General features: G+C 43.9%; 3 protein-coding genes and 1 long non-coding RNA gene across 14 annotated transcripts; 1 reads left to right on the plus strand and 3 right to left on the minus strand.

Annotated features, from left to right (window-relative positions):
* Positions 1-12,720: 12,720 nt before the first annotated feature.
* ZNF619 (zinc finger protein 619) lies at positions 12,721-36,661 on the minus strand. 9 transcript variants are annotated; one of them, XM_064589682.1, is made up of 6 exons: positions 36,576-36,661; positions 36,433-36,486; positions 23,460-23,545; positions 18,820-18,946; positions 18,142-18,255; positions 12,721-15,931 (listed from the first exon to the last, which is right to left on the minus strand). In XM_064589682.1, the coding sequence occupies exons 3-6, from the start codon at positions 23,481-23,483 to the stop codon at positions 14,508-14,510; spliced, it is 1,689 nt and encodes a 562-aa protein (XP_064445752.1). In that variant the 5' UTR covers positions 23,484-23,545; positions 36,433-36,486; positions 36,576-36,661; the 3' UTR covers positions 12,721-14,507. The 9 variants fall into 9 exon arrangements, with proteins under 9 accessions (XP_064445752.1, XP_064445734.1, XP_064445765.1 ...); XM_064589664.1 differs by having other exon boundaries at positions 18,142-18,258; XM_064589695.1 differs by lacking the exon at positions 18,142-18,255.
* On the minus strand, positions 35,889-39,697 carry RPL14 (ribosomal protein L14). Its single transcript, XM_045904002.3, has 6 exons — positions 39,449-39,697; positions 38,838-38,939; positions 38,143-38,237; positions 36,576-36,675; positions 36,433-36,486; positions 35,889-36,218 (listed from the first exon to the last, which is right to left on the minus strand). Exons 1-6 carry the CDS (start codon positions 39,680-39,682, stop codon positions 35,940-35,942), a joined length of 864 nt encoding a protein of 287 aa, XP_045759958.1. The 5' UTR covers positions 39,683-39,697; the 3' UTR covers positions 35,889-35,939.
* On the plus strand, positions 39,586-47,668 carry LOC123863925 (uncharacterized). 2 transcript variants are annotated; one of them, XR_006795674.3, is made up of 4 exons: positions 39,586-39,698; positions 43,241-43,362; positions 44,314-44,396; positions 44,688-47,668. It is a non-coding gene; the product is annotated as an uncharacterized LOC123863925 (long non-coding RNA). The 2 variants fall into 2 exon arrangements; XR_010411046.1 differs by having other exon boundaries at positions 43,241-43,358.
* A 10,466-nt stretch (positions 47,669-58,134) lies between these two features.
* Positions 58,135-90,153, minus strand: ENTPD3 (ectonucleoside triphosphate diphosphohydrolase 3). Of its 2 annotated transcripts, XM_054504499.2 has the most exons (11): positions 90,094-90,153; positions 89,099-89,151; positions 86,832-86,959; positions 80,278-80,395; positions 71,894-72,044; positions 69,579-69,738; positions 68,402-68,635; positions 62,584-62,856; positions 62,300-62,410; positions 61,779-61,916; positions 58,135-59,373 (listed from the first exon to the last, which is right to left on the minus strand). In XM_054504499.2, the coding sequence occupies exons 2-11, from the start codon at positions 89,136-89,138 to the stop codon at positions 59,137-59,139; spliced, it is 1,590 nt and encodes a 529-aa protein (XP_054360474.1). In that variant the 5' UTR covers positions 89,139-89,151; positions 90,094-90,153; the 3' UTR covers positions 58,135-59,136. The 2 variants fall into 2 exon arrangements, with proteins under 2 accessions (XP_054360474.1, XP_045759960.1); XM_045904004.2 differs by lacking the exon at positions 90,094-90,153 and having other exon boundaries at positions 89,099-89,288.
* Between the last annotated feature and the right edge of the window lie 49,304 nt (positions 90,154-139,457).

Here is a 139,457-nt window from a genome sequence, read left to right on the forward strand (position 1 = left end):
CCGCAGCAAGACCCTACCAGTGATTGATTCCAAGACTTTGATGGCACGTACCCACCAACTTTGTCCCACATTTTCCTTACATAAACCTGGAAGTATTTTTGGCATTTTGGAGACAGTCTTTGAGACATTAGTCCGCTCACTGAAATAAATTCCTTTCTTGTTTCACCACCACTCGTTTCTCTGCCTTTGGGTTTTGTCAGTCGCAGAACCTAGTCTGTTTGGGACCCCAGGAGCCAGGGGCTCTTGAGCTACACTCCCTCTTCTCCAAGATTAGGAAGAATGATTTGAGCATTCTAGACGCTGAGCAGGGAGAGGAGCCTAGAGATTCAGTATGCATCCTTTGATAATCCCAGTTTTCTAGAAACTGGGTGGCTCACTCATGCCACCTCAGCTTTGCATGAAAAACATCTATGGTTCCCCAGTTCAAGAAAATGCACTTCCAGATTTCTCCCTGGGTAGGGGAAGGAGAGTCTCTAGGTTACATGGAATCAGGAAAAGGATTTGGGATCAGGCTGAGACAGGGAAACTAAAGGATCCATGAAAAACTGCCTTTTCATTCCTTTTCCTGCTTCTATTCTTGCTAGGACCTACATCCCTGCCTTACCCAGGTGTTATAGAACAGATAGTGTATGTCCTCCTTGTAAAGGTCAAGGATTTATTGATTTCACTGGAGTCTTCCAACACAACAGATAATATCTAAGGACCAAGCAGGGTCTTCATGAAAGTTTTCCAAGACCAAAACCAATGACTCATCAAGATCCCTGGCTCCAGGGCATAAGTGGTTTATGGAGGACACCTAACACTTTGTTTCTGGATTACTGAGAAGACAGGTGCACCAGAGAATTGTCCTCAATAAAAACCCCAGGTCTCAAGCAAAGACGACACTCATTTTCCTTCCCTTTCCTTTCCAAGTCTCCCAGATGCTCTGTCTGTATCTATAGTCATCTGCTCTTACTTCCCTCAGATTGTGTTTGATTTCTATCCTATGCGAAGCCAAGGACCCTCTTGGCTGGGCCTGCAGGACCTCTTCTGGGTCCTTGGACCCAGCCAGCCTGCATCAAGGCTGTTTCTTTTAAGACTTTTAAACAAGAGCACCTTCCCCATATTATGAGGGCAATGTGTTTAAAAACAAAAAACCTTAAGGCCATTTATTATAAGTCAATTAAACTATTATACTATTAATCTCCATGGGAAAGATTTTACATATTTCCAAGCTCTAAAATTATAAATTATGCCAGAACACAAATTTTATTAAGATAAACACAATTGGAGCACCTGGGTGGCTCAGCAGTTGGGTGTCCGACTCTTGATTTTGGCTCAGGTCATGACCGCAGGGTCGTGGGATTGAGCCCCACATCAGGCTCCACACTCACAGCATGGAATCTGCTTGTCCCTCTCCCTCTCCCCACTTGCGTTCTGTCTCTTTTTCTCTGTCTCCCTCTCTCTCTGTGTCTAAATAAATAAATAATTTTTAAAAAGATAAACAATTATTTCAACATCTGACATAGCACAAAAATGTCATTTCTTTAATTAACTACAATATGGCTGTGTGACCATCTTCATTCAGCATTGTCTTAGGAAGGTGTTATATACAATACACTTAAGACTTTACAAAGCATACATGTAATATCTAATGTCCATTTATCTGAACATTTATGCCAAAAAAATAAAAAGAAATATGAAACTAACAGAAACGATGCCAAATTATCACTGCTATAAACTAGCAAACAACAAATGCCTTGAGAAAACTTCATGCAACATTTACATATGGTTAAGTAAGATTTAATTAGCAAAGTTTAACAAAATTTTATTGGAAACGAGGTAACCACAGAAAGCAGAAGCAGGGGTGCCTGGGTGTCTCAGTTCGTTAAATGTCTGACTCTTGATTTCAGCTCAGGTCATGATCTCGGCATCCTGAGATCAAGCCCCACATTAGAATACTGGAGTGGGTCCTTCTGTATCATAGCAACTCATCTTTTGTGAGCCATGCTTTTATACTCAAGCTAATCAGAAGAATTTACACACACACACACACACACACAAATGTATGCATTGTTGTGTAAAGGAATGTTTATAAATTCTGGACCCTTTAGTCATCCCTACAATATAGCCAGAATCTATCAGGTGGCAATAATGATTGCAGTGCCCAGATGTCACCCAACAATATCTCTATCTCCAGTTACTCCAGCAACTCAGGAAGACCTTTTCCCTTACCATGTAAATAGTGCTCACTATAGAGCTAAATGGTATACAAAGATTATATTTCTTTTATTGCACAACCTTTTAAAAACTCCTAGTTGATGGGGCACCTGGGTGGCTCAGTCGTTAAGCATCTGCCTTCAGCTCAGGTCATGATCCCAGGGTCCTGGGATCGAGCCCCACATTGGGCTCCCTGCTCTGCGGGAAGCCTGCTTCTCCCTCTCCCACTCCCCCTGCTTGTGTTCCCTCTCTCGCTGTGTCTCTCTCTGTCAAATAAATAAAATCTTTAAAAAAAAAAAAATCCTAGTTGCCTTTCTATTTTCCACTGCTTGACTTTATGATACCCTAGGTTTTTTTTACAAACCCTCCTTGGTATTGTTGCTGGGTGAACTGGGGAGACCTCAGGCCCTGGGGCCTTGACCCAGCCAGACCCAAAGGAGTTGCTGAAAGTTCTTGGACTTGTCATGAGAATGAATTCAAAGACAGACAGACACACAGCACAGTGGACAAGTGACACAGGTGGGAAAGTTTATTAAAGTGAAAAGTACACTCTTGAGATATGAGAGCTGGTGAGCTCAAGAGAGAGAGAGAGATGCATGCCCAGGGGTTGGGTTTTTCTTTTATTGACAGTTGTTAACTAGAGGGCAGAATATTCATTACCTGGGGTGTGAAATGGAGTTTCCTACTTTTTCTTCCCAATTTGGTCAGGAGTTTCCTGTTGTTGCATCCACCACCTTGGACTTGTCTGGTTTGATCCGGCTTATTGTGAAGTACTGCCAGGACAGGATTCTGACTTCTGATAGCTGGCCATGACTTCCTTAGTGCTGGTCTCCAGGTGTCCTGTTAGAACCTATATGTTTACTCTTAACAATATGAAGACACAAATTTCCAGCCCTGCTGCTGAGCATGGACAACTGTCATGCTGAGTCCACAATTTCCCCACAATGGACCCATGCTTTTCAGGACACGATGTCCTCCTCATTCTTCCTTCTTTTGCTGGAGCACACCCTCCAATAATGAAGATGTTTAGTCATATCTTCAGGGCCAGGTATATATAGGAATGTCCTGCTCCCTTTTATATCTGCCCGGTTTGGCTTTTATGGACTCAAACTTTCTTCTAAGGAAACTCTCCCTCCCACTCAGTTGGCTTATCTTCTTTCATTTTGCTACCACTTGCCCAATGTTCCTGTCCTGACTACAAGCCTAAATCCTATTTCCAAAACTAATTCCATTAGTTGTTGAGTATCTGAGAAAAACTTTTCTGTTAAGTGTTGGAAAAGCATTTACATTTTTTTTTTCTTATCTGTACAGTTTACAAAGGTTTTTCTCTCCATCAAAATGTTATCTTTCCTGTATTGTATATAAGGCATTATTCTAGATGGGCTTTTAAAATTGTTTTATCTTGTTATTGGAAAACAAAAAACAAAAAACAAACCACTAACCCACTGCAGAATAGGTCTCTGAAATCTACTATTATAATCAAGTTCTTTATAAATAAACTATCTGCCCACCAAGGACTATTACAAACAATTTAAGGCATACAGTCTCAGCCTTCCCAGTGTTCCTGTCCCCATATGATGGGCTACGAGAACAAATTCCCATCCATCAAATAGGACCACAGAGATCCCATATTTTTCTCTCCTGCTCTAAACTGCTATAATACAATGGTTTTTCAGAGGTTTTCTTCCTAATTACCACTGGAAAACACAGTTAATAAATATAATTTCCAGAAATCAAAATCATTGTCTTTTTTCTTATAGTTTGTTTTTCTTAGAGAGGATCTGGGATTGACTCAAAGTGCATCTGGATACACTAAGCTTGAATTCTGATTTATTTTCTCCTGAGTCCTACCTATTGTCTACCTATTATAAGAGAAATAAAGAAAAGTTCCCTGAATCCCCCTGTGAAGGTCATTAACAGGCTAAACAGACAACCTATAAAGAGAATTCACAGTAGATGCAGGGAAGTTTTCTCACCAAAATAGTCTTAAGTCCTTCCTTGGGTAGAGCCCTTCCTGAGAAGGCATTGCTTCAGTGTAACAGTAGGGCTGAATTAGAAGGGGAAATGCTATATAAAAACTCTGTATAGTTTGAGAAATTGGAATAGGCTGAGAAGAATAGGAAAGGCCACAATATACTCTTCTGGATTTTTAAAAATCTCGCTTAATGGACTTCTTTCAAATGAGGAAAGCTAGTTTCCACCCCAGTTACAACCATGAATTCCTCAAAAAGTTTATTTTTAGGTCACTGTTTAGAAACATTACATTTTCAGGACGCCTGGGGGGCTCAGTCACTCAAGCGTCTGACTCTTGATTTTGGCTCAGGTCATGATCTCAGGGTTATGGGATAGAGCCCCACATGGGGCTCCACACTCAGTGTGAGTCTGCTTGGGATTCTTGCTCTTCTCCCTCTATCCTTCTCCCAACTCATGCATGCTTGCTCTCTCACTTAAATAAATAAAACCTTAAAAAAAATTTTTTTTTCTCATTGAAACAATGAATAATAATGTTATGTATGTTCCCCCAGGCTAGTTCATGGAAGCCTAAATTCCTCTTATTGTAATTAAAATACCTCTTTGGGGGCGCCTGGGTGGCTCAGCCATTAAGCGTCTGCCTTTGGCTCAGGTCATGATCTCAGGGTCCTGGGATCGAGCCCCACATCGGGCTCCCTGCTCCGTGGGTAGCCTGCTTCTCCCTCTCCCACTCCCCCTGCTTGTGTTCCCTCTCTCGCTGTGTCTCTCTCTGTCAAATAAATAAATAAAATCTTTAAAAAAATAAAATAAAATAAAATAAAATACCTCTTTGTGTTGAAAACAGTAGAAAAGTAAATTACCCCATTACATGAACAAAAGGTGCATGGCTGGAGGAGGGTGGTAACACAAATACGTGGCAGAACGTGCAGAACCTTTGCAGTCAGGATCCCTGGGGAATATCCTTTCCGGTTCAGGGATGGTGCTCCACTGAGCCTCCGCCAAATGTCCTACAATACTTTAAGAGTGACCATTTTCACCCCCTACAGCAGCCATTTGAGAAAGAAAACCCCTTTGTGTGATAAATTATTAAAACAAAGGGAGAGTAGAAGTAGGAAAGGAAGCTCACAGGTTCTCTTACTTACCTGTACTGACATCTCTCAGGACCTTTCTGCAAACCTGTGCCCAGGGATCTGGGCCCATGGGACCTCCCCTTGCTCCAGCAGAGCAATCAGAACAGGAGAGTACTGGGAATCAGAGTTCCCAGCTCTTTCCCAGCTGAAAGAGCTCCTTTCAGCTCCAGCTTTCAGTTCCTCCTGGAACACCAGGAGGACAAGGTTAGTGGGTCTTAGGAGCCCTCTAAAGAAGGAGCCCAACTGTCCTACTCAGAAAGAAACTATTTATTTATTTATTTATTTATTTACTTACTTACTTACTTACTTACTTACTTATTTGACAGAGAGAGCGCGCACAAGTAGACAGAGCTGCAGGCAGAGAGAGAGAGAGGGAGAAGCAGGCTCCACGCTGAGCAGGGAACCCAATGTGGGTCTCGATCCCAGGACCCTGGGATCATGACCTGAGCTGAAGGCAGACGCCCAACTGACTGAGCCACCCAGGGGCCCAGAAACTTAAGAAACTTACCTTAGGAGGCCCTATCTGAGTATGCACTAAAATAGGGGTAGCAGTAGAGGACCAAGATCTCAAGAAAACAAGGATGAGGTAGGGACCAAGGGCTTAAGAAGAACATCAGAAAACTTTTCATTTCCCTTTTGCCCAGAGCAGAGCCTCTTCTAGGGAATTGGGGAATGTCTGTTTTAATACTAAAAAGAACCTAGGGCTCTTCCCAACCAGGAACCTCTGAGGCTGATGACTGGGGAACTCAGCTCACAGACTTATGAAAACTGAGCTGAGGAGAGACACCTGAGCCTATAAGAAGAAAGGAACTAGGAAGCTCCAAAGTACAGAGGTTGAGTCCTAGAGGAAAGAGAGGCCTTACCTAGAGAAGTTACAGTCCCATATATCTCCAAAATTGTGGAGATTCAGGGTAGGGTCTTCTGAAGAGGCATCACACTGGCCTGTTGCTTCTGGGTAAAGTACACAACCATCTCCTCAAAGGTCACTGGCTCCTGAAACAAAAGTTTCCTACTCAAGCCCTGAGCTAGGTGCAGAAGGGGAGGAGGCATGAGCTGTCAAAAATTAGATGGCCAGATGAAGATCGTGATAGAAAAATAAATACTGGGGTACCTGGGTGGCTCAGTCATTAAGTGGCTGCCTTCGGCTCAGGTCATGATCCCAGGGTCCTGGGATCGAGTCCTGTGTTGCACTCCCTGCTCAGCTCCCTCTCTCTCTGCTGCTTCCCCTACTTATGCTCTCTCTCTCTTTCTGTCAAATACATAAATAAAATCTTTTTAAAAAGGAAAAAGAAATACTATGCCCCAAAAATCAATTAGAAATTGGACATGATCTATAGTTTACACACACACATACTCCTTCACTAAAGAACATAAGAGCTGAACAAATGACAACAGAACATGTTCCTGAATGAGAAACATTCATTTTATGAAACTGTCATTTCTCAAAATCTATAAGTCAAGGCAATCCCAATGGAAATCATTTTTCTTCTAAAATCCCCAAGAATCTGGATTCTTAAATTTATATGAAAGAATAGATGAAAAGACTAGCTAAGAATATTTTGAGAAGGGCGCCTGGGTGGCTCAGTTGGTTAAGTGACTGCCTTCGGCTCAGGTCATGATCCTGGAGTTCCGGGATCGAGTCCCGCATCAGGCTCCCTGCTCAGCAGGGAGTCTGCTTCTCCCTCTGACCCTCCTCCCTCTCATGCTCTCTGTCTCTCATTCTCTCTCTCGCAAATAAATAAAATCTTAAAAAAAAAAAATTTAAAAAAAAAGAATATTTTGAGAAAACAAAAAGAAAGGGAATTTGCCCGACCCAGATAGCAATGCATCCTATAGCAAGAGAGCAACCATTTCTTCGGTGGGCTCCTACAATAGTCTAACTAGCCTCTTAAACCCCAACAGACTTTCTATGCAGTAGATGCAGTAATATCATAAAATCTGCACAAAGCACTCAAAAACCTTTCAATGGCCAATTGTTGCTCTTATGATGAAATCCAAAGCCTTTCCCATGAGCAAAGGTCCTACAGATCAGGCCCCTGCATCTCTCTACAACTTCAACTAGCGCCATACCTTCCCTGGGTTCTGTGTGGTCTGGCCAACCGGCTTCCCTTTCTCTTCAACAAATCCAATTCTCTCCTACCTCCTGGATTTTGTGTTTGTTCTCCCACCGGCCTGGCAGTCTCTCCCCTGGTTCTTCCTTTCCTGTAGATCTCCGAGCAGACATCACCTATTCAGTGAGACCTTCTTTTACAACTCCAGGTAGAGGAAGCCGTGCCCAAGTACACAATATCAAAGCCACACAAGAAGTGGCCCGCCTCTCTCCCTCTGTCCCTCTCCCTGTCTTTTCTTTTTCTCTCATGTCATCTCTAACTGCCCTGACTAGCTCATTGCACTTGCCTTCTGTTGCTTAAAAACACAAATATTTTAAGACAGTTCACGCCTTAGGCCTTCCCTCTGCCTGTTTTGCTCCCTTGCATTATTCTGCTCAAATATCATTGCCCTGAATTCAATGCACTATTGTCACTTTATATCCCCTTCCCCACCTTTCCATTTTAACATGTATCACTCCCTTATAGTGTATTATACACTCACTGGTGTGTTGTCTGTGTCACTCATTAGAATCAAGAGCTCTGTGAAGGCAATTTTGGTGACCACTGGCACAAAGTGGGAACTCCATAAATATTTATTAAATGAATGAATCTAGGGGCACCTGGGTGGCTCAGTCGTTGGGCGTCTGCCTTCGGCTCAGGTCATGATCCCAGGGTCCTGGGATCGAGCCCCACATCGGGCTCCCTGCTCCGCGGGAAGCCTGCTTCTCCCTTTCCCACTCCCTCTGCTTGTGTTTCCTCTCTTGCTGTGTCTCTCTCTGTCAAATGGATAGATGAAATCTTAAAAATCAATCAATCAATCTATCTATCTATCAAAATAAGAACTCAATACATTATGTAACTATTAGTAGTGTTCCCCTGATACTTCCAAAGCCTATTTCATGGCATGGCACACACAGAGCTCGGTATATACCTGTTGAATTAACAGAGAAGTCCTATTCTTATGCTATTCTGCATACACAATTTACAGAGCGAACATATTCCCCTAAAAGGCTTTTCTTGCCTGTTGGTAGACTTCATTTGTTGAAAATGATATGGATTTATAGTTCCCAGAAATTTTTACTGGCAGGTGGTTCCACTTCACACATTGAAATGGATCTTCTGAATATCATATCCTCTCTTTAATCCAAGATATTTCCCTGGATAATCTCATCTCACCTCAAACCACTTTCCCCAAACAAATACACCCTCATGGGCATAGACACACATATACACCTTCCATAACTGCATAGCAAGGGGGAGCCATGCCAGGCCTGAGTCCTGTATGGACTTCTCTGAGAGCTCACCTAAAAAAGGTTATCGGGATCACCTAAGACCACACTTTCTGGAGGACAGCTGCTGAGTCCCAGCTTCCTGCTTGTCTCCCTGATTTTGGAAAAGGAAGAGCCTAAGACAGAAGACTTTCGAGTGAGATTGCCCCTCTCTTGCAGCCCATAAGTGCATTACTCCCCCATCTCTCCCCACCATCCTTGGACTCCTGGACTCAGAACAATGACTATCCTACCACACCAGGGCAGCCTGGCCCCTACCCTCACCCACAGTTATAATTACTTGGTTTATTTTCCAATCACTTGCTGGCAAGGAACGAGTCTTCTCAAAATAAACCACTACACTGCTTGGGTTCGAGGAGAAAATAGTCTTTATTGAATGTGTTCAGTGACCCTACCATTGACAAAGATTCTATCCTTGGCCAAACTCTAGCCAGGCTCTCCTGAGCCCTTTCTCTACTAAGCCTTAACCTTGGCCTGTAAAGACCAACAAAACATTAATAGCTCAAGGCCACATCTCAAGGGGCCACATCCCAAAGATGACCCTAGCCCCACTTAAGAGTGTCTGAAAATTCAGGGCTGCCAAAAGAATTTAGTTTGTTCCAGCCAACACCTGAAGACAGGGTCCCTGTCTCCCAGTCTCTGGAGGAGGGTAGCAGCCAAATTTCCCTAAGCTTGGTCAGCAAACCCATAAGGGTTTCACGTGAGTTCCCCTAACTCTACGGAGCCTCCGCTCACCCCGCTCCCTCCTCCTCCATTCTCCCTTTAAAAGGTCCAGTCACTTCTGTACCAGTCAAAACTGCGTCCAGTTCACCCTGGACTCTTTTCCCTCCTGCAATAATTATTACTGATTAAAACCTGTCCGGCTTTGTTCATCTTTGACACCACGACTAAGAGAGGCCGCCTCCGGAGAGAAAGAGGGCAGAGGACGCCTGGACCGAGAAGGGCTACGGGACAAGATGCAGGTGGCGGCTCGGCCGCGGATCAGAGCTGGAAAAAGATGCTCAAGGACGTCTCTGGGTGGCAGTGGGCGCAGACCCGCTCGGACCTCCGGGAAGCAGGCGACGCCAGCCAACACCTCCAGCCGCAATAGGAAGGCGGGCCGGAGGCAGGTGCGCACGAGAACCAAGGAACCCGCTCCGCGGCCGGGGCACGGGAGCAGGTAACGGCCCTCCTCGGCCAGGCACTTTCAAGTCAAGGCTGGCCAGACCTTGCAGGGGCCAAACAGCCTCGCTTCAGAGCAGCAGCTCTACCGCACCCAGAGCACCCGCAACCGAGTTCCCCTCCCACGGGAGCGCCCGGGCTCCACCAACCAGCGATGAGCCGGAAGCACCGCGGGAGCCCGCCTTCCCTTCTAGGAAGCCTGGAGGTTTCACTCTCGGTGGTGCGCTGGTCCAGGACGCTCCCGCGCCCCGCTTGCAAAGCCGCGCCCTTTCGCAGCAGGTGTCAGTGTTGCGGCTGTCTAGCGGCGGTATCGACGGTCTGGTTGCAACCCTGCCTGCACAGACCTCAGCAGCTGGCTGCAGATGGGGCCGCAGCAGGGCCAGGAACGACGCAAATGTTTGGGGGTCCCACGTGCAACTGTGATGGAAAAGCCAGACTTCTTGGTCTGCAGGGCACGTCATACAGGGAGACAGCTGTTTGCATCTCCTAAGCCCGCACTATTCCTGGAACCCAGTCCAGGGGCTGGACTGGTAAAAATGATAGTGTGGAGTCTGTGGTCCAAGCTCTGAGGTCTTAATACGGCCAGACTTGACATACTGAGTGCTAACCTGAGGACGAGGCCGGAAACTAGAGAATTAGCCAGATTTCACACTATAAACACTGAGGACAGCTGAGTACATTACAGTTTAGACGACTGTAGGAGGAGGTCTGCCCACTGCATGCCGATCTCTGTTACAGTAAAGGATACAGAGAGTGTACACAATGAGCTCTCTGACGGTGCTACTTAGAAATCTCAGCTTCAGGGGATGAGGACTAGGGTAGGATCGGTTAAGGGAGATGGAAGGAGTACCTGCTGGAGGCCTATTACTTCGGGAGGCATGGCAGTGGTAGCTAGATTAAAGGAGAAATCATGCAGCCATATTGTTTTTATCACCAGTCAACTTCCATGTTGGAGTGGCTGTGGAAAAACAAGGAAAATCAAGAACTATAACAAGAAATGAACCAGTTGGAGAGCTCTAACCAGGGAACCAGCCTTGCAGCTGCTGAGTGAGCTATATACAAAGACCCCAAAGAAAAAGTTCCAAGAGCCACAGAGATTTACCCTCATTCAACCCATGGCCAGAAGTGCCTGTTTACCCCAAACAGAGCATATGGAAATCAGAGGGGACCATGACCTCACTTTCCATAACCCCACCAGCTCTTCCACTCGAAGACTAGCCAGTCACAAGTCATCAACAAAAGATCTGAATGCACAGACTGAGAGCTTACTGTGAACCAAGAAACATTAATGGAGGACGATCAACACCTCCCACAGAGGGCTGTCAAAGCTAAATTCCTAAAAGCTTCCAGGCATTGGGAAAAAAATACCTGAAGCTTCTCCTCAGTGATCTTAGTTGCCAGGAGACCTGGAATAATAGAAACAAGAGAAAGGTTGTGATCTCAGAAGTCCGCGAGATACCTTTTGGGTGTCTGATCAGCCCAGTTAACTCCCCCTTACCAGAGTGGGACCCCAGCAGCCTCATTCACACTATGTGATCTAACCCCTCAGCCAGGGGAGAGTAGACAAGTGAACACCTCACCTAAACTGGGCAGATCAGATTCTCTCTCCCAGGAATGTGCCACAGTCTGGAAGATCATTTGGGCTGCTCCCTGGATGGAGTTGTAAACATGAAACCCACGGCAAACTCTGCTGTGTGCCTAGGGACAGAGCGAGCAGCACTGCGAAGAGGGGAGAGGAATCAGAAGTGAAGAAAGAGGAGCGCTTGGGTGGCTCAGTCAGTTAACTGTCTGCCTTCAGCTCAGGTCATGATCCCAAGGTCCTGGGATCAAGCCCCACGTCGGGCTCCCTGCTCAGCAGGGAGCCTGCTTTTCCCTCTACCCCCTGCTCTTGCTATCATTCTCTCAAATAAATAAATCAAATTTTAAGAAGAAAAAAAGTGGAGAAAGAGCAGAGACTGCCTGTTATTCCCGCTTGGGTTTTCCAGGCTCCAGATCTCCTGCTGCATTCTTACCCTTGGTGCCAGGCTACACATAGGAATCCTTAAAATTAAGTGTACTTACATTCATTGAAATAGGTTTCTGTTATTTTTAAAGGGTCCTAAATAACATAGCCAACTCACTGATAAAGGCAAAAGTCTCAAAACTAAACAATTCCGGTAACATGATACCCATATCCCTTTCCTGAAGGAAGTGGGCAGTCCTCTTGCTCGTGTTAAACTAGTAAGTTTGGGAGGGAGGGAGGAGTCAGTATGTCTACAGTCATTTCACTTTCAGAGAAAACAAAACTCTTGGAAGAACCCTACATTGGATTTTAAGTAATGTATGAGTTTATTTTTACACATCTGTCCTTTCTGTGAGCTACACATGACCCTTTCAAAAAACATCTGAGTGACTACTAAGTGCCAGACAACCTTGCAACACTGGTCCCCGCATTAAAAAGAATGGCACATCATTCATCTTTTTGCACCTACCAAGTGCTGTGGAGGCTTTATTGCACATTTGTGCGACAATGGGGGGAACCCTACAAGCGTGTTGAATTAATAAAGGAAGAAATAAATGAAAATAACAGTCATCATCATCAGAAACCCATAAATCTATTGGCTGTGAGAAATCGAAAGCCATTTTTCAGCCCAGAGCTGATATTTATTTTTCCCTACACTCCTTGCTTTCTTCTCATCTTAAACTACATTTAAAAGTTCTGCTTTTCTGAAGCCTGGCTAGCTTCAGAGCCTCTCACCACCACCCCGCCCACCCCGTTCCTTGCTATAATCCTCCCAGAAACGCTGAGGCCCTGTTGAATGGTGTTTGTGGGAAATAAATAGGATGTTTATATATATCTCATGTGTGTGTGAGAGAGAAATAATGACAAAGAAACCACAGTCATTGTCATTTTCCTACATTTTGACTGCTTTTCTAAACAGCGATTCTAGATGAGGGATCTTTGCATTTTGCAGTCTGGAAGCTCTGACTATAGCTGGGAAGGTAAGTTTGGTTTCTGCCTTTTCTTCTCCTGAATTCTATGTATTATACAAACCTTATCAAGGAAGAAAATAAAGAAAAATCTCCAACATCCCACAAAGCATTTAAATTTCTCCCTATGCTGAGGGTGATGGAAATTTTATCTTGATTACATAACTGTATTCATTTGTCAAAACTCACCAAACCGTCTACTTTAAAAGGGTAAAGGCTATAAGGTGTATCTCGATAAGCCTAACCAAAGCCAAAACCAAAATATTTCTTTATGCCCTTGCTTGCAGACATAATTGTATGGTGTTATCATAACAGTGTGCATATCTTTTCCTTAGTGCTGTATTCCTGCTTAACTACTTAAAGTACCTTCCCATGTTGCTACACTGTCCTGAAGCAGTGATTGTGAGAAGGATCAGGGCCCATACCACTAGATGGAAAGTATGGCCAAACCAGTGGCACCATAACATCTGGTAAGATTAGTGCCCACCAACAGGGGGCCACACTCAACAGTCGGTTGAGTGTGGGACTCTTGATGTCGGCTCACGTAATGATCTCAGGGTTATCAGATGGAGCCCTGCATCTGACTAGCGCTCCGCACAGAGTCTGCTTGTAATTTGTGATTCTCCCTTTTCCTCTCCCTCTGCCCTGTCACACCCCCCACCCTGCCCAGCTCATGCACACTCTAAATAAATAAATAAATAAATAAAATCTTAAAAGAAAGATTAGTGTCCATACACACTTCTTGGTGTTATCAAAGTAGTTCATTATAAAATTAACTTAAAAGTACCAGGACTCAAAAATTCAGATTTAATCAGAGAGGACATGGAGTAGGTGTGAGAACACATCTGAGTGTGTGTTTGATTAGTTATGAACTCTCTGAGGCAAGAGCTACAGCAAGTCAGGGTCAGATTTCTCTCCCTCCCTCAGAGGCTCGCCAACAGTGTGTTGCCAACAGGTTCACTCCATGTGTATTGAGAGATGGTTACACCCAGGCACCTGCCCTCTACTGCATGGGCCCAAGTCACTTTCGTACCTACGTGTTTGAGTGGGCACTGAAATTAAACAAGGATGTGGACAGGAATAGAAAAGGAACCCAAACAGAAAAGCCACATCCCCTTCCAACCAAGTTTAGAGACATGATTTTACATTCTTGCTATCAATGCTGACTCATCACTTCATATTCTTTTTACTGGTTATTTCCTTGGTCTCTTGCTTAGTTACACAGGATCCTCATCATGGTCATTATCGAGGTAATAAGAAGTCCTGGGCTCCGATTCCACATGGTGAGCCTTGCTACTGCCCCACCAAATGGCCCTCCTTAATTCCTGAAAGCCATCACTGGATACTTTCTCTGCTTACCTCCTCCCATATTTCTTGAATCACAACAGGCCATGTCATTGGAATGCCATACCCCTAAGCCCCAAAGTGTTCTGTAAACTCTACCAAGTCTAGTAGAGAAGGCAGGTGCAGACTGATGGATACAGGCCCAAACTGGACACCATAAAGGACAACTCCTACCATTTCCCACCCAGGGGATGGAAGAGAGGAGTCAAACATGGTTCTTACGCGTGAGAACATAAATGGAGTTGGGAAAACAATAATGACTCCATGGGCCCAGAAGACAAACACAGTCATGGTCAGGAGCCCGGGGAAACTGGTAACTCTAGGTGGGTGGGTGGCCGAGCACATGAGGGAGCTCATGGGGAGTGGGACAAAGGATTCAGGCTCCCAGTGGAAGTCAGATCCTGAAAGCAATGCACTATTTGAACAGGGGAAGAACTGGCCATTTCAGACGAGGGGAGCAGCACAAAGAGAGGCAGGGAGGGAGGAAGGAGCGTGGGGTGCAGGGAAGACGGGGCGGCCGCTGGCCCAGAGGGGGCAGAGCGCTCGTGCTGGGCAGGCAGAGGGGGGCGGCCGGAAGCGGGGCAGCGGGGCCCAACCGCGGCTGGCCCTGTCACTTGGGTGGCCTTCTTGGGAGCATGCAACTTCTGGTGCTGAATGAAACTTGCGCTCCACTTGAAGGCTTTCCCGCACACCTTGCACTCGTAAGGCCTCTCCCCGGTGTGGAGCCGCTGATGCTGGACCAGGGTGACCTTCTGATTGAAGGCCTTCCCGCACTCCTGGCAGCCATAGGGCTTCTCCCCGGTGTGGATGCGCTGGTGCACTGTAAAGCGGGAGCTACAGCTGAACGTTTTCCAGCACTCTTTGCATTTGTAGAGCTTCTCCCCAGTGTGGAGCCTCTGGTGCTGGAGAAACACGGAGCTCCGGCGGAAGGCCTTCCCGCACTCCTGACACGTGTAGGGCTTCTCCCCGCTGTGGATGCGCTGGTGCTGGATGAGGACTGAATTTGAACTGAAACTTTTCCTGCACTCCTGACACTCGTAGGGCTTCTCCCCTGTGTGGGTGCGCTCATGAACGATTCGGTCATAGCTACACCGGAAAGCCTTTCCACAGTCCTTACACTGAAAGGGTTTCTCCCCGGTGTGGATTCGCTGATGCCGGATGAGTTTTGAGTTGTAGCTGAAGGTTTTCCCACAGTCCTGACATCCGAAGGGCTTCTCTCCACTGTGGAGTTTCTGGTGCTGAAGGAGGTGGGAATTTTGACCGAAGGCTTGTCCACACTCCTGACACGAGTAAGGCTTCTCCCCGGTGTGGGTTTTCTGGTGTCGGGAGAGTTTTGAGTTATACCTGAAGGCTTTCCCGCACTCTCTGCACTTGTAGGGCTTGTCATCAGTGTGAATCCTCTGATGCTGCAGAAGGTCTGAATGTTGGCTGAAATATCGGCCACACTCACCACATTTGTAAAACGCCGGTCCTCCAGGGAGGCCCTGCTTTGACAGGAGGTGGGTGCTGACACCGGTGCTTCCTTCCGGCTTCCTGCCTGCCTCCTCCCTTTTGATGACGGGGGATCTGTAGTCCTGGACCAGCAAGTCCGTGAAACCTCCTTGGTTTGGTTTCTCCCCTGCGTCACACGGCTGTGGCCTGCCTAAGTTGTCCTTAAGGTGAGGGTGCTGGGGAGCTTCTGTGAGCAGCCCCTCCGCCATCAGTCTATGGGCCGCTGAGTCTTTAGAAATGTTTAGTCTTGGGCTTTGCTCCTCACTCTCAGTCTTGTTTTTACCACCTAGTAGGATAAAAAGAAAACAGAGGCTCTGAAGCTAGAAAGGTAGAGTTTACTTTAAAAAAAAAAAAAAAGAGAGAGTGATGCATTTTGATGCATTTATGGCAGATTTTATACTATTTTGGTCTATTTAAGTTTAGTATAGTCCAGACTAGTTTTTTTTTTTTTTTAACTGAGTCTTCTCTATTAGAAGAACTAGGTTTTTCACAACTACATAATTTTTCAAATTTTATTTATTTATTTATCTCAAGTAATCTCTATACCCAATGTGGGGCTCAAACTCATGACCCTGAGATCAAGAGTCCACATGCTCTACCCACTGAGCCAGGAGCCCCAGACTAATTTTTAAATGCTGAGCACAACTCATTGATGAGTTGCAATCCAGAGTTTAAAAGGTATGGCTTTAGATTCTCAAGGACAGTAGTCCTCAAAGTGTGGTCCCTGGACCACCATCACCTGGGAACCTGCTAGTAATGCAAATTCCTGGGTCCCACCCCAGTGCTGTTGAATTAGAACCTCTGGGGGTGGTATCCAGCAAGTCCATGTTCTAACAAGCCCCTCACGAGATTCTGATGCTCACTGAAATTGTAAACCACTGATCTAGAAGCTAAAAAGGCAGGTGGAGACTGTTTGTGTACTTGTTTTAAGCTGCATTGCCCATAAGGCAGCCCCTAGACACCTGTGGCTACTTAAATTTTTTTTTAATTTTTATTTTTTTGGCTGTTTAAAGATTTTATTTATTTATTTGAAAGAGAGAGCGTGAGCAAGAGCATGAACAGAGGGAGGGGCAGAAGGAGAGGGAGAAGCAGACTCCCCGCTCAGCAGGGAGCCTGACATGGGGCTCGATCCCAGACTGAGATCATGACCTGAGCTGAAGGCAGACACTTAACCGACTGAGATGTGGCTACTTAAATTTAATGAAAATGGAACATAATTTAAAATTCAGTTCCTTGTTTGAACTAGCCACAGTTCAAGAACTGATGAGGACAATGGCTACCATATTGGGCAGCACAGATATGGAACATTTCCATCACTAGACAGTGTCCTATTGGACAGCACTGGCCTAAAGCCATTGGCAGACTACATAGACCATGCACAGCTATGGCAAAGGGAAACATCACTGCAGGTGGTCGGCGGGGAAAGGTTTCTCATCAAGATGGTGGGAAGTGGGGTGCTAGGTGGCTCAGTTGGTTAAGTATCTCCCTTTGGCTCAGGTCATGATCTCAGGGTCCTGGGATCGAGCCCTGAGTTGGGCTCCCTGCTCGGCGGGGAGCCTACTTCTCCCTCTATCCCTCCCCCTGCTCGTGCTCTCTCTCTCAAATAAATAAATAAAATCTTAAAAAAAAAAAAAGATGACAGGAAGTGCTGAGTCAGCACAAAGGCACTGACGAGGGCGGAAGTGGATTGAATTAGGAAGAAGCCTTTGGTTTATAAGACTCTGAACAACATAAGGGATGGAGAGAGCATGAGAACAGGGCCAACTGAATGAGAAGGCTAAACACCCAATCTCTGGATGGTTCTCATTCACCTCAATTCTGTACCTTTCAGAAAAGGAAACCATTCGTTCCCAATAAATAAAGAGGCTTTCTTTCAAAAGCTAATTGATAGTGTTTAGGAATTCATAAAAACTCTCTTCCCATGTACAGTTTCATACACCCACATACACAAAATGTTCTTACAGAAACAAGCTCTGGGGTGCTGTGCTGTGTGGCTCAGCTGGTTGAGCATCAACTCTTGGTTTCAGCTCCAGTCATGATCTTGGGGTCGTGGGATCAAGCCCCGCATCAGGCTCCGTGCTTAGTGCAGAGTCTGCTAAAGACTGTCTCTCCCTCTGCCCCTCCCCCCTTCTCTCTCACTCAAATAATAAATAAATAAATACATACATACATACATAAATACATAAATCTTTAAAAATGAGAAACAAGCTCTTACTACATTGTGTTTATATTCCTAAATTGACCCCCAAAAGCCTATTTTCACTATGCATTTTTGAAATCCTCTAGGTTTGCAAAGAAAAATAACAGAAAATGAAATTTTCGATGGGCCTTTTCAGTATGGAGCTGAAGCTCTATCAAGGGTCACTTTTCTGAATGAGAGTGAACATCTTCATCCTAAGAACTGGTATGACAGAAGCAAAACCTTTTTCATGTTGAATCATTAAAAGACAGGAGGAGGCCAAGGCAAAGAGGAAGGTGGTAAGTTCTCCTGTTTACCTGTGTGGACACCTTCCAGGGCCTCTCCCTCAAGGGGTGTCCAGGGATCCAGGTCCCATGGTGCTTCCCCTTGCTCCAGCTGGAGTATCAGATCTGGTTTGGGGAATGGCAATGCTGCTGAAGGAGAAAGAAAAGGAACAGGAAGCTGAGGAGAGTCCCTGCTGACCCCCTCAGCCCACCCTCTGCTTTGCCAGGTGAGCAATTTGACATCCCAGGACACTAAGTGAGCTCAGTGTGGAAAGAATCTGGGGTTCTAAGGAAGGCTCAAATTGTTTTGCTCAAGAGGAGGCTTACTCTGGCTCTATCAGAGAAGACAGACAGCTCCTACTGTCATTAGAGGTGCATACAGGGGGTCCTAGGAGACTCTCATACAGGACAGATGGAGCCCAGGACTCCAGGGAACTGGAAGAGTGGAGGATCCAGGAACCCTCTCAGCTGTCTGTGCCCAGAGCAAAAACCCCTCTCAGGAGAGTCCCCATCAGGAAACAGGGAAGAGGCAAATCCTGCTGAAAACCAAAGTGAGCCTAGATCTTTCTCCATTAGCTACTCCCAAAACAGGGGATTAGGGAGCTCAGCTCATGGTGCACCAGTCCTGGGGATATGAGAGACCTGGATCCACCAAGGAGGAAGCCAGGGGCCCTTAGGACAGAGCTGGTTCAGGGACAAGGAAGGACTTACCCAAGGAAGTTATGTTTGCATAATTCTCCAGCATCACCTCTAGGTACAGGGCCCTCTGCATGGGGTCCAGGCTGGCCCACTGATTCTGGGTGAAGTACACGGCCACATCCTCAAAGGTCACTGGCTCCTGAAACAATAGGCACCTGCTCAAGCCCTGTGTGAGGGCTAAGGAGGGGCCTGAACTCCAGGGAAGGGCTGACTCTACTGGAGTCCATGGCTCCGAGCCCCTCGGGAGGCTTGTACTGGCAAGGACAGCCACAACCGTACCCCAGTTGGGGACAGCCCTCAGTACATTTTCAACCTGCACACCTCTGAGGCGCCCCTGCCTGGTGGTCACATCAACCCCATGTCTGGTTCCATGAGCTGGGTCGATCTTTCTGGCATGTCTTCTAATATGACCATAGCATCTATCATTCACCCTGAATCCATCCACTCCATCCACTCGGTTTCTCTCTGGTGTCCCCCCTCCATGCGTTTTTATAGACAGAGGAAAAATTCCACGGGCACAGAGTTCCTTCCACTCTGGTTGGTCCTCCCTCTTTCTGCCATCTTACCTTATCAGAGAGCTGGTTGTCCCTTGAAGGCAATGTGCAGTGTCGTCGCCTCCTCTAACACTCGACTCCAGGGACAGGATGGCAGTCTTCATACCTGAGCAGGCACCTGCCCCCAGATCACCTAAGCTCCGTCCGACCTGCCAACACTGCCCTCTGTACCAGGTGTGTCTCCCTGCTCCCGATGGGGCCACTTCCACCTTCTCAGGGGAGAAGGAAACCATCCCTTGTCCTGTGTCAACTACTTTTACATCAATTCACTCAATCATCAGAACACACACGCGATGTAAAAATTATTATTCCCTATTACAGATGATGGGAATCAGTGATGTTAAGCACTTTAAAATAGACAAAAGGGAGTCCTCTTTATCTGAGTATCGCTAGGTTGTATAAGGAAGCAAACATTTCAAAGTGAACCAACCACTATTCAAGTGAGTGGCACTATACCATCTCTCCTTGACTGACAGTGAACTCTACCCCAGTCTGTCACGTCAACAACCTCTCTATGCCTAGTGACTGCCGGGGGGGAAGAAATACAACTACAGATGTACTATATAGGATTGCAGCCATCATGGTAAAGACTGGTTCAGGCAAGAATCACCCATGGGTGCTACATCGAGGAGGAAATTTCCACCAGGAGCAGGATACTTGCATAATTGTAAATGTCTCCCCATTGATTTCTGATCAGTTGCAAGGAAAGATAGTAACTATACACTGAAGAAATCAGGTATCACCTTGACCAGGAAGTTTAAATGTGGCTCGTGTGACTGAGGAACTGAATTTCTCATTTTAATTAACTTTAATTCTAAACAGGCACATATAGCTAGTGGCTACCTTCCTGGACAGTGCACAATAGATAGTTCATTGCCCCCGAATGTTAACCAACCTTTTGTCTTCCTTCAGAGCCAACAGCTGGGAACATGGACCTTCCTTCCTCATATCATGGCTTCTACCCCTCCACACCTCTGAGGCACCCCTGTAATTATTAATGCATTCCTTGCTCCTTGTTTTCTACAACATTCAGCTTCTCAACTTCCTGCTCCACCTCTGATCACTCTGCTTCTGTCCTTTGCTAGCACTTACTCCTCCATGATGAAGCAGGGCTCTTGATTCCCCTACAGAGGAAGTGTGTTCAGAGATAGCGCAGCACGGGCTTCAGAGCAGTGCTTCTCAACAGGGAAATGCCCACCAGGAGACATAGGGCACTCGCTGTCTGGGGACTCTTTTTTTTTTAAGATTGATTTTTTTTTTTTAAGATTTTATTTATTTATTTGAGAGAGAGAATGAGAGACAGAGAGCACGAGAGGGAAGAGGGTCAGAGGGAGAAGCAGACCCCCTGCCGAGCAGGGAGCCCGATGCGGGACTCGATCCCGGGACTCCAGGATCATGACCTGAGCTGAAGGCAGTCGCTCAACCAACTGAGCCACCCAGGCGCCCTTAAGATTGATTTATTTATTTGAGAGAGAGAGAGAGTGCATGCACAAGTGGGGGAAGGAGGGCAGAGGGAGAGGGAGAAGCAGACTCCACGCTGAATGCAGAGCCCAGTGTGGGGCTCGATCCCAGGACCCCTGGAGACGGTTTTAGTTGTCACAACCATGGGGTGTGGGGGTGCTACTGGCATCTAGTGGGTAGAGGCCAGGGATGCTGCTAATCATCGTACAATACACAGGACAGCCCCCCACAACAAAGAATTATCTGGCCCAAAATGTCAACAGTGCTGCGGTTGACAAACTCAGCTCTAGGGTCAGACTCCCTAGGCTCAAATTCTATCTCTGAGGGGCGCCTGAGTAGCTCAGTCGTTAAGCGTCTGCCTTCGGCTCAGGTCATGATCCCAGGGTCCTGGGATCGAGCCCTGCATCAGGCTCCCTGCTCGGCGGGAAGCCTGCTTCTCCCTCTCCCACTCCCCCTGCTTCTGTTCCCTCTCTTACTATGTCTCTATCTGTAAAATAAATAAGATTCTATCTCTGATAACCATCAGCTGTGTGACCTTGGATGAGATACCCAAACTCTTTTGCCTCAGTTTCCCCATTTGGAAAACTAGGATAATCGAGTACCTATTTTACAAGGCTCTTGTAAGGGTGGAATGAGTTAATATGTAAAGAACTAAAACGGGCGCCTGGGTGGCTCAGTTGGTTAAGCGACTGCCTTCGGCTCAGGTCATGATCCTGGAGTCCCTGGATCGAGTCCCGCATCGGGCTCCCTGCTCGGCAGGGAGCCTGCTTCTCCCTCTGACCCTCCCCCCTCTCATGTGCTCTCTCTCTCTCATTCTCTCTGTCTCAAATAAATAAATAAAATCTTTAAAAAAAAAAAAAGAACTAAAACAACGCCTGGCACACGGTGTTATATAAATCTCAGCACTTAAAAGTACAGATGAGATTAGGGGAACATTTCTAATAGAGATCGTAGATAAGACTGACAGTTGTCTAGAGACGCCTGGGTGGCTCAGTGGGTTAAGCAGCTGACTCTAGATTTTGGCTCAGGTCATGATCCCAGGGTGTGGGGATCGAGCCCCATGTCGGGCTCTGTGCTCAGTGGGGAGTCTGCTTGAGAATTCTCTTTCTCTTTCCCTCTGTCTCCCTCCCCGCCTTCACACTCAAATAAATAAATCTTTAGGAAAAAAAAAAAGACTGACAATTGTCTAAACATATATGTGCGTATCCCCCCCCCTTTCTTTTTTATACAATAGAATCCTAATTTTTTATATAATAGAATCCTAATCTTTTTTAATAATAGAATCCTAATTTTACTTGGGGCTGCTCCCAGCTCTGGCAACTAAGTGAGGTCAATGAAACACAGGTACAAAAACTGTTGGGGACTCTCTGGGAAGGTTCCTGAAAGAGTGCAAACTGATGAGAGGTTCGCCTTTTTTGTCATCTCCTCTTCTATCTGGAATGCACACATGATAGCTGCAGATCAAGCAGCATGAAGCATCCTTGAGCATGAAAGCCAGTGCTAGGATGGTGAAGCAGAAAAAGAGAAAGAGCCCGGTGTGGGGTAATACTGCCACAATGTCCCTGGACTGCCTCTCCCCTACCTCTCTTGCATGAGAGTCTCTATCTCATTTAAACCACTGTCCCTTGGGGTTTCCTTACTGGAAGCCAATCCTGAGTGACTACTATACCCCACGCAAAGCACCAGGAGAGAACAGACTGCCCCCACAGATGTTTAAACACTTCCTGACTTGGAACTAATTTTGACTTAAGTGGTGAAACAGAAGTGGACGGTCTGATGTCTACATACACATTATTCTTAAGTCTTGGATAGGGCTTCCTAATTATATGACACATCCAATACACGAGACACCAGCTTTCCCATTCCCTGATCTAGGATGCTGGAGAAAAATTCAATGCAAGCATCCTCTAGTGCCAGGAAAATTCTGGAAGGACAACTGCTTCCAGTGCTGCATGAATTTGTGCCAACAAAGGATACAGGCTTTCACAGATTAAGCTGTAATCTATGCAAAGGGCCGGAGGCACTGGCATCAGCTCCAAACTCAGCAAGAATCCACCTCCCTCGTCAATCCACTCTCTCCAAAGGCTCCCCAGTGGTGGCTTCACTGTACCCTGACTTTGTGATCCGCAGGGCAAACTCCTCCTGTGGGAATGACTGTTTAAATGCAGGAGGTGGCCTTCCTCTGTATGGTGCGAGGCACACTAGCACACCCCAAATTTTAACTTGCCCATTTGTTCCCCAGGTATTGTACAAGTGTAGATTCTGATTCTGGAGATCTGGGTTGGGGCCTGAGACTCTACCTTTCTAGCAATCAGCTTAGTGCGGGGCGCGCCACCGCGCGGAGGCGGAGCGCTGAACGCCCGGCCACTCCCGCACATTCATGGTCCACAGTCTGCTTGGATGTAGACTCTCACTTCTTAGGAGAGTTTCTTAGCTGGTGCTTCCTTCTTTCCCAACCGACCTGATCCTCCCAAGTTTACCTACTCACCCTCATCACCTCCCCTAACATACTCCTCTGCCATACTCTACTGATGGATGCAACGCTAAGCATGGGGCTGGTCAGGCCAGGCTACTATTCCTATAGTCATCTATCGTATCTCTTTTGAAGGTGGAAAGCTGGAAGAAAGCTCAGCTCACCTGGGACCACACTGTCTGGAGCATGGCTGACGACCCCTGGCTTCATGCACTGCCCTCTCTGTTTGGAAAAGCAAGAACCTGTGGAGCTAAGAGAGAGAATCACAATGAGGCTGACCCTGCCTCGTTCCCCACCTCTTTCCCCTCAGTCTCTGTGCCTCTCTCATTGGAAACAATATTCCTAGGACACTCTGGATGTTCTCAGTGCACCTTCTCCAGTGGTTCATGCGGTGCTGCATCTGCTTCCTTTGTAAATGCTACAAATCTGCCTGGTGAGGCTGAAAATTCCTCGAAAGAATATCTCTGAAGCAAGAGTCAAGAACTGCAGTGGTTTTGTAGCTTTCAAGAAAATCCCTGGCCCACTATGAATGAATTACTAAGTAGTCTGTACTGAATGGTTCCAGCAAAGGTGGCAAAGACCAAAACGAGCATTTAGAGAAAATGTAGGGTAACGGGGCCCCGGGACAAAATGCAAGTGGTGATCTGGCCCCAGGGGACAGGGGAAGACGACTGACGTCCCAGGGCGCGACGCTGACCGGAAACCCGACGGGAATCTGCACACTCCACCCGGCAAGCGGGCGACCCCACGCGTCACCGGCCCTCACCCTGAGTACCGCGAGCCGGGGGACGTCAGGCCAGCTCTCCGCGGCAGGAGGGTTGATGGCGCCTCTGCGGGCAGGGGCCCCTCGGGCGGCGTCTGCGGGCCCCGACGCCCGAGCTCGGGGACAGTGCGGGGCGCGCCACCGCGCGGAGGCGGAGCGCCGAACGCCCGGCCGCTCCCGCAGATCGCAGCCGAGGCGGAAGCGCGAGCGGAGGCGCTCCCACCCGCGCCGCTCTAGGAAGCCCGGAGGCTGGCCTTCTCCATGGTCCCGAGCCAGACCCGCCACCTGCGCCCGGGCGCCGGCTTTCCTCCCGCCCTGCCTGCGAGGCGCCGCGCCCCAGCCGGAGAGCAGCAACTCGGGGACATCGAGTCCGCACCACACTCCGCGTGGGTCTGCGTGCGAGCTCCAGCGCTTGCCAGCAGTAACTTCCTCTCCTAATGAATTCCCAGCCCCGGTCTCTGTCCAGCGGCTTCGAGGCTGTGACCTGAGGTCGCCAAGTCCCAGGTCTGACTGTCCCCGTTCTGATCCCGGCTCCACCACCTATTCACTGCATGGCCTGTGCCAGTTACTGAAACTTTGTGCTTCCGTTTCTCAGTTGGGAACGGCAGTAGTTTCGAACTCACAAACTCAGTGCGGCCATTGAGTGAGTCAACTCGTGCAAAGCACTTAATGACAACTTCTGGTTCTGCATCATAAGTAAGTCAGAGTAAGTTCTAGCTCTGTTGTTGCGGACATTGTTATTCCTGTGTGTCGTTGCCACTTTCCTAAAACACACTCCCGTATCTCTTTCTCCAGTCCAAATAGAATGATAGCACCGGCAGCAGTGTTTCCTATTGGCCAGGCGTGCCAGGCGTTGTGCAGATACCTTTGAGCTAGAGTCCTGTGTATCAACCTGCCCATTGTTTCTTTCTACTTGGCTAATCCACAGGCACCTAAAACTCAGAATGTTCCTGAAGGATCTTGTCATCCTTCCCTCACCCTCCTGTTCCACTTTCTAGGGTTGCCCTGTCCCTCCCCCCCTCCTCCCCCAAACTGCACTGTAACCCAACTAGGTGAGTTTGATCCTTGGTGAGTTACAGGTAGAGACTACACCAGGTGGAGCTGTCACACGAAGGAAATTTTATTTGCAGCAAAGAAGGAGATCGTGGGGAATAACTTCCAAAGCTGTGACTCCCCCAGTGGAGGTAAGTGGGTTCTTTTTTACTTAAGGTTGGGATGAATATTCAGAAAGGCGACTTTTGTCATCACACGTAAAGGTGGGCATAAGGTTGCGCAGGTGTACTTAGAAAACATGCCTATACATGCATTCTGTGTTATGTTAACCAAGAGGGAAATTTTAACATTATAATGACCACTCCATGGTCCATCTGCACAGGTGTAAGCCAGGGGTCAAGCTCAAGCTGGTTTAGGCCAGCTGGAGCTCTTCCTGTTGTTTGCCTCTGAAAGATAAGGTTAACATTCCTGTGAAGAAAGGGGGTCAGTGGGGGTCTTGCTAGTGACCTTTTACCTCATTAACCCTATGGAGATAGATTCAGCACCACTCTCCATCCAGCCAACCAAACATTCAATGGGGGAGTCATAACTGATCCCTTCCTCTGCATCTCTTCTTACCTGGATTGCTGTAGCAGCCTCCTAACTGTTCTGGTCTCCAGTCTGGCCCCCTCTGCTCCTTTCTTCCCACAGGATAGACAGGGTGATCTAAGATATGAATCTGGGCATGGCACAGTTCTGCTTTTAAAAACCCTTCAAAAGTATCTGATTTTGCAGATATTGTCCCTAAACCTTCAGATTCTAGAATAGCTGTCACTTGCAACATGATACCCTATGTAGAAAACCCAAAAGACTCCACCAAAAAATTGCTAGAACTAATAGATGAATTCAGCAAGGTCACAGGATATAAAATCAACGTACAGAAATCTGTTGCATTTCTATACACCAATCATGAAGCAACAGAAATAGGAATCAAGGAATAGATCCCATTTATAATTGCACCAAAAATAAGAAGATACCTAGGAATAAACTTAACCAAAGAGGTAAAAGATCTGTTCTCTGAAAACTCACGAAAGAAACTGAAGAAGACACAAAAATGGAAACACATTCCATGCTTATGGATTGGAAAAACAAACATTGTTAAAATAGCTATACTACCCAAAGCAATCTACACATTTAATGCAATCCCTATCAAAATGCCACCATCAGGGGTGCCTGGGTGGCTCAGGCTGTTAAGCGTGTCTGACTTTGGCTTAGGTCGAAATCCCAAGGTCCTGGGATCCAGGCCCTGGTTGGGCTCCCTCCTTATCGGGTAGTCGGCTTCTCCTTCTCCCTCTGTCTCTCCCCCTGCTCATGTTTGCTCTCTCTCTCAAATAAATAAATAAAATCCTTAAAAAAAAATACCACCAGCATTTTTCACAGAGCTGGAACAAACAATCCTAAAATGTGTATGGAACCACAAAAGACCCCAAAAAGCCAAAGCAGTTCTGAAAGAGAAAAGCAAAGCAGGAGGCATCACGATTCCAGACTTCAGGCTATATTACAAAGCTGTAGTCATCAAGACAGTATGGTACTGGCACAAAAACAGACACATAGATAAATGGAACAGAATAGGAAACCCAGAATTGGACCCACAACTCTATGGTCAACTAATCTGACAAAGCAGGAAAAAATATTCAATGGAAAAAAGTCTCTTCAACAAACGGTGTGGAGAAAACTGGACAGCAACACACAGAAGAATGAAACTGGACTACTTTCTTATACCATACACAAAAATAAATTCAAAATGGATGAAAGAACTACATGTGAGACAGGAAACCATCAAATACTAGAGGTGAACACAGGCAGCAACCTCTTCGTCCTCGGCCACAGCAACTTCTTACTAGGCACCTTGCTGGAGGCAACGGAAACCAAAGCAAAAATGAACTATTGGGACTTCATTAAGATAAAAAGCTTCTGCACAGCAAAGGAAGCAGTCAACAAAACTAAAAGGCAGCCTACAGAATGGGAGAAGATATTTGCAAATGACATATCAGATAAAGGGCTAGTATCCAAAAATCTATAAAGAACTTATCAAGCTCAACACCCAAAAAACAAATAATCCAGTTAAGAAATGGGCAGAAGACATGAATAGACATTTTTCCAAAGAAAACACCCAGATGGCTAACAGACACATGAAAAGATGCTCAACATTGCTCATCATCAAGGAAATGCAAATCAAAACCACAATGAGATACCACCTCACACCTGTCCAGATGACTAAAATGAACAACTCAGGAAACAACAGATATTGGCGAGGATGCAGAGAAAGGGGAACCCTCTTAAACTCTTGGTGGGAATGCAAATTGGTGCAGCCACTCTGGAGAACAGTATGGAGGTTCCTCAAAAAGTTAAAAATAGACCTACCCTACAAGCCAGCAATTGCACTACTACGTATTTACACAAAGAATACAAAAATACAGATTCGAAGGGGCATATGCACCCTGATGTTTATAGCAGTCTTGTCAACATAGCCAAACTATGGAAGGAGCCCAAATGTCCATTAACTGATGAATGGATAAAGAAGACATGGCATACATTTGCAACAACGTGGATGGAACTGGAGGGTGTTATGCTGAGTGAAATAAGTCAATCAGAGAAAGACATGTATCATATGACCTCACTGATATGAGGAATTCTTAATCTCAGGAAACAAACTGAGGGTTCCTGGAGTGAGGGGGGTGGGAGGGATGGGGTGGCTGGGTGATAGACATTGGGGAGGGTCTGTGCTATGGTGAGCTCTGTGAATTGTGCAAGGCTGTTGAATCACAGATCTGTACCTCTGAAACAAATAATGCAATATATGTTAAGAAAAAAAAAAAGAAGCTAGCAGGAGGGGAAGAATGAAGGGGGGGAAATCGGAGGGGGGACAAACCATGAGAGACTATGGACTCTGAGAAACAAACTGAGGGTTCTAGAGGGGAGAGGGGTGGGAGGATGGGTTAGCCTGGTGATGGGTATTAAAGAGGGCATGCTCTGCATGGAGCACTGGGTGTTATGCAGAAACAATGAATTATGGAACACTACATCAAAAACTAATGATGTAATGTATGGAGATTAAAATAACAATAACAAATTTAAAAAAAGACATGGCATATATATACAATGGAATATTACTCAGCCATCAGAAAGAATGAAATCTTGCATTTGCAATGACGTGGATGGAGCTAGAGTGCATTATGCTAAATGAAATAAGTCAGAGAAAGACAAATACTATAGGATTTCATACATATGTGGAATTTAAGAAACAAAACAGATGAACATATGGGAAGGGGGGAAAAAGGAGAGGGAAGCAAGCCATAAGACATTCTTGACGATGGAGAACAAACCAAGGGTTGATGGAGGGAGGTCGGTGGGGGATGGGGTAGATGAGTGATAGGGATTAAGGAGGGCACTTGTGATGAGCACTGGGTTGGGTGTTGTATATAAGTGAGGAATCACTGAATTCTACTCCTGAAACCAATATTGCACTGTATGTTAACTACCCAGAATTTAAATAAAAATTTTGGGAAAAAAATAGAATAGCTGTCACTTGAAAAGTCTTTTTTTTTTTTTTTTTTTAAGATTTTATTTATTTATTTGACAGAGAGAGTACACAAGCAGGGGGAGCTACAGAGTAAGAGGGAAAAGCAGGTTCCCCGCTGAGCACCGAGCCAGATGCGGCCTGATGCAGCCCGATGCTGGGCTGGATCCCAGGACTCTGGGATCATGACCTGGGCTGAAGGCAGACACTTAACTGAGCCATCCACACATCCCAAAGAAGTCTTTTCTGATGTCCTAGGTGATAATCTTCCAGGTTACCCACGCTTACCCCGGTAACAGTGCTTCCTACAGTGTTGACATCAGCTTTCTCGGTGTCATTCTTCTGAGTAGACTGAGCTCTTTTAGTAGGCACTCCAAAAATATTTACTAAGTGAATGAACTTTTTTCACCTCTTAGCTTCTTCTGAAAATAGGAACGTTGTGAAAAGGAAATGAGACTTGTGTAAATTGGCTGGAACAAAGAAGTGAACAAATTCTGGTTCCTGAACCTGCTTTTACCAACAGTACTTAGTCCACAGTAAGATCAAGTAAGGGCACTGGAGGATGACCTACAAAGTTCTAAAGGAAAATCATTTTGAATCTAAAACTCTAAAGAGCTAAACTATTACACAGACATAAAATGTAATATTGTGATATAATAAAGAAATATTTATTTGGGCTTCTTCCCCAGTTTCTGGCATAGAATTCCTAAAACCTTTGTTATTTCTTCAGTGATAGGGATGGTGGGAACATCTTTTGTTATAACATTTCATCTTTCTCCCTGGTTCCCAACACAGGAAGCTTCTAAAACCCTTTGAATCTCTGGGGGTAATAAGAGTGTCATTTTGTATGCTAATGGAGACTGGTGGCTGGGGGTCCTAAAGAGCTTCAGGAATAGGGAGGGGCTGGTTGCCAGAGGAACCAACCATGTGACTAGAACTTTCACCCCCATCCCCTGGAGTGGAGAGGGGCTGGAGATTGAGTTGATGACCAGTGGTCAATGATTCAATCAATTATGCCTACATAATGACCCTCCATTAAAAACACTAATGGGTGGGGTGCCTGGGTGGCTCCATCCTTAAGCATCTGCCTTCAGGTCAGGTCATGATCCCAGGGTCCTGGGATCAAGCCCGGCATCGGGCTCCCTGCTTAGCTCTCCCACTCCCCCTGCTTGTGTTCCCTCTCTTGCTGTCCCTCTCTCTCTGTCAAATAAATAAGTAAAATCTTAAACCACCCCCCCGCCACAAAAAAAACCACTAATGGGCTGGGGAGTTCAGAGAGCTTCCAGGCTGGTGAACACATCAAGGTGCTGGGAAGGTGATGAGCTGGAGAGGGCATGTACACTCCTTGCCCTTTCCCTCACACCTTACCCTATGCACTTCTTCCATTTGGCTGCTCCTGAGTCGTATCCCTATAATAAGCTGCTAATAGTAAGTAAAGTGTTTTCCTGAGTTCTGCAAGCCATTCCTAAGTTATCAAACCTGAGGAAGGGGTCATGGGAACTCTTAGCTGGGTAGTCAGAAGTGCAGGAGGCCTGGGACTTGGCGTTCAGCATCTGAAGTGGGGCAGACCCCTTAAGCTGTGGGGTCCGACCCTAACTCTGGCAGTGCCAGAACTAAATTGATTTTGGGACACCTGGGTGGCTCAGTCAGTTAAGCGTCCAACTCTTGGTCTCAGCTCAGGTCTTGATCTCAGGATCGTGAGTTCAAGCCCCAAGCTGGGCTCCATGCTGGGCATAGAGCCTACTTAAAAAAAAAAAGAACTAAACTAATTTGTAGGACACCCAGTTGGTGTTCAGAGAGTTAGAAAATTGGCTGATTTGGGGAAAAAAACCCGCATGTTTGCTATCAGAAATATATTTCATATATATAAAGGAAAATAAGAATATTTTCAGACAAGCAAGCATTCAGAAAGTTCATCATTCATGAATGCTAACTGAAGGAAATACTGGAGGATGCAGTCTATGAAAATAAAATAAATAAATGCATGAATCTAAGAGAAAGAGGTGGGACAGAAGCAGCGGTGGTAAACCAAGCAATTAGTAAAGGATATTAAACCAAATACGTGTTGCCTATTTATTTATTTATTTATTTATTTATTTATTTATTTATTTATTTATTTTATTTTATTTATTTATGTATTTAAGTAGGCTCTACGCCCAGCATGGAGTCCCATGTGGGGCTTGAACTCACAACCCTGAGATCAAGAGCTGAGCCGAGATCAAGAATCGGCTGCTTAACCAACTGAGCCACCCAGGTGCCCCACGTTGCCTCTTTAAATATTGTTCAGCGAGGGTAGGTAAAAGATACAGATATTGGTTTAATTCTGTGATGAACAGTAACAGAAATAGAAGGTATGCGACTTCCAAACCAATTCAAGAAACAAGGGGTGGAAATGTAGGGGAGGAGGGGTAATACACCAGAGGTCAGCAGGTGGAAAACAGAGATGACAGAAGTCCAATTATAGGGTGATGAAATGCAGTGCACATAAATGGCTTGATAGAAATGTAATTAACACATCCATACTTATAAATGGAGTTTTAACACAACTCTCTCAAAATCAAATAGCCAAAAATATCCAATACGAAGAATTTAAATAATTTAAATAACTATTTGAGTAACAATTAGTAGGATTGATATAACTATAATCAGGATTAACTATTATCAGAATTGATACAGACTTCTATTCCTTAGCTCACCACAATTACAGGATTTGTTTTATACAGAAGTATAGAATGAGGCTTATTCCAAAAATGGTCTTGAGGGCCTTGTAACACTCAGGTATCTGAGGTAAGACTTTGTGGTACTTGTCAGGGATGGTAATCTTCAAGACATCTATTTGAAGGACTGGCAAGAATATACCAAAGAATATATGAAAGAAGTTGCAGTGTTTATCCATTAAAACATCTAAGGATCTATTGTTTTTCTGGGACTAACTTTACCTACTGAAGTAGAGTGCTATTTTATTATGAGAGAAGCTGTCTACATGATCATCTGCATAAATAATCCATTAGGGGCACCTGGCTGGCTAGGTCGGTAGAGCATGCAACTCTTGATCTCAGGGTTGTGAGTTTGAGTCCCACACTGGGCATAGAGATTACTTTTAAAAAAGTCAATAAAAATCCAAGAAAACCAACTAAAAAAAAAACTATTAGAACTAGTAAGAAGGTCAGCAGTGTGGACACATAAAAAATTCATAGCCCTTTTATATACATTAATGCCCAATTTAGAAAGGCTCTAGTTCAAAATTACAAGGAAAAACTGAGATATATACAAATTCTGAAAAGCATATAAGACCTGAGTAATTGGAGATATACCATGTTCTTGGATGGAAGTCAGTATTGCAAAGATGTGGCATGCCCCCACGCCCAACAGATCTATAAATGCAATGCAATCCTAAAATCCCAATAGGACTTAAGTAACTCGACAAGCAATTTATCTGAAAGTGAGGGGCATCTGGGTGGCTCGGTGGGTTGAGCTTCCAACTCTTGATTTTGGCTCAGGTCATGATCTCATGAGTCATGGGACCGAGCCCTGCAGTGGCTCTGCACTCAACAGGGAGTCTGCTTGAAATTTTCCCTCTGCCCCTCACCCCACTCGCACGCACGCTCTCCCTCTAAAATGGATAAATCTTTTAAAAAAAGATAAAATTTATCTGAAACTGAAAATGTGTAAGTTTACCAAAGGAAAAAAAAATTCTTTTTTTTTAAGATTTTATTTATTTGAGAGAGAGAATGAGAGAGAGAGAAAGCACATGGGGGGGGGGGGAGGGTCAGAGGGAGAAGCAGACTCCCTGCCGAGCAGGGAGCCCGATGCGGGACTCAATCCAGGGACTCCAGGATCATGACCTGAGCCGAAGGCAGTTGCTTAACCAACTGAGCCACCCAGGCGCCCCCCAAAGGAAAAAAATTTAAGATAACTCTAATGACCTGCCTTAATGGCTAAACAGAATGTAAAGCTAGGATAATCAGTGTTATATTGGACCAGGAAAGTGCAAATTAAAATAACATACTACTTTTCTCACATTGGATTGGCAGAAATGTAAGATAAAAGGAGTTCATGATTGTGAGGCAGGAATGTCCTCATTCAGTGCTGATAGAAGTAAACTGATAGAGCAAGGTTACTAGATTGGTAGAATCTACCACTACCAAAGGAGTGATTAAAAACACACGCAATCTTCAACCCAGCAAGTGCACTGACTGGTAATGTGCCTCAAACAATGACTCGTACAGAAGGAGGAATGTGCAAGGATATTCGGAGAAGTACTGTTTATGACAGAAGAAAATTGGCACTATCCTTGAAGTCTATCAATAGAGTTCAAACAAACCTCCACAATGAACTTCAACAGGTCACTCGAACATTCACACTAGGGATTATTATGCATAAGATAATTAGGTAGATTGATGGGGGCTGACTAGGTAAGATCTCCAGATGTATTATAAGAAATAAGTTGCAGATTACGCACAATGTAAGATTTGTGTTTAAAACAAGCAAACTCTAGGTCTATTGTAAATGCATGAAAAATGTCTGCAAGGAATACACAGTGGTTTCCTTTGCAAGATACCATAATTGTAGTAGAGATAATCAAGGGGCCCTTTAATCTCAACTCCAATATTTGATTACAATGTAGATTTATTTGATTTATTCTGGATAAAAAAAAATCAGCTAGCTGACAGACCTAGAGGTAACTTTAATAACTTAGGTACCAAGATACCAACAGATGAGGGGTAAAGAAACATGTGAAGTAGAGAAAATGGAATTCAAGACAAATTCTTGTGGGGTGTCACAATTGGGAGATACTGATTACCTGGAAATTGGAGGCTGCTGAAGGGACAGAGGCTCTCTGAAAAGCACACTACCCAACAGCCTAATTTTGCCTAGAGGACAAGTTTACCTCAACATAATTCAACCCAGAATATCTAATGTGTGAAAAGAACTGTTAGGTGTTGGGGATTTGGACTTTGTCCTCACTCCATCCAATTTGATCCTTGCCACAAGGTAAGGCAGATCAGGATCCCTGTTCTTTAGATGAGGCTTATGTTAAGTACAAGAATGAGCTAGGGCTGCATGACAGGATTGAAGCTTAACTCTGACTCTGAAACCAGTATTCTCTCCTAATGCCATTCTCCCCACACTGGACAAGTGTGCAGTCTTCTATAATCAGAGTGGACTATTACATGCCTTTGCATCTTATTTGTACCTGTGTATTTTAACAACTTCCTGATCTCTTCCACCCCCAATCTAGACTATGCTGCCAGATGGATTTTCCTGAGGACTCCAACCTAGCTCAAAAATCTTTATTCTCTGGCCCTACCTATTGTATTTCCTACTCCTTTTGGGTCACTTTCCTGTAGGTCCCCTAGACTGGAATTTCCAATTTCTGCTGTTCCATATTGCAGTACTGACTAGGTGCAGCGTAAACGCAGCTTCCACCCTGAAGCTTTCTCATCCTCTGAGCACAGACTGCACACGGATTGGTTAAGGGCCTTCCAGATCAATGGCAATCTGACAGCAGCACTCTCCCCTCTCCTCCACGAGCAATTTCAAACCTGCATTCTCTGCAAATCTACATTCCCTCATCCCCCTTTCTCAGCATGTGACCTTGTTTTCTAACTGGAGAAATTCAGAGATCAGAGACCTCTGATATAAGAAGGCTGGTATGAAGGTTGGGAATGTGGACTGGCTTGGAGAGACACCAGAACAAGGTGGCAGGTTGGTGTTAGATTCATGAGTGTAACAAGCCATTGAGTGATTTTCTCACAGCCCAACTATAAATTAAGCTTCTAAACCCTTCTTTTTCCTCCTCATGCAAACATTATCAATCCCTCCTTTTCTCTAGGCTCCATTCTGTCCTCTTTCCTCAAAAACGGAATTCCTTTCCTCCAATTAGTTGCTTTTCCAGAAGCATCCAAACATGCCCATCACTCCTTTACAAAATTAAAACCTCCAAGCTCCATGTAACACTTCTTGCCTCACTGCCCTCTATCCCTCACACCTTGACAATAACCAATATACTTTCCGTGGCTTCCATGTCCACCTCCTGGTTTCCCACCTCTGATCACTCCTTCCCAATCTTTGTTTCTGTCCCTGGGCAATCTTGACTGACTGCTTACATACCCATGAACCCCAAATCTGTCTTTAGGAGCTGTCACAACTATCCCGGATCCTGCTATGAACCAGTCACTGGGCTGTCCAATCATGATTTACTTCCCTACTCCACAAAAGTACACCACATAGGAGGCAACCAGGCTTGAAGATAGGAACATGCTTAAACCACACAGCTTTTCAGCAGCAGAGCCAGGACCTGAACGCACGTTGTCAGCACCCATTATCTACCAAACTGGGAAATCTGTGTGGTGCCTTAAAACTCATATCCCCGGAGTAACCTTGTTCCAGCTCTCTTCTTCCACAATGAGCCAAAAGTACAAACCAGAAACTGTTAGCACATTTGGCTTTCTTACTTTCCTTCTAGCCCAAACCATGAAGGCCTACTAAATGGTGGCACTACTGCCTCTTGGTTTGGACCACCGTCAAGGTGAGGAATACTGCCAAACCTGGTACCACCTTTGACCTTCCCAGTACCCTTCCCTTAAGATTCAGTCCCAACAGCAAGACCGAAATCTGAGGGATCACCATTTGGAAATGCTCAATGGCTCATTACACTCATATATCTAACACTAACCTGACACCTTGTTCTGGCGTCTCTCTAGCCAGCCCACCACATTCCCAACCTACATACCAACCTTCTTGTAGCTTAAAATCCCCATTTACCTAGACAACTCCCCACCCTTCAGGAAAGGCTGGGTAACCCCAAACTGCCTGCATTACCCCTATCTACACCACATCACTTGCCTATTAGTATCACCAAGCAAAATGAGTTTTGTCCCCATGAATCCCAGTGAGGCTCAGAAGCCAGCTTTTGGTTAGAAATAAAAGGAAATAAGAACAGAAAAACTTTATCGTACCATAACGTTATTTAGTTTACTTGTCTTGGTTTCCTACACTTTATTTTTTTAAAGAAAATTTACTAACCTCTCAAGCATCAAAATCTGCTGGGACTTCATAGGAAATATATTTGTACAAGGGGAAAAACTCACCCAGTGCTATAAACGATCCATTTCCTATGAGCACACTAGTTATGACTTTGTGATGGCTTTATACTGGACAGACCGGGGCTAAAAAAACAATACTCTTAACGGTAACATCAACAATCCTATCAATCTGCTCCATAGTCCTGACCCTAGCAATAGACTTTATGCCACAGATCAAGTACACTTGGCAGCGTGTCAAAAAGAACCTTTATTACTTGTTTTTAATAGCCTCTTATGCTCTTTATGCTTTCTTGCCAGATGCCTTTGGAGCAGGTGCTTTCTGAGCTGGAGCTTTCTGACCCTTCTGAGCCTTTGGAGGTGCTGCCTTCTGGCCTGCAGCTTTCGGGGCAGGAGCCTTCTGGGCTGGAGCCTTCTTGCCCACAGCGGCCATCTTTTTGGCTGGAACCTTTGCAGCAGCTGCTGCAGCCGCACCCTTAGCAACAGGTGCTTTTTTAGGAGACGCTTTCATGAGAGCTGCTTTTTGTAGCTTCCTAACTTCAAGCTTGATTATTCTGTTCCTCTGAAAAATTTCAATGTAAGTTATTTATCATGTATGCACACAAAAAACTCTTTTGTTGTTCATCCTATATGTAGAGAATACATATGCAAGAAAACAAACCTTATGTCTAAAACCCCTATGAATTCAACTTTGATCTACCAAGCTTGGGCAAGCAGAATTACCAAACAAGTTTAGGGTTAGAATATAAAAATCCTGTATTAATTTAAAAACTTACCATTTTCTTTGCCTTCATGACTTTATAACGATCAAAATCTGTCATCTTGGCTTTCTGTTAAAAATAAATAAATAATCGCTCATGCCACCTATCACCCCTCCAAAAAAGAAAAGGTCACAATTCAAATGACCCTGAGCCATTACCCTTTCTCTGGCTTCAATCTTCTTGGCCCATCTTGTGGCTGCCCATTTTGTATTGATATCTGCCTTCTGCCAGGCTTGTCGGACATACTTCTGGCGGGCACTAGGAAAGAGCCAAGATCCGATTAAGAAATCAGCTTTGAAGCCACACAGATCCACGGACAGCTGTGAGCCCTCTGAAAGCACAATTTATACTCCCTTAAGTTAAAAAGCATAAGCAAAATGATGTCAAAAGTACCTTTCTCATTCATTATACCTCCAGCCCTAGGTGACACCATATGCCACATACCACTTGGCACACTATGTCTTACTTGAATGTTGTTCACTAAACCAGGATGTCTTACAATCCCAAACACATGATTTTATTTATTTTTAAAGTAAGCTCTAGGTCCAACATGGGGCTTAAACTCACAATCCCAAGATTAAGAGTCACATGCTCTACAGACTAAGTCAGCCAGGAGCCCCTCAAACACACCATTTTAATAAAAAATGCAAACCAGCTCATTTTCTGTGTTTAAAAATTACCTCTGATCTTGCATATAACATCACTCTACTGTAGTGGATGTATACAAAGCAATTTCCTTTTCATAAAGAATGAGGTAAAGCGGGCGCCTGGGTGGCTCAGTTGGTTAAGCGACTGCCTTCAGCTCAGGTCATGATCCCAGGGTCCTGGGATCGAGTCCCACATCGGGCTCCCTGCTCAGCAGGGAGCCTGCTTCTCCCTCTCCCACTCCCCCTGCTTGTGTTCCCTCTCTCGCTGTGTCTCTCTGTCAAATAAATAAATAAAATCTTTAAAAAAAAAAAAAAGAATGAGGTAAAGCTAATCCTCAGGCCTTCTGTACAATAATGCTTAAAGAGATGTGGCCAAACACCACAAAATCTAATTATAACCATTTTGAAGTTTCTTTCAAATATTTCAAGTATCAAATCCCTGCATGCTTAAGAAATAAACCAGCAGGACATGTTACAACACATGTTCCACTGTGGCTGTCTGCGACGGTACCGAGAGTAACCACCACAGTGTTTTAACTTCCATAATCTACATCACATCAAAAAAGAATCACTACTGATTCCCTCAATTCCCTATAAGGAGTCAGGAATAGAACCTCCTTAGTAGCTATCAAAACAAGATGACATATGTCAAATACTTAATAACTGACAAACACTAAAAGCTCAACTAATGACAACTAGTATTGTGAGAGAAAAGAACTGGTATTTTTGTTTTGAAGCTATAGGTGACTAAAACATGTTTGGGAGACCAGAATTCCTTAGGAAGGTCTTTGTTGTGAAAATCCTGAAAGGGGACAAGAAAAAGGACGGCAAATCTGAATAAAGACAGAGCCAGAGAACTGGCAGGGTGGAAAGATAATCACAGGACATTTAAAAAGTAAACAATGGCCACCTACTTCTATTCTGAAAATCCCTCTTCTGAACTGCTTACTCTTCAACACTGTATACTACGTTCTTTCTCAAGAAACAAGATAGCAAAACTTTTTTGAATTAATCTAAGCAAACTTTTACCAGTATATAAGCAAAGCTAAGGGAGGGGTATTGGATGGTGGATAGTTACCTGTGAGGGAATTTGAGGATGAAGTCAGTGAGCTGCATGCACTTGAAAGGCATAGCCTGTCTCCTTACCTGAGTGCAAGGTCCATCAACCAAAGCCTAGAACAAGATAAAAAAATCTCAGTGCAGAACATAATAGCAACCCGAGCGGATCGTCTATATATAGGTCTTTTCAGAATCACCAAATCTCTACTACTTAAATGCTTTTAAGAAAGATAAAACTACTATTAGTAGTGTAGCCTATAACCTAACTCCATGTAACTTACTGGACAAAAATTTTTAAGTCTTTAATCCTTATGTTTCCAACAATCAATGTTATGTTCATTCACAATCTTTGGTCAATCCCTTAGTTTGTGGTCCTCAAATACCAACAGTAGCATACAAGGGCATAGAAGGCTATGTGCCTGGCTTTGTTCTAAACTCGCTTTACACAGACGAACTCATTTAAACCTCACCAATGTTTCAACCCATAATCTTTTAAAAGGTATGCCTTAAGTGGCAGAGGTAATACTCAAACTCAGTAATACTGGCCAACTCAAGTCTGTGCTTGAAATCCCCATTTCGCACTGCCTGTCTCCTCAATGGTAAAATAAACCCACCACCCGCAATATTCCTACCTTAGAGGGCCGTTGGGAAAATTACCATCTATACTGCGTATCAGTCATAACATGTGAAACTGACACTTTTCCTTACACTTACCCTGTTCTGATCAATAACATCTACAATTGCGACCAGCTTCCCAGCATGAGGCCCAAAGGAGACGTAGGCCACCCGGCCAACCTCCACGAAACGCCTGAACACCTAAAATCGAGGGGAAGGGAGAGAATGAGACTTACTAAAAATACTCATTTGTTTATAAGGTTTTGCTGTTCAAAGGCAGTGTAACTAAGTATAGCGAAAAGAACGCTGGGGGAACACGCCCAAGTGCCATGGGACGACCTGATGGATGGACGAAATACGCAGAGCCGGCAGCAGCAAAAGCCGGGTTCCCGCTGGCCTCCAGGCGTATGGGGCCTTCAAAGCCCCAGTCCGGCTGGGCCCCGGTACGCCCCGGGCCGCTCCAGCTTTCTAGCTCTGGCGGCCACGGCGCGCACGCGAGGCCCACGGCGTGCCGGGCCTGCACAGCCCTCCACGCGCTCGTCGGCCGCGCGCCCGGGAAGCTCCTAAACTCCGTGATCCCCCCGCCCAGGGACCCTCACCGCACGCTACCTAAGCTCCGATGGGGGTCGTCCCAAGCTTTCGTTTCCCCTACCAGGCGGAAGTGGAGCGGCATGGCCGCCAGACCAGGAGCCCCGAACAGCAATACTCACCATGTTGGCGGCGCTCGGCGAGAAGGAAGAAGGCCCGCCGGACCGTGCGCATGTGTAGAAGGCCGCCCCGCCCCTGAGATGAACGAGTCGTCGACGTGAGCACCGATTGGTTGGGGTAGTTAACGTGCATACGTGCACGCATGCTCTCTGGGAAAACATGGCGGGAGCCTGTCGGAGGTTTGCTACCTTTTCACAGCAACAAGCAGTGAGATTGGCTAGCGGGAGGCAGGTCATCTCTTAGGATTTTCGGGTGAGGAAGAGCACAGAAGCTATGCCTTTCATTATAACTGTGTCCACATTTCATTTTACTTCTTTTAACGTTCTTCCGTTTTTCCTTCTGTTACTCATAAATATTTCAGATTTTGGTCTAAATGTTGTTACTCATGGCTTAGTACTAGATTTTTTTCTCTAAGTGATCCCAGCAATTCTGTTAACATTTTATTTTAAAGTAGTTAAGACTTAAAAGTTGCAAAACTAGTACAAATAATTCCCATAAATGCTTCTTAGATTCCCCAAATATATACATACTTATGTATGTGTGTATGTATGTATTGAGAGAGAGAGAGAGAGAGAGAGAGAGAGACGCAGAGGGAATTTATTTATTGAAAGAGAGAGACAGACGCAGAGGGAGAAAGAGAATCCTAAGCAGGCTCCACACCCAATGCAGAGCCCGGCGTGGGGCTTGATCTCACAGCCCTGAAATCATGAACTGAGCAGAAATCAAGAGTCTGATGCTTAAGGACTAAACCACCCAGGCACTTCTCCCCAAATGTTAACATTTTATGTTTGCTTTATTGTTCTATCATTTTTTTAAAAAGATTTTTATTTATTTATTGAGAGAGAGTGATGGCATGAGAGGGAGGAGGATCAGAGGGAGAAGCAGACTCCCTGCTGACCGGGGAGCCCTATGCAGGACTCCATCCTGGGACTCCCGGATCAGGACCTGAGCAGAAGGCAGCCGCTTAACCAACTGAGCCACCCAGGTGCCCCTGTTCTATCATTTTTTTTCTGAATCATTTGAGAGGATGTTAGACAAAATGTTCCTTTATCTCTTAACAGCCATTTCCTAAAAAATGAGGACATTATCTTACATAATCAGTACAATGATCAAAATCAGGAAAATTATACTAACATAATCTATCATTTATTCTGTAGTTTTATTCACATGTTATCAGTTGTCCCACTTATGTCCTTTAGTGCAAATAAAGGAAAATTTTGTTTCCTGCTTCATGATCTAATGGAGGGTTACAAGTTGGAAGCTGTCATGTCTAGTCTTAATATCTATAATAGTTCCTACATCTTTGTCTTTCATAATACTATAATACTAATAATATTTTAAAATACAGGCAAATTGGTTTATAGACTTTTTTTTTTTTTAAAGATTTTTAAATTTATTTATTTGACAGAGAGAGACAGCAAGAGCAGGAACACAAGCAGGGGCAGTGGGAGAGGGAGAAGCAGGCCTCCCGCTGAGCAGGAAGCCCGACGTGGGGCTCGATCCCAGGACCCTGGGATCACAACCCAAGCTGAAGGCAGACACTTAACGACTGAGCCACCCAGGCGCCCCTATAGACTGTCTTTCAATATGACCTTGTAGTTTGCCCCATGATCAGATTCAGATTATGCATTTTTGGTAGAAATGCTGTGCCCTTGATGCAAAACATAAGAATACACGCATAGGATATCTCTTTGCCTAAATATACAGTGTTATCTTTCATCGCTGGATTAAGGAGATCGTTGTACTGGCAATTCCCAAATGTCTTTCAGTCCTTTCTTCTAAACTCTATGCTAGTATTTTCCAGGACTGTTCTACCAGCCTCCTAAATGACCTGCTTTCTCCACTGCTTCCCTTAATCTATTCTCTGCTCATCAGACATAGGGATCTTAAAAAAAAAATCAGATAACATCACTTTATTGTTAAAACACTTCAGTGGTTTTCTACAGTATTTTCAAATAAAATCTAGGGGTGCTCAGGTCATGATCCTGCAGTCGTGGGATAGAGCCCCACATTGGGCTCCCTGCTAGGCAGGGGAGTCTGTTTCTCCCTCTGCCCCACCTCCCGCTTGTGCTCTCTCTCTCTCAAATAAATAAAATCTTAAAAAAAATAAAATCTAAACTTCTTACTCTAGCCTATAAAGCCCTGCATCATATGCTCCTATATTCAAACACACCTGTGTCATCCCTCCTTTCCCATCCTTATTGTGCCTCAGCTACACTGGTCTTGAACAGGCCAAGTTCTCTCCTTGTCTGTGAGTTTTTCACATGGTGACTCGTCCTGCCAAGAATGCTCTCACCTCTGTTCATACTCAATGCATGGCAGTGCCAACCATCTCTTGTATTTTTTCCCAGATATCTCTTCTAAGAGACTTAACCTATCACATAAAAAAATAGGTTAGTCCCCTTCCTCCTGTCTTAGCTCAATTTATTTCCTCAGAGCTATTATCACAATTGCAATTGTTTGACTTATTTTTCTGTCCACAGATAATAGTTTTGTACCAGTTGGAATCAGTTCCATGAGGGCAGGACTTTGGCCATTTTTTTCTTTGTACAGTAGCCTCAATAAACAGGTAGTGAATGAGTTAGTATTTAGACCTTGGGATCTTGCTTTATAATTACCTTTTTTTTTTTTTTTAAGATTTTATTCATTTTTTTTGACAGAGACACAGCGAGAGAGGGAACACAAGCAGGGGGAGAGGGAGAGAGACAAGCAGGCTTCCCGCTGAGCAGGGAGCCCGATGTGGGGCTCCATCCCAGGACCCTGGGATCATGACCTGAGCTGAAGGCAGATGCTTAATGACTGAGCCACCCAGGCACCCTCTTGCTTTATAATTCAAAGCAAAAGGCATGAATAAGAAAGTTCATAGCAGCACTTTTTTTCTGCTAATAAGCCCCAAACTGGAAACTACTCAAAGGCCATAAGTAAGAGAATGGATAAAAGTTGTTAGGAATGGAGTCAACAGCAACTATAAGGAACGATACTGATGAATTTACACATAACACCGAAATAAGCCAGATACAAAGAGTATATGCTGTATGATTTAATTTATATAAAATTCAAAACAAGCAATCTATGATTCTTAGAAGTAATGATCATGTTTAACCTTGGTGCAGGCAGCAGTGGCTGGGGAGTAAGAGGCTTCTGAGCTGTTGGTGATGTCTCTTAATGGTCAGCTTGTGACAATTCAAATCTTTACTCTCAGATTTGCGCATAATCTGATTTGCAGGTCTAGGGAGGGGCAAGAATCTGCATTTAAAAACAAGCTCCCCAACTGGTTCACTGAAACACACTTGAAGAAATACCTTGGGATTCTCCAGTTACAGAATTATTTTTCTAAATTTCACTATCTGGGGGCGCCTGGGTGGCTCAGTCGTTGAGCGTCTGCCTTCGGCTCAGGTCATGGTCCCAGGGTCCTGGGATTGAGTCCCGCATTGGGCTCCCTGCTTGGTGGGAGGCCTGCTTCTCCCTCTCCCACTCCCCCTGCTTGTGTTCCCTCTCTCACTGTGTCTCTCTCTGTCAAATAAATAAAATCTTAAAAAAATAAAAAAATAAAATAAAATAAATTTCACTATCTGATCATGTCACCCCTGTTTAAAGTTCTCTAAATGTTCATTTTTATCCCCTATTCTACGGGATAAAGTCCAAACTCCCTAGCCTGGCATTCAAGGACCCCCAAAATCTCACCCCAACACCTTCCTAGGTTTTCCCCCCAGCAATTCTGCATCCCTCACTCCTAATCCCGTTGTAGCTATAAGTCTCGCGGCTACTCATGCAGTTGTGTCCCCTCTTCCAAGGATATGATCCCCACTCTCCCTGAAGAATGACACCACGTCCATGAAGAAGCATCTAAAGACCCCTCCCCAAGCAACTCCAAGGAGGTTTTCAGATTTCTTCGAAGCTCCATTAGAATGGGTAGGTAAGTCCAACTAAGACTTATGTACCTCGCGAGGTGGCGGGCGTCCAGGAATGAGCAAGAAAATCAACAGCTACAGACCTCAGAAACCAGACGACCAGCCCAAGCGCACAGCTGAAGTTGGCTGGGTACGCCCCTTCCAGGACCCCCAACGGGCTCGTCCAATCACCGGGAGGAAGGGCAACTTCAGGACCACGCCAGGACCCAATATGGCGTCGTGGACACGCCCAGTAGTTTATCCGGCTCCTCCCTGCGGAGCCACGCTTCCCGCCCTCCGCCGTCTCTGCTCGTCCAATCACCGAGAGGAAGGGCTAGCTGAGGGCCGTGCCTGTTAACAAACGTGGCGAGCTGCAGGCGTTCTTAGGCTTGGATCCTTCGAGGGTCGTTCGCGTGGGCTATTTTGGAACCTATGTCGGTCTGAAGCTGCGCCCCCCTGCGCTTGCTTGTGGCCAGAGATGGATGTGAGGGGCAAAGACGGGCGCCCCGCTTTGGTTTTCTGCCAGGGAGCACCGAACAGAGAGGTAGAGCTGGTCCCGGGTCCCGGCTGGGGGACGCGGAGGACGGCAGCAACACGCCCAGTTCCCCTTAGAGTCCCTGCGGGTGTCAGCGTGTCCAGAGTTGTACTCCTGTAATCAGCTGGATCCCAGAGTACCTGTCAGCTTCAGCTGAGTAGGGGTGTCTCCTTTGTTTCTTTCAGTCACGGGGGATGGAAGCGTCAGTTTAGCAGACAAAATGTTTGTCGAGTTCCCAAAAGAGAAATCTAAGCCTGTTCAAGAAGTGAACCGAAAGCTACCTAGAACCCTGACTTCTTTCTTGTTCCTGTAACCTTTCCGAGATGTGAACACATCCCAGTTATGACCAAACTGGCATGGTAGTCCTAAGCCTACCTGGCACGATATATTTAGAGTGAAAAAAAAGTGCATGTTACATCTACTTTCAAAATTTTCATCTTAGGAGCACGAAAGCCGAGCAAGACAGTGTCTCAGCCCAAGCAACCCAAAGCCATCAGGAATAAACCTGTAGTCCTGCAAAATCAGGTGCGTTGATTCATTGTAATGAGGGAGACTGCACACCAGAGACACCATGGGTCATTTAAGCAAACGAAGGAAAAGACTGAGCTACAGAATTGTGGGCAGATGTAAAGTTTAGATGAAATTTAAATGAAACGCTGTTTTGATAGGCTCGATGCAAAGCAGGACTGTGTAAAGGGGTCAACATCAGTCCTAGATAGCAAAATGGACCCATGGTCCTGTGTCTGAGAATTTTGTGTAGAAACCCCTTTTCTGAAGCTTTGCATCTGAGTGGTTAATTGAAACTTTCATTCTCAGGGTGCCTGGTGACTCATTCGGTTAAGCGTCTGCCTTTGGCTCAGGTCATGATTATCTGGCTCACTGCTCAGCGGGGAGTCTGTTTCTCCCTCTCCCTGTGCCCCTCCTCCCCCTCGTGCTCTCTCTCTCAAATAAAATCTTACAAAAAGAAACTTTCATTCTGAGAGTCCTTGATTTTAGAGAACAAAGTTTCTACATGAGTAAGAAAGTGGTAGTGCTCAAAGAAGAAGGTTATTATGACACTGTACAGATGTAGTATTGGTTGGCAGACATAATGTTTCTTTTTAACTTTATAATAGTCTTTATTTGTATCTTTTTTTTTCTGCCTAAAGGAAGAGCCATGCAGATTTTACTTTTCTCAGTCAGAGCTAATGTTTAGGTCACAGAAATGCTGATGAGACATATAGAAGGAAAGAACTCTGAAGGTTTTATCAATGGCGAAGTTTTAGATCTTTTATATTGTAGAGCAGAAGGTAAGGTCACAAACCACGGGTGATGGCGTATTCTGAAAGATGAAAGATGCCCATGAGGAAGACATTGGCCTATTAAATCATGGGGACCTTAGTAAGAGCAAATGAAGGGTTTGTTGTTGTTGTTGTTGTTGTTGTTTTAGCAACCCATTAGTTGCCTCACTTCCAGCTACCAGTTCCCAAAGAGGTGATGGACTCTGACATGGGTCAGGACTACTGGGATGTAGCACCCAGCTCTTCAGCAGTACAAGTTTGTCCAGTACTCCAAATGCCTGGATGGGGTATTTTGTGGTCTGTTTTTTGTGTTTAGCAACTAAAGAGGTAGTGTTGGGTTCTGTGCTTTCAAAAGATTGGTCCAGTGTCAAGAAAATACTTGGGAAATACAGCAGATCTAAGGAACGTGGTAAGGCCACAGCAAATGTGAAGGCTTCTGTTGCCTTTAAGTATAAGTAGTTGACAGAAAGAAATCATCATGCCCTAAAATAAATAATTAAACTCCTTATTCTCCGTGGAAGACAGAATATTCCTTTGCATGGAAAGCTCACTAACACTAAGATTATATATACATTCTCACATTATATTACAGAACTGGACCCACTGTTAAAAGAAAATGTTAGCTATGTACTCTGGAAACAGCTGAACACTTGTAAAATGAACTGGTCAAGCTAATGGGCCCCTCAATCCAGAACAAGCTCCAGGAACGGGTAAAAGCAGATACATTTTTTAGTGTAATCATAGATAGCACTGGTATCTCTCCCAAAGGAAGTCTCCCCCTCTTTGTGTGCTGTTTTCACCAGAGTGCAGAAGGTAAGGTGGAACTTTGTTAAGATCTGATTGATTTTGTGGAGGCTGTTGACATGACTGAGAATCTCTTCCAGAGAATAGCAGTCTGGGGTTTACCAGAGGAGCTCCTGCGGGGTTTCATTTTTCCATCAATGAGCAGCTGGCAAGGATTTCTGACAGCTTTCCCGAGGTCTTGTTCTTGACCTCTAAGATGTGGGAGATGGCTTCAGCTATTATATGGTCCTATGCAGTGGAGCCAGTTACCAAGCTTCTAGATAGTGTAGGCAAAGTCATGGACTTCCAAAGGCACTCTCAGAACACTTCACCACTTGGCTGGGATTGCTGCAGGCATTCCTGAACGAGGAGGGGGAACGAGGAGGAAGAAGAGTGGGAGAAAAGCATCAGAGAAAAATGCCAGGTGGGGCAGACTCTCAGAGTCTGAGCCTTTTCACAGTGGAGTATACAATCACCATCAAAGTTTTCCAGGAAATAGGCACCTACAGGGGTGCTGAGAGGCCGTTTTTATTCTATCAGCAAGTTTGACTTTACGGTGATGACGCTGTGTGTTGAGTACATCTTCATATACTAAATCCTTGCCTCAGGCTGGATTGGCTGAGGCAGGCTGATACTGACCCCATTCACTTGTCTGACGAAGCCAACATTGTCATCCAGAGGTTCCTGAAGATGAGGGGCAGTGGGACCCAGGCTTTGTGCCCAGGTACAATGAAGTAAAGCACGAGAATTGAAGAATATCCTCACACTTTCACTTTCCCCCATGATGTGTGGCCAGCAAGTTTCCCCTAATGTCTTCATAGCCACAGGCCTCCAAGAGAACCACAGAAAGTCCTTGTTCATTCCCCCTTCTGAACCATGTCGTTTCTGAGGTGCAGGAGCAGCTGTTGAAATGCTTGCTGGGATTCATTGCTCAGTACCTCATCCCGCACCATCTGCATCTGCTGGAGAATGATGAGCCTGAGGTGGCACTGTATGAGGCATTCAAGGGAGATGGTCCCTACCTGGACTGGTTGTAGAGCAGAGCTGTAGAGGTAGATGGCTGAATGGATGGATGTTCCTAGGCAGGGGCAGCCATATAATATCCTTGCTGCCATACACTTGAACTTCATTTCCTACCCCAGCATCAGTACATCCACTATGCTGGCCACTATGCCTATTCATGTCCAATTTGCAGCAGGAGAGAATCTGAATCTGATGAGGCACTCTGGAAGGGAGGAAAGGCTTGTTTGGCCTGGCCCTGACATGAATTCCTCAGGACATCTGATAGGCATCAGGTCTTGGGTGAACTTGACCCAGAGTGGCCGGCAGGCTCTCGGGATTGCTGAGCTTATAACTGGTACTTGGAACTTGCCCCAGGGCACATGTGTCTGCTGAACATATTTTTGAGTTTCGCTACTTGATTTATGTGATTGTTTTAAAAAGGCTTTCCAGTGTAAATGGAGCTTGCTCTTTTACTAGGGGAGGTAAATCTTGTGAACTTTTAATGTGGTCAGGTTGAAGGACAATTGCATAAAAAGCAATCAGGCGTGCTCAATATATTTAAAATTTAATCACCGTGGTTCAGTAAAGAAAATAGAATTACGTGTGGAGTTCTTAAATGCAAGTGGCCTTGTATGTTTTCTTTACCTACTGTTATTAGATTAAAATTTTGCAGAGAAACCCTGGGTAGAAACGCAAGCACACTTTTTTTTTTTTTTTTTTTTTAAAGCAACAATATTTAGGGCGCCTGGGTGGCTCAGTCGGTTGAGCGACTGCCTTTGGCTCAGGTCATGATCCTGGAGTCCCGGGATCGAGTCCCACGTCGGGCTCCCTGCTCAGCGAGGAGCCTGCTTCTCCCTCTGACCCTCCCCCCTCTCATGCTCTCTCTCTCTCATTCTCTCTCTCAAATAAATAAATAAAATCTTAAAAAAAATAATATAAAAGCAACAATATTTAATCATTAGTACAGTCAAGGAATCCTTTTATGGGACCTGAGACAAGGAAGAGGGAGGAAAAAGGGGACCTTAGAGAGAAGGGAAGAGATAGAGAAAGAGCAAAAAAAGACATGTACATAGTGAGGAGGCCATCTGTGTTCTGGCAGAGAGAAGCAGGGTGGTTTTGCTGGAAGAAACACAGGCTGTTGAATCAGCCCTGGGTTCACATCTCCCCTCTGTCCCTCTCTGGTTGTGTGATGTTGATTGAGTTACTTAACCTTTTAATGGCCTTTCCTCTCTGAAATCGAGGTTTGAGAGCTCTCTGTATTTCCCTAAACATTCCTGGAAGTGTGCACTGGGGTAGAAGATGTGAAAAATACTTTGTAGATTATAAGTTTGTAGATGTGGTTAACTACCCGGTGCTAAGAGATTTGTTGTGAGACCATCATTCACTGATTCATTTATTTAGCAAACTCATATGCACGCATAATGATTACAGCTCTCATTTGTTGCTTACAAGTGCCAAGCCCTCCCCTAAGTAAGGCCCTGTGGTCAATAAGACAGCCTCCGCCCTCAAAGAGCTCTACTTGTGGAATAGGTCTTCTCTGAGGAGACTGCTCTGTAGCTCAGCACTGCAGCCTGGGATGAATTCACCTGATAGGACTGGGCTCCATAGCCTGGGGCAGCCTCTCCCTCAGAAGCGTTGGATTTGGTTTATTCTCACCTCTGTGCTCATTTGAGCTGGGAACAGGGGAGGGCTTTTCCTCCGGCCTTGAGGGCTGGCAGAGCTCTGGAACAGTGGGACAGGAGCACCCTCTGTGATGGCTGTGTTGGAACTCACTGATATTCCCTATTCCACTGTAGAATGAGTTTATCTCGGAAAGGTCAGGCTGTCTGCTTGGGGAAAGGGTGGCAGAGATGTAGGAGGTTTGCGGGAGAGCTGGAGGGTTGGTTGGGATCCTACGGTGAGGTTGGTGCTCTTGCACCAGTGGACAGAGTCCCTTCTGAAAAAGGAAAGAGACAGAGACACATAGAATGGCCGTTAGCTCCAGGAAAAGTACTTATGATGTCTTAGCTGGCTTGACACTTCAGTACTTTGGATTTCTTTGACCTATGGTATCTCCTCATTGAGGGTCCTGGGAGGTAGGGAAATGACTGTGATGGGAGACCATATGCTATTGTCAACAGACACTTGGACGATGTTACCGATATGTCTATGACTCTGAGCAAGTTACGTGCTTTCTCTCAACCTCAGCTTCCTTCGTGATAAAACAAGGATGACAGATGTCAACCTCAAGGGCTGTTAGGACGAAATGGGACCATCTGTATCAGGGCTCTGCAAACTCTTCTTGCAGAGGGCCTAATAGTGAATATTTTAGACATTGCTGGCCATACAGTCTCAGCCACAGCTATTCAACTCTGCTGTTGTAGTGCAAAAGCAGCCATAGATACTATGATAGTGTGATGGAGCCCATTTCACACCAGAGTGTATTTTTATCCCTGACCATGGTTCTGAAATGCAGAGAAAGGCAATGAGACTACCCCTACTGAGAGGTCAAGTTCTAAGATGATTCAGAAGTGAGTTTTAGATAGACAAGAGCAAAGCAACAAAATCAGAGGCCTCTTGGAACACCACTACTTTTTAGGAAGGAAGAGGGCAGGTGGCAAAAGGTATGGGAGGTAAGCAAACAACATACAGACAGACTCTTGGTAAAGATGGCTGATAGAATACAAATACCTAGTTGCATTCCTTCTTTACACTCCACTGTAAAACTGTGATGAGACTCCTTAGACACTGGGCAATCCTTGTTTATCTTCTCATATTTAAGGTAGGGGGTGAAGTAAAAATGGAGGTTGTCAGTAGTTGACTCAAGCTTCACTATAGGATAATTTTACTGGGGAACTCCAAATGCCAACAACCCCTTTTTTTTTTAAGAGAGTGGGGGAGGGACAGAGGGAGAGAGAGAGAGAGAGAATCTTAAGCAGGTTTCATGCCCAGTGTGAGCCCGACATGGGGCTCAATCTCAGAACCTTGAGATCATGACCTGAGCTGAAATCAAGTGTCAGACGCTTAACCTTCTGAGCCACCCAGACACCCCACCAACAACACATTTTTCCTTCATGGGCTGCTTGGATTCCCCATAAAAGAAGGCTCTTCCAAAGTTCTGCCTGGAGGGCAAGGGTAACCTAGAGCCCCCAGGGTTAATGGGGGTAGAGGGCTTGAAGTCTAAACACTGAATACACCCCACTTCCCTTAATCCTGCTGTTTGGGGGTATGATGCCTCCACCCTCAACTGATTTGTGCCTTTCAGTTCCTCTGCCTGCACTAGGGAGAGGTAGTCTCTCATCAGCAAAGAGCGGGAGAAGGGATCCAGGGAGCTCCTACTTTTCAAACAGCTTTAAACTAATCTTATTTATTTTATGCCCACCAACCCAACTTCCAGCTGTACCTAATCCACAAATTCCTGAGCTTTTTGAGGATGCTACTATTTAATTGGTTGATTCTTAATTTCCTCATTGATTTAGGTTAGGATTTCTTGGGTCTGCTAAGTCAATTACCGCTGGCTGGTCAGCATTTCATGTGCAAAATGTTGCTGCCTTCTTTTCTCCTGTTCTCTCCATGCATGTGGATTTGTGCTGGTATGGACAGCCTTCTTCAAAAGCAGTCTGGATCCTAACCTTCTCCCTACTAAACCCTTTTCCTCCGCTGTTTTCACATCTCAATTAATGGCCACCCTGTACTTCCAGTTGCTGAGGCAAAATTTCAGAATAATTCTTGAATCCTCCTGTCTCTCACTCCACATACATCAGCAATCTTGTGGGCTCTATTTTCAAATATATGCAGGATCTGGACATTGCTTACAGCCTCCATTGCTACCACTCAATCTAAGCTACCAGCACCTCTCATCTGGATGATTCTAATTGCCTACCAATTGGTTTTCCTGTTTTTGCCCTTGTACCCTTCACTTTATTTTTCTCACTGCAGCTAGACAGTAGACCCTTTAAAACAGAAGCCAGCTGTCCTTCCTTTGTCCAGACCCTCCAGTGGTTTCCTCTTGTCCTGTCTACTTCCTGTTAGCTCTCTGACTTTATTTCCTACATCTTCTAGTTCCTTCTGCTCCAACCACACTGGCCTCCTCTCTGTATCTTGAACATGTTCCTACCCCAGGGCCTTTGCACATACCGTATCCTTTGCTTAGAATGCTCTTCCACCAGATATTCAAACAGCTGATTCCTTCACTTTCCTCAAGTGTCATCTCATCAGAAAAGACTTTCCTGACCTATTTACATGAAGTAGCAATCCCCATATCCTGCTTCTCGCACTCTCTATCCCCCATACCCCACTTTATTTTTCTCTGGATTAGTTACAAACCCCTATGCATTATGTATTTAGTTTCTTAGTATCTGTTTCCCCCACTAGAATGTCAGCTCCATAAAGGCAAGGATTTTGTCTGCTTTGTTCATTGGTATAGCCACAGCACCTAGAACAGGATCTGACTCAGAGGACACACTCCATTAATATGAATGAATGAATTGAATAATTCTATTAAAAGAAACTGAGTCACAGGGAACCTAGGAAGTTTAGGTCAAGGTCACTCAGCAATGAACAGCAGAACTGGGATTTGAACCAGGTTTGTGTGGTGCCAGAGCTTGAGTTCCTAATAATTTTGATATTTGGGAAGAATTTTGTTTTAAAGATTTTATTTATTTATTTAATTGACAGAGAGAGAGAGACAGCATGAGGGGGAACACAAGTAGGGGGAGTGGGAGAGGGAGAAGCAGGCTTCCAGTCGAGTAGGGAGTCTGATGCGGGGCTCGATCCCAGGACCCCGGGATCATGACCTGAGCCGAAGGCAGTCACTGAACCAACTGAGCCACCCAGGTGCCCCTTTGGGAAGAATTTTTAATGAGGTGTGAAGGTGCTGATGATATACCACTGTGAAAGAGGTAAGATATAGTAACTCCAGCATGATCTTAGCTATGTAAGAATGTGTGGAGAAAAGGATCCAGAAAGAAAAATATCAAATATAAAGCAGTGAGTTTCTGAGTGTTTTTAAAAGTATATTTAAAACTTTTTTATTGTAGACAATTGTGAAGTACAGGCAGACAGAAGTACAAAGCAGACAGAATAGTATAACGAACCTCCCCTGTACCTATCAGCCCAGCCTCAAGGACTATCAAACCATATGCCAGCCCTATTCCATTTACTCACAGATGCGATGGTCAATTTTATGTGTGAACTTGGCTAGACTACAGACCCTAGTTATTCATTAATTTAGGTGTTGCCGTGAAGGTTTGTAGATGTGATTAGAGCCCACCATCTGACGTTTTTAAGTAAAGGAGATTATTCTAGATAATCTTGGTGAACCTGACTAAATCAGTTGGAATACCCTAAGAGCAGAGCCAAGGCTTCCCTGAGCAAGCAGAAATTCCACATGTAGTCTTTGCACATACTGTGTCGGTTGCTTAGAAGGCTCTCCCAGCAGGTGTTCAAATGGCTGACTTCTTCACTTGTGGATGGAAGTGTTAGCTCAAGCCCTTCCTGACAGCCTGCCCTGTGGATTTCAGACTTGCCTTCAGCCCCCACGATCACATGAACCAATTTCTTTTTTTTTTTTTAAAGATTTATTTATTTGAGACAGAGAGAATGAGAGACAGAGAGCATGAGAGGGAGGAGTGTCAGAGGGAGAAGCAGACTCCCCGCCGAGCAGGGAGCCCGATGTGGGACTCGATCCCGGGACTCCAGGATCATGACCTGAGCCGAAGGCAGTCGCCTAACCAACTGAGCCACCCAGGCGCCCCACATGAACCAATTTCTTGCAAAACCAGTACCTTCACATATATCTCCTATTAGTTCTCTTTCTCTGGCTAAACCCTGACTGATACACCAGGTATATCATTTCATCTGGAAATAGTTTAGCAAGTATCTAAATGGTAAGGATTCTTGAAAAACAAACAAAAAACAACCCACAATTCCATCATCCCCCCCAAACAAAAATTAAAAGCAGTTCCTTGATATAATCAAATGTTCAGACCTCCAGTTGTCACATTATTTTATAATACTAAAAATATTTTTCAGCTACTGATTTTTTTTCAGCATCTTTAGTGAGGGGGAGAAAAAGAAAACGCGGTGTGGGACGAAATTTCTCCTTGGCGCCAGCAGAGGGCCTCACGTCTCCTGTGTTTTCAGAGGAAAGACGTTTGTCTGGTTTCTCCAATAACCTCAGTCACTCAGCCCAGCGCTCAGCACATAGTAGTCTTCTGGAAAATGTATGGTGAGTGAATGAATGAATAAAAAAATGGGTGAAAGAAATACTTTTTAAACCTGTATTCATTGGCTATACTCTGTGCCAGACACTGGCTATGTGCTATATTTTCTCTTTTCTTATAACCATCCCATGAGGTAGGTATTATCCTTATTTTATTTATGAGGAAATCAGGGCTCAAAGAAATTGAAAGGCTTTCTGAAGATTATAGAGGTAGAAAATCTTTGAGTTAACCTAGATCTATGATTTCATTTTATTTTATTATTTATTTATTTATTATTATTTTTAAAGATTTTATTAATTTATTTGACAGAGAGAGACACAGCGAGAAAGGGAACACAAGCAGGGCGAGTGGGAGGGGAGAAGCAGGCTTCCCGCCGTGCAGGGAGCCCGATGTGGGGCTTGATCCCAGGATCCTGGGATCATGACCTGAGCCAAAGGCAGACGCTTAACGACTGAGCCACCCAGGCGCCCCTATTTATTTATTTTTATAGATTTTATTTATTTATTTATTTGACAGAGAGAGAGAGAGAGAGCGAGAGCAGGAACACAAGCAAGGGGAATGGGAGAGGGAGAAGCAGGCTTCTTGCCGAGCAGGGAGCCCGATGTGGGACTCGATCCCAGGACCCTGGGATCATGACCTGAGCCAAAGGCAGACGCTTAACGACTGAGCCACCCAGGCACCCCCTATTTATTTTTTAATAAAGATTTTATTTATTTATTTGATAGAGAGAGACACAGCGAGAGAGGGAACACAAGCAGGGGGAGTGGGAGAGGGAGAAGCAGGCTTCCCGCTGAGCAGGGAGCCGGATGCGGGGCTCGATCCCAGGACCCTGGAATCATGACCTCAGCCGAAGGTAGACGCTTAACGACTGAGCCACCCAGGCGCCCCTATTTTTTATTTTATTAAAAAATGTTTTTTAAAGATTTTATTTATTTATTTGAGAGAGTGAGTGAGAGAGCATGAGCAGGATTAGAGGGACAGGGAGAAGAAGAGTCCCCACTGAGCAGGGAGCCCAACCTGGGGCTCAGTCCTAGGACTCCGGGATCATGACCTGAACTGAAGGCAGATGCTTAACTGACAGAGCCACCCAGGCACCCCTATAATTTTATTTTTTAAATGTCATATAAGACATATACAAAGTATATACATGGTTGGAAAAAGGGGACACCTGTAACTGCTGGCTAGTTATAGAACATTCCTGTCACCCCAGAAGCCCTGTTGTTGTGGACCAAATGTTTGTATCCCCCAATATTCATATATTGAAGCCCTAACCCTCACTGTGATGTTATTTGGAAATGGGTCTTTAGGAGGTAATTAGGGTGAGATGAGGCCATAAGGGTCAGACCCTCGTGATGGGATTGGTGTCCTTAAAAGAGGAGATACCAGAGAGCTCACTGTCTTTCTCCCCCACACAAGCACAGAAGAAAGGCCAAGGGAAGCCTCAGTAAGAAGGCAGGCTGTCTACAAGCCAAAAAGAAGCCTCTCACCAGGCACTGAATTGACTGGCACCTTGGTCTCAGGCTTCCTGGCTTCTAGAACTGTGAGAAAATGAATGTGTGTTGTTTAAGCCAGCTGGTCTATGGTACTTTGTCATGGCAGCCCTATTACACTGAGATACTCATGTATCTGTTTCCAAACACTACCTCCATCTTCCCTCAAATTTAAGAGTAATAATTTCCTTGCTTTCTTTGAGACTTGACTTTCTGTGTTTAGTTTTACCTGTTTTTGAACTTCATATAAATGGAATTATATATATATATGGCTTTTTTTGTGTGTGTGACTTGCTTTTTATCCTCAGTGTCACCTTGGTAAGATCTACCCATTTGAGCATAGATTTGCAGTTCTTTTGTTTTCATGCTGAATGGTGCTTTCTAGTACAGATATATCATTATATATGCTTCCATTTTATGGGATAGGCATCTTGGCTGCTGGTAAAAACATTCTTAGGCATGTAGCCTGTTGTACATTCAAACATATATGTCTAAGGTATATACCTTGGACTGGAATTTTTGAGTCATTTGGTATGCATACCTTCAACTTTATTAGATAATATCAGTTTCCCAGAATGGTTACATTAAATTACATCCCCACCACAGTGCATGAGAGTTCCAGTTGTTCCACACTCACCAACATTTAGTGTTGTCAGAGTTTTTAATTTTGTCAAACAATGGGTGTATTATGTTAATTCATGTAGTTTTAATATGCATTGCCCCGATCCATGAATGAGGTTGAGCACCTTTTCATATTTATTGGACAGTTAGATTTCTCCTTTTTGTAAAATGGCTTTTCACAGCTTTTGCCCATTTAGGAAAATTAGATCATTTGCCTTTTTTTCTCACTGATTTGTAGGAAATCTCTGTATAATCTGGAAACCAGTCCTTTATCAGTTATATATGTTGCAAATACCTCCTTCCACTCTGTGACTTGTCTTTTCACTCTTATAATCGTGTTTTTTGAGGAACAGACGTTCTTAATTTTAATGTAATAGAATGTATCACATATTTTCTTATTGTTAATGCATTTTGTGTAATGCTTAAGAAACCCTTCCCTTACTCAAGATCTTAAAATTTTCTCCTCTTTTCTGTTCTAAAACCTTTGTACATTTATCTTTCACACTTAGGTCTTTGACCTGCAAGTAATTTTTGAAAATGGTGTGAGGAAGGGGTCGAATTTCCTTTTTTCTCCATGTGGAAATCTGGTTGTCCCACATCTTTTTTGCTGCTCTGACATGACACCTCTGTCATCAATCAAGTGTCTGTATGTGAATGAGTATGTTAGACTACCACATTCTAAAGCCAAACTCCTATCTGCCATGTGATACTGCCTTTTTCTGTGAAGGAAATGTGACAGACATAATGGGCTTTAGATTCAACCAGAGCAGAATCTCAACTCACAGTCTCCACCTCCAAAAATGCTTACTAGCTGGGTGATGTTGGCAAGTTATTATATCTCTGAGCCCATGCCTTTCCTGCATGGTCATTGTAAGGAATAGACACAACTTGTGATACCTAATCATCTTTATCTTTACTCATATTTCAAATGTAAGTGCTTCTTTTGGTTGGAGTCTTGGGGCCTGGGTTCTGTAGTATTAATTTTCTATTGCTGTATAACAAATTGCCATAAACTTAGTGGCCTCAAACAACACCCACGTATTACGTTCCAGTTCTATAGGTCAGAAGTCTGGGTGGGCTCAACTGGGTTCTCTGCTTAGGGTCTCAAAAGGCTGAAATTGATGTGCTAAATCTGGTGGAGCTCTTAACTGGAAGTTTATGCAAGTTTATTTCAAGTTTGTGCAAGCTTCTGTAAGTTGCTGGCAGAACATAGATGCTTGTAGTTGTAGGACTGAGGCCCCTGCTTTCTTGCAGGCTGTCAGCCAAGACATTTTAATTTTGTGCAAACTGAGCCCTGAGGTCAATTCTTCAACATCAAACTGTCATATTCTCAACTTACTGTTCCTCTAGGGCACTTGGAATAAAGAGCCTGACCTTGATGGCCTGTCTCTCCTCAGTTCCCCAATAGGTCAGCGAGTGGGCGGTAGGGTTTTTGGAGGAGCAACGTACCCAGAACAGTTGGGGGACTCCCCAAGAGGTGCTTTGGCGTAAATCAGTCTTGGAGAGGCACTTAGTTGGAGTCTTGGAGTTGCTCTTAGTTCCTAGAGGTTGTTCTTGGGTTCTCTCATGCCTGGCCTCCTCCATCTTCTAGTTAGCAACAGCACATCAAACCCTTCTCATGCTTTAAATCTCTCTGACTTCTTGAGCAAACACTCTGCCTTTAAAGAGTTCATGTGAGGAGAAAAAGCCTACTGGATAATCTCTCCCTTTTAAGGTCAACTGATTGGTGATTACATCTGCAAATCCCTTTTGCCATCTAACAACATAATCTCCCAAGTAACAGTAGGGGGCAAGGCGGTGGGGACCATGTTAGACTCCTGTTTACCATAGTCTTACGAGATACGTTACTTGGACTGCAGATTTCATGATGGTCCATTTGGTAAGAATTTTTTGATATATGTTAGAAAACCCAAAATACTTCATCAGCTTATTCCAAGTTCCGGAATCAGCTAGAAACATTGACTATGACTTGCCTTCATGGAATGTTGGCCCTCTTCCCTGCACAGACATATCTGTTTTTTCATGCAAACTCTTGGTGCTTTGGATGCTATTTTTGTCTGATATCTCCATACTTTATTGCCCACCCTTCTGTCCTTTATGGAAATAACATCAATCAACAAATATGTTGAGTATATTACTCAACATAGCATTTATCCAAATCCAAGATCACACCTGATAAGGTATTAGGCCTGTAGTAGGTATTTCTTAGAATTTTGTTGAATGAATGTGTGATGAATGGGATTCAAAAGGGATTTGCCCTTAAGTAGACTACTGTCTATTTTAGAAATAAGCCATATGTACACACAAGATAAATAATATAAGAATTTACCTAACTAGTATGTATGTCTGTATGTATGTATTCCTAACTAGTTTTTAAAAAGTGGTCCAGTAGATCATTTTGTGTGTGTGTGTGTGTGTGTGTGTGTCTGTCTCTCTGTCTATCTGTGTGTAAGGAAAGCTTTGTGGAGGAAGCAGAGCTAAATTAGGCCTTGAAAAATATGCATTGTTTGGATGTTTGGGAGGATGACCCACAGGTGGGGTAGGGAGAATTGTGTGAGCAAAGGTGCATTTTGGGAAGGGAGCAACCATTCTGGGTGGGAATCAAGATCTGAGTGGCGGGTTGTAGCCTCACAGAAGTTTTGAATGTCAAATAAGATACAGAAATGTTTGACTTGGTTATCTCAAGGAGCCAAAGGTTTATCAAAGTGAAGTACTTCTACTTCTCTGGAATAAAGGTGATATTAATGCATAATTTTCTTAGTTCACTAGGAAAGATTTCCTAAGAAATTTTTCCTCATTTTAAGAACCTCCTCTCATAAATACCACCTTGGGTCCTTAGGAGAAAAAGTACTGTTTGCAAGGTAACAAACACACACATTTCAAGTCAAAACAAAATAAGAGTCCTTTATTCCATATTCAGGTAACCAACAACAGTCTGAAATAACGTTGATTTTTAGTTTGTCACCATTGGACTTGCTGGAATTCTTTCTCATCCTTTGTAGGAAAGTGGTAAGCAAGGCTATTGAGGACAGCATCAAGTACACTTGTGCGAATAGTGGGCGAAACACACACCCCACTGTCAGTGGAGAAACAGCCCTAAGCAAACACCTAGCAAAGGCGAAAAGATCTGTTACACGATAGCCTCACTAGGAGTCAATGTTTTATGAGAAGACCCAACCATGTGAAGGGCAGGTGAGAATGAAGACATACACACAGGCTGCACTCGACCAGAGTGGGAATCCCACTCTGGAAATGGACTGCAGTTTCCGGGGAGATTTTCTGTGTGTCTCTGTCCTTCAGGTTCTGCCCATATGACAGAGCCTGGCCATAGCCACTGTCCTTGGGGTGAAGGAGCTTTCTCCCCCAGATACTCTATTCTACTAGTCTGAGGGAGCTCAATGTTTATGGGATTGCCAAATTTTAGTTAAGAATCAATGGGCCATAATGCAACATATCTAACTATGTTAAATGCTTCATGGGTGCCTGCCAGCTTCCAAACTTGCCAGGAGGCATATGGTGTTTCTGAGGAAGGAAAAATGCAAACTGAGCCCTGAGGTCAATTCTTCAACATCAAACTGTCATATTCTCAATTTACTGTTCCTCTAGGGCACTTGGAATAAAGAGCCTGACCTTGATGGCCTGTCTCTCCTCAGTTCCCCAATAGGTCAGCGAGTGGGCGGTAGGGTTTTTGGAGGAGCAACGTACCCAGAACAGCTGGGGGACTCCCCAAGAGGTGCTTTGGCGTAAATCAGTCCTGGAGAGGCACATGATCTAGGTATTCGACTTTAGGTGCATTTCCTGAAGATGGACATTTCGCTGGCATTGTCTGGTGCTACCCAGGCTGGTTCTGGGCAGGGCTTAGGCTCCAGGAGCTGCTTCACAAGGCTCACTCAGAATCCACTGTGTGGTCGAAGGCGTGCTGGGAGCGCCTCTGCTTCCTGGACGAAGCATACAGGCACACCAGAAACACCAGACACAGCAAGGCCACTGCTGTGAAGAAGGCAAGGATGCCCATAAAGGCAGGTGGGTCCATGGGCAGGTGGATCAGGGGGCTTTCGGCTGGGATCTGGTTGGTCAGGCTGAGCATGTAGCCCAAAGACCAGGCTATGCTGCTGTTCCCCACCTGTATGGTAGAAAGATGGCTTAGTTCTCAGGGTAGGGCTCGAGGTGGGAATTACACACATACACCACTGTCATCCTCATGAAACACCCACCAGAAACTGTGGCCTAACGTCAAAGGATTTGCCCAAGTTCAGACACTGCAGAGATTGGGCTAGAATCCAGGTCACTGAGACCCTATCCTCAGCACTGTGGAGAAATCGTCAGAGTCCTCACAACCTCGTCACAGGCAAGTGGGATGATGGCACAGTTAATAACAGTGGGAGTTTCTCCACTGTCCGGTACAGAAGTGTCTGTGGCTAAACAAAGAGGGTAATGAGCAGTTTACTGAACCCAGGACCAGTTTCTCAGCACAGGGGGTCAGTCTAAATAGGAAACAGACTTTGTCAATATCTTATGTTAGTTCCATCAGTTTTTGTTTCCATGTTTTTAGGCTGTTTTATTAGATACAAAAAAGTTTCAAATTTGCAATCTTCAGAAGGAACTCTATATCATTATGTTGTACTCCTTTGTATCTTGAATGATCCTCCTTATTTTAAAGCCTATTTGGTCAGATATTAAATAACTATACTGAAATTTTTAGAAATTAGCTATACTGTTTTCTTTTGGGTAGTGTTTGCCTGATAGCTAAATTTTTTTATTTTTTATTTTTTAATTTTAATTTAATTTTGTTTTTAGATTTTATTTATTTATTTGACAGAGAGAGACACAGTGAGAGAGGGAACACAAGTGGGGGGAGTGGGTGAGGGAAAAGTAGGGGCTTCCCACTGAACAGGGAGCCCAATGCGGGGCTCAATCCCAGGACCCTGGGATCATGACCTGAGCCGAAGGCAGATGCTTAATGACTGAGCCACCCAGATGCACCTAAATTTTTTTTTTTTAATTTTAAAACTTTCCATGTCCTTTTGCTTAACACCTAAGGATTTCTCTTACAAACAATATACGCTTGATTTTTAACAATCTAATCTGACAATATCTGTCTGCTAACTGGTAGGTTTAGTCCATTTATGATTATTGTGATTATTGATATATTTGGACTACTTCTTTCTAATATCTTAGTTTTAAATTCTCAATTAGTGCTATTTTCCTTTTTCTATATTTTTTTCCTTTCTTGCCTTAAAAATGATATATAAATAAAGTCTGCCTTTACAAGATGAGCATTTTAGGCCACTGTTGTGACCCTTTACCCTGCTCCCTTCACACTGGATATTAGCTATATTTGAATGTTGGGTTGTTATGAATGGATTTTTTTCCTTTTCTTTGGTGTAAGTTTTCTTTTTTCTTTTTTTAAATATACAGTTTAAGCCACCACATCATTTATTCTTCCTGCCTGTATTTTTATAACATTTCCTGGATTTATTTCTCTTCTTATTTTTTTTTTCCTTCAGAAATATTTTTGACGTCTCTCTGTGGCAAATCTTCTAAATCTTTTTATGCCTTCATGTTTGAATACTAATTTGGCTGTATATAAACTTCTTTACAAATAAAAGAAAGGGATTTGAAGGCTGGAATTCTGTATCCATCCAAACTAGTATCCGAGGGGACATCACTTTCCGTTCTCAGAATGTACTTTCCTGCTAATTAGATTCATTAGAAGCAAAGTGTAGAGAGTGCATGCCACCAAGAGTCCTTATATGTCTCCAGACAGCCTTATCTTTTTGTAGATGATTCAATTTTGTTTATGTAAAAGTAGACAGTCACAGGCCTAATGCTGGCTATTGATTGGTTTAATCTAATTATTGCTAAAGCTAATATCAAACAGACTGACTCCAGGCTTTTTATCAGCTATTCCTGAAATGAGAAAATTCTCCCCGAATCCCAGGAACATAGGCTGGGTGAACATATCAGCAAGGTTGAGTCCTGCCTGGAAACAAGGCCTGGAGGGTGACAGGCCCAGTCACCAGTAAATACAGTGACCTCAGGCACATTCCAAGAGAGGTTCTTACTTCGCGCTGCTGTAAATCCCTAATACTCTGTTACCCTGACATCTGTGTAAAATGGAGAGCAGTTAGTTACTAGCCTCTTAAGAATCACTGCCCTATTTAAAACTTCTTATCCAGCTGAAAAGTCTGATCCTTAAGATATTTATATATACACTCAACAAACATTTAGTAAACACCTTCTAGGTTCTCGCTCCTGTACTAAAGATAATGAAACAGGTCCTGCGCTCGCGGAGCTCAGGGTCTGTGAGCTCTTGGCCTCTGATCCCTCACCCATGTGGAAGGGTCTCCAGTGACACCTTCTCTGGATTCTCCACCATCTCTTCTGGAAAGCTCACAAGGGATTGAAGTCTCTTCAGCTTCCCCTCAGCAAACTGAAATCACCCTCTTAACTTCTACATTTCTTCTGCACCTATATACACAAGTCTTTTGAGAGGAAGAGGAGAAAACAACCTGTGCCTTGACTTACTTCTTTTTTAAAATGTATTTGGGGCCAGGTCTCCTCGGTGAATCTGTATCCATTCACAAGCAAGTGGTAGATATAGTGGGCTGAGAAGCAGTAGGAGCGGGCGTATACCTCGTCAAACCTGGGGAGCAGCAGCGGGAGCTGAAGAGGAGGTCCCAAACACATGAGGCAGGCACGTTTGAAAATGCAAGTTTCAGAACACATTTTAAAGACTCTCATCCCCTAGAATTTCATAATACCATCACCATAAAATCATCCAATTGTATCAAATCATAATGAAAATACCCCTATGCAGTATGGGGTTCACCACATGCTGTTGTAACCATTGTGCCTATGGTCAGAACATTCATCCACAATGCATGTATGAGGTAGGTTCCCTTATTACCCCATTTTGTGGATGTGGTGAAAGCAGAACGGCATAAAGTCCCAACTCGGAACAAGCGTACACATGCACACAAATGGAATATACTCGGCTCCGCTCACTGTGTTGTACGGATGCTGCCCCTTTCCCTTTAAATACTGACCTGACTCCAGCTCTCTGAGCAGAAATCCCAGGTGCTTGAGTTGAAGGCTTTCAGGGAAAAGCTCCCCGAAAGATTGAAAGCACTGGCTGTGTAGTAGAATCCTGCAAAAGCCTGGAAGGGGGTCGTACAGAAGGAAGTCAGTTCTCAGTACGTGATATGTTATGGAGCTTTCAGCGTGGGGAATAAAGAAGTGGGAAAACAGGGCAGCAGAAGAGAAACAGAAAGGGGAGAGCTAAATCTTCAATGCGGGGAAAAGGGAATCTTTTGGTGGTTTTTGCTCTTACCACGAATGCCCCTTTAACTTTTGGCTGATAAACCCCATCAAAGGAACAGGCTTCTTGGTCATGGCAAGCTTTGAAGTCAAACAGGAAAGCCACCTTTTCCCTACACAGCGATGGGTCTCCGCTTCCTTCAAAAGTGATGATGTCATCAGGGTCATAATTTACAGGCCTCAAGTCTGCTGTGCACAGGCTGTCAAATATGTAGCCCCCAGTGAGGGTGGTGACATAATTCCGAGGGTAACAGGGGTTGATGATATTGGTTTTGGTGGGAGAATCCTGTAGGTACAAGAGGGAGGTGTCAGAAACCACTCTTTTGTGGAGGGCCAAAGTGTTTCCCTCTTGCAAATCCTCAGTATTGCACCCCCCCATGCCAAGAGAGAAATGGATGGAAAACATGCCATTCTGTGTCAGTGTGCACTTGAAGGCAACTCCCAGGTTGTCTTGAGAGCTCCAGTGGGGGTGGGTGAACCTGCACCAAGCATGATGCCAGGCTCTCGCTCATATTATCTGACCCACTCCTCAAGACAGTCCTGGGAAGCAGGTTTTATGAAATCCATTTGGATGGGAAAACAAGATATGTTTAGATTAATTGATCATTTTGAATAGAATATCACCTATCCCCCTAACAAAATAATCCAAAAGGTTACAAATAAGTATATTATGAAAGTTAAGGTTCCCTCCCAACCACTTCTAGCCACCAGATCCCCTCCCTAGAAGTAACCACTATTGCCAATTTTTGTGATTTCCTGCCAGGGATACTTCTTGCATGCATATGCAAATATCTTTTCTTCTCCCCCCTCTTCCTTTTTCTAAAAACGATAAATCATAGTACTCTATACACAGTTATGCCCCTTGCTTTTCTTACTTAAAAATACACCTTTCACATCTTTCCCATCGTACATGTAGAATGGCCTCTTCTTTTTAGTAACTGCATAGCACTCCACTGTACAAATAAACTATAGAGGAGATTCCTTAGATAAGGGATATGAATATGAATATTTAGATGGTTTCCAATCATTCTGCATTATAAACAAGGCTGCAACAAATATCCTTGTTACGTATAAATCTTTGATCCATTTGTAATTTATTCGGTGTAAAGATTGTAATAGGGAACCTGACTTTACTTTTTTCAAATGACTATCCAATATCTTATCTACCGGTGAAAAATATTCTTCTTATCTTATGCTAAATTCCAAAGTGTGTTTGGTTCTATTTATGGACTCCCTTTTCTAAGGAATTGGATTTGAACTCTGTCCAATTTCAAAGCCACTAAAGCATCTCCTGCCGTAAAGTCTTGACTCAGACAATATTTATTCCAACTCTTTCAATTTACTCATGTAGGAAATTGAGATACACAACAAAGTAATGCAATCATTTAACAAAGGCCAGTGACAGGACTCCACACATAAGCGTCCAGAAGACAAGCACTCATCCAATGTAACTCTAATGAGCGTCCTCCAGAAGATCTTAATATGACTGAGTCTGTGGAGTCAGCAAACAGGCTCCTTTCTGCTTCAATGGTATGAAAAAAATTCACAATTTTCAAAAATTGGTATGTCTAATTTGTAACATGTCACACCAGGGTCACCCTATAGCTGAAATATTGGTTTAAAGGGGGAAAAAAAAAGAAATCAATCAACTGGTTATTTAATTTCCCCCTCCAAATCTGACATACTTTTTAAGTAGTTAAAATGAAATAAATTATTTCTGGCTTGGCCTGGAGAAGAAGCAAGATAATATCAGTAATTTCTAGCTTGGAACACAGAAGAAGCTCAGGAAAGATTCTTTCTTTTTTTTTTTTTTTTTTAAGATTTTATTTATTTATTTGAGAGAGAGCAAGCTTGCGGGTGAGCATGAAGTGGGGAGGGGCAGAGGAGAAGCAAACTCCCCACTGAGCAGAGAGCCAGACGCAGGGTTCCGATCCCAGGAGCCTGGGATCATGACCTGAGCTGAAGGCAGACACCTAACTGACTGAGCCACCCAGGCGCCCCTAAAGATTATTTCTATACTCTTTTTGGAGTTTGAATGATTTGTGATGGCGTTCTTTAAATATAATTTGCCAATGGTCCAAGTTGCTCAGGCCCTCAACATTCAACAAATCTCCCCTGAACTTAGTATTTGCATGGCACTGACACTAAAGGGTCAACCACGAGGCTTGAGAGCAAAGAAGTCCACTGGAAAACTGCAGCATAACTTGGTCTTGGAGTAAATCCCATCAAAAGTGGAAAAGTGGAGATAGGAACTATCTTCAATAGTGATGGAAACTATTAAAGGAACACACCAGGAAACTAATTTAAAAGGAAGGCACAGGACCAATAATGAAAAGTATATTTTATTGAAGGATACAAACCAAGAACTAAATAATTGGAAGGATATTTTATAATTCTATATGGGAATTCATAATATCATCGATTAGCCAATTTTTTACCAAATTAATTTTCAGTCAATGCAACTGCAATCATAATTTCGATGAAAAAAAGTTTTCCTTTCTGTTACTGCTTAAAATGGTTTTGAAGTTCAGAATAAATGTCTGAGACTAGAAAAACAAACTACTGCAACTAGAATAATTGGCTCAAGAATGGAAAAATGGATGAATAGAACAGGAAATCCAGAAACAGATCCTCCTTATCCAAGGAATTATTACTGGAATGTCCCAGAATCCCTGAAATTATCAGATTGCAAAAAGTCATCACAACCTTGTTGGTGGGAATTTGGATGGTTTTTAATTTTGTTGGAAGATTGCCTATTTATCCACTTATATAAAAAATATACCTACCCTTCAATTCTATCCTACAGAAGCAAAATCACTATTTCATAAGGTTATATGCACAAGAAGCTTTACTGGATTATTATTGCTGCAGCAAAACAGGACACAGCCTGGTGTCCATCAGGATAGGAATGATTGACAAACTGTGAAATACTAGAGGGTAAAGAAAATAAGTTAGATATCGATCTGGAAAGTCTAGAACAACGTATCAAGCTGTGAACAGTGAAGACATTTGGTGAATAGGGTTGGAAAGAGATTTCTTTCATTGTTACTTTAATATGTTTTTTGCATAGTTTGACTTTTTACAATAAAAATGTACTTTCTTTTATAACAAAATGACCAATACAATTTTTCTTTTTAAATAATGGTACTTGGAATATTATGTGTCTATAAAATAATAATTTCAAAGGATATTGAACAACACAGGAAACTGCTCATGGTATATTGTTAGGTAAAAGAAAAAGCTGGATATAGGGGTGCCTGGGTGGCTCAGTCCTTAAGCATCTGCCTTCAGCTCAGGTCATGATCCCAGGGTCCTGGGATCGAGCCCCACATCAGGCTCCCTGCTCAGCAGGAAGCCTGCTTCTCCCTCTCCCACTCTCCCTGCTTGTGTTCCCTCTCTCGCTGTCTCTCTCTCTCTCTGTCAAAAATAAATAAATAAAATCTTTTTAAAAAAAGCTGGATATAAAGCTATATATACCATATGAAGCCAAATTTGTAAATACACATATTCGTGCATGAAAAAAAATAACTGGAAGAAAATGCAACAGTATGTTTAAAGTGGTTAATTCTAGGGTTTTTTTTGTTTTGTTTTATTATTTATATTTTTTGTGTCTGCTTTTCTAAATTTTTTCATTCAACATGTCTTACTTTAAAAACAAAAGAAAGAACTTTCTTAAATAGAGGGGAAGAAGGACCGTGAATGCATGTCCCTAGCGTCTAAGAGGCTGTCAGAGATTCCAGCCCTGGGGCAACTGGAGGCTTGTTCATACAAAAACAGTTTGCAAAGCTTATATTCAGGTATTGTTCTCACCACACTGTGACAGATGAGGAAACCAGACCCAGACTGGTGGAATTTACTTAGTCAGTGTTCGTGATGTAGTCATCTTGGTGAACCTTCTAAGTCGGGGCTTGGCAATATGTATTTGGCACATGAAAGTACTGGTCAAGCAGGTCTGGACATGCATTTGTGGGTGATCCTCAGCACACCTGGATCCTTCCCCTCACCTGAGTCAGAAGGCTTTGAGGGCAGAGCCATCTTCTCAGGCATCCAGAGGTTACCAGGCAAGTTGGAGGGCTGCCCCCGTCCCTGTGAGCTGACAGGCCACAGTAGAGCCTGGGGTCTCCCACACTCTGTCCCTAGGCCTGGGCTCACACCTTGAGACCTACGGTCTCAAGCCCAAATGAAACCTCAGACAGGTGGAGTATTTGCTTCTCCACCGTAGATTCTTGGATAGTCATTCTTTAATAAACATTATAAAAATAAAAACCACACACACAAACATTCCTCAGGGCCAGCCAAATTCAAGAGGTTAACTTCTCTGACCTTCACTCACCCTGGAAAAAGGATGATTTCACATGCTCCCTTTCTCCTGTTTCAAGTTCAGAGGAGACCCTGCCCTCCACCCTTGTCAGGACTAGAGCTGGAGGGAGGGGCTTTAACCATTGCTAGAAATGAAAGGAGATGGGGAAAAGAGGTGTTTCCAGAACTTCTGTCTTGGGAAGAAGCATCTTGGCTGACGTACGTTAGTGAGCAAGTGGGGAGGAGTGGTGGTTATGGAGACCTTGCTAGGGAGGATTGATAGGGTTCCCTGTGGGGTTTGGCTTGGCCAAGTGGGTGTGATGAGCGTCTGGGGTGGGCACTGGGTCTCTTGAGCCCCAAGGACTGCCTGCAGGATCCCCCACTCTGTCCTTCCCAGGCAGTGCTCAGCCTCTCCCAACAATGCCTGCCACATGCATGTGTACTGAGGCTCCAACCTTTCCTGTGAGGCTCAAAGAGAAGCTCTGGGGAGCAGGCCGGATCTGGAGGGTGAATTCTCACACACACCCCTGCATGACTACTCAGTAAATGCAGGGGTCTGGAGATGTCGGTTTTGCTGATGGCACTTTGGTCAGCCAGACCATGTTTCCCTGCAGGCTAGTGGCTGGGGGAATACTGCTTCCTTCCTTAATTGCCAAAGTAGGTGGGAGGGGTGGGGGTTAACCTATGGTGCTGTGTCCACTATGTTCACAGGCCGACCCAGCCCTTGTCCCCTGTCCCTGGGTCTCACCAGAAGCCAGGATCTGTGGCTTCTGGTTGGCCTCATGCCCCTCTAGGTGGTCAAAGTCCCTTTCCTTCATCTTCATCTTCCCTTCTCAGCCATGCATGGCTGAGATGGATGTCCCCCGAGCACTGGAGTTTGGGGTCTAGGGTCTCATCCACGGAGCTTGTGCTTGCTGACACACACCACACTAACACTGAGTTTACCGTAGGGACAGCCTTCCAGCTGATGCCTGAAGTAGCCATCTGTGCCCTGGAACAGTTACTGTGTGAATTACTGACCATGGTGATGGAATTCTGTTACTCCCAAATCCCACCATATAAAGGGCATCAAACCTGCCTAATATAGGCCCATCTAAAAGGAGGCTGAGCCCAGGGAAGGCTGAGTCCTGTCCTCTCCCCTGTCAGCAAGTATATTTCTCTTGGTACCACTTTTATTATTTTGTCTGCACTCAGGGGAGTCGCAAAATTCTCAGGCTTATTTAGCTATTGGTTTAAAACAGTTTGTGTCCATAAAGGGATCCCAGGTCTTGAATCATATACAAAACATTTGGTGCCCTGGAATTTCCCTAGACTTCTGACTCAAATTCACTGGAAGTGGTCAATACAACAGAGAGAGAGAGAGAGAGAGAGAGAGCTTGGACCCCCATGAGTAAACTGGAACATGCTCTCATTTCTCTCCACATTCTAATTGGAGTGGAAAGGACAGACGCCAGAAGCCAAGGCCCCCTCCCCTCAAGACCCCCAGGGAACACCTGCTGTCCCCCCTACCTCCCCCGCCCCGGCTCAGGTACCTGAACGAGTATCGCCAGAAACCTCTTCTCAGCCTCGTTCCGGCCATAGCACTGGAAGCTATGTGTGTAGAGCGTGTACACATAGCCATACAGGGACACTTTCATGATGTTGCTGGTGTTCAGCCCTACCTTCTCTCCAGCCGCAAAGGATATTTGGGTGGAGGCACCACCTAAATCCAGGGCACCTGTGGTCTCCACTCCATTTGGATGCACCCACATATGCCACAGGTTCTTCTGCACAGTGGGAAAAGGAAGCAAGAGAAAAGTCAAGAGGCACCATCTGTTTGCCCAGGGCTCTCCACCCAAGACCCATATCTTATTGCTAAGAAGTATGACATGGGGAACATTTGGGGGCCAAATCTCTCCCTTATTTCAAGGGTGGTGAACTCAAATGCTTTCCGAGTCTGGGCAGACAACATAAGTGAGTGAAGCAGATGAGGTGTCGACAATAGGGAATGGTGGGGACTGTGGCAAACTAGGGACTACATGAGCTATACTCTATTCCAGTTAGTTGTTGTCATGTGGAATGTGAGTTCACTGTGACCAGTGCTTCCAATTTTGAGGGGGTGTGGGGGTCAGGACAAGCTATAAATGTGGATTTTTATGTGAAATTTCCAAAATATTAATTGTTGGCAATTAATTAAAATATAAGAATATATTTGAGCGGGAACAACATAGGTGTTGGGCTGGATATGGTTTATGCCCTCTGTAACATGGTGATTATCTCTTGGAGTTGGCCTTCCTTTGAACAAGGGGCAGGGCATGTGGGGACTGCAGTGTAAGGGACCCGGGGACACAGGATGGGTTGGGAAGCCTGAGGGCTCCAGAAATTTCAGAGGGCTGTGGAGCTTTGGGAAGGGTCATTCTCCAGCTACCCTTCAAAAGACCCATAGGCTTTAGATTTAGGTCCCCCCCACCTCCAATTTCTTATTAGTTAGTAAAGTGGTGATATTCCCTCTCCTCTGTGCATGTGATCCTGCTTATGATACAATGTTTTTGCCCCAGCTATATGTGTCTTTTCTTGGCTATTGTTTCATAGGTGTTTCCTTAATGCATTATATGATAAGGATGACACAGGACAGATGCCCCCGTCAACATGCACCTCTGCTTTAAGTGGCCACCCACAGGGGATGGGATAAATAGCAAGATTAAAAACCATGCACTTGTTTTCACACACCTCCAGGAAATTTCCCATTAAATAGTTGGCTGTAATCCATCCATATATCCCTTCCTCTTGCCCAGAAATGATTTGAGCACCCCTAAAATCAAAGGGCTGGGACTTGAAGTAGTTTTGGATCCTTGCAAGGACTTCATTAGCTGCTGTTTCATTTTGTAACCTATGCAAGGCACAGAACACAAAAGGCTGAGTGCCTGGACAAGAGAGTCTTAAAATAATCTCACTCAGGTGAAAAGGTAAACCTCCCCACCCCTCTGCTGGCAGGGATGATTTTCCAGATGTGTGCAAAAATGGCAACCCTTTTTGCAAGTTGAAGCCTCCTAGGCAACCGTGAAGGCAGATGCACTTGTTACCTGTCAAACTGCCAATCAAAAAAATAGCTTCAAGTAAAAATACCCCTCATCCTCTCCTCCCTTACCTATTGCCATCCCATTCTCTAGCAACCAGTTAACCAAAAGATCTTCCTGCTTAATCACCATTGCTCTGTCTCAGATCAGATCAGCACAGGAAAAGGGATTGGTGAAGCCATAGGGGTGGCATAAGTAATCTCCTGGGGGCACCACATACAGGAGCCCTCATCAGGCCAGAAGGAAGGGGGATCTGAGGAGGAGGGGGGAAAGGAAGAAGGTCGAGTTTTCAACAGTCCCTGCTTTGCTCTTGGGGAGGGCTTTATCATGAGGGGATATGATGGCTATCATGGCCGTCATTGGATTGAAATCCATCAGTGTGCTGACCCACGGAAGAGTGGCAACACAGCATTCTTATATCACCCAATGATATAGCATTATAATATTCATTTGCTGCCATTTTACCTTATGGAAGAAGATTCACTTGGGAGATTATTTCCCCTTTCATCAGTGGGTTAAGAAAGCCAGGGGCGCCAGCTCATTCTTGGCTCAAGAAGAAAGAGCCATGTTACCAGCTGAAGGTCATGCTAATTCAGCAGCAAATTGTACCTGCTCAGAAAATAATTCAAGAGTTTTCCTAGTTTTATCAGTTCCCATCCCAGAGGATTCTCATTATTGCTTTTTTTTTATATTTGACTTTTCTAGCAATTAAAATGTCAGCTAGTTCCTTAGAAGGAATGGATCACCATCAGAAAGTTTTACAAGGAGGAGTTAATATTTAATTTATTCAAATGGGACATTCACCGTGTTCCCAAGTGGTGCACTTCCTATTCCATGGTTTTTGTCATGGGATATAAACCACAGAGTCTATTAATTGTTCCTTACCGGGAGGACTGTGAGAAAAAGTAATTGAGAAAAAGTTGGGTGCTTTTTTCCCATAAGACAGAAAAGTCAGAAGGAAGGAATTTCCATGTCATTTCTATTTCAAGGAAACACAATAATTTTGAAAGACACTTCAGATTCCAAGAGGGAGCAAAGAAATCCAATTTTCTCCCACGTTTTACTTGGTCAACCAGGACTTAGGAATAGAAACAAGGAGAGAAAACCCGCAAGGAAAAGGCCCAATCCAACCGAGGGTGCTTCCTGATTTCTTTTAATGGTCATGTTGAAGTGGCTCTGTTCGTTTGTTCCTGTGTATCTTCTTCATGCCCACACATATAATTTTATGTTACTGGCACCACAGACAAAGTGGCTTTGAAGCAAGATAAATGTCATCTTTGGGGGCTAAGACCTTATTTTCAAAGTTTGGAGCAACCTCTACCCTGAGTAGATTTACGTTTGATGTTTTAAAAACTACTTTTCTTTTATTTCAAGGTCAAGGAAATAAAATAATGGAAAAAAAAGAGAGAGAGAGAGAGAAAGGGCTCTCAAAGACAGTACAACTGGGCTCAAAGTCATGGCTACACATTTAGAAGGATCTGTTTAATTGAGTGAAATGAGCTGTTTATTTCTTAATAGCTCCAAAGACTTTGGGGTGAAGTGCAGAAATTCCACTATTTTCCAGCAGATTCCTGTGGCATCGTGTATGTGGGTAGAAGCCACATAAATAGGGGCTGCACTCAGTGGACCTGGTTGCGCACAGGTATCAAAAGACCAGGCATCAAAACCAATTTTTACTTTTCTGAAGAATTAGAGGTACACCTCATGAGATTTCATGTTACCTTCCTTTCTTCCAGAGTTCTCAGGAAAATCACCAACGGGGAGGGAATCCATTTTAGAACGATTTCTTTCTGGGTATTAAAATAAAGCCTGAAATTTTTCCAGGTTTTGGAGCCTCAATTTATGGCAGAATATGGGCTTCTTTCTTTCAGATTTGTTCCCAGAAATAGAGTTACATTCTTGGCAGGGTTCAACACATTCTTGGCTGTTTTGATCATATGGGCTCCTTGGGGCCATTCCAGCCCTTACCTCAGCAAGCGCATCCCAGCCGTGGCCCCCAGGTAAATGTGGGTGGATCTATGGAGGTGGGCTGGAATCTGCCCCTTGACTTTTTCCATGCAATCCTCAAAGGCTTTGGGGACATCTTGGGGGTTTTCCCCATAGCTGGAGATCCCAGAGCCTGAAGAGCAAGCAGTCAGCATTTCTTAGCATTCCCAGAAACCAACAAGAGCAGTACAACTTCTGAATAAAAAACAAATCAGCTTTGGAAATTAATGGGTTTGAGTAGGGGGTTGAAAACAGGTGGATGTGGTCACACTGATGAGTCAACTCCCCAAATATGGAAGGGAGGAATTACAAAAGTGAAAAAAATGAGCCAGGATCTGCTTAAGAAAAAGTCTCATTATGGAAATTTCAAATATAAATAAAAGTAGGGAGAGTAGTATAATGGACCCCAATGCACCCATCTCCCAGCTTCCACAATGATCAATTCTTACTTCATCTGCTCTCTCTCCCCACAGAGCAAACTGCAGATATGGTATCATTTCATTCTCTAAATACTTCAGTATGTTTCACTAAAAGACAAAAATTCTTCTTTTTTTTTGTTCAGAAATAATCAATCTTATTGGCCTTTTGCTTCTCTAGTCTCCTTTCATACTACTTGCCTTTGGTAAGTTCACTTGTTTTTTGTTTTGTTTTTTAAAGATTTTATTTTTAAGGAATCTCTACTCACAATGTGGGGCTTGAACCTACAAGCCTCACATCAAGAGTCACACACTCCACCAACTGAGCCAGCCAGGTGCTCCGGGAAGTTCATTTCTTGACAGAACTTCTACCAAATAGGTTTAGAGACATAGTGAAAGGTGGAACAGGAAAAATGAAACAAAAATTCAAATCTATGTCCCATGTGTTCGAACACAGAGGGAAAAAAGGAATCTTGCCATGGTTTATCTTCAGGAGACATTTTGGTATAACTATATATAATTTAACAAGACATCATCCTAAACATTAAATATAAAATAATACCCAAAAGTCCACATTTATAAATTTCAAGAAGAAGTAACATACTTAGAGAGACATATAACCCAAACAAACCCATGACAGATTTCCTCAGTTTGGTCAGAAATCTCCATGAAGCTGAAATGAACTGTCACAGACAGAACTAAAAGTAGAGTTAGGCAAGAAGTCTTTTAAATAAGTATAGCCACTGCCCTATTATTATGCCCATAAAAATTAAAAATAATCTCTTAATAGAATCAAATTCTAGCCAAGGTACACATTTCCTCCATATTCATATATTTTCCTCCCCCCCCCCATCCTTGCCCCTACCTCCTCTTTCTCTCTATCCAGTTTGTTTGAATTAGAGTCCAAATAAATTCCATCCATTGCAGTTGGCTGGTATGTCTCTTAAGTCTCTTTTACCCATAAGTTCTGTCCTCCCTTTCTATTTTTCCCTTGAGATTAAAAAAAAAATTTCTTTGCAATTTCATTTGTCTTATAGAGTTTCCTACAGCCTAGAATTTGCTTGATTCATTTAACATGCTGTTGAGTCCCGGCTTTTTCTATAAATTGGTAACTGAATGCAGAGCCTCAGTCAGATTCAGGTTTGGACTTTTTCAGAAGAAATAATTTATAGGGTTTAATGTGCACTTCCAGTGCAAATCACGCATATCTGGCTATTTCTCTTTGTGCTTGAGCAAGCATCAGAGATCATTGCTTAGACCCATTAGCCCAGTAGGATTTATGAAATGGTGATGTTTCATTTCCATCTTTCTTGCTTCACTTATAACCTAAATGCTTTCATAAGAGGAAAACTTCTCTCTCATTAACTATTTGGTTACCCTACAATACAGTTTGTACAGGGAAAGCAGGATAAGTGCTTGAATTTTTCCCCTTCATCAGCTTAAAAAATAGAGATTGCATGTCTTGTATCCTCCTAATTTATCCAGTGAGGGATTTTATTTGTTTGTTGTGTATCTTTAAGAACATATGAATTTGAAGATATATTTGATGTGTTTCGATTCATTGCAGTTATTATTCTTATTGATGGTCCCGGGGTTGGCCAGTGGAGTTCTCTTCAACATGACCCCTGAGTCCTTTAGATGTGATCTAAGAACCTTTGAGAGCTTCTTTGCTCTCTGATATTAGATGTGTGATCTTATGCACTTCTTGCCCCCGCTCTGGAATCAGCCACTTCTCCAAGGAGTCCTGGCTTCTTTTTTTTGAGTATGGTATTTAGTGTCTGAAATTTGGAAGCCTTTGCAAGGCTTTTCAGAGGACGGACTTAGGAAAACTTTGTTTCAAGAGAAAATGCATCGTGAATTCTTTTTTTTTTTTTTAAGATTTTATTTATTTATTTGACAGAGAGAGAGACAGCGAGAGAGGGAACACAAGCAGGGGGAATGGGAGAGGGAGAAGCAGGCTTCCCTGCCAAGCAGGGAGCCCGATGTGGGGCTTGATCCCAGGACCTGGGGACCATGACCTGAGCCGAAGGCAGCCGCTTAACCGACTGAGCCACGCAGGTGCCCCTGCATTGTGAATTCTTATTGGTACTTCTACTTCAAAACGACAGGTTTTTACTTAAGTTGATCTTGACCTTTTTTTTTCCTATGCTAAAAATCCTGCTTCCCAGCAACTCCAACTGAATAGCTCGCTTGCTTTATTTCACAATCCACCCACAAAGGTCTTAGGATGACAATACAAGCACTATCACCAACTGTGTGGTTATTGAAAACAGTTTGAGATTTTTTTTTTTAAGTTCTTTTTGTCCTAGGGTATATCCCATTAGGCATTATGGACCCTATGTACAGCATCCATGAATAAAATTTTCTTGAAACACATATATGTACATGCTCATTTGTTGCACATTGTCTGTGGCTGCTTTTGTGCTAAAGTGACAGTTGAATGGTTACAACAGAGACCATATGGCCAACAAGTAACAAGTATTTATCACTTAGCTCTTTACAGAAAAAGTTTGTGGGCACCTGGGTGGCTCAGTTGGTTAAGCGACTGCCTTCGGCTCAGGTCATGATCCTGGAGTTTCTGGATCAAGTCCCTCATCGGGCTCCCTGCTCAGCAGGGAGTCTGTTCTCCCTCTGACCCTCCCCCCTCTCATGCTCTCTCTCTCTCTCTCATTCTCTCTCCCACATAAGTAAATAAAATCTTAAAAAAAAGAAAAAGTTTGCTGTTCCTGGAGTTAGATGATTTATGGACATCTCCAGCTTAATCTGTCTAAAGCCAAATTCCTTAATCCCTGCCATGCTCTCAACTGACCCACCCCCAGGGCTCCCCTCTCAAGAAGTGGTACCATCACACACGCAGTTGCTCAGGTCAGAACTGGTGCTCAGGCACCACCAACTTAGACAGCTCACATTGAATCTTTCATGAAATCTTGTTGGCTCTACTTTCAAAATACCTCTCAAATCTGAGCACTCTTTCTTCCCTTCCCCCAGAACCATTCTAGATCAGAGTTTTTCTATCTTGGTACCACTGACATTTGGGGCCAGATAATTCTTTGTTGTGGGGCCATCCTGTGCATTGTACAATGTTTAGCAGCATCCTTGGTCTCTATCACTAGATGCCATCAGAACCACCAACCCCAATGGTGACAATCAAAAATGTCCCCAGACATTGTTAAATGTTCCCGGGGGAGCCAAGTTGCCCCACACTGACAAGCACAGTCTCAGCCAGACCACCACAACATCATAACTTTATGACATCATTACGTTCACTGTTCTAAAAGCCCTGGTTTCCCTGCTTCTGATCTCAGCCTCTGACTACATGTTCTACACCCAGAGTGCTCTGTTAAAAGTGTAAGTCATATCCATGTTAGTTCCTTGACCAGAATCTCCTAATGGCTTCCCAGTGTACTCTGAAGAAAATGCATCTGAGTTCAAGTCAAACCTCTCACTGCTCTTAAGGCCCTCTGAGCTGGCCCTGACCACAGCTCTGCTGTCACTACTCACCTTTCTTCCTCTTACTCATTCTGCTCCAGGCACACTGGTCCCTTTGCTTTTCCTAGAAAATGCTAAGAAGCTTCCACCCCCAGGCTCTCCACTTGCCAGGGCTTCTGCTCAGCATGTTCTTCCCTCAAAAATGTGTATGGCTCACACTCTCCTTTCACTTCTGCCTCTGCTTAACTATCCCCTCCAAACAGAGCATGATCATTCTCTGTCCACCTACCTCACTTGATTTTTCTTTACAGCACTTCTCCCTGACATGTTATATACCCTTTTATGATCTATCTCCTTGATTCGAATGTAAGTTCCACAATAGCAGAGACTTTGCATATTTCACTTTAGAATCCCTGGTGTCAAGAACAGTTACTGGCAAACAGTTGATACCCAATACGTATTTATTAAATAAATGAACAAATGAATCAGTCAATGAGATTTTCAAACCAGTGTGCAACTCTATACTAAGGGGATCATGTAGTCCAACCTGATCAGCTAGAGCTGGTCTCTGGAAAGGGACCGGTTAGGAGCCTTGTTGGAATGTCAAAACTTGGGGTATCTGAGTATGTCACCCAAGACCTATTTGCATAAGGTCCTATAAGCTTCCTAAAGGAAAGAAAAGATTGGGCTCACAGGCTTATGGGATCCTGGGATTCACAACTCCAAGAAAGGAGGGTTGAAATCGCTATTCCAATCTGGAGAATGGTTGGACAGATGACACAAAACTTACTCGAGGTGGGACAGAAGCAGAAGATATGTACCCAAGCAAAGGATGCTTTCAACACCGTAATGGCCTGGTCCCCAACACAACTTTTTAAGGTATTTCGATGGAGAAGATGGTTACACTTAAGCTCCAGTGGAGTTTAAAGAACTTTAACCGCTGGTTTAAAGGGAACACATGAATGTCCTTTGTGGGAGGAGGCAGCCGCAGCCATGAGCACCACACACCATGAAAGAGATGAGGGTCATGTAGGGGCCCAGTGCCCTCCAGGGAATGGCTTTATAACATGCAGCCCAGAGCTTTGGACACCAGCATGGGGACCAGCCGCTAAGGCAGCACCCACTGAACTCAGAAAAATAGCAATAACCGAGGACTGATGATACTCACCAAGGCCCCTCCACCCCCACCAAGAAAGAAATTTCCAAGAGCCTGGGTATCTGGGAAACCCGGCTGGGCAAGCAAGCATTTGTCGCCCCCTCAGACTGGCCAAGGCAGGGGAGCCCTGGGAAATTTGCAACTAGGAAACCAGAAACCCAAATTATCCCTGGAGAAACCACATGTCTTCAAGGGGACAGCACTCGCCAAACTTTAACTCTGTATTTTGAGCTTTAGTTTGTGGTCTTCTGGTCATTTGGAGTATATATATGGATCCCTGAGGCTACTGCGATCAAAGGGAAGACCCATTTATGGATATGGTGTGGGCTCCATGACCCTGCCCCTCCCCTAAATCACACCCAGGGTGGCCGAGGGCCCCCACCCCTAGGAGACTGCCTGTGTCCCTCCATGAAGGTCACATCTCCCCCTACAGTCAGAAGACCATCAGGACTGACTTGGCTGAACTGTTCTTTGGGTCTGAAGACAGATCTGGGACAGACTAACTTCTTGGCAAGAATATCCACCAGGAGCTCTAAAGTGTGCTGTCCCATGAATAATAATAGCTAACACTTAATTGAGTGCTTACTGTATGCCATGCATTTGCCACCTGCTTTACATATATCATTGAATCTTCAAATGATTCCTATGGGATGGGTGTTACTATTATTATGCTTATTTTATAGATGAAGAGGTCAAGACACAGAGAGGTTAGAAACTTCCCAGAGCTCACACAGGAGGGATGAGGTGAAGTCTTAATCATTATCCTACACTATCCTCTCTTTTCTTGAAGTGGCTAGTCTCACCTTTCTAAATGAGCATCCTGCTTGAAGGTAAGCAAATGACTCAGGAGTTAGGATGAGATGGGATCTCTGGCTGAGCTTCGAGCAAGGTTGCAGCCACCTATGTCTTGTGGATACCAATGCAAGCAGTACTCAATAAACATCTAAGTCCCCTGTTAGGTGGAGCCTGGAGAGATGCCAAGCAGATACAGCTTCAAATAAAGACTTAATGTCTCAGCTGTCAACTCCTGCATAGTTTGCTTCAGCGGCAGAGAGCTGCCTTGCTCAGTGTCTTGCTCTTCCCAGAATGGCAACATCCAACAATTGATGGCAACAGGGGTATCGCAGTCTAGCCAATTCAGGCCATGCAGGATAACTGATTGGCTGAAGCTTGGTCAGGCTCATGTGGCTGTTTGACTTCTCTTTCTGAACAACCCTCCTTCTTCCTTTCTTCTACAGGTGCGGATCTCTAATAATTATCTTGCATCCTAAACTCTAGCTCAAAATCAGCTTCTTGACAACCTAACCTGGCACACTTATGTACTAGGTGAGCTCCTAGCTGCTCTCCATGGAAGGGCAGATGATCAGAACACTCTGTTATTCAAAGAAGTGTGTTAGTCTCCCTACGGGAAAGGCTAATTCTGCCCCCCCTCATCTTTTTCAATGCCATGACCCTCCCAAAAGTTATTATATTTGGGAAGCTCATTGAGGTAAATGAAGGAAGCTGCTTGGGGCTGGGGGGACGAGTCCAGAGTCTCTAACCTGTTGTCCTGTGGGCCAAGGGTATACCTGTTAACACATTCAGGATGCACTGGTCAGGAAGCTCCAGGCCAAGTCAAAGATCATGAGGCTCTAAAGAGGCTCCTTTTAAAAAGGAGCACACATACACACACTCACTACCTGGGGTTTGTTATGAGTACTAAAGTCTTAATTGTAAAAGGCAAAATTACAAAACTTTGATTGAAGAATATCTTTATGACCTCAGGCTAAGAAAGATTTCTTGAATACAAAAGAGCAAATCATAAAGGAGAAGGCTGATAACTGTTCCTACATGAAAAATAAGAACTGTTCATCAAAAGACACAATGAAGAGACTTAGAACAGCGAACCACAAGCTGTAAGGAGATAGGAGAACAACGTAATAATACTAACAAAGCACTCATATTTACAATATATATATAAAGAACTCTAATGAATCAATGAGAAAAAGTCAAGCATTCAATTGAAAAGTGAGCAAAAGACATGAACAGGCACTTCACAAAAACAGAAATGACCATAAGTATATGAAATATACATATAAAATATGAAAATATATTTATAATTTGTAATTTTGTAAATAAATAAAAATATAAATATACTCAACCTTATTCATATCCATCCTTTCCATAACCATGGACATACAAATGTCCAACAGGGAAAAATGAATGAGCTTCTGCTACTCCTATCAATGTAGATGAATCTTAAACACCCAAAGTTAGTGAACAAAGCAAATTACAGAGGAATAAATGTTTGATTCCATTTATATAAATACATGTTTGATTCCATTTTCAAGAACAGAAAAAACTAAATGCATAAGGACAAAACTAGAAAGGAGAACAAGGAAACAGTGAACATAAAATTCAGGCTATGTTGCGGAGATGCTGAGAATGTTCTGTTTCAGGGTTTGGCATCTCACAGGCCAAATCCAGTTCATCATCTTTTTTTTGTATAGCCTGTGAGCTAAGATAGTTTTTACATTTTTAAATAACAAGGAAAAATTAAAGCAATATGTTGTGACACTTGAGAATTATATGAATTTCAAAATTTCAGGGTCCATAAATCAAGCTTTATTGGAATAGAGCGATGCCCATTTGTTTATGTATTGTTCATCCTTGTCCATCTCTTTCTACCGCCCTCCCCCCCAACATACACAGCCAATTAGAATACAATTCCGCTACTGGAATACAATTTTCCATGACTTGCTCATGTTTCTGCATGTCTTATGAGCAGAGGCCCTGACTGCCTTTGTTCTGGATTGTATTTTCAAGGATGTTTGTGTAACAAGCAGGCTTAGAAGATAGAGACAGTGTTCTCCCCCAGATCAAAAGGTAGGCATTATAAGTGTTTCAGATTCCCTAATCTTGGGGTTCATCTTCTGTAATACAACCCACTGTGTGAGCAGATACTGTCTGGCCCTCTTTACATCATCTTGTGCAAAGTGAGGCTCAGAGAACCAGCTCAAGAAAATGCTGGCACTCTGCCTACTGCTATTACGGTGAGCAATAAACCATCCTTGGTTCTGACCTGGGAGACTTGTGTCTTCCACCAGCCTTCATTCATGCAAGCATGGCAGGGTAAAATCTCACACCATGCACCTCCATGTTTCAGACATGAGAAAACTGAAGCCCAGAGAAGGGAAGTGAGTGGCCCAAGATCACTGCATGGATGAGGATCAGCACTAGCACAGGGTTGCATATGTTCCTGATGCCCAGTCCAGTATTCATATCCTGCCTCCAGGCAGCTTCTTGGGATCCCTCCAGGCCTCCAAAGGCCCTTAGGACTCTCCCTTGCTTCCCTATGGGCCTCCCGCACACACTCTGGGCCTTACCTTTCACACTACACTTGAAGGTTTGACTGACCACTCCAGTATTATTCTCCTTCTCCGCTGGCCACTGATATACGTAGATGGTGGTTCTGGAAGACCCGGCATCAAGCACGATCCCATACTGAACAAAAGGGGAAAGGGAGAGTCAGAAATGGGCTGGGCTTCTCTGAGGACTCCTTTCCAATGGGCCACTGAGAACCTGGAATACTCTCAAGAGCTTAATCCACCCTGCATCATTTAGGTAGGGGCTGACCAAGGGGAAAAAAAAATGATTTGCTCCAAACCAACTTTGTCTCCTTGGACTGTGGGGGAAGGGGATGGGGTGAGGTGGGTCAGGTATCCTGGGGCATGGTTCTCAGCTTTGGCCACACATTAGAATCACTTGGGGAGTTTCCCAGTTCCAAGGCCACATCCCAGACCCATTAAATCAGAATCTCTGGGAGTAGACGCAGGCATTGGCAGTTTCTAAAGCTCTCCTGGTGACCCCAGTATGCAGCCAAGGTTGAAAATTAGCACTCCAAGGATCTTGCCCATCTCCGGTTTCTTCCTCATCCAGACCTCTGAGGTGGGGGACAGAAGCCACCTGGGTCTCAGGAGGGAAATGAATAGTCAGTCACCTGCTGCCCTCTATTCTCTAAACTTCCAGGCCCATCAGCCTGGAAATAAACATAGGAAGTTCTCACAAGGGAGAAACACATCAATACCTGCATTAGCCTTCAGAAGGAAAGTATTCATAATTAAGGAGAAAAACCCCAAAATATCAACTAATGTTGACATACTGTCCCACTTTGGTAACATGGTACATGAACACACAGACAAGAGGGTGTTGCCAGGGCAGTGCCAGGACTACCTGTGCCCAGGATTGCCGGCTAGGAGTCCTGGACCATCTCTCTAGCTAGAGGCAGGCACCAGGGAGCTTCCCCTGAGGGTCTTGCCAGCCTAGGCCCTGGACCAAGCCTGAGCAGCAAAGAGCATGTGTTAGCAGCCTATGGGGATTGGAATGAGTAAAGCTGACCGAGGTCAGTATATGCTTGGACCTGGAGTCAGCCCAGGGCAGCAGAGGCTTCTGGGTCACAGCTCTTCCCCAATTCCACTGCTGTTGGATTAGGCTGCTCATCTCAGTGAGGAAGATGAATCTGGGTTCTGGAGGCAGGGCAACTCAGGTGGATGCTTACTTTATGACCCCGGGTATAAGGCCTAAGCTCTCTGGGTTTCCCTATCTTCAGACAACTTAACCTTGAGAAGTAAATAGGAGACCATATGCCTGATACTCAATGGCTGCTCAATAAATACAGGCTATATAGGAAGATCAGTAAAGCAAAATAAACAAAATCACAAAGCAAGGAAAAGAGTACAGAAAAGTAAATAACACCCCTCAAATCCCACTATTTTTTAACACCTTGCTATATATCTTTTCTAATGGACTTCTATGTATACAGCTACATATATGAATATGTGATTAGACGTATGTTTTCAATTCAGTACAGGATTACACTGTACATAGTCTTTTCCAATGCTCTTTTCTTATTCAATAAGCGTATCATGCACATCCCTCCCTGCCAGTAAATATACTGATATCATCATTTTCAATACATTCCCCACATCTTCTGTGAGATGTACCATAATTTATTTAGCCAATTCCCTGATTCTAGACATTTGGGAGGGTTCCAACTTTCCACTATTAACAAGTGATTGTTTCATTTGAAATGGGACCAAATAAAAACATGTTGCTCCAGCTCCTCAATCACAGCTTCCCCATTATATCGAGATGGAACATCCTGTGTCCATTGGTATTTGAACTCGGACAGCCTCTTAATCTCAGCCTTCAATGTGATGAATGCTGACGGGGATCCTGACATGACACCCCCTGCAAACAAGGGAGGCATTGTTCACAGCCTGCTCTGGGCAGAGGCTCACCAAGGAGATTAGCACATAGGTGGAGCAGAAGGAAACGAGGCACTCAAGAGATCTGAGCCTCCTTACCAGTCCGCTTTCTCCCCTCCCACCTGCTGCTGACCCCTCCACGCCTGGTGCTGACTAGAGGAGGGAACACACACACGAGAGCAACCACTCCATGGGGTCCCCACCCTTCCCACATCTTCTGGATCCCAGCTCTTCACAAACAGTGCATTTTCCCTTTGAAGGAAACTTGGGGCTGCCGGGCCAAGATCAGAAAGGAGGAAGAAGAGCCGTTCTCATTCTCATCCTCATCCCAGCTGGGATCCAGTTTTCATCAGGGTGGGAGCAGGCAGAGATGTTCCACAGTGAGCCCGGAGAAGTGGCTGCCCCTCAGGCACCTGCTGATGTGCTGACAGGGACCAGCCTGAGCCCAATGCTACTTCTGAGTAACTACCGTCATTCCCTGACATTTTCAAAAATGGAAAAATTGGTCTTTAGCCAATTTTCAGAGCTCATTTGCCTAGATCAGTGGCACTCAATGTGGTTTGATGGAGGACATGGGGTGGGGACTGAATTTCATTCAGTTCAGCTAGGTGGGAAGCAATAAGTAACCCTTCTGTCTAATGCAGTGTCAGGAAAAAAACATGGCTAGAATGTGGAACTGAAGACACACTCAGTGGGTTAACCAAAGGGAAACAGACTCCCATATGAACCGCATGATCCAAAACTTAAGGACTGTGTGAGCTTCTAACAAAGCAAAAGCAAAGATCATAAGATCAGCTTTCTTAGATTTATTTATTAGTATCATCACCACCACCACCATCATCATCATCACTATTAGCATAATAATAGAAATAGTAGTAATAAACATTTGCTGAGTACTTACAATATGCCAGGCACTACACAAAGTGCTTTAGTGTTGCATTCAGAAGGCAGGTGTTGTCATCATTCCCACCTGACAGATGGGGAAACTGAGGCTCACAGAGGTAAATAATTGCCCACAGTCCCAGACTTGGGCTCAAGCCTGGGTCTAACTGACCATCAACACTATACACAGAGCCCCCATGCTTCCACTGAGTTCCAAGGAAACCAGGTCTCCCAGGGTTGACTCCTTCATAATAAGGTGTGCTATCACAGACTTTCTTTGTTCAGACAAAAAGTTCCTCAAAAGCAAACTCGTAGTTAAGTAGTGTGCAGATCTGGCTGGAGAGGAGGTGGACCAAAGTGATGAAGGAGTTGTGTCTTTCTGGAAAGGAGGAAACCAATTATCTAACTCTCACTCTCCGAGGGGTAAACCAGGAAGGGCCACAAGGCACCAGAGCTCCAGGCTGATGACTGAGAACCAAAGAGGGTTAAAAGTGAATGGTTTTAGCACAGCCTGGTCTTGTGGTTGTGCTTTGGAGAGTTAATGGTCAAGCTTGGGGGTGTGACCCAACATGGGGATCTAATGAGAGGGACTATGTAGACCTCTCTCCAACAGTGACATCATGTGTCCATAAGGGACAATGGCAATGGGATACTGATCATATCGGACTGGGAAGCCACAGGGCTTCTAAACAGTTGTGAGTGGGGGTGGGGAGGGCAAGGTCTCAAAAGGAAGATACTAGACTTAATGATAATAAAGCAAGTGGGGGCCTGAGTGAAAAAGAAAAGTGATGCCGTCACGTTTACTCTTCAGGCTGGTAGAGCAGGTCAGACCAGGAACAATGAAAATGGAACTGGGGACACTTTAACCCTTGACTAAGTTTTAATAGTTCTGCTGTTCAACTCAGATAAACCAAGGTTAGGTAAGCCAAGGCTGGATTTAAGAGCCAGCTATCCTGATTGGGGTCTTAAGGAACATTCCAGGTCCCCCCAGATAGGCCATTGTGGAGCTGGCCCCTCATAACCAAATATCAGCTGCACACAAAGGCAAAACAAACTTCAAGGTATGAAAACATAAACAGAACAATTTAAAAGCCCTTGAATGATCAGCTTCACTTCCACAATTGCCTTTCCCACCCTTAGCACACACTGCAAAACAGAAGAGGCTTGTCCTCAGTCTGAAAAGAGCTGCATGTGGAATGTTCTTTCAAGTGGCCATTCTGCTCTTGGTTCCACTGGCTCAGAACATCAGTCTTTTCTCACATTTAATCCACCCAATTAAGCAGAACTGGTCTCCTGAGCCAGTATTCCAACATTCTACAACTTCCTGTCCCCTACAACTGTGACGCAGGCCTGACGGCAAGATTTGAGGACATTAAAAATCCCCTTTGAACTGTGTGCTAATGGGTGAGGGCGTGTCTTCTTTCTGGTCCTTCTAAACCCTTGTTTAAGGCCAACATTCTCTGTTCTCTTTTGTTTCTTCTGCACCACATCTGCTATTTCCAGTCTGTGTAACTCTGAGAACTATCTGCCCTTTCTGTTCCTCTACTTTTTCATCTGCAAAATGAGGATAACAATAATCATATCTACGTGGAATAGTCACTGAGGGTTCCCTGCCCACATCCCTCAGGCCTTACCATGGTGATGCCCAGCCATGCACTTTCCACCTGCCTAAAGGCTTTCTGCAGTGGCCTGAGCCCACCTGAACATACATTGTGCCAGAAACGCTAGGGAGTGAATGTCTTCTAAGGAGCAGGTGCTCAACCAATGACTAGCAAAAGTTGGTGTGTAAGTATGTCCTTGAGTGGGATACCTGTGAGACAGGTGTTCGAGATGCCCTTTGGTAGAGGACAATCCTGGGATGGGTTCTATACTGGCTCCCAGAGCTCCTCTGCAGGACCCTGGCTTCTGGAGTCCCAGGCACCACAGCTTGTTCTAGAAGGGGAAGCATGGCTCCGGGTTAGCACATTCCTTTGTGCAGTGGAGAGAGATAACCCTGGAATACAACTAGAGCTGGTTCCTCTGAAATATGGGGTGTAGGAGTGGTTCCTGGGGTCTAAGAGGGTTATTAGCTTTCCACCCATTTGGGGGATACTTCCATTTCCCAGTTCAGCAAAACTTCCTGCATCTGCACCCATCCTCCCCACTTTCCCTCCTGTGCAAAGGAGGGTAAGTTCTCCCATCAGAGGCAGTACCTTCTCCTGGGTCCCCCATTCTGAACGTAGGATCAGGGAGAAGAGGGAGGTGAGTGAAGAAAACCCTGGCCTTGGGAACAGGAGGGACAAGGTTTCAGTTCTAGTCTGCCATTCACTGGCCAAACCTATGATTTCTCACTTGCAAGATGGTGGTAACAATGCTTGCTTTGTCTCCCTGCTATAGCTGCCACAAGGGAAAAGAGAAAATTCAGGGAGAAGTGTTCACTAAACTGAAGAGCAGTTTACAAAGTTTAAGGAGATGGTATTACTCGCAGTTGCAATTCTAATTTTCTATAGTCAATAGAAGAACGCAGTGCCTGGAGCTTGGAAAAATGTCTTCTCTAGGCCTTGGCTAATGTCTTTGGACAACCAGATAATTTGTTTTCCCTCATCACTGGACAGTTGTAATAAGGTTTCTTTTTTTTTTTCTTTTTTCTTCATGTTATTCATGGGGGTGTGTCGAGATTCTTAAGTAAAATGTCCTATAAAAGAGCCAAATGCCATTATCTAAAGGAGATTTTACTTCAATCTTTCAGAAGAGCAGCCTCAGAATGGTAGGTCAAACTCACACACAAAGCTGAGGCAATATTCGTTTCTTTTTTATCTTTTAAAAACTCCAAAAACTTCTATTTCAAATATAGCCTTTGAACAGTCACTAAGAGCAGGAAGATGTAGAAAGGACTCATGAGGTCAAGGGTAAAGGCTAAATGAGATTCAGATAACAGTTGAATTTCTTGGCTCCTATGGCCCGCTAGCTAAGAAATGTTTTTACATTTTAAAGAATCATAAGAAGACAAAAAAAAAAAAAAAAAAAAAAAACCAGATATGTGACCGAGACTATAAATGACCTTCAAAGCCTAAAATATGTACTATTTAGTTCTTTACAGAAGAACTTTGCCAAACTCTACCCAAATGACTGAAGGACTCCTTTCCCTTTCATTTGACAAGTCCCTCATGGGATCACCTCCCCTCACCCTTACAGCCAAGGCTGGTGTGATACATATGGTTCTCAGACTGTCAGACATCATCCGAGAGGCCATGTGGGGACAGACATATCAAAGGCTAAGAGTAGCTTCTGAAAGTGAGCATAAGATCCTGAGTAATTTTTCAAGGGGAAGAGTTAGAGAGATCATGGCACACTTCTAGACTCAAGAGTGGTACCACAAATACAGCTCAAGGAGACCTTTTCAAGTCCTTGATGTTTTGTTTACCAGGTTAGACCAGAAGAGGAGGCTGGGTCTCCTGGTCTTCACTCATGATCAGGGTTGTGTGGTCTTGGGGGAATGTATAAGCTGGTAGATCTTTGGTAGTCATCTGCAATTCTTGGCTACAAAGTCTAGCTTTGGTTCCAAGAGTCAGGAGTAAAAGCAAGGCCACACAGTCCTTAGAGAAGGTGTCACCATTAACATTCTCTAGTGTCAAACGTCACAAAACCAGTATGTCCAGAGCTCCTCCCTTGGGTCTTACACCAAAGACCCTTGGGTTCTCCCTTGGATCTTCCCCCACTGGAGGTGGGGAAAAGGGTTTTCTTCTAACTCATGGCATTACAATAATTGATGTCATAGCCCATCCCTTCAGTGCCAATCCCTTTGCACTTACCTTCAGTCCTGGAAGGAGGACCTCTTTGTGGTGAAACTGGATGAGTGTGATGGCCACAAGCACCACAACACTCAAAAGCAAGACCACCAAGGTGATGATGGCTGGGGTTCGGGAGAGGGCCTTGAGGCCTAAAATGGGAAGATCCAGAAGACACATGAGGGGAAAGTAGGAACAAGGCACTGGTGTTCTTTGTAGAATCCACAGACTGGATGCATAACTGTGTGCATACGTCGCTTCCTCTGGCTTTGGTGAGACCCACACTTTTAAGGTGGAGCAGTGATTGGGCTCCAATACCCATTTATCTTTCCTCCAAAGAGTGAACTGAGACAACATTAGCAGAGAGGGTGTGCATAGTTTAGTTTCTTGGCATATCCCCAAATGTGTTATGCATATTACCGGTTGTCCCTGAGATGTTTTACAGTAACATTTATTTCAATGTAGATTAAAAATATATGGGTTTTCTATTAAAGTGGGCAATACAATATTTCACTTAAAAGTAATATCAGAAAAAGAAATTAATTCTATACTTCAGATATAATCAATGATGATAAAGTTCAGTACACAGTGACGTACTGTCATGCAAATAGTAACATGTATGAGTTTCTAAAATATTTGGGTTGCCAGTAAGAAGTCAACCTCAGGCAATTTTCCTGTGTCTACATTGAAGGCATAGGGTCTCACCTACATCTTCACAAAGAACAGCTAGACCTCAAGCCACATGTTCCTCCCAAAGGGGTCATATCTCTGGCCTTTGTATTTTAATCAGAACATGTAAACTATACCCATTTAAAAGCAAAATAATAATAATAATGAATAATAATAATGAAGCCTATGAATAATCTTCAACTAAATACACAGCCTCTGAATAAAGATAATTATATCTGTATTGTATAGAAGTATATAATTACCATAATGGACTATGTCTATGTATTAAAGTTAAACTAAAATTGCTTAACTAGATGATTTTGAACAGATATTTACTTGGGTCTTACCAAACCAGTGTGGGCTAATGGAAATTTTATAAAGTAGCAAATACATTTTTTTAAAAAAGAAACAAACAAATACTGTTCTATACTGAAATGACTTCATTCATGTGAAGTTCTAAAACAGGCAGGTGACAGAAATCAGAACAGTGACTGCCCAGGGGGTTGGGAGCAGGGACTCACCGGTAAGGAACACAGGGGCACTTTCTGGGGTCACAGAAATGCTCTATATCTTCCTAGAATTATGGGGTGTATGGATGTGTGCATTTGTCAAAATTCATCAAACCTTTCAAAGTCCTTTGAGGAAAACCTGAAAATCCAAGTAAACTAGCTCCTTAGGTACAATTTCCTTTTACAAAAAAAGATGTGTAGAAATTGCCCCTACCATCCTAAAATTATATCTTCTTAGAAGACAAGAATGCCCAGTTTTGGGGCAGGACTAAAGATCATCTGTCCAGGGTCAGGAGGGGATTGATATGTAAACACTCTCCTGCCACAGTTGTGCGGCCACCCGCCCCGCCCCCATCCTCTGCGCTTCAGCACTTTTCAGGTAAATAGCTATGATTACCTTCAGCAAATCCTGGCCCCAGCAGAAAAGCCTCTCGCAAAGCAAAATGGACTAGACCAGGTCTCATTCATTTAGGGAATGCAGCCCAGAGCTGTGCTGTCATTAGGAGTGAACAAACACTGTAATTACAAGGTGTCTACCTGAGAGTGGAGAGGCCAGACCATTCTGGGCTTCCACATGAGCAACTGCAAAACGTGCTCCAGAGGCAGGCAGGGCAAGCTTGGCAGTGTGTGTGTGTGTGTGTGTGTGTGTGTGTGAATTCTGCACATGTGCCTCCACTAGCAAGTGTAAGAACGCTGACCTAGGGTGGGGGTGGGGAGTGCGGGACACTGTAGGTTCTGTGCTAGCAACATCACTGGGATGCAAGTAGAGGACAGACCTAAGTACTTTATAATTCATTACAAAATCCACAATATTCTCGAGCAAACCTCAGGCGCAGCTTGGTAAGGGAAACCACAAACGGCCAAATTAATGGATTATGCAAACCGGAAAAACCATTTAAGTGAAACATGCATGTTAGTCCTTGTTTTGTGTAGCTTTGATCAAAAGCATTACTTCTACCTGAGGAATGCTGGTGGTGAAAGCCTGGTAAGCAACTGAGTCTCAAACCACAGACGTTAAAACCATTCGCAGGGGCCACGCATGAAGAACTGTGGGCTGAAGCCGGGACTATGATTTGAGAATATCACACTGGCTGCCGGCTGCGGGATACTAACCTGCTTGCTCACAAGGTTGGCGGGTCAGCACCGTGAACATCTTTCCTCCCAAACTGTAGGCAAGAGAACACAGAATGACAGTGTGTCGCTGGCCCCTGACTTCAGTTCCAGAAACTTGCGGTGTTAAGCCTAATTTGGGGGCACGACTAAAGAACATCTGTCCGGGGTGCGAGGGGGGTGATACGTAAGCAGTCCACGCGGCTGCCCCTGGTCCTCAGTTTTCAGGTAAAAAGCTAATGACTACCGTAAGCAAACTCTTGTCCCAGCAGAAAAGCCTATCACGAAGCAAAACCCGCTTTCAAACCCACTTCACTTCTTCCAAATCGAAACCTCTTGGGCGACAGATAAACCGAGCCCTTTGGATATAAACCGAAAGCTGGACTTAAATTCTGGTGTCACCTCCGCAGATGTAAGGAAAAGAAGAACAGGTTTGCTGAGATTTTAAACTGAAATTTTTCAAAAAATAAGTCAATCATTTCTTGCAGATTTTTTCCACCTGTACACACCGACCGGGGCAGAAGAAATCTTCCACCTCTTAGTAACAACATTCACAGGGCTGAGGCAGGGCTCTTCTTCAAATCACAGCAGCAAGGGAGGTTTCTGTGGGTGTTGGCGACCTGCGAGCCCAGAGTCGCCCCTGAAAGACCTAGGAGGGGTATTTTTAGCTGCTGGATGGAAAGGGATGTCGGGCCCCCGGGATGCAGCGCCCCAGGTTCTGGGAGGCCCCGCTCTGGAACTGCGTCTCCACACAGACAAGATAGGTAAGCCCCAGCGCATCTCCGGAGCCGCAGATGCGCTCGGTGAAGACGCGTCCACCTCTCCGGGCTTGGCAGGGACCACCTCCCCGCCGACCAGGATTGGGGCGCGCGCCTCTCGGTCCCCTCCCTCCGGCCATCTACGGAATCCGATTCGTTTCCTTCCCTCCCAGCTCCCAGCCCCACGCAGCTTCCCGCTCGTTCCTCGGCGGCTCCGGCGCAGGGGTCCCCGGGCCTCACCTGCGCGCTGACGGTCGGAGGACGGCGAGCGGCTCTGCCGCAGTGGCAGCCGGCGGCCAGCTCGCGGGAGGCTCTGCGGAGGCAGGGGAGGCGGGGCGGCTCCGGGGCGGGGCGGGGCGGGGGCGGGGCAACCGTTGCCTGGGACCGCCCCCTCGGCCGGGTCAAGGCCCCGCACCTACGCTTCACCTTCACTGTTCCAGTCTTTTCCACCCCCATCCCTCCCGGGGCCTACCTGGGCAAGGCCAGGAGGGTGTCCACTGCCTGACTCCCTCTTCCATCGATGCCAAAGCCAAGGACCCTTTGATCTCTCTTTTGGTTTCCTCCATCTTCCCCACAAGACTACATGGAGGGGGAGTGGGGGCAGGGCAGTGTAGAAACTGGGTACTTCGTGGGTGTGCACAGGTGGGCCCTGTGCCCCATCTTTCCGTGGAGTGGAGGCCGATAAACACCTGCAATGTTGGGCATGAGGCTAGCAGGCGCACTGGTCCCTGAATCACCTGAGCCAGGAGAGCAAAGTAATACAGAGAAATTCCCTGTTGTATAGTTTAGACCAACTGCTTTAGCCATGCCCCAGGACTGCTCACTGGTTACTCAGCCGTGTCCTCCCCTACCCCATTTTATATGAGTATCATTAGGCTAAGATTCAGGACAAGCTCTTCCTGGAAGAGGTCAAATAGGACAAAAATGCAGCGACTCAAATGCCCCAGGAGTCTTGTTTTTAATGAATCAGCAGGTGGCTCTTTTGGCTCCTTTGAGTGACCTCAAGGACTCCTGGAATGATCCACCAAGAGGCCTAAGTAGGGTTCTGTTGGACCACCCTTCCTTGTGGCTCCTGAATAGCTGAAAGGAAGAGCTAAAGTCTGGGCTATGTCCTGGGCCTTCCTGTTCTCCTGGAGAGCTAGACCCTATATGCCACTTGTCTCCTGTCCTGTGCAGATAGGGCCAAACCCACTAAGAGTTCGGGGGGCCTTCAGAGGAGAATGCCCCTGATTTGAGACCTCTGAGCCCAGAGACAAGGGCTCCAAGCTAGGTGTGTGTGTGTGTGTGTGTGTGTGTGTGTAGGAGCACCAGTCACTCACCCTGAGTTATTTGAAATGGACCCTTGCTGGGAGATTTGTACAGGGTCTGCGATGGGAATGTGGGACAGTCAGTGAATGCTTGCTGAATTACAAGACTTACTTTCTCTGAAAGCTTTGGGCCAATGAAAGGTAAGGCAACTGATCGGAAGCTGAGGGGCCTCTGCACCCAGGGGGCCATAAGCCCACAAGCAGCTGCTGATGCTCTACCTACACTGGAGGTCAGTGACTTCGGTTCTAATAAGTGAATGGCTGACCTTAACATCCTCAGTGATTCCCCAGGAGCGAGAGAAGGTCCTGGGCTTAAGAGGCCTTGAAATGCAGTTGGTGCTAGTTCTAAAGTAACAGAGATCAGTCCATGTTACCAGCTTTCTTCTTTGCTTCCCTCAATTTAGAGGCTTCATAAATGTGAGCACTAGCCTCCTTTGAGAGACCTATGGTCTCCTTTATTTTTCCAAACTTCCCTGGGGACTCTCTGCTCCAGGCACTGTCTCAAACTCCTTTGCAGGTCCCAAACTACTCCTAGTCTTTCAAAGGCACTTCTCCATCAACTCTCCATGTGTGAGAACACACACACACACATGCACACACACACACTTCCCTATCAATCCTCCACACCTAGGAGCAAACACATACACATATATATGTATGCAAACCTTTATGGCTTTTATTGATTATAAAATGATACAGATGTGTCTTACCAGATATCAAACCATACTATAAAGTTACAGTAATTAAAACAGCTTGGTTTGGGCACAGGAATATACCAAGAGATCTAAAGAGATAGAAAAGAGATAGGCCAATATTAGATTAATGGATATGGGATTTAGTTCAACATAAAGAGGAGATTGAAAGAAGACATTTTTCAACTGAATTGAGAAAAAAATCCCAATCACTCATCAGTCACAGAAATAGATTTTAGATAGATGAAAAGTTTAAATGTAAAAAAAGGATTTAATATCCTAAGAAAATATAAGAGAACATTTTTATGATCTTTGGGAAGGAACAGCCTCTTCCAGCATGAAATCAAAGCAGGAAGATAAAGTCAACAACAGTCTTGAAGGAAAAAAAAATGTAAAACAACTGCATGGAAAAAGACATCTTCAAAAAAAAAAGGATAAATTGTGGGGAAATATGTAAGAATGTGATAGCAAAGAGTGAAAAATCATAATATATAGTGAGGTCATACCAATCTAGAAAAACAGGAATATCTAGAATAGGAAAATGGGCAAATAACACAAGAAATATAAAAGGCCAGGAAACATAGCAAAGATGCTTAATCTCATTACTTGCCCCCAAATTGCCAATTAAAACTTTGACATCTTTAAACAAGATTTTTCTTGACTGATCAGTTTAGCAAAGCTTTAAAAAGATCTGTGGTGCTCTGTGTTGGAGAAGGTGTGGGGGAAACAGTCCCCACTCGAAGCTTCTGGGAGGTGACATGCTATGGTTTTCTTCCCACCTCTCCGGATGCCCCCTACATGCTTTTTGCTGGTTTGTGCTCCTCTCCCAAGAGTTTCTCAAGATTCTGTCCTGGACCCTCTTTCTTCCTCACTCTGTACCCCCTTTCTCGGTAATCTCATTCCTGTCCCTGGCTTCCGTTCTACTCATGGAAGCCTCTTGAATGCATGTGTCCTGCTCAGGCTTTTCCTCTTGAGCTGTAGACCTAGCGAATGGCCTGATTTCTTTTGGATGTCTTAGAGGCATCTCAGTTTCATAGGTCTCCAGCTGAGCTCCTCATCCTCCTCCAGCAAACCATCAACTTCTCCAGCGTTTCTTGTCTCAGTGGATGGCACCCCCGCTCATTCAAGTGAGCAAGCCAGAAAGCCAAAGGTTCTCTTTGCTAATTGTCCCCTTGTCCCTCATCATCAATCAGTCACTATGGACTGCTGGCTTTACCCTCCTAATTATCTCTCCAATGTGTCCTGCATCTCTGCCACCACCACAGCCTGAGCCAGGGTTTGTCGATCTAGGCACTATTTCTATTTCAGGCCGGGGGTTCTTTGTGTGTCTTGTAGGATGTTTATTTTAGTGGCATTCCTGACCTTAATCTGCTAAATGCCAGTAACATCCCCACACAACGTGTGACTCTCAAAAATGTTCCCAAAGATTGCCAAGGGTCTTCCGAGGGGTGAAATTTCCCTGGTTGAGAACCACTGGCCTAAGCTATCACTCTCTTTCTCCTGGATGTTGGCAATGGTCTCACTTAGCTTTTGGTATCTACTTTCTCCCTTTCGCATCCATTTTTTCCACTGCCACCAGCCTCATCTCTTTAAAACACAACTCCCACCCTGTCATCCTCTCCTTAACAAACTTCTGGGCTGTCCATTCCTCAGTGGATGCAGATTCAAATCCTCAAGGTGACCTAGAAAACCCTGCACTGTCTGGTCCCTGCTTCCCTCTTGGGGTTTATTTGAGCACATCCTGTGCCTCACTTTATGCCCTGAGGGCATACCAGCCTTCTTTCAGTTTTTCAAATATGCCACAGGGCCTTTGCACAGAACTTCCTTGGCTCGTGGTGCCTGCCCCTTCTTCCATCCTTCCCTAATTAGCTCGTGTTTATACTTTCATTCTCAGCTCAGAACTTCATGGATAGCTCCCGACACTCCTCAGTCCGGGTCACACATCCAACCTGAGTCAGGCCCTCAGTGGTGTGCTTCCTCCGCAGGCATTCCTTTCCTTCAGCTGGTGTTTTATTGCGAGTGGCACCTGTTGCCTCCCACCAGGAGCAGCAGTCCCAGGATGTCAAGTCCCTGCATAGTTTGCAGATGTCGGGTTTGCTGGGAGAGACATGACTCACACAGGCTCTGGGGGAACAGCACTTTACTCACATAGAGAAGAGACAGAGCAAGATCTGCTTCAATAGACAGTGTCCGTCTCCTACGCTCAGCAGGTCTTCCCGCCTGGCTAACACAGGGGAGATGGTCTGCACACACATCCCCTCTACACTTCAGGCCAAGGACCCCATGTCCTCCCCCACGGTGTCTGAAAAACAGAAAGCTGAGGTCACGCCCAAGGACCTTTGACCCACACTGAAGCAGAACAAAGAACGACACCTGTTCAAACGTGGGACAGAAAACATACTCCAGAGCAGAGAGCGATACCCAGCACAGGTCTGAAGGGCTCTTGATCTCTTTGTAAGGGAACACTGCCCTCCTATGAGGGAAGCTAGGAGCTGTGCACGACTGCCTTTCCCAATGGTAATTTCAGATTTAGTTTGTTTGTGCCCACTAGACGGTAAACTCTGTGCAAGGAGAAACTGTGCTATTCTTATTTTCCATTGTATTCTCACTGTCTAGCACACTGCACCTGGTGAGCACTCAATGAACATTTGTTGAATGAACAGTCTTTTACAAATTAAGAATATCAACCCCTTGACTCTCTTGTCATCCACTTAAGACTCAACAAATACTTTCCCCTAGTCATCCACTTAAGACTCAACATTTTTACAAGTGTATGTTGAGGCTTGTTGTGTCTGAGTGGAACAGAGGATATCTAATTGAAGATAGTTCATAGCTCACTAGGATATAGACCAGACGGAAAACCAGGTTATCCAAGTGAGTGCGAGAGTGGTGTTCAGGAAACCTGGCTTCTAGTCTCAATTCTGCTAATTACCAGCACATACATGACTCTGCGCACATCTCTAGGTTTCTAAGATGCTCAGTTTTATAATGTGTGATGTGCAGGCACTGGGTGAAATCAGACAGACTGCCTGTGATGTTTCCATTATTTTGGAAAGCTCAAGGCTAGGGATGTACATCATTAGCACAGTGGGAATGGCTGGAATTTAGAGACTAGAGGTGACCAAGGGTACAGCTTTAAGAGTGGGGCGTCAGGGTGGAAGTCAAATTGCTAGAGGTCGTGAAGAGTGCACAAGAAGGACGTGGAGCAGGTGTGTGTGTGTGTGTGTGTGTGTGTACAACCCTAATTCCTGCTCTCCTCCAAAACAGTCCTCACCTCTACCATTTCAGCCAAACTTAAGTTCTATTGAAATTCATTACCTCATTTTTCCTGATGTTCTTTTGTTGATTTAGCAAATTTAATAAGGCACAAGGAGCAATTTATCTCTGAATTTATGATGTTTGTAACAGTTGTTTTGTAACATTTTCATTGGTGAAGGGTTATAGGCAAAGGTCATTTCCATTGGTCTGGGTTCACCAGAGAAACAGAATTAAGAGGGGATAGATAGATTGATAGATCGATCAATCCATCGATCATGGTTATGAAGGCTGAGAAGTCCCCAGATCTGCAGCTGACAAGTTGGAAACCCAGGAGAGCCAGTGGTGTGATTCTAGTCTGAGTCGAAGTTCTGAGAACCAGGAGAGCTGATGGTGTAGGTTTCAGTCTGAGTCCAAGTCTGAAGACAGGAAAAGACTGATGTCCTGGCTTGAAGACAATCAGGCAGAGAGAGTTCGCCTTACTCTGCCACTATCTGTTTAACCAGATATCTGGGCATGCGATGAGACCGTCATGTTGATGCATAAAATTAACTCGTATGAAATCCAATTGTCTTTTCTTTAGTTCTGATGCTGGTCCCAGACCCAGGGTTTGCCTGGGCCGTGTCATATAGGCAAGCCATCCTTTGCAAAAGAAGTTCTGGGCTGGGAAAAGCCTTGTCCTAACCTGCTTCTGTGGAGACAGGCAGGAAGACTGACGAATGTGCTTTGTGGCAATGGCTCAAGCGTCCCATGTAAAAAGGAGAAAAGGCAAATTTGGAACAAGATCAGTGAAATTAAAAACTAAGACCGTTGTGTGCTTCTGGGCTATCCTTTCCCGTCGGTGGGCTCACTGCGAGTCTCCATCCTTCCTACCTGCTCCAGTGGACATCCAGACCCCACTGGAATGCAGCTGGGTTAGATGCAACAGCTTCTATCCCCCTTGACCCTTCCTTCTTTCTAACCTCATAAACCCACTCGCGGGACCAGCCCATTACATCCTCCTTCACAACGGCTTCCCACGCCAGTTACATTTTCCATTCATGTAACACATTTGACTTGGTGGCCTCTGTGTTCCAGGCACTGTGCTAGGGGCCGGGGCAGGGCAGGAAATGAGTCCATCTGAGCTGTGGGACTGCGCATGCCCCATGTCCTTCACACCCTCCCCCACCCCCGGCCCTGCAATTCCCGGAGCAGACTGCTTAGCAGCCTTCCCGCATTTGCTCTCCCCTTCCCACTCTTGGCCATCTGACTTTGCACACTTGTTTGGCGCCATGGACCCTTTTGCCAGTCTGGTGAAGCTTATGAACTGTCCCAGAATTTTTTTTTTTTTAAAGATTTATTTATTTATTTATTTATTTATTTATTTATTTGACAGAGACAGAGACAGCGAGAGCAGGAACAAAAGCAGGGGGAGTGGGAGAGGGAGAAGCAGGCTTCCCGCGGAGCAGGGAGCCCGATGCGGGACCCGATCCCAGGACCCTGGGATCATGACCTGAGGCGAAGGCAGACGCTTAACGGCTGAGCCACCCAGGCACCCCCAGAATTGTTTTTTTAAATGTACAAAGTGAAACACAGAATTACAAAAGAAATCTTTATGTTGAAATGCATTTTTGAAATGTTTTAAAAATCAAATTTAGGAGGACGCCTGGGTGGCACAGTCCGTCAAGCGACTGACTCTTGATTTTGGCTCAGGTCATGATCTCAGGGTTGTGAGATGGAGACCCACGTTGCTCTCTGCACTGGGCATGGAGCCTGCTTGAGATTCTCTCTCCCCTTCTGCCTCTGTCCCCATCCCCTGCTCATGCTCTCTCTGTCTCAAAAAAAAAAAAAAAAAAGAAATTTGAGATGTAATATATATGTGTTTCTTTATCAACTTATGAAGCAATGAGATCCAGCAGTAGATCTAAAGCCTACTCTAATTTCTTTCTTTTCTTTTTTTTTTTTAAGATTTTATATATTTATTTGACAGAGAGAGAGCACAAGCAGGGGGAGCAGCAGAGGGAGAGGGAGAAGCAGGCCTCTTGCTGAGTAGGGAGCCTGATGAGGGGCTCAATCCCAGGACCCTGAAATCATGACCTGAGCTGAAGTTAGACGCTTAACCGACTGAGCCACCCAGGCACCCCAAAGTCTACTCTAATTTCAAAGTGTGATGAGCTAAAGGATATTTAAAGACATCCAGTACAACTACACTGTGATATGAAAATACCTATGATTTTTGTTGGTGACAAAGTCACAGGTCCTGCCAATAACATTGTGCTTTGTCTACTACACTTAAATGTTCCATTTCCTAAAAATAAAGATTTTTTTTTCCCCTGCAAGGACACAAACACCCTGCATTCTGTCTGTGCACCCCAGGTTAAGAAACTGCCAGACTGATCTTATAGCAGAGGTGTGGGTTTCCTGCTCAAAATCTTTTGATGATTCTCTCATTCAACAATGAGCTCTCACTGCTTGCTGAAGTAAGTCTAAAGTTAGCCTGGCCTTCAAAGATTTGCTTCTACCAATTAATTCTTTTTCTACCTTAAAAAAATGACATAAATGAAAAAAAATTACATAAATGGTATTGTATCTTCTGTTCTTTTGCCACTTGCCTTTTCCGTTCAAGTTTTTTTTCCCCAAGATTTATCTATATTGTTAACTATAGTTAGTTAGAAATAAGACATATAGTATTTCATTGAACAAATGAAGCTCGGTTCACTCATGATTTTCCATATCTGTGGATATGTGGGTTGTTCTCATTTTACGTTGTTTGTAAACGATGTTGTATTGAATTTATTATTGTTATTTTTAAGTGAATGAAGTATTTTTAAATTCAAATACATTAAATATTGATAGGTAAAACCCATGAAAATAAAAGCCCCTTGGTGTCCTGAGAACTGTCCTAGGCCAATTCTACCTGAGCCACAGATCAGCACATACCGAGCCCTTCCTCAGGATGGGGCCCTGTCTATGCCAGGACCCGTGGGCATGGCAGGCCCGACCAAGCCGTTCAGGTGGGTTGAGATTTATAAACAAGGGCTTCCCCTGAGCACCAATTTTCACTGTAATCTCTCTATTTTTTAATCACTTGATTTCAGGGGATGAACTTCTGCACTCCTCGCTGGAATATGCCTAATTTCCTTTTCCACGTGACCAGCTTCAATTTATCTTTTTTTCTGCCTGATTGGATTCTGCATTCTTTTCATAGTTTTCTTGTCTGGCTGGCAGCCACAATCCTATTGTCATTTTATTACCAGTCCTCTCTGCAGTGTGCCTTGTTTGCAATTACAGCGAGTTTTGTTCTCATGTGTATTATTTTCTTCTTTCCACTTTTTAAATTGTCATTGTCCATTTTCTAACTTCTTGAACAAAATGGTTACTTTATTATTAAAACAACAACAACAACAACAACAACAACAACTCTTGTCTTCTCTGACTCAGCTCTTTACTCCAAGTGTCACTTTGGCTACGTGCCACACGTTTTCATATTTAACATTGCTGTCATTATTCAGCTTGAAATAGTTTGCGATTTCCATCATGATATTCTTTGACCCACTGATTTTTTTTAAATGCGTTTTCTTAGTTTCCACAGGTGTGACATTTGGGAGCTAAATTTTTACAACTGACTTAGACTTTTATTGCACTATAGTTAGAAGATCGGGTGTGTATAATACTGATCTTTCATGGTTCTTAAGATTCCTTCTGTGACCATGCACGTGGTCAATTATGTCACTCTGATTGAGCTTGAATAGACTATGTTTTTAAAATTTAATTTAAAAGTTTGTTTGTATGCAATAACATTCCTGGTTTGGGTGGACAGTTCTGTGCATTTTGCTCGAGCCATATTGGTTCTATCACCCTCCAGAGCAGTCCACACCTCCCCCACCCTCAGCTCCTGGCCATCATTAATCTGTTTTCTGTACCTTTAATTTTGCTTCTTCTAGTCATATAAATGGAACCACGTAGGTACGTGACTTTTTTAGTCTGGCTTCTTTTATTCAGCATAATGTGTTTGAAGTTCGTCCATGTTGTTACACGTATCAGTAATCATTTCTTTTTATTGCTGAATAGTCTTCCATTATATGGATATAATGCAGTTTGTTTATCCATCCACCAAGTGAAAGACATTTGTATGGTTTTCAGGAACACTGTTTGTTTTAAATTTTTGGGACTAGAATGCTCTACATATCCCTATTATGAAGCTTACTGTGTTGTTTAAATTTTCTGTAGACTTAGAAAATTCTTGTGCTTTGGATCCATCACTTTCTGGGAGAGATATGTTAACCTTCCACTATGATAGTGTATTTGTTGTTGTCTCCGTATAACCTCTGTGGTATTTTCTTTATATACTGCGAAGCCGATGTTGTTAGATTCATATAGCTACAGATTTGTTATATCTTCTAGAGAAATTGTTTTATCATTATGCAAACCCCCTTTCCCTGCCTAACAGTGTCTTGTGTCTTAAAGTTTTTATCAGGCATGAATACTTTGCCCACGTTCTCTCTTCTCTCCTCTGCTGGCCCACAAACTGTACCATGCAGGCTCTCTTGCTAACCGCCCGTGGTTAGGCTGCCAAGGGGAGGCAGGAGACGTAAGAATGGAGAAGAGAGGTCAAGTATCTCTTGCTTCTTCCCCCTCATGCTAAACTGCATTATCTGGCAGGGGCTATGTTTTGCCATGACTGTAGGGCTATGGAGACCCCTCCTCCCAGGCTCTGGCATCCTTTGAGGTCTGGCAAAACTGTCTTCCCCTTGTCATGTCTAGGCTGAGAGTATCAACAGCTTCTTCTTCTTTTTTTAAAAATTTTATTTATTTATTTGAGAGAGAGAGAGAGAGAACAAATGGGAGGGGCAGGAGAGGGAGAAGCAGACTCCCTGCTGAGCAGGGAGCCCAATCCGCGACTCAATCCCAGGACCCAGGGATCATGACCTGAGCCAAAGGCAGACACTTAACCAACTGAGTCATCCAGGCACCCTGAGTACCAACAGCTTCTCCCTGCTTCTCATCCCTGTTTTATTTCCTGAATCTACCTCTACCTCCCTCTGTGGGTTGTCCCTAAAGTCTTTTGAACCATTTGATTTGGATTCTACTGGGACCCAGATTGATCTGCATGGTAGATTTTTTCCATCCTTTTATTTCAACCTTGCTGTATCACTAGATTTTACATGCCTCTTAAAACCTTTCATTTTTAAGGTGAATTTGTGATTACTGATATATTTTCATTCACTTTTCTACCATCTTATTTGGTGATCTTCATTTACTGTGCTTTTTTCTCTGTCTTTGCTTCCCCCCACTTCCTTCCTGCCTTCCATTGGATATATGGAGCTTTCTTTATTTCCTAGTTTTCCATCCACCAGTTTTGATCATATACATCCTATTTTATTCTTTCATTGGTTACTATGACATAATAAGTATATATTTGGTTTCTACCCCTGGTTTGTGACAGAGCTCCCAAAAGACTTGGAATTTCTTAGGTGATGGAAACATATTTTGTTCTAATGAGACAGCTCTTGGCAGGCTCCTGGATGGGGCCTGGTCACCAGAAAGACCAAGCATTACTAGAAGCTTGAAACTTTTAGCCACAACCCACATCCTTCTAAGAGGGGAGAGGGGCTGGAGATTGAGTTAATAATCAGTCATGCTTATGTGATGAAACCTCTATAAAAATCCCTAAACTATGGGGTTCAGAGAGCTTCTGGGTGAACATAGCCATGTGCCAGGAGGGTGACTTATCCCAAGTTCATTACACATGGAACACCTCTGGACCTCGCCCTATGTATCTCTGCATCTGTATCCTTTATTATCTCCTTTATAATGAATCAATAAATGTGTTTCCCTGAGTTCTATGAGCAGTTATAGCAAATTATTGAACTTGAGAAGGGGGTTGTGGGAACCTCCAATTTGTAGCCAAGTTGTCAGAAGTACGGGAGACATCTTGAGACCTGTCACTGGCATCTGAAGTGGGGGCAGACTTGTAGGACCAAGCCCTTAACCTGAGGGGTCTGCACTCACTCCAGGTAGTTAATGTCATAGTTGGATTCTAGGACACCCAACTGGTGTCTGGAGAGTTGGAAAGTTAGTGTGGGGAAAACTCTCACACGTTTGGTGTCAGAAGTGTGGAGAGTAGAGGAAAATAGGTGTTATTTTTCCCTTTTAGTTACTCTTTAACATGTACGAAGATATAAATTGTATGCCTGATGAAGGTAATCGGTAACTTTATTTCAGTCCCAAACAATGCACAGTCTATAGAGTGCAATCACTGTGTTCCTGTCTCCCGTCTGTCACTCCTGTCACCATGCATCTATTGTATTAAAGCAGCTTGGACCGCCATGACAAAACACCACAGACTGGGTGGCTTAAACACCAGGAGTTTATTTTCTCACAATTCTGGAGGCCAGAGGTCTCAGGTCAAGGGGCTGTCAGGGTGGGTTTCTGGTGAAATCTCTCTCTTCCTGGCTTGTAGACAGTCACCTTTTCACTGTGTCCTCACATGGCCTTTCCTCTGTGCGCATGGGGAGGGAGCGACGGAGAGAGACAGAGACAGAGAGAGAGAGATCTGTTCTCTTCTTCTTATAAGGACATCAGTCCCATTGGATTAGGGCCTCACCCTTAGGACCTCATTTAACCTTAATTACCTCCCTAAAGCCCTATCTCCAAATATAGTCACAGTTAGGGATAGAGCCTCAACATACAAATTTGGAGGGACACAATTCAGTCCATAACATCTACATATGCATCTCTCTTTTTCTCTGTCCTTCTGTGGCTCTGTCTCTTTCTCAGGCACTATAGAAACTAAGTATGCCTAACATTCACCCCCAGTGACTTTGATTTAAGTGACCTGGAGTCAGTTTTGCTATTACATTATCTTTACATTTGTATCTTTCACTTCCTCAGAACTAGTCATTTTTTTTAAATGAGGTTTTTATTTTAGAATGGTTTTAGTTTTACAGAAAAGTTGCCAGAATATCACAGAGTTTCTGTATTCCCCGTACCCAGTTTTCCCTATTGTTAATACAGTGCTACACTGATCATGACTAATACATTGATTTAGATCCATTATTATGAATTCAAGCCCATACTTATTCAGATTTACAGTTTTTACCTAACATCCTTTTTTTGTCCAGGATCCCATCCAGGATGCCACATTACATGTAGTCATCATGTCTCTTTAGACTCTTCTAGACTGTGATCGTTTCTCAGATTTTCCTTATTTTTGATGACCTTGATAAGTTTGAGAAACACTATGCAAGTGTTTTGTAGAATGTCCTTCAGTTTGGGTTTGTCTGATTTTCTCATGGTTGGACAGGAATTATGGGTTTGGGAGAGGAAGCCCACAGATGTGAAGTGCCCTTCTCATCACATCATATCAGAGGGACCTGCTGTCAGCACGACTTGTCACTGATGATGTTGACCTTGAGCACCTGGCCGGAGCTTGTTCATTAGTTCTATCCAAAGTTACTCTTCTTTTCTTCTCCACTGTGTACTTCTTAGAAGGAAGTCACCATGAGCATCCCATATTTAAGGGGTGGGAAGCTATGTTTCACCTCCTTGAGGGCAGAGCATCTACATAAATTATTTAGGATTCTTCTGTACAAGAGATTTAGTTACTTATTTTTTCATTCAATTGTTATGCTCACCAGTTTCTTTGTTCTCCATTGCTGCTGCTGCTGCTTCTTCTTCTTCTTCTTCTTCTTCTTCTTCTTCTTCTTCTTCTTCTTCTTTTTGATAGAGAGAGAGAGATGGGGGCAGGGGCAGAGGGGGAGGAGAGAAAGAATCTTAAGCAGGCTCCATGCCCAGCGTGGAGCCTGATGCAGGGCTCAATCTCACAACCCTGAGATCATGACCTGAACTGAAATCAAGAGTCAGTTGCTTAATAGAGGGAGCTACCCAGATGCCCCTCCAATGCTTCTTTTTAAACATTTTTTATTATGGAAATTTTAACCATACACAAAAATGAAGAAAATAGTGCTATGAACTCCTAAAATCTAGTTTCAGTAATTAACACTTTGTTGCTTCCATATGCCCCTGGCCAACACTTTTTTTAAAGCAAGTATCAGACATTATCATTTCACTGGTAAACTGATAAGGACATTAAAAGCTCCTGTTCCCTTCCCGATAATAGAATAATGGTAAAAGTATCATATAATAGGTGTCTTTTATAGTTGGTTTATTTGAGTCAGAATCTAAACCACGTCCATATATTGCATTTGGTTGTTACATTTCTTAAGTACTTTTTATTCTGTTATAGCCCACACTCATCCTTTTTCCTCCCCGATGTCATTGATAGACTGGTTCACCTGCTCTCATCATGACACCAATTATAATAACCGTTTTTATCTGAGGCTTTCACAACAGGTGACTCTGGACATTTAGGCAGGGATTCAGTTTGGTCAAAATCAATAAACAAGATATCCACTATGCTCTGAGCTATGGACTGGGGCTAAGAGCCCCCCTTATTTCATGAACTATTCCCCAATAATAGTAACAATAAAATATATACTACATACATGCATCTACTCTAACACTCGCACTTTGAGAAATAAAAAAGCAGAACTTGCCAAGCAAGAATTTTCAACGTTTGCCCCACTTCCCTTGATCTGTATATTCTCAAAAAGCTGTAAGTCTCGTTTTCCCAGGGTGGGTGTAGGACCCATGTGGATGTTCATGAAAATTTGAAAAATCTTTTGAGCAATTTTTTAAAAAATTTCCTTAATAATCAACTTCACTAGCAAATCCACTAAGAGTTTTATAAAAGAATAAAGAGAAAAAGGAAAAATAAGAGAGTGAGAAAAATGGATGAGCTGTCCCACTGGATTCATTTCTGTGGTAAGGCAATCCTTATTTTCTGTTTTCTAAAATTAATATGTTTCTGTAAGGGAGAAAGCAGATTATAATGGAAGAAGAAAGCATCCCCCCTCTTAGCACTGGAAAGCCTTGGGCCCCCACCTTGCACCACCCAAAGATCTAAGGGTCCCCCGAGGAGGGCTGTAAGCCCTGGATGTGTCCCCCCCACCCCCGCTCCCCACTGTAACATTGGAGTGGACAATAAAATTCAGGATTGTATTTCCAAGAGAAAACAGTTTTGTTTTTTTTTTTTATTTTGGTTCACCATTTTTTAACTTCACCTGGTAGTCAGAGGATGGGGAAATTTGCAAAAAAGTTTGCATAATGGATTTGGTTTTTCTGAGGTTTTACAAATTTAAAAAATACAGATATTGATGCATTCTGATATGATAAGACTCCAGTCCTATGTCCTGGACCTTTCTGGGCACCCAAATAGCTGCAGTTACAGTTTTTATCAGTTTTACTACTGGTACCACTATAGACACAGTGGGGGAGTGTGTGACTCACATGACTCAGCTCAGGGATCCCCAACCCCTGCCCAAGTATAGTTGCAGAATTTCACACCTCCACCCCTGTGGCTGTCCAGGGGCTCCACTGGGTTTAGGTGTTCCCGGATCATTACTGGGTGGAGTTGAACGGAGCCGGGCACTCTGATAGGGATGGAACAAAGTCCACTGCAGTGATGGGTTTTGCTCACTTGAGAAATCACCAGGTGAAGGCAGCCATGGTGAGATCCTACCTGAGAGGTTCTCCTGGAGAAGGTGTGACCCTTCAGCGGGTGAGACAGTGCTTCTCACAGTGATCCCCTCCAACACAACTGCAGGGGATGCCATTTACATGGACTACAACCCTGGCATTGTGCAGTGTGTAACCTACATAACCGAGCACAGTGGCCTGGACCTGGCTAGGTACACAGGCTTCCAGAGCAGCAGGGCTCCCTTTACTCCCCACTTCTTGCCTTTTGTATCCATAACTTGTACAAGGTCAACTCTCAAGGTTGGAGTTACAGGTGCTCCTTGAGCACCGCCCCCCCCCAACTCATCCCTGGGGTTGTTGGAAGATTAAGTTTTTCCTGCCTTTAGGAAATATGAACCAGTTGTTGGATGCTAATGATTCTGTCTCTTGTATTGATGGACCATGAAGTTCATAACATTGAAATATAGATTTAGATATATACACACAAATATATGAAATAATGACTATAACATAGAGTTTTTTGTGTCTAGGGCTAAGGGGGTATAGGTAAGAACACCTGCAGGTAAGCACAGTGACTAGCCCTTTTTACAGATGTGGAAATTGGAATGTAGAGAGATTAAGTGATTTGGCCAAGATCACCCAGCTAAAAGTGTGGTAAAGGTGACTCCTGGCTTGTGACCCTGTTATGGTGGAATCATACACTACCTGACTAGTGATTTCCAGTAAGGTAGGGGAGTGAGCTAAGTCTACTGAGGTGTGCTTTATATACATCTGCACAAATCTTAAGGGCTTAGATGAATTTTTAATGTGTAAACCACTTAGTTCAAGATTTAGAACATTTCCTTTGCTTCAGAACGTTCCCTCGTGCCTCCTCCCAGGGGTAGTCACTATTCTGTCGTCTGTCACTATAAATAAGTTCTGCCACTGCTGGAACTTTGTATAAGTGGAATGGCAGAGCACAGGCCCTCAAGCGTCGTTTCTCGCTCTAGGTCATGGGCGTGTGTATGCTAGCACATGCTTGTGTACTCTAAGTCTTGTTTGCCTACCTTGGTGACACACTGAGTACAAACCCAGAAATAAACAACACGCATGGTGAATGGGTGCGCTGACTCATGGATGTGCTGCAGATCTCTGATTGCTACGTTTGGGGTAAAGCAACATCTCGGGTGAGTAGGCTACATTTATGTTTGTTTCAAGCACAATGATGAAAATCATTGCCTCAGTGAACGTCATCTGTTTGTTTAATAACTTCTGTTCTCTAATCACATTAGATGTTCATTTGAAAACAAAATTAACTCCATTCGGGCTGCACAGGTTGAGTAAGTGCTTTATGCCATTTTACAAGAATGTATACTGGAGTCGGTTACAAAGGATGGGCCACCTCCTATTTCTCCCATTTCTTTATAGCACTGTGCTGGGTAGAAAGGCACCCACAGGAAAATGAGTTACTCACTACTGGGCTTGACTTGAGCAGGAAGGATCTTGCTTATCCCCTTCCTCTTCTCTCTTCTTTCATTATTGTTACCATAAGCGTTGGTACAGGCAGAAAAGATAAATACTGCATGTCCCACAGGCTGTTTTTGCCTTCATGTCTTAAAGGGAGTGAAACTAGGTGGTACACACTCAGGCATCGCCATGTTCTAGCTGTGTGCCTTTGGGCAGGTGACTCATCCTTTCTGTGCCTCCATCCCCTCAGCCATAGAATGTGGACAGGATTAGTACCTGTTGTGAAGAATAGATGAGCTGCACATTTATGCATGCCTACAAAACACCAAAAACACTGCCTACATATAACAAACTTTCAGTAAATATAAACCATTGTAACAACAGTGGTTAGGGTCTATGGGCGTTTTGTGCAAATATCTGAGGCTTGGAAAAATATTGACTGGCTCTATACTATAAGAGGAAAACTGACAAATAAAATCAGTAAATATTAGATAAGCTTTGTGGCAGGGACATTTACTGCTCATGAATAACCCTGAGCTCCCCTGCATTTCCTAGTTTCCTTGCAGTTAGACAGGACTTTGTGGCTGGTTCTGCCATTGGCTATGACTGCAAGTGGCTCTTGTCCCTTCTGGTATGAAACACTTAAGAGCCAGTGCATGATTCTCTAATTTACTCCTTTTCAGTTATAGAGACTGAAGAGGTCTTTTGTTCTCACTGGTGCAGCTACAAGATGATGATGCCTTCTGAAGTCTGGGTTCCTGAGAAAACAGAGCTCCTCCAACCTACACTGGACATGTAGTGAGTCAGAAACACACTTGTGTTCTGTTAAGCCACTGAGATTTGGGGGATTGTGTGTTGCCTCAGCAGAGTCTAGCCTAACCTGTGTACAAGCGTCTACCTAATATGACATGTCAACCATTCAAGTATACTTAATTCAACCTGACTCCTCTAGAGTTGTATATAAATTATGTAGAATACAGGCTCCACAAAGGTAGGGATCTTAGTTTTGTTCACTACTATATGCCAAGTTTCTGGAACAATGCTTAGGACAATGCTCAATAAATATTTATGACATGGGTGCATTTTAAAGGATTTGATAAGAATATAGGTGGGGCTTTCAAAGAATGCTCAGGACCTACAAAGGTCTTAAAGGTATGGATATCCTGGGGCGCCTGGGTGGCTCAGTCGTTAAGCGTCTGCCTTTGGCTCAGGTCATGATCCCAGGGTCCTGAGATGGAGCCCTGCATCGGGCTCCCTGCTCAGCGGGAAGCCTGCTTCTCCCTCCCCCACTTCCCCTGCTTGTATTCCCTCTCTCGCTGTCTCTCTCTCTGTCAAATAAATAAATAAAATCTTCAAAAAAAAAAAGGTATGGATATCCTATTACCAGAGATGCTGGTTACATTAAATGTCTATGAGATGGGACTCTGATTCTTTGGGGTCCCACCCTAAAGTCCTGCTGAAGACATGAAGGAGATAAACTTCAGAGGTGCATGAACCACACATCATCCTCAATGCTTCTCTTGTATTCTTCTATTTTTTTTTTTCTAAGTAGGCTTCACGCCCAGTGTGGAGCCCAACACAGGGCTTGAACTCAGACCCTGAGATTAAGACTTGAGCTAAGATCAAGAGTCAGTCACTTAGCTGACTGAGCCACCCAGGTGTCCATGGTGTTCTATTTTAAAATTCTTCTGCCTCCTATTGTTCTTTATAGAGGACAGAGCTGAATGCATCTCTTTCTACAACATGATTTAAGAATTATATCAGAGCAAAGTCAGAAAATGTGATGGGTAGCCTGCTAGCCTATACTTTAAAATAATTTTAGTTTTAACTGTGGGGTGTGATGTTGTTTTTAAATATAGAAATCTCCAGCTTTAAGAGCATCATAGTAAGATGACATCAGTAATCACACTGACAGCTTCAGATATTAGCATGAACTCAATACCAAAATAAATCAGACTGTGGATAGTAGGAATCCAAGAAGATAGGTAGCGTGACTAAAGAAGTGAATATATTTTGGCTCTTCTTTCTTTGAGTTAGTTTTCATTTTGAAATTGTGAGCCTACCTTGCTCTTCTGATATAAGAAAAGAATAAGATGGACCAAGGGAAAGTCTTTTATAGGCTTTCAAAAAACCAATGAAAATATGAGATCTGGAGAAGATTTTAATTTCCACCCTTTATTCTTATAACAAAGACAGAATGATGTAATCATGTTCAAACATTGACAAAAATTTTTAGTATCTTTTCCTATTTTATTGGTCATTTGTTTTTTTGTTTGTTTTGATGAACTGGGAGCACATACTTTTTATTTTTTTTAATTAAGTTGTTCATCTTTGAAATAAATTTTTTTGAAAAGGTAAAGGATTAAGCATAAGGTTTGTGTCCAGAGAGACTGGACTTGCTGCAATCTTTGGAGGATTTGACAATCCGAGTCTGTTTGTTTCAGGATTCAGGGTAGACATGGCCTGATCAATGACACCACGGTTGCTACTCTTTCTGGTCTTGGCAGTTGTGGTGTGGGGCACCCAGCCTTGGACTTTGCAGGCAAGAACTGAACTTCTCATGTCCAGAGTGATGCCAAGTACTACAAGGAAAAGCCAGACTCGGGGACAAGTTGCATGAGCAGTGCAGTCCCTGGAAGAACTCTGGCTGTTCCAGGAAGCCCACAAGGACATGTCTTGCCTGTACAGGCTCACTGGAACCACATAGAGAGATGGCACCCTCCTGCAAATGCCTCTTCATCTGGGACACCTGCCTCTATGCCATTCCCTTAACCTGGAGACTAGATCCAGCGGGTGGACCAGAGCGAGCACTAAGAGTAGGTGTGGACATGTCTCTGTGCCAAGAGAACTGTCAGTACTCTTGGGAAAACTGCCACACCTACTTCACCTGCATGAGCCATGGCTAAGGGCAGCGAGTGAATTGCAGGATGCACTAGTGCCCTGTGGGGACTGCCTGCCTCCTTTTTGATTTCTACTTCCCCACACCTGCCACTCTGTGCAATGAAGGGGAGTGGTTACCACATCCAGATGTGATCTGAGCTGGCCCAGGGAAAGGGGGAGGTTCTGTGCTGTGACATTGCACTAAGACTGTGCCTTGTGGGGCTGGCCTCTCTTGCTCATTCTGCCCCGAGGCTGCTCAGCTGAGCGATTTCCCCCTTCTGATACGGGGACATACCAGATCATGCACCTCCACAACTCCCAGACTTTCTGTTCCTGCTTGGTTGGTGGGGTCTCTGGCAGCCAATTTAAACAGCACAGAAGTCTGGCAAAAGGGTATGTGATGGAAAGTAAATCTCCCTCCAACAACATGCTGTATTTTATTTTATTTATTTTTAAAAAGATTTTATTTATTTATTTGTCAGAGAGAGAGAGAGCACAAGCAGGGGGAGCGGCAGGCAGAGGAAGAAACAGGCTCCTCGCTGAGCAAGGACTCTGATGCGGGACTCGATCCCAGGACCCTGGAACCATGACCTGAGCCGAAGGCAGACGCTTAACTGACCGAGCCACCCAGGCGTCCCAACATGCTGTATTTTAATGTTTCTTGTTAAAAATGGGAATGTTGCTCCTAATTTTCTTCTGAAAGGAATTTAATATTTCTACCTCCTTTTTGACTCTTAATATTTAAAGTTTCTTTCTTAGTATATTTATTTCTTCCACAGAACTACTCAACATTCGGTTGCTGATGCCCATTTCCCACCAAAATGATGCTTTGTACCTTTTCTTTTCAGGCCCCCTTGAGCTAGGATATCTGAGCATCAATCAGGTCAAGACCCTGTCTACTGGGGCGCCTGGGTGGCTCAGATGGTTGGGTGTCTGCCTTCGGCTCAGGTCATGATCCCAGGGTTCTGGGATTGAGTCCCGCATTGCGCTCCCTGCTGGGCGGGGAGCCTGCTTCTCCCTCTGCCTCTGCCTCTCTCTCTCTCTCTGACTTTCATGAATAAAAAAAAAAAAAAAAAAAAAGACCCTGTCTACTAAATGTCACCTTCCTATGAGTTTCAGTTCTCATCTTCCTGCCCTGTGCCCTGATCCATGCTCGTCAAATTCTTCTGATTTGGTGTCATTGTTTTTTTGGTTTTGTTTTTTAAAGATTTATTTATTTATTTATTTTAGAGAAAGAGAGTGTGCATGAGTGGGGAGAAGGGAGGAGCAGAGAGAGAGAGAGAAAGGGGAAGCAGACTCCCTGCTGAGCTCAAAACCTGAAGCCTGAAGCCTTCTTATTCTCAAGACCCTGAGATGCTTAACCAGCTGAGCCACCAATGCACCCCTATTTTTGTCGTTGTTGTTGTTTTGTTTTTTTTCCCAGAAAACATGCCCTTGTTTGTTTTACTGTTTTTGTTTGGGTTTGGAGAAAAATTATTTTTTTAAATAAAAAATTTGGAATAAATTGTGATGTCTGTTTAGGAAGGAAAACTGCCTGGGAACGCTGAGAAATTCAAGGGAAGCTGGCTAATAGGGATCACATTTCTCCCCAAAGGTATGACATGGGCTTGACTGGGGGTCATAAAGGAGTGCTTGGGGATGTCTTGCAGAGAGTCTTGTCTGAAGGAGAAGGGAGGCCCTATGCCTAAAAAAGATCAGACTGGTTCGCTTAGTTTCTTCTGACCAAACCCTTCAAGGCTTCACCACAGGAGATTATAGATGGGTGTTCTGAGGCTCTCCTACAGTGTAGACTCTGGGAATCTGGTTTGGATGATTCATTAGATGCCTGGTGATGACTGAAGACCTCAGCTCCAGGCTGAATGATAAATCTGAGCTGATAACTAAGACCGAGTAGAGAAAAGCCACCAACATGCATGATAGAGTGGGAGAAAACAAGAAACAACAGCCATAACAAAACAAACCAGAAAAAAAGGAACTCGGAGAAAACGAAGGCAATGAAAATAACAGAAGAAAATATAAAAGAACAACCATCAGCTTCTCAGACAGACTTGGAAGTACTGGATCTATTAAGCAAGAAAGAAGGCTATGGAATGGGAATCATCAGAGTATATGAAACCCTCCGATGGGCGTTTACAACATGATAGATGAAGTGAAGAATTCAATCGATTATTTGGAAGATAAAGAAGGAAAATATATTAGGATGTATTATAAAAAGATAAAAATATGGGAAGTGGGAGAGAAATGACAAGAAAATTAGAGGGCCAATCCTAGAAGTATAGCACCCAGTAAGAAGTTCCAGAAATAGGGCAGAGAAGATGAAAGGGAAGAGATGATCAGAGAAGTAGTACAAAAAAAATCCTCAGAACTGGAAAAAAAATAATGTCCAGATTGAAAGTGCTAAATTGAGTGCCCAGCACCATGGGAGCAAGCAAGGCATGTGTGTCATTGTGAATTTTCCAAACATCAATGATGGAGACAAGACTGGGGAGAAAGAACAGCTTACTTACATAGGAATGGAAATTAGATTGTCACCAGACTTCTCGTCTCACTGAGGGATGGCTGACATATAGCACCATATTAGTTTCAGCTGTACAACATTTGATATTTGCACATATTGCAAAATGGTTACTACAATAAGCCTAGTTAACATCCATCACCACGCATAGTTAGAAATTTTTTTTTTTGTGATGAGACCTTTAAGATTTACTCTCTTAGTAGCTTTCAAATATGCAATATTAACTATAGTTTATTAGCTGTAGTATCGCACCAGAGTTCTTAATAATCATGTTGCGTATTAGAAGATGGTGAAGTTATGCATTAAGATTCCCTTCTATGACCAAATAAAATGAGGATGATGGTAATAAATGATAATTCCAACCTAAAGATTATAGCTAATATTTGACTATTTACTAAGTGTCAGGTACTGGACTAAACTCTTCACATTGATCTTCCCATTAAATACAACAAATGTTTAAGATACCGTTCATTATTATTCCTATTTTAGATATGAAGAAATTGAGGTCAACGAGATTAAGTAGTTTGTTAGTGGTCATGCAGACAGCAAGATTTGGAAGCAAAATAAGTTTCCAAAAAATTACAAAAATACCTGGATTATGCAGGAAGATGTTAATGTTGTATCCAGCATACAGGGTTAGAGGGTAAAAACACAGAAGGAAAGAACTTTACAAAGACTACTACATTTTTTAAAAATTGTTTTATTGATATGTTAATCCCCATACATTACATCATCAGTTTTAGATGTAGTGTTCCATGATTCATTGTTTGTGCATAGCACCCAGTGCTCCATGCAGAACGTGCCCTCTTTAATACCCATCACCAGGCTAACCCATCCTCCCACCCCCCTCCCCTCTAGAACCCTCAGTTTGTTTTTCAGAGTCCATCGTCTCTCATGGTTCGTCTCCCCCTCTGATTTCCCCCCCTTCATTCTTCCCCTCCTGCTATCTTCTTCTTCTTTTTTTTCTTAACATATATTGCATTATTTGTTTCAGAGGTACAGATCTGAGATTCAACAGTCTTGCACAATTCACAGCGCTTACCAGAGCACATACCCTCCCCAGTGTCTATCACCCAGTCACCCCATCCCTCCCACCCCACCCCCCACTCCAGCAACCCTCAGTTTGTTTCCTGTGATTAAGAATTCCTCATATCGGGCGCCTGGGTGGCTCAGTCGGTTAAGCGGCTGCCTTCGGCTCAGGTCATGATCCCGGAGTCCCGGGATCGAGTCCCGCATCGGGCTCCCTGCTCGGCGGGGGGTCTGCTCCTCCCTCTGACTCTCCTCCCTCTCATGCTCTCTGTCTCTCATTCTCTCTCTCGCAAATAAATAAAATCTTAAAAAAAAAAATTAAAAAAAAAAAGAATTCCTCATATCAGTGAGGTCATATGATACATGTCTTTCTCTGTTTGACTTATTTCGCTCAGCATAATACCCTCCAGTTCCATCCACATCGTTGCAAATGGCAAGATCTCATTCCTTTTGATGGCTGCATAATATTCCATTGTATATATATACCACACAAAGACTACTGCATTTAAGAGGTGACAAAAATATCAGTCAGAGGTGGGAGGGGAAAAAAGTCAGCTTTTTTATAGCACTTCTTGTTGGTTCTGTCTTACCCCTACGTTACTGGATAAGCCTGATCGCCCGGTGTCTTTGACTTTAGGGAACATATCGGGCACTCTACATCCACTGTGATCCTGGGCACATAAACAAATCCTTGTCCACTGTTGAAGCCAGCTTTTTATGTTATAATGTGTTCTGATGTGAGCAGGCGAATTTACACCTTGAGCCCCGCTTACCTCATGAGGCAAGAGAGGGAGTTCAGGGAAGAATATTCAGGATGTTCTGGCAGCCCCAGGAGAGACAGGCATATCCCTGGAGGAAACAGAACTCAATTTACCGTTTTCCAAGTAGGACTGTGCTGGTAACACAATCTCCGTGAAAAGTGAGTGGGAACAAAGGAGGCTCTTAGCAAAGGAACGAGTCACCTTGGTGCTGCTGTTGATAACCAGCGGTGATAATCACAGGATGGGGAGAATGAAAAAAATTCTGGGGGGGGGGTCACTTGAAAAAATACCCAGAAAATTAAGCAAATAAAAACTAGGGAAAAACAGAACACTGTAAGAGAAGGAAGCAAATCGTAGAATTATTTGGTTCACCAGTGGACAATACTGACATTGGCTATTTGTTCAACCAAAAAAATGTGATAAAACCATATCAAGAAGATGAAGAAGAGACAGCAGAGGCCATGTTTTGTAAGAGAACTAAAGTCACAAATGCCATAAACGGAAATCAAGAGCATCCTATTTACAAGTCTGAGACTAAGTCCAAGAAGAAGCACTACAAGGCTTGAAAGAAGATGCTTCTGAGGAAGGGGGGGGGAGGTTGGGGAAAGAACTAGCTTTTATAATACTAATTGTTAAATTATGTGCCTGCATTATCTTATCAGCATTTTTTATAATAGAATTTTCACACATTTCAAAATTCAAATGGTACAATAAAATGTCTGCCTCTTTCCCTGCCCTTTCCTACCTGTGCAAAAGCAAACCAACACGTTTTTCCTTATGTGTTGTTCCGAGGATAATTTGCTTATATTGTTGTTATTAAAATAGATATTAATTTAAAAGGAGTTAAGACAAAAATAAAATCTGATGAGGTGTGCAACCATAAAATAAATTTAACCTCGATGAACTGACTCTTGCTGCAAATTCATAGAATGTCATCATTCCTTGACACCATCCATAGTAGTTTATACTGTTGCTTAAATAACAGTTTTTTTCTGGAAAAAATAATCGTGCCATTAAATTAAAAATCAACACATTTATAACAACTACAACTTCCCTTTTCTTCCTCAGAGGCATGGGCCTTGCTTTTAATTTTCTTGTGTTTACTGCCACTTTTAGAATGGAAGGATGCTGACTTCAAGCCAAATGTTCTGTCCTTGAGCTTGACAATAGATCCTTCTCCCAGAGCTAGTGGTGAGTTTAGCTGCTGGTTTACTTAGAAGTCAATTACAGATATTGCTAAAGACAAGATGCGATTTTGGGGCAGCCTAACTTGTTATTAAGCATACTGTGTTCTGTCCAGTGCTTGCTAAACACTTTTCCCCTGGGCCCTGAGGATTCATTCCCAAGCAGAATATCCAATGGGAAGACAAGACTGAGGAGAGGGCAGGGTGGGAGGAGGAACACCATCCCCAAGGCTGCCTTGTTTAATTGTAGAGGAGGTGAGAGCAGCCCAGTCCTTAAAAGTCCTTATAACTCCATGATCTTCATGTCATTTACCACGTCCCTGACAAAGCAGGCTCCAGAGTGTCTGTTGAAATCTGTCATGTATTCATTCAAACATCAAATTTTATTCACTGCCTACCATGTGTCAACGCTGGGCTATGTTCAGGAATTACAGAGAGGAGGAGTCAGGCTGACAGGGACTCATTAGCAAGACGCTGTATTTTTCTGTGATGCCAACTAACCAAAGGACTTGATGGAATCACAAATTTGGTCCCTTAGAAGTTATCTTTCCAGATGGGGTCCAGTGACTTTGAGAAACTGGCCCATAATCTCACCAGTATTTGCAGAACTGAGATGAAAACCAGCTTCCAGCCTGGTTGGGGTCCATGCAGTAGATAATTTTTTTTAAAGATTTTATTTACTTATTTGAGAGAGAGAGAGAGGGCAAGCACAAGCAGGGGAGGGAGAATCAGGCTCCCCTTGAGCAGGGAGCCCAAGGCGGGACTCAATCCCAGGACCCTGGGATTATCACCTGAGCTGAAGGCAGATGCTCACCCGACTGAGCCACCCAGGTGCCCCCATGCAGTAGATAATTAAAGGTGTGAAAGAGGTGTAGACAATGACATTCTGCACCCATTTTCACAGTAAGCTTCTGGAAATATCATGACTAAAGGGGCACTTTGACCTTCCACAGAAGGAACTAGTCATTGAGCAGCCCTGCCAAGGAGAAGGAAACTGTCCCCCAGGGCGGGGAACCTCCCAGATCCTTCAGGCCACCAATGTAAGCCCACCTGCTGGGGAGGCCATGGCACTAAAAACCTCAGGAAGTGATGGGTGGACAGAAGAAACCCTGAGGGCAGAAATCAGGGAGTGCAACCAACCAGAAATAAAGCAAAAAGTCCCTCATGAGCCCCACAGTCAAGGTGGGAAAAAGAAGGGCCCGCCTGTGGAGAGAAGGGACAGGAGGCCTGACATTTGCTCTTGGAAGGACAGTCACAGGAACTGCCGTGTTACAGGTTTCTAAGACAATGGAAAGCATTGTCCTGGAGGGAAAGTGTGTAGTGTGATATACTCCAGACAAGCTCTTTCCTAGCTTGTCAAGGGCTTCTGAGCCACAGAGAACAAAGCAAGCAGACATCTTTCATAAGGAAATGGTAGCTGAATTACACTTTTTGCAAGAAGGAGAAATAAAATACGTCTCGCACCATTTCCAGAAGAATTAGGAGCCTGAAGTACGAAAACATGAATTAACAGTAGAGCATGTTTTTGAGTTCAGGATTGATGCTGATTCAGTCATGGGAGGAAGGGGGAGGAAACAACACAACAGAAAGAGGAGGAAATAGGAAGGTGGGAAGGGGGAGGGGTGGGGAGGAAGAGGATTTCAACAGAAATAAACAGAAGGGTGGAGGGCAGAGACACAGCAAGAAAGGAAAGGTGGAAAGCAGAGTGAGATTTCAAAAGAATAGCGTGAAGATTCTTCATGTTGGCCACTCACCCTCCCTCCCCCATCCCCACAGCTGCGAAGAAGCGCAGGGTTTCTGGATCTGCCAGGACCCAAGCAAGTGAAATGAGCCCTTCCCCCAGCGTCCTTCCCCATCCGCAAGGGATGGTGAAAGATCTCCATTTTCTTTAGCCAGTGCCCACCTCCCCGGACTTCAATTGCACTTTTCTTCAAGCTCTTGGACCTAAAGAACATATCATAACTATGTACCCTTCACACACTTTTAAGTTAACATCTACTTCTTTTCGTTTTAAGATTAAATAAAGCATAGAATCCTGCAAAGGACAGAATCTCCAGTGTATACATTTAATATATGAATCTTAAATATATTTTTGTCAAAACACTGGAGTTTCAGATTCAGCCTATTCAATTTATGGAAATGCCTGGGTACAGTCTCATTGGCAATGCCAGTCCTCAGGATCAAACCCAACCACCAGACCAGGCTTACTTTTTCTCAGAAGTCACTGCATTTAAAATTCAAATAAATATGTTATACCTGCTCCTTTACAACCACATCACTATATAGAAAAGGTAGGGCCCGAGTCTCCCCCAGGAGCGATGTGTTCTTTACTTGTCCAGTTTTTGGATGCCCTGGAAGTATTTGTGCCCCAGCACAATTCTCTTTGGAAGCTTTGGGATGTGTGAGAGGTGAGGTGATCTTTGTCTACAGTAGAAGGAGGAATGGCAGATGGCAAGCTTCTTCTCAGGGAGATTTGTGTTAGGAAGGAGTTCATAAGGAAGGCGAGGATCTGGAATCCTGTCTGCTTTCAGAAATCCCTTGGTACCACCTAGAAGCCCCAGTACCTGGTTTTGATCATGGCGGCCTTACTGCCTCATCTGTCACTCTGCCATGTTGTGCTCCTCTTTGTCCTTGACGGGGTCACAACCGTTCTCCACTTCCTGAAACTTGCTGTGTTGTGTCTCCTGCCTCAACCACTCCTGGGAATGTTCTCTCCACCTCTTTGCCTTTAAGCCCCCTCATGGTTACGGGGAGTGCCTCCCTCCACGTGACTCTTTATTCTCTCACAATCCAGGGTGGGGAACTGATTATTATTTTTCATTTTCACCCCACCCTCTGGTAAAAACCTCTGCTGTGTGGCTGACAGTAATATAATGTGGAACAATCTCTATTTCACCAAGTGGTTGTTCAGCATCTAGTGAGATATGACATATTTCTCCTTTAATCTCTTACTGTACTAAATTTTAGATATCTTACTGTTGAATCATCTTTCCATTTCTGGAATAACCCATAATAGATTATTCTTTTAATTCACTGCTGGACTCAATTTGCTAGTATTTTATTGGGATATTTTTTTCACCATATTCTTAAGTAGAATTGACCAATTGCTTTCTTCTAGTTTACTAACTTTAGTGTCATATTTATGCCACGATCATAAAAGAGTTGAGGAGATGTCTACCTTTTTCTCTGCTGTAGGACAATTTATGTAACATGGAAATTCTCTTGTCTTGTTTTAATCATTTACCCCAGGTGCCTTGTTTAGGGTAGATCTTTGACTGCCTTTTCTTTTCTGGTTGTTTTCTTTCTCAAACAAACTTTTATCATCTATATTGCCCTGGAAAACAATCCATTTCCTGTAGTTTTCCAGATCTATTCATATAAAGTTTCACATAATTGATTTATTCATATAATTGATTCACATAATTGATTGAAATAAACTTTTCAAACTCTTCCATATTTGCAGTCATTTCTCCTTTGCTGATCCTAGGAGTGTGTGTTCTCTTTTTTTCTTGATGAGGCTTGCCAAAATACTTTAAAATTTTAATTAATTTGTAATTAAAAAATTTGGGGAATGTTGCTATAGCCAGGAAATAGTTGGCACTCTCAAATTGGATAATTTGAGAAGAGTTTAACAGAGAACTCTTTACAAAGGTGTGGTCAGGGTACAGGGAAATGCCAGGGGTTAGCAGTGGGGTGGTATCATCACTCCTAGACAGGGATGGGTGAGGGGAGGAAGCAGTGACCAAAACCTGGAAGAAGAGAGCCCTGGGGAAGCCGCCTTGGGAGGAGCTCTGATTTGACAATGAGACACAGGCAGACACAGTCCACAGAAAGGGAGATAAATGGAATAAAGGAATAAATGTTCTAATCTGATTCTCTTTTCTCTCCCATCTCCAGCTGGTGCTCCCTAGTGGCCAAGTCCAATTGGGACACCAGGATATAGTACATAGAGATCAGTATCTCAGAACACAGAATCTGGTGGAGAAGGTGAAGGCTCTCGAAGGACAAAGGAAAGACATCCAGTGCAGAGTGTCTTCTTAAAGAACAAGCATTTAGTTTGATGGTCTATGTTAATTTTTGTTTCCTATTTCATCTCTCTCTCTTTTTTTGTCTTTATGTTTATTAATTCTTTCCTCCTAATTTCTTTGCTTTGTTTCACTTGCTCTCTCTCTTTTTTAGATTTTATTTATTTATCTGACAGAGAGAGAGAGAGGGAGAGAGCACAGGCAGGGGGAGTGACAGGCAGAGGGAGAGGGAGAAGCAGACTCCTGTCCTGGGATCATGACCTGAGCCAAAGGCAGATACCCAACTGACTGAGCCACCCAGGCACCCCATTCACTTGCTCTTTTTACAGATTATTGGGTTTATTTACTTTCAATCTTTTTTTTTATTTTAATAAGTTCGTGTAATGTTAAAATTTTTCCTTTAAGTGTAACTAGATTGTATCACAGGTTTTTAGAGACCATGCTCTTATTTTTAATATAATAGTTTTTTTTTTTTTTTTGGCCTAGGAATTATTTAGAAAATGGTTTTCTTACCCTGTATAATTCTGTTTATTTAAGTCCAAAAAAAAAATAACCAAAACTGAACTATGGTTAGTAGAAGTTAGTATATTGGCTAACTTTGAGGAAGAGAGGGATTGGGAAAGGGGAAATGATGAGGACTTCTGGAATGCTGATAATTTTCTATCTTGACCCCCTTGGTGATTACATCGGTGTGTGTTCACTTTGTGAAAATGCATTGAGCTTGTGTTAGTAAGCTTATGTTCCCATAACAAAGTATCATAGACTTAGTGACTTCAACAATGAAACTTATTTTCTCATAGTTCTGGAGGCTAGGACATCCAAGGTCAAGGTGCCAGCCAATTTGCAGACCCTCCTCTGGGCGTGCAGATGGCCACTTTCTTCCTGTGTCCTCACATGGCAGAGGAGCAGAGGGGAAAGCACTCTGGTGTCTCTTCCTCCTCTTATAAGAGCACCAGCCTCGTGGGATTAAGGTCCCACGCCTATGACTTCATTTCACCTTTATCATCTTCTTACAGTTCATATCTCCAAACACAGTCACATTGGGGGTTAGTGCTTCAACATATGAATTTGGGGGATGAGGGAGGAGAAACAGTTCAGTCCACAGCAGAGCTCTTCACTTATGATCTGTATGTTTTTTTGAATGTATGGTACACTTCAATTTTAAAAAGTGTATTCAGTGAAACAAAATGAAAGAGAACATGATGAACACTAGATATCCAAGTCTCATGGTCCCAACTGCTCTTGGAGATGCATGGATCACATAACCAACTTAAACAGAGATGGACCAGTGCTCATAGCCAGTGTGAGAAACTCAGTCAGGTCTCCAGGCCTGGGCTCTTTGCCATATCTCAGATCAGTAACCAAGTACTCACAGTCATTGTGTAGAATGCTGTACGTCATTGCCCCCCATGGTTTTCTCCTCCACTGAGCTGATGATCTCATAGACAGACCATGACCTGTACTTAACATGTAAGTGGTTGTTGATCTGGTAATGGCAGCTCTACACCAGGGGCTCCTCTTTTACCACAGTCTTGCAGCTCAGAACTGAGCTGCAAGGTAGCACAAAGCATGGAGTATCACTGGGAAATCACAGGCTTGTTGGCGGGCTCCAGGGCAGGGGATGGGAGGGAGAAAGAAGGGAGGAAGAAAGGAAAGAAGCTGAAAAGTATTTTAAAATATCAAAGTGCAAAGATTTTTAAAAGTATTATTTGGTTATTAATTTATCATTATATTGCACTTTTATCATTAAATGTGACTTAATAATTTCTGCTCTTTGAAATTTGTCAGCATTCCCTTTGTGACTTAATACATAGTCAAAATTTGCTAATGTTCCATCTTAGCATGAAAAAATGCATATTCATTCAACAAATATTTATTGAGGGTCTACTACATGCCAGGTACTGTTCCAGATTCTTAGGATCCACCAGTGAATACAACAAAGATCCTGCTGAGAGGAAACAGACGATAAGCAACACTCACAGTGAATAAGAAATTATAAAATAATGATATATGTGCTATGGAAAGTGACAAATGTTTTCTAAAATAATAGAATAAAGTAAGCGGGATTGGGACTGCAATTTAATTGGGTGGTCAGGATAGGCCTCATTGAAAAGATGACGTGGAATATGAGGGTAGAGGAGGTAGGTAATTGTGCGTACATGCATATGTTTGCCCTTCCTGCAGGGCTTTGTAGGGCTATGTAGAACCTTGACTCCTCGTGAAAATGGTTAGTTTTTAAGTGTTCACACCGATAACTTTGTGAGAATTGACTGTAGAGAGTCAGTTGGGCAGATGCCCAACTGACTGAGCCACCCAGGCACCCCATTCACTTGCTGGGAGGGGGCTGGGAGGTTATTGCCATTGTTCAGGTAAGACATGATGGAGATTTGGATCACCAGCAGTAAAGGTGGGGAGAAGTGACTGGATTCGGGTTATATTTTGAAGGCAGAGCCAGTTGGATTTCCTGACAGATTAGCAATGGGGAATCAAAGCTTGGAGTCCAGGATCGTGCCAAGGTTTTGGCTTGTGTGACTTTCTACAGTTGCCATCCACTGAGGTGGGGAAGACTGTTGATGAATCAGATTGGGAGGTAAAGATCTGGAATTCAATTTCCAAAATGCTAAATTTGAGTTATGTTGAGTACATAATTGGATCCATGAATATGGGGCTCAGAAGAGAGGTTGGAATGGAGATATAAATTTAGGAGCTGCAATAGGAAGTTGCTATCTATAGCCAAGAGACCAAATGAGTTCTTCAAGGGAGTGGGTGTAAATAGAGAGGAGAAGAGCCTCAGCACGAGATGTGGGACACACACATTAAGTCTGAGAGAATGAGAGGAACAAACAAAGATCTGAGAAAGAGGCATCAATGAAATGGGAGGAAAACTGAGAAGATGGGTCATGGAGGCTCGGTATAGAAAGTGAATCGGGGTGCCTGGGTAGCTCAGTCGTTAAGCGTCTGCCTTCGGCTCAGGTCATGATCCCAGGGTCCTGGGATCGAGTCCCACATCGGGCTCCCTGCTCTGCGGGGAGCCTGCTTCTTCCTCTCCCACTCCCCCTGCTTGTGTTCCCTCCCTCACTGTGTCTCTCTCTGTCAAATAAATAAATAAAATCTTAAAAAAAAAAAGTGAATCAAGGAGAGGGAATGTATTATTTGTTTTGAGGCTATAACATTTAATGGACATTGTTAATTGTTATTCAAATATTCTATATTCTCATTTGTTTGTGTCTGTCAATTTCTGATATTTTTAATTTTGTCATAAAGATTGTGGATTTGTCCATTTTTGCTTGTATACTTACCATTTTTGTTTTTACAGATTTCAAAGCTTTAATGCTAGGTGAATAAAGGTTCACTTATATAATTTTTCTACCTACCCTTAAAATTTATTTCTATCCCTGTTGTTTTCATTGAGGGGGTTTAGAGTCAGATGGAAAACATCACAATATTAAGAGCAGGGATTCCAGAAGTGGCCCTGGAGTGAGAGTTTGAGGATGGGAGAGAAGCAAGCTCTAAGTTTTATGTCTGAGAAAAGCTACAGCTGTTAAACTCTGTCAAATACAAGCTCCCCCAATATTACCAACACAGCCTATTGATAAGACAATGCTGAGTTGATTGCTCACTGTGATAAGTAAGAACACCACCGCAACAGAACTTTGACTGTGTCTTCAAGGGGCAAAGACAAAGCTGGATCTTATTTGGAAATAGAAGTCTTATTTAAAGTGAGATGCTTGATTAGGTTTTGATAAAGATCACAAAATAATGCTTTAGAATTGCTGGAAACAGCAAGGCGGGGATTTGGAGGTGAGGGATTCAAAGAATTTTAGAAAGTAAGCTGTCTGTTGATGCTTCCTGTAGAAGCATTGATGTGTCTTTTGGGAGGTTCATATAATGAACTTTCAAGTTACTTTCCTGGGCAGGAGTCTCCTGGTATGGCACAGTTATGCTAATGAATATAATGGAAATAGTAAAGTTAACGTTGACAGGAAGTTCTGTCTGTGTAATTGGGAGCCAGGTGTGTTCATTTCTGTTCTTCAAAACAAAACCCTCACTGGGCCATTTCTCACAGTGGGTGCAGGTCCCCAGTCCTCAGCCCTGACTGCAGTACACCTGCTGACTCTGGGACCCCGGGGCTTCCAGTTCCCTTTCTAGGACATAGTTGACCCTTTGATATCTTCCTAATGCCTTGTAAAGTTTTCCAGTTAGTAAAGATGCAACTCCTAATGAACAGAATCATTTTAAATTGAAGAAAGAATAAAATTTTTACCAACACTGCTCATTGTTCATCTGCAACGGATGTTCCAGTAGACATAATCTTTTGTCCATTAGTGAGAAATTAGATTTTGAGGTTTCAACTCCCACTTTGTTCTGTTACAAGCTTTCAGTTACAAATGATTAAAGGCTATAATTGTCCTGAACATATCAGTGCTTCCATTTTTAGGAAGCATAGGTTTCCTGGTAGACATGCACTCTCCAGCTGCCAAACACAATTTACAGTATTCAACCTCATTCCCTTAAATTCCCTCACTACCCTGGGCATTGTTGAGAAAGACTTAGCTCACCATGTGGCCTTAATTTTTTATTATTATTTTCCCTAAAAGAACCACCAAGGTCCTAGGAAAGATGTAGAGAAAGTTTAATTCATCTCCCGTGATTGTTATTATTACTACAAACTATTATTTTGCTCTTTGGTCAGATCATTTAACTAATTGGATAGCTAATTAACTAATCAAATAAAAGCTGCTATGCAATACATAGATAGGCATTGTATATTACATGATGAGAAAAGTAGTCAACATCATCCTTCCTGTGTGAGCATCGTTGAGATCATGCAGATGTCTTCACCAAGTCAGTAGGTCCACTCCCAGCAGCTGGGAGTGTCGGTGGTTAATGGCTCACAGCTATCCCCTTCAGAGGGTTGTTCTGCCAGACCAGGAGCCACCTGGCCTGGAATATTACACCCCCAGCCCACCGAGGGAAGCCCACAGCCAATGAGTGTACCAATGGAGGTACACAAGGCCAGCTCTCTTGCCTCAAGCTGAGACCAACTCTATGGTACAATTCATGCACCAGAGCTTCCCATGGGATCAGGGCCAAAGCTGACTCCAGCTGAAACCACTTTCTTGCTTAGCTTCTCCCCCTGCTCCACCTTGTTTCCCTCCCTCCCCTCTCTCCTAAGAACACTCCCTCTGTAAATCATATGTACCCAGTACTTGTCTCGGGCTCTGGCCTTTGATACTCCTCCCATAAGCTATTGTGTGGTGATTAATGAAGACAGGGGTGGAGTCATAATAAAGTATACTGACCTTAAAGTGCAAATTCCATGAAGGCAGAGGGAGTATCTGTTTTGCTCATCAGTGTGTTTCTAGCACTTATGCTGAAAAGGCACCATGAGATCAGGCATTGTGGTCTCTCAGGGCAAGATTCATGGAGGTCACTTTTATGGTCTCTTGTGGTAGGATTTCTTGCCCTTGCCTACCCTGAAGTTCTGGCTTTTATCATGGGGGACTAACCCTCTCCATCTTTTGGTTCAGATGGAGCTGACCTCATTCCAGCCTAACAAGTGAAGACAATACTGAAGAAGGCGGAATGGATGATTTAGTTTGAGCTCCTAGAGTCAACCATGCTGAACATTAGTTAATCAATGAATTGCTTTTTTATGCTTACGTTAATCTGTGCTATGTTTCTGGTACAGGTGACCCAAACAGTCTGGACTAATAATATATGCTTCTACTTGTATTGCAAAATATCTTCCCTTTCAACCTATCTCAATTCCCATTAGCAGCCTACATCCTAAGTAGCAGAGAAGATAGCTTACCAGTGAAACCTTCTGACCTTAATTGCCACTTGAGAGATGCTCATCCAGGGGAGGTATATATCCTCAGGCATCTCATCTGCTGGTCACTGTATCCTTGATCACACCTGAAAATGCTCACCCAGATCAAAATATAGGTTTCCCTTGCTATCTGAAAGTTTGCTTTATGACAATTTGCTTTTACAAAAGACCTACATCAGTATCCATTCTTTTGCTAACTGAAAGATATTTGAAGAGGATTTTTGCTTCTACAAAATGGTAATGCTTTTCCATTCACACTGTTTCAATTTATGCAAGGTTTCATAGGAACGCTCTGTTTTCAGATAGTGGGGGAAAACTTGTATTCTACTTGACCTCTGAGACCAGAAAATACCAAACAGAATCTTGGAGTAATTTTCAAGTGTTTACTTTGGAGAAAAAGTAAGAATCATACTGTTTAGATAGATTTGTTTTGAATTGTTCAATAGATCAAGATGTTGATGGTTGATGCTGATGTTCAGTCTTTAACGACAACACGTAGAACTGGTCAGTAAGATTTGGCCAAACAAATGTTTTCATTCTTAAGCTTCGGTGAACTTTTTTTTCTCTAAGTAAGATAAATCAGTGGAGCCCAGTTATACTTAGCCCCCATTTCTGTATGTCTTCAGATGGAATAAGTGAATGAGACAAAAGCCCTTGACTCTAATGTGTCAGCCATGCCCCCTTGAGTTCCCATGTGGATCCAACAACTGGATGTGAAGAATGGGGCAGATGCACTGTAGTTCTGGCCTAAGAGGGGTAATCAAATTCACACCCACTGTGCACCATGCCCATCACACATCACAATGGGAGGCCTGTGTTGAGGTCAGTGGTGGGAAAACAGACTGGGTAAAGACAGGGAGTGCTACTGATTCCTTCTTTGGCATCTTTGCTCTAACACCCAAACAACTGGCTTCTTTTCTCTTTCTAGTCAAGTACTTAATTTATCAAACCATGTGGAAGCACAAAGGAGAGTTTTTATAACCATTTATTTGGCCCAAATTTCTCCAGCTAAATCAGAAATGCCTGCTAGGACACCATAGCTTGCCTCAACCCCATTTGAGTATCTTTCAAAGCCTATTCTATCAAAAAAATTTTTTGAGTTACCTGATAGACTGTGGAAAGATTTTTGTTTTGCTTTGAAAGTAAATGGAAGAGGGCACCTGAGTGGCTCAGTCAGTTAAGCGTCCAACTCTTGATTTTGGTTCAGGTCATGATCTCAGGGTCATGAGATTGAGCCCCACATTGGGCTCCATGCTCAGGGAGAAGTCTGCTTCAGATTCTCTCTCTCCATCTCCCTCTGCCCCTCCCCCCACGCACACTCTCTAAATAAATAAATAAATAAATAAATAAATAAATAAATAAATAAATAAAATATTTTTAAAAAAGAAAGTAAGTGGGAGAAATTGAATCCAAGTCAGCTTAAAGGAGGGCTTCGGTAAGGAACCAATTAGTTTTTAGGGGTGAAAAATAGAGTGATGGATATTCCTCAATAATTGAGTGGAAGAACCTGGGAAGAATTCAGACAAAGAAGTGACAAGAAATGACTCTATCTGTGGGACAAGTTTCAGTACAGGTATCTTGGTAAAAAGGAACAAAAAAGAAACAGTCCAAGTGTCCATCCATGGATAACCAAACTGTAGGATAGCCATACTCTGGAATATTATTCAGCTATTAAAAGGAATGAAGTACTGATTCATGCTTCATTGTGGATGAACCTCGGAATCATCATGCTGAGTGAAAGAAGCTAGACACAAAAGGCCACATACTGTGTGATCCTTCTTATATGAAATACTCTGAATAGACAAATCCACAGAGATAGGAAATAGATTGGTGATTACCAGAGGCTGGGGGGACAGCATGAGGAAAATTGCTTAATGGGAATGGAGTTTCCTTTAGGGGCAATGAAAATGTTTTGAAACTAGATAGAGGTGGCCAATTGTTGCACAGCATTGGAATTTGCTAAACACCATTGAACTTATCACTTTAAAATGGGTAATTTTAGGTTATGTGAATTTCATCTCAACAACAGGATAACAGGAAAGGATATTCTCCCACTATTATCATCTACATTTAGGAGCAGGGCAAAAGCAGGCATAGTTTCTGAGGTTAGCACTGTGGCTCCATCTAAGCAGGACAGGAAGAGTCTCTGGTCTCTGGTGTGATCAAGGTTGGCAGCCCTCTGAGGACCCCTGTGCTGAGCAGAATTTTTTGGCCACATAGCCCTACCACCCGGTCCTTGCCTTGAGCAACTCCCACCATGGTATCTACTGTTTTTTGGGGGGACCTCAGAATCATATACCTCAAAAAGTACCAACAGAGGAGGGGATGACAGTTTGAGGAAAAGAAATGTGAAATTGCCAGAGGACAGTGACTAAGAATAACTCACTAGATGCTTTCACATGCTCTCACCCGCTACTGATGGGAATGCAGATTGATGCAATCATTCTAGGAAGCAATTTAGTGATGGGTTCCCAAAGCTTGTCCAAAAATGATCATAGTTTTTGACCTAGTTTTTGCAGCTCCATCAATTTATTCTTAGGAAATAGATGATTAATTAGGCAAAGAATCAGCTATGTGGAAGCTCATCTCACTGTTATTTATTATAACAAAAAATTGGAGACAACCTAAGGTCCAAGAAGGGAGAATTATTATAGATTCATGCAATGCAATACTGCTTTAGTTATTGAACAATACTTATTTATTATATCATTATTATCTTTGTTATTTTTTTTTAAAGATTTTATTTGTTTATTTGAGAGAGAGAATGAGAGAGAGCACATAAGAGGGGGGAGGGTCAGAGGGAGAAGCAGACTCCCTGCTCAACAGGGAGCCTGATGTGGGACTCGATCCCGGGACTCCAGGATCATGACCTGAGCCGAAGGCAGTCGCTTAACCAACTGAGCCACCCAGGTGCCCTATCTTTGTTATTTTTAATCATGGGGTTTTTGTGGTCAGAAATTTGGACAGGACAAAGTAGAGATGGCTTATCTCTGCTCTGTGATGTTTGGGGCCTCAGCTGGAGAACTTAAAGGCTGGAATCCTGTGATGGTGTGGTTGTTCACATATTAGCAGATGCTGATAACCAGCTAGGGGATCAGCTGGAACATTCACATGGAGCTATTCCATGTAGCTTGGACTTCATCATGATATGGTGGTTTGGTTCCAAGGTGGGAAAGAAAGAAAGAGCCAGGCAGAGGACATACCGCCTTTTATGATATGTTAAGAAGTAAAAATCAGGGCGCCTGGGTGGTTCAGTTGGTTAAGCAACTGCCTTCGGCTCAGGTCATGATCCTGGAGTCCCTGGATCGAGTCCCGCATCGGGCTCCCTGCTCGGCGGGGAGTCTGCTTCTCCCTCTGACCCTCCCAACCCTCCCCCCTCTCATGTGCTCTCTCTCTCAGTCTCTCTCTCTCAAATAAATAAATAAAATCTTTAAAAAAAAAAGAAGTAAAAATCAGATTACAAAACTGCATGTACGGTATAATTCCACTTTGAAGGAAAAAGGTACAGATGCAAAACATGGACAGTGGTTATCTCTAGGTTGTGGGATAACAGGAAATTTTTATTTTCTTCTTTATGCTTTTCTGCATTTTCCAACATCTCCACAACAAGCATGTTACCAATTTTGTAATTAGATAATTAAAATGAAGTCAAAACTACAAGTACCTAATACCTGTTATTTTCAAAGGAGCCAGATACTCTGCCCTGATGTGCTTCAGAATACTTTTACCTTAGGCTGTCAGGGATCCCACACCCCACTGCCCCCATACGCCCGGGCCCATCTCAGAGAGTGCTGGGCTTTCCTCACCATGGAGGTCAAGCTGCCACCTGGCACTACTGAGTCCATTCTTACCCTCATTTGACGGACTTTTCTCAACTGCCTACCCCATCTTTCTCCTCTGTCTTCAGTCTCTGTTACTGGATCTTTCCTCTCTGCTTACAAATATTCTCAAGCAACCAAAGTTTAAAAACTAAGGTGCTTCTATGACCTCAAGAACTACTCTCTATGTTCTGGAATGAACCATCTACATTGGCTTTGTCTATCCTCACCTCTAATTCTTCTGAGGTCTCCACAGTATGCCTTCTGGCCTCACCACTCAACTTAAATTATTCTAGAAAAAGTCGCCAGTGGATGCATGATTGACAGATCCAGTGGAAGTAGACATTACAAGCTGGGGGACTGTGGGTGGGCTCTGGTGCATGAGTAGGTTTCTCTTAACTTCATAGTCTTTTAACATGTTTTAACTGATTCCAAAGTTTAAAAATTAAGAAAGCCCATATAAAAGGTAGAATGTCAGACTCTTTAAAAATGGAGAGATCTAGCAATAGTGCCACCCCCTTGCATGGCAATGGTCTCTTACGTAGAGTAGGAGCTACCCCTGAGAGAGGATATTGGGCCCCCAGGACCCCTCATGCACCACTTGGCTTCTTCACTCATGGCTTTGGCCCAGAGATATTTGGGTTTGAGGTGCTCACTTTTAGTACAGCTAACTTGGAAATGTCATTACTGAGATTAAGAGTAAAATTGAGTCTGAGTTCCTCCAAAAGCAGATGCTAAGACTAGGATTTGGATGCAAGTTGTGTATTTGGAAAGTGATTCTATAAAGTTAGTCAGAAAAGGATGAATGCCAAGACAGGGGAAATTAATGAACAGGAGGCCAGGGTGGGCATCCGGGGCTCCCTCCCACTGAGGGGTCTCTGAGAGGCTGAGAGGAACAAGAGGTGAGGAAGCTGTAGTATTTATTCATCCGCTCCTCCTTCCTTGGATTCCCTCCCGGGGGCATTAAGTATGTGGCACTTTGGGACAGTCCTGTTCACATGCACTCTGTTCCCACAGCCAGAGATGGCCCCAGTCAGAGAGATGCAAGGGTTTAGGGTAGGAAGCTGAGGGACTGTAAGCGATCTCCAGGTGCACAATGGGTGGGGCGCTGGCCCTATTTGCTGAAAGGTGATCTAATCTCATTTCCCCACAGTGCCTGGCACCAAGTTAGCACTTCTTTTGTGAGAATGGTTAGAAGCTCTTGCTTTTCTCATCCTCATCCTGCTGACTTCCCACCAGAAACATGATGAATGGGTAATTGTGTAATAACTATGTGTGTGTGTGTGTGCGCGCACGCGTGCGTGTATGTTGGGGTGGGGACATTTACTGGAAGCATCTGTTCTCTGCCCAGAGGCAGCTCTTGGCTACCTTTTTGAGTGCTCTTGTCGGCTCCCCCAGTGGAGCACTGGATTTAATAGTCAGGAAAATCTATTTTTACTCAGTGATGGCTCTTGGTGTTCTTCTGAGAGGCCCTGGCTTCGGTCCAGGTTACTGTGGGCACAGATTCCCAGCAGCACGTGGCCACAGGGACAAGGCAGGAGTGAATTAACATTTAATTAAAGGTGAAATTCCACTGTAGACGGAGTGGACTGTTTCCTCATGGGTAGTTCCTATAGGCAAGGTTCGAAAGGGCAGCACAAGGACTCCCTGCCATGTGAGACCACTCTCCCAGGCTTGTGTGGAGTCAGTCCCCCCTCTCCTGGGGCAGATTTGTGGGACACTTTTCTTTCTCTTTTGCAAAGGGAAAGAAAGACGTTGAGGAATATGGTAGTAAAAACACAGACTGCTAGTGTGGGGGGGCAGTCTGGGGGAGCAAATGTAGAGTGGTTTCTTGGGTTTGTAATCCAACTGGCACCCTGAATTCCAGGCTCCTTAGCCCCCGGACCCCTCAAGTAACCTTTAGTACTTTTTACTGGGATGGATAAGCCAGCTTCTCTGTCCACTGCCAAGCTGACTTAACTGCTCAGAGAAGTCACTGGAAGATTGGAAAAGCCACAATCTGGGCTCAGGTGTGGGCCTTGTCTCACACCGACTCTCGGACTTTGGGTGAGGCCCAGAAGCAACTTGAGCTGCAGTCCCCTCACTTGTGAAGTGGGGGTGAGGTCACTTGCCTTACCCCACCCCTCCTGGAGATAACCCAAGAGATATCCCGAGAGATAATGCCTGCCAGGGGTAGGCCTGCTGCACAGTCACCCGGGAATTTAGCGCAAGAATATGACAGTAATGAAGAAGACAGACTTCATGGAAATTTGCAAAGCAACCCTTAGTGGTGCCAGGCTTTGGAGTGACTGAAACTGGCCCCATGGCAGCTCCAGGGGCTTCAGCAAATACAGGTGGCAGATCTACCCGGTAACACCAACGCTAGTAATAATAGTGATATCGATACTAATAATAAAGTCTATAGTAAGCACTAACTCTGTACAGGGCACATGCTCAGACCTTTCTACACATCATCTCACTCATTCATTTGCTCCTCAGCGGAACCTGGGAGGCATTTTCACCCCGTTAGCCCTCTCCACCAGTGACACTGCCTAACCCCAGTTTAGGCAAATGTTCTGGTTGCCCATGCTCCTGCTCTGCTGGGACCTCTCCTGGGCCTCTTTTCAGAAAGCTGTGGGGCCTGCTAGCCACTTGATTATTTCCCTCTTTTCCAGCTCAAGTTTCTGACCATGGGATCATCCCCAATCTGCAGGGACCTGAGGCTCATGCAACTTCAGGGACACTCTTTGGAAAGGGAGAAAATTGTATGCATGTGTATCTAGGTTTGAGGTCCTAGAGGAGGCCTGGACAGGAGGGTCCTGAATCTGAAAGTGTGTTTGTTTCAGGGTGAGCCTGTCGAGGCTAGAGTTTAATAATAAGCTGCTTTTGGTGGTTGGGTTGGAGGGTGACATTCCATGGCACCAAACCCAATTGTTAGAAGCTGGTGCCTTTGAGCATGAGCCCTGTGTCTGATGTTCTTTTCCCAACCATGCAGGGAAACTGGTCTTCCCAGGGAGAACTTGGCCATCTCCCCATCTCATGGGTCCCTCTCTTCTTCATCCAGAAGCTGGACGTGGGAGAGAGCAACTTCCCTGGGGCAGCAGACTAAGTGCGGGGGTTCGGTGGAGACCTGCAGGGGAGGTGCAGACACAGGTGGATAATGATCAGGTGGTAATTCCTGTCCAGAGTGTTGCTTATTTCCCCAGTACCCAGCGCCCTGGGGGATCTGATGGGGATAAGGGATGGCTTGATCTAGCAGAGTCTAGGGCATTTATAGTGTTCATGGGCCTATGGCCAAATCGTCATCTTAAAACTATTAAAAATTTTCCATGTTTCCTAACAACCATCTCTGATGGTTTCCCCAGCAAAAGTACCAGGAAGTGGAAAGGTCTAAACTTTTTAAGGCTCTTGACATGTAATTTTGTTCAAAGGAAATCCAAATTTCTTTCTAGAAAGTTGTGTCCATTTATACTTTCTCCAAAGAGGACACATATGTCCACATCATAGCATTCTCACCAACACTGGGTGCTATCATTTAAAGAAATTCTATTTATTGTCTTTCTCTCAGTTTTACAAAGGTAATAACCATGCTCTTTATAAAAATTCAAATGTGACAGAGACATACAATGGAGAAATGAAAGTCCTCCCTACCAACCATCCAGAGGTAACCACCACAAACAGTTCGGTGAGTATTCATGCAGATCTTTTCTATGTATATACTAAGATGTCATTTTAATTATTAAATTTTAAACAAAACAATGTCACACCCAATATACTTCTTCTTCTTCTTCTTTTTTAAAGTAGGCATGGAGCAGAGTGCTGGGCTTGAACTCACAACGCTGAGATCAAGAGTGGGATGCTGAACCGACTGAGCCCCTCAGGCATCCCCCAGATATACTTCTTCGAAACTAGTATTTCTGATGTTTCACATGTTCCTTCTGGGACCTCTCTTCTATGTAATCTTTCCCTTAAAAAATTCACACATTCTGTGGCTTTTAATATTCTATGAGTTAATACCTCCTGAATTTATGTCTTCTATGACCTCCAGTCTCATAAATCTAACTACCTACTTGACATCTCCAAACGGACGTGTGTCTAAAGTATCCAAAACATAACATATCCAAGTGTTTCCACTCCTCAATCCTGTCCCTCAACCCCAGACTTCCTCATTTCGGTCATGTCACTTCCAGCCACTCAGTTTCTAAAGGTTGGATCTGGGAGTCGTCTTTTCCTCGTCACTGATGTTCAAGCCAACAGGGAATCCTGTTAGCTCTGTCCCTAGAGCAAGTGTCTAACCCACCCGTGCTGTCTCTTCACCACTGTCTCCCACCTGGACAAAAGCCTTGATTTGGTCTCCTCACTTCCATTCTTTTTCCTCGTTCCATTCCCCTCCCACCTCCCTCTGCAGAGCAGCCCCAACTAGTTTCTTTCTTCCAAGATTTTATTTATTTATTTGAGAGAGAGAGAGAGAGAGAGACAGCATGAGTGGGGAGGAGACAGAGAAGCAGACTCCCCGCTGAGCAGGGAGCCTGATGTGGGACTCGATCCCAGGACCCAGGGATCATGACCTGAGCCAAAGGCAGACGCTTAACCCACTGAGCCACCCAGGCGCTCTGACCACCTGCCTTTCTAAAGGCCTCCTCGCTTGCCAACCTGCCCTCTTGCTCAGTGCTCTCATCATGCTGGTCATCTGCTCTCTCATGGGGCACTTTGTGTCTGTTGAGTCTGCTTCCTGAAGCTTGCCACCTCCCTCCCTGGGCCTCCCTGGATCCTCCTCAGTTCAAATGTATTTAACCATTCAATCTCTGGTTGGTTGTTTCAAACTTCTTGGTGTTACAGACAATGGTGCATGAATTATCTGAATGCATTCAACTTTGTCCTCTTTTCTGATTCTCTCCTTGGCATAAATTCCCAGAGTGGAATTGCTAGAGGGGAAGGGAATTCTTATACTACCTTTTGATATGAAAATTATAAAATGTCCCGGACAAAAAGTGGCAGACCCCAGGGGCGCCTGGGTGGCTCAGTGGGTTAAGCGTCTGCCTTTGGCTCAGGTCATGATCCCTGGGTCCTGGGATCGAGTCCCACAGCAGGCTCCCTGCTCAGCGGGGAGTCTGCTTCTCTGTCTCCTCCCCACTCATGCTCTCTCTCTCTCTCTCTCTCTCTCTCTCTCTTTCTTTGACCCCATCTTTATGAAAGCTGAGGAACAATGCTGCTACTTCAGGCAGATGGTTGGTGTATTTCCCTAGTTTCCAATATGGAGGCAGGTTTCCCTGTATCTTTTACTCTGTACACCAGTGTTTCAAACTTGTCTCATCTCAAGAATGTTTCTGAGCTCTTGTTAAAAAGGGAAGTCCCTTCCCTCCACAGAGATTCTGAGGATGTGGGAGAGGATGGTGTTTCCTCACTATGTCCCGGGCAATTTAGAAAATGATTCCATAGATCGTTTCCATGACAAACGAGAAGTGGTCCAGGGTGTTCTATATCGGTATTCACATGCCATCCTATGTGTAAGTCTCACGTTTCCTGAAAATATGACCAAGCTCCTTCCTTGGTAAGGCATTGAGTTCGGAGCCATGCTCGAGTCACTTCATTTCACCCCATGTGTTACTAAGCGTAATATCCCTGAGTTCCTGCTAAGGAAGCTGAGGCCCTTGAGAGATTCTCTGGCTTGCCCTGGAAAGTGCTGGAACCTGGATTTAAAGGCAAGGCTTCTGATTCCAAATCCTGGAGCTTCTCTAAAGCTACCACACTGACTCCCACCATAAGACCACTGCCATGAGCCCTTGCTACACAAAGTGTGGCTGTCAGACCCGCATCCCCAGCCTCACCTGGGGGCTTGTTAAAAATGCAGAATCTCATTCATGCACTACATCTCCTGAGTCAAAATCTGCATTTTCACAAAATCACCAGGTGATTCTCCCCCCCAAGCTTTATTGAGATATAATTCATATATAACAATGAGTCAGTTTAAGGCGTATAATGTGATGATTTGATACGCGTATGTATCATGAAATGTTTACCACAATAAGGTTAATTAACACATCCTTCACTTCACACAATTACTATGCTGTTGTTGTTATGGTGGAAGGTTAAAGCTCGACTCTCACAGCAACTTTTGAGTATAGGATACAGTATTGTCAACTATAGTCACCATGCTGTAGATGAACATATTCATCTTATGACTGAAGTTTTGCATCCTTTGATCAACAATGCCCCATTTCTCCCACCATCAGCCCCAGTCCTATGAATTCCACCTTTTTAGATTCCACATATAAGTGAGATTGTACAGTCTTTGTCTTTCTCTGTCTGAATTGTTTTGTTTAGCATAATGTCCTCAAGGTCCATCCATGTTGTCCCAAATGCAGGATTTCCCCCTCTTTTTTTTTTTTTTTTAAAGATTTTATTTATTTGCAAGAGAGAGAATGAGAGACAGAGAGCATGAGAGGGAGGAGGGTCAGAGGGAGAAGCAGACTCCCTGCCGAGCAGGGAGCCCGATGCGGGACTCGATCCTGGGACTCCAGGATCATGACCTGAGCCGAAGGCAGTCGCTTAACCAACTGAGCCACCCAGGCGCCCCCCCTCTTTTTTTAATGGCTGAACCCCACATCTTCTTTATCCATTTGTCCATCAATGGACACTTAGGTTGTTTCCACATTTTGGCTATTGTGAATAATGCTGCAATGAACAGGAGAGTGCAGATACCTCCTTGAAAATAGTGATTTCATTTCCTTCAGATAGATATCCAGAAGTGGGACACCAGGTGGTTCTTAATCACATTAAATCTCAAGGAGTGCTCAGGAGGCTGTTGTTTGAGTAGAGGTCATTTGAGAGAGAGAGAGACAGGATGCACACGTGAAGGTATGTGTACCTTGGAAAGGTCTAATCATTCAAAGGCTGATGCCCCCCTCACCACCTCTTCCACCTCCTATTTCACTCTGGTGGAAAATTGTTCTCCAATAAAGATTCTAACCTTTTTTTTTTTTTTTTTTTTAACACTCAAAGGTGATTTTGGGGAGGACCGCCCATTTGTAATCCGAAACAAGCGAGCCAGATGACTGTGACAGGGACTGGACAGATCACTGCGATCAGGACGCAGGGAAGCAAATGCTTCTTCCTTCTGTAAGGTCGCCGGACCTCTGGAATGAGTTCTCAGAGGGACATTTCTCTGCATCTTTTAAACCAAAGTGTTTATTTATTATGTTTTTATCTTGAGTGCCTGGAGCATCTAAGTGTTTAGCCAGTATCATATAACCTCTGTACCTCTTCTAATTTGGGGATCTTTTCTCTAAAACAAACTCAAATGCAAACCGACAAACCGATGAGAGCCACCTGTAGGAAATGTACGAGTTGGCCTTGAATGGGTCCATAGCGTCATCTATTGGCCATGTGTGGGTACTGCATCTCCTTTTTTTTTTTTCCAGCTAGTAAATTACAAGCTACAGCTGGGGATTTGTGGTTAAGTAAGGCAAATTTATCCTCCTCACCCACGCTATAACAAAGAGAAACCACAAAGTGAAAAAGAAGTGCTATCTTCAAGGAAATCAGTTGACACCTTATATCTCCAAATACAATATTTGAAGAAAGTTTGACACCAGCTCTAAAAAAAAAAACCAGGTTGAGGATGCTGAGAGCAGGTGCCTATTTCTGCAACATTGAGCAGGAAAGGTAGACCATAGAGCTCTCCAAGGAGTGGGAAGACTATATTTAATGGACACTAGAAAATATTTCTCAGTGAATGATAATGGAAAGACTAGGTGTCAAAACCTGTGGGCTGCACAAGGGAAATTTACATCCTTAAATGCTTACAATTGCAAAGAAGAAAAGTTAAAAGCGAATGAGCTAAGCATCTAACCTTAGAAGTGACAAGAAGGACAGAACAAAGAAAGTGGAAGGAAGAAAATAATATAGGGCAGAAATGAAAGAAACAGAAAATAAACCTATAACAGGTAGGGTCAAGAAAACCAAAGAAATGTTGTGTGTTTTTGTGTTTTGTGCAGTTGTTTGTTTTAACAAAAACTGGTAAGTTTCTGGCAATACTGATCAAGAGAAATAGAGAGAAGGTACAAACAAGAATAAAAGAGGAACCATAACTACAGTGCTACTGAGATTAAGCAACTTAAGTTCAAAGCTCACTCTTTGTTCTTTAAGGACGACTGGTAAACAGGGGCTGCTGTCCCTGCCCCAAACCTAGTGAGAGCATTGACTTAGTCCCCAGGATTCTGCAGCCCCTGATTCTAATGGGATGGCTGAAACGCCACCTTAGATCTCACTTTCTCACATTTTCACTTCATGCACCTCATTGATTTCTGTAAAGTGGACATGACTAATGTTTTCTCCTTTATAATAATACAAGGGAACATTTGTTAACTGCTTATTATGTGCCAAGTACCATGTGGTTATCCCCACAATGAGTCCCTGAAGCTATCATCATCAACCATCATCATCATCAACCATCATCATCGTCATCATCATCATCGTCGTCGTCATCATCATCACCTCCATTTTAGAGATAAGGAAACCGAGGTTTGGGACATAGAGAACTATGCCTAGTATCGTATAGCCAGAATGAGGTCGTGCCAGGATTGTGGCTCAACAGTTGGGGTTTGGAGTCTGTCAGTCACAGAGAGAGCAGACAGAAGAATCCAGGTCTTTTTGACCAAAGTCCTAGTGACATCAACACTGCGTGGGCCCCAAAGGCAACTCTAAATGTTGTTTATTTTTCCCTCTCCCTCTCCAAATTGAGCAGGGATGTGCTTTGTGACTCAGGATGAATCCATAGACGCACCTCTGGTCTTAAATGTAGGCTTTAACATGGCCCTGACTACCTGGAGGGGGTGTCCAAGGCTTTGGGGGCCAAGTGGCCTCCGCCTCAGCTCTCACTCTCCTGCCTGTTTTGGAAATAGCTCTTTAAGCAGGCTTTCGTCCATTGTTCCTGGGCTATGAATTTTACTTGTAAGGCCTACTTTGAGGAGTTTCAGATAAGAACCTGCTTTACATCAGGGAGAAGTGTGGTTTTGCAAAATCCTGTTGTAATCAGAACGAGCCACTAACAGAAGTTTCTTGGTTCTATGTGTGATCTCTTTACGTGCCACGTTTCCTGTGTCATGTTAAGTTAGGGTCCACAAACTATGAACCCTGGGCCACTTCCAGCCTGTTGCTTGTTTCTCTGTGGCCAGTAAGTTCAGAAATGAGGATGTTTCCATTTTTAAATGGTGGAGGACAAAATCAAAAGAAGAGTAGCGGCTTGTGATATGTGAAACATCCATGAAATTGAAATTTCAGGGTCCATAAATAAAGTTTTACTGGAACACAGCCACATCAACTCTTTGACTACAGTCTGTGGTAGCTTTCTTGCTTCCAAGACAAGTCAGGTTGTTGAAACAAAGACCATCTGGCCATTGTGAGAATCTCTGCAACACACAGAAAGCTCACTTGGGTTTTAACCTGGAGCTGCTCTGCCCTCGGGCGTTTAGAGCCTTCTGTCTCCCACTGAGATTTCAGGAGCCAGGGTGGGTGACACTGTTGGGTTACGGAGTCTAAGGTACTGGTATTGCAGGGGAGGAGAAACTTAGCTTTTTTCCTTATCCTTCTAGATCCTCTGCTGGCGCCTCATAGATTGGGCAACAAGAGACAGATTAATAAGAGAACAACAAACAGAAGTTTGTTAACAGGTGCATCACATATACACACAGGAGTCCTCAGTGATGAGTAGTTCAAAGGGATGCTTAGCACTTGGGCCCATGTAGCATCTTAGCAAAGAACAGTAATTTTGTGGAGAAGTGTTAAGAGGAAGGGAGAAGACTTTGAGCTTCTAGGGGTAGCAAATTGTGGGAAGGCAAATGTCAGCAGAAACCACGGTGCAAAGAGTCTCGTTAGGTTTGTTGAGTAGATTTCTCTGGTCCTGTCTCCAGGCTGATAATGGTCTAGAGTTGTTTCCCGTCCTTCCTGGTAGAGAGACGAGGGCTGACACTTTTACAAATTTATGTCCTGCTTTTAGGCAAATGGTGGGCGGGGCTGGGGGCGGGCAGAGGAGAGCTTTTCTTGTGTCTGTCTTCAGCTCAAAATAATCCTTATGCCAAAGTGGCATATTTTAGGGTAGCATATTCTGCTTCCTTTCATTATAAAGATAAGATAGGGATGCTATGAACTGGGAAGATAATTATGGCATTTAGTCGCCCAGGAATCAAGCTCTACCCACAAGGTCCCTGAGAGAGAGACCTGTGCACAGAACAGAGCCTCGCACATGGAAGGCAAAGTGACGCTTTAACACTAGATGAAGTCTAGGGGACCCTGAATGCCAAAACTATCTTGAAAAAGAACAAATTTGGAGAACTCACGTTTCCTGATTTCAAGGCTCACTACAAAGCTTCAGTAATTAAGAAAGTTTGGTTCTGGTGTAAGGATAGGCATGGATCAATGGAATAGAATTGAGAAACCACAAATAAGCTCTTGTTTATAGCCAATTGATTTTTTAAAAAGATTTTATTTATTTGACAGAGACAGCGAGAGAGGGAACACAAGCAGTGGGAGTGGGAGAGGGAGAAGCAGGCTTCCCGCAGAGCAGGGAGCCCGATGTGGGGCTCAATCCCAGGACCCTGGGATCATGACCTGAGCCTAATGACTGAGCGACCCAGGCGCCCCTATAGCCAATTGATTTTTAACAAGGGTGTCACAGTCACTGAATGAGGGAAAGAATAATCTTTCCAACAAACGGTGTTGGGACAACTGGATATCCACATGCTAAAGAATGAATTTAGATCCCTGCCTTACACCAAATGCACAGACGTTAAGTAAAAACGGACCAGTGGGGACACCTGGGTGGCTCAGTCCATTAAGCATCTGTCTTTGGCTCAGGTCATGATCCCAGGGTCCTGGGATCAAGTCCTACATCGGGCTCTCTGCTCAGCAGGGAGCCTGCTTCTCTCTCTGCCTCTGCCTGCCACTCCCCCTGCTTGTGCTCTCTCTCTCTCTGACAAATAAATAAAATCTTTTTAAAAAGTGGACAAATGAGGAGTGACTGCTAAGGAGGACGAGGTATCTTTTGTGGCGGAAGTGAAAATGTTCTGAGAATAGTGGTGATGGTCACACAATGTTGTGAAGGCACTAAAGCCCATGGGATTCTCTACTTTAAATGGTTGGATGGATGGTACGTGAGTTATAGCTCAACAAAGAGGACAGCGTGGCAGGGACCTGGAGGACATGGGTCTGAAGGACCATGGCCAGCCTGGTACTTCTCTGTGAGGCTTGGTGGTTTGGAGAGTGAAAGAAGCTTCTATGGAGTGGGAATCCTACACCTTGCCATGATGTTCCTTTGCCATCCAGCGTGTTTCTCCCTCTTTTCTAAGCCTGTTCCCCATTGAG

Source organism: Mirounga angustirostris, unplaced genomic scaffold (genome assembly GCF_029215605.1).
Source record: "Mirounga angustirostris isolate CCGP_5_RB_7025 unplaced genomic scaffold, mMirAng1.0.hap1 SCAF_1, whole genome shotgun sequence".
In the NCBI taxonomy this organism is placed as follows: Eukaryota; Metazoa; Chordata; class Mammalia; order Carnivora; family Phocidae; genus Mirounga; species Mirounga angustirostris.

Excerpts from the sequence above, each read along its gene's own strand:
- ZNF619 (XM_064589664.1), bottom strand. The coding sequence starts at position 23,483 with ATGCTCCAGACAGTGTGGTCCCAG. Across the intron at positions 18,947-23,459 it reads TCCAGACAGTGTGGTCCCAG|GAGCCAGTGACCTTTGAGGA; the intron begins GTGAGCTGAGCT and ends CTATTGTTTCAG. Across the intron at positions 15,932-18,141 it reads CCTGGAAGGTGTCCACACAG|GTGGTAAAAACAAGACTGAG; the intron begins GTAAACAGGAGA and ends TTATCCTACTAG.
- RPL14 (XM_045904002.3), bottom strand. The coding sequence starts at position 39,682 with ATGACCTGCCTCCCGCTAGCCAATCTCACTGCTTGTTGCTGTGAAAAG. Across the intron at positions 38,238-38,837 it reads ATGTTATTGATCAGAACAGG|GCTTTGGTTGATGGACCTTG; the intron begins GTAAGTGTAAGG and ends ATCTTGTTCTAG. Across the intron at positions 36,219-36,432 it reads TCATGAAGGCAAAGAAAATG|AGGAACAGAATAATCAAGCT; the intron begins GTAAGTTTTTAA and ends GAAATTTTTCAG.
- ENTPD3 (XM_045904004.2), bottom strand. The coding sequence starts at position 89,255 with ATGTTCTTTAGTCGTGCCCCCAAATTAGGCTTAACACCGCAAGTTTCT. Across the intron at positions 62,857-68,401 it reads TTCTGGCGATACTCGTTCAG|GATTCTCCCACCAAAACCAA; the intron begins GTACCTGAGCCG and ends TTGTACCTACAG. Across the intron at positions 59,374-61,778 it reads AAATACATTTTAAAAAAGAA|GTGGGGAACAGCAGCATAGC; the intron begins GTAAGTCAAGGC and ends TCTACCATACAG.